This window comes from Oncorhynchus kisutch, linkage group LG29, assembly GCF_002021735.2.
Source record: "Oncorhynchus kisutch isolate 150728-3 linkage group LG29, Okis_V2, whole genome shotgun sequence".
NCBI lineage: Eukaryota > Metazoa > Chordata > Actinopteri > Salmoniformes > Salmonidae > Oncorhynchus > Oncorhynchus kisutch.
In genome coordinates, this window is record NC_034202.2 from 35,487,551 (window position 1) to 35,631,729 (window position 144,179).

The 144,179-nt window shown below is 43.6% G+C and overlaps 9 protein-coding genes and 2 pseudogenes across 12 annotated transcripts in view; 9 read left to right on the forward strand and 2 right to left on the reverse strand.

Moving 5' to 3' along the window:
* Window positions 1–17,365: 17,365 nt before the first annotated feature.
* Window positions 17,366–18,325, forward strand: LOC109878720 (claudin-4-like). The gene has a single exon (XM_020470929.1). The coding sequence runs from the start codon at window positions 17,366–17,368 to the stop codon at window positions 18,323–18,325; it is 960 nt and encodes a 319-aa protein (XP_020326518.1).
* Window positions 18,326–28,850: 10,525 nt separating this feature from the next.
* LOC109878721 (claudin-4-like) lies at window positions 28,851–36,432 on the forward strand (annotated as a pseudogene).
* Window positions 36,433–44,848: 8,416 nt separating this feature from the next.
* Window positions 44,849–46,396, forward strand: LOC109878710 (claudin-4). Its single transcript, XM_020470914.2, has one exon. The coding sequence runs from the start codon at window positions 44,943–44,945 to the stop codon at window positions 45,690–45,692; it is 750 nt and encodes a 249-aa protein (XP_020326503.1). The 5' UTR covers window positions 44,849–44,942; the 3' UTR covers window positions 45,693–46,396.
* A 13,792-nt stretch (window positions 46,397–60,188) lies between these two features.
* Window positions 60,189–66,049, forward strand: LOC109881023 (claudin-4-like). Its single transcript, XM_031808987.1, has one exon. It carries the CDS (start codon window positions 62,952–62,954, stop codon window positions 63,594–63,596), a length of 645 nt encoding a protein of 214 aa, XP_031664847.1. The 5' UTR covers window positions 60,189–62,951; the 3' UTR covers window positions 63,597–66,049.
* On the reverse strand, window positions 65,968–66,806 carry LOC109881026 (claudin-4-like; annotated as a pseudogene).
* A 2,035-nt stretch (window positions 66,807–68,841) lies between these two features.
* On the forward strand, window positions 68,842–69,722 carry LOC109881022 (claudin-like protein ZF-A89). The gene has a single exon (XM_020473197.2). The coding sequence runs from the start codon at window positions 68,905–68,907 to the stop codon at window positions 69,535–69,537; it is 633 nt and encodes a 210-aa protein (XP_020328786.1). The 5' UTR covers window positions 68,842–68,904; the 3' UTR covers window positions 69,538–69,722.
* A 1,634-nt stretch (window positions 69,723–71,356) lies between these two features.
* Window positions 71,357–73,575, forward strand: LOC109881021 (claudin-like protein ZF-A89). Its single transcript, XM_020473196.2, has one exon. It carries the CDS (start codon window positions 71,840–71,842, stop codon window positions 72,395–72,397), a length of 558 nt encoding a protein of 185 aa, XP_020328785.1. The 5' UTR covers window positions 71,357–71,839; the 3' UTR covers window positions 72,398–73,575.
* Window positions 73,576–85,949: 12,374 nt separating this feature from the next.
* Window positions 85,950–87,239, forward strand: LOC109881020 (claudin-4-like). Its single transcript, XM_020473195.2, has one exon. It carries the CDS (start codon window positions 86,102–86,104, stop codon window positions 86,735–86,737), a length of 636 nt encoding a protein of 211 aa, XP_020328784.1. The 5' UTR covers window positions 85,950–86,101; the 3' UTR covers window positions 86,738–87,239.
* A 12,593-nt stretch (window positions 87,240–99,832) lies between these two features.
* On the forward strand, window positions 99,833–104,818 carry LOC109881018 (claudin-4). Its single transcript, XM_020473194.2, has one exon. The coding sequence runs from the start codon at window positions 100,402–100,404 to the stop codon at window positions 101,356–101,358; it is 957 nt and encodes a 318-aa protein (XP_020328783.1). The 5' UTR covers window positions 99,833–100,401; the 3' UTR covers window positions 101,359–104,818.
* A 4,161-nt stretch (window positions 104,819–108,979) lies between these two features.
* Window positions 108,980–123,747, reverse strand: mettl27 (methyltransferase like 27). Its single transcript, XM_020473201.2, has 6 exons — window positions 123,450–123,747; window positions 117,538–117,669; window positions 115,491–115,619; window positions 115,215–115,350; window positions 113,589–113,681; window positions 108,980–111,026 (listed from the first exon to the last, which is right to left on the reverse strand). The coding sequence occupies exons 2-6, from the start codon at window positions 117,649–117,651 to the stop codon at window positions 110,818–110,820; spliced, it is 681 nt and encodes a 226-aa protein (XP_020328790.2). The 5' UTR covers window positions 117,652–117,669; window positions 123,450–123,747; the 3' UTR covers window positions 108,980–110,817.
* Window positions 123,748–123,951: 204 nt separating this feature from the next.
* nf2b (NF2, moesin-ezrin-radixin like (MERLIN) tumor suppressor b) overlaps window positions 123,952–144,179 on the forward strand; it is a 30,560-nt gene continuing 10,332 nt past the window's right edge. For 2 of the 4 annotated variants that reach the window (XR_004206126.1, XM_031808943.1), the window contains exons 1-16: window positions 123,953–124,591; window positions 125,241–125,359; window positions 125,560–125,685; window positions 125,867–125,989; window positions 132,388–132,471; window positions 132,603–132,671; window positions 132,794–132,876; window positions 133,425–133,500; window positions 137,486–137,632; window positions 137,863–137,937; window positions 138,032–138,145; window positions 138,417–138,539; window positions 138,644–138,861; window positions 139,429–139,531; window positions 139,730–139,860; window positions 140,068–140,236. Coding sequence is in view for 3 of the 4 variants with exons in the window: in XM_031808943.1 (XP_031664803.1) it covers window positions 125,270–125,359; window positions 125,560–125,685; window positions 125,867–125,989; window positions 132,388–132,471; window positions 132,603–132,671; window positions 132,794–132,876; window positions 133,425–133,500; window positions 137,486–137,632; window positions 137,863–137,937; window positions 138,032–138,145; window positions 138,417–138,539; window positions 138,644–138,861; window positions 139,429–139,531; window positions 139,730–139,860; window positions 140,068–140,236 (1,731 nt within the window). In the remaining variant the exon portion in view is untranslated. Of the gene's footprint in view, window positions 124,592–125,240; window positions 125,360–125,559; window positions 125,686–125,866; window positions 125,990–132,387; window positions 132,472–132,602; window positions 132,672–132,793; window positions 132,877–133,424; window positions 133,501–137,485; window positions 137,633–137,862; window positions 137,938–138,031; window positions 138,146–138,416; window positions 138,540–138,643; window positions 138,862–139,428; window positions 139,532–139,729; window positions 139,861–140,067; window positions 140,268–144,179 lie in introns of all 4 variants that reach the window. The other 2 variants (XM_031808944.1, XM_031808945.1) reach the window with 2 other exon arrangements.

The following is a 144,179-nucleotide window of genomic DNA, read 5'->3' on the forward strand; positions in this document are numbered from 1 at the left end:
GTTCCGAAAGCAGCAAAGCGTCTGAGACTACACAGGTGTGGTTGATGGCTAATAGCAGAGTGAGAAACCACAGTCTAGACATGTTTAGACATCTACCATCAGTCCTGTATCATGCCAACAGTAAAGCATCCTGAGACAATTCATGTGTGGGGTTTTGGACCATGGACCCAAAATATCGATATTTTGTTCCCCGAGCCACTTAGTTATCATTTTTGTCTTATGGAAAGGTGCTCCATCACGTTGGAAAAGGCATTGTTTGTCACCAAACTGTTCCTGGATATTTTGGGTCCATGGCCAGGAAACTCCCCAAACCTTAATGCCATTGAGAACTTGTGGTCAATCCTCAAGAGATGGGTGGATAAACAAAACCCCACAAATTCTGACAAGCTCCAAGCATTGATAATGCAAGAATGGGCTGCCATCAGTCAGGATGTGGCTCAGAAGTTAATTGACAGCATGCCAGGGCGGATTGCAGAGGTCTTGAAAAACTGCATATATTGACTCTTTGCATCAACTTCATGTAATTGTCAATAAAAGCCTTTGACATGTATGAAATGCTTGTAATTATACTTCAGTATCCCATAGTAACATCTGACAAAAATATCTAAAGACACTGAAGCAGCAAACTTTGTGAAAATATATATTTGTGTCATTCTCAAAACTTTTGGCCACGACTGTAGGCTTGTTGGTGATGTAGTGAACATAAACAGCAACCAGGAAACGTTTTGCAGTCAGATACAATTATTTTATCTGAACATAAATCACAGGGTTAAACAATCATCAACTGATTCAATTCTTTCTCTACTTAAATTCATCCCATTTTAAAGAAACATATAGAGAAGTGTCAATGCTGGTATAGGAAATCAGAGAGGAAACAGTGAGAATATGTCCCTTCATTGCAGTTTCCTCAGGAACTTCTCCCCCCAGTCTAAATTAACTGAATATTTGAACACAATATATCATAAACTATTCTTTGACCTGTTAAATTCTTAAGGATCGGCCCCTTTTTTTAAATGTTCGCCTAAAATGACTAACTGCCTGTAGCTCAGGGCCTGACGCAAGGATATTTATTTTCTTGGTACCATTTGAAAAGAAACACTTTGAAGTTTATGGAAATGTGAAAGGAATGTACAGTGGTTCCTCTTTTAAAAGTTGCGTTATACTGCGGCACACCCTGAGTGCTGCTCCGCATTCTGTGGCAAGTCATTTCATTCTCAGACATTTCTTCTATTACTGCAAGTTATTGCTAGTTTGACCACCAGAGGGCATCTTTGAGAAGGATTTGATAGTATTCTGTATTGGCATTACCAGAGAATATAACACTTTATTGTAATGACATAGTATATGGGATTGATTTGAAGAAATTTGGCTTAATTCAATTTATTCATTTTATGGTGTTTCCATTCAGAGAAAAACAAAACCCTGAGGGTTTCCGTTAGGATGGAATGGAAATACGGAGCTGTACAACGTGATTGTCGGGAGTAGGCTACAGGATTGGAGGATTCTAAATTGTTTGCCTTCATTAGACAACTTTGTTCCAATATTTCTGTAAATCAGTAATATTTGTTCCCATAGTAATTTGACTGTAAATGTGCTTCTGGAAACAATTTATTTATGCTTTTTTCCCAAAGTTGATTGACACTGGCCATATTCAATGGGTGTTGAGCACTCTCCGCTCTGGTACACTCAGATGAGTGTTCTGAAATCCGGGTAGATAGTAGGCTGGGCACATTACATTTTTAACAACATTATTTTCTGATAAAAACTAGTTCAATGCATCCGCCTTGGAGCCCAGTTTCAGAATATGACCATATTTCCCATATTTCCCAGCTTATTATTATTGAAGTAATCGCAAAAGAACAGGCCTTATTTTAGTGCATTTTCACCCTGCCAGCTCCTATTAGTTGTATTGAGCACATACTTGCCTTCCAAACATTCTATTCCCAGCTTATTGTTCAACGTCACAATGCCAGCCTCGCTATTGTTGGCAATGAGACCTGCTCACATTGTTTTATAGTTAAAATGTAAACAACAAAAATAAAAAATAAAAATAAAAATGGAACTCTGCAGTCTTCCCATTGTTTCCTATGGAAGAAATATAGGCATGTCTGTCTATTTCGTCAAATATCTTGCAATGTGTATATTTTGATATTTTTCAAGTCGGATACCATTTTAATCATGAGAATCTCCTCTTTCTAATTATGTAAGCCTGTGCAGCTAGCTCGGTTGTCATCAAATGCTAGCCCCAAAATACTTTTTGCCCTTGGAACGTTGAGAACCCCCCATTGTTTTCCAATGGAGAGGCATGCTGGTCTATTTCGCCAAATATCATACTGTGTATATTTTGTTTTTTTCAAGTCGGGTGTAACCGGTGTGAAATGGCTAGCTAGTTAGCGGGGTGTAACCGGTGTGAAATGGCTAGCTATTTAGCAGGGTGTAACCGGTGTGAAATGGCTAGCTAGTTAGTGGGGTGTATCCGGTGTGAAATGGCTAACTAGTTAGTGGGGTGTAACCGGTGTGAAATGGTTAGCTAGTTAGTGGGGTGTAACCGGTGTGAAATGGCTAGCTAGTTAGTGGGGTGTAACCGGTGTGAAATGGATAGCTAGTTAGCGGGGTGTAACCGGTGTGAAATGGCTAGCTAGTTAGCGGGGTGTAACCGGTGTGAAATGGCTAGCTAGTTAGTGGGGTGTAACGGTGTGAAATGGTTAGCTAGTTAGTGGGGTGTAACCGGTGTGAAATGGCTAGCTAGTTAGTGGGGTGTAACCGGTGTGAAATGGCTAGCTAGTTAGAGGGGTGTAACCAGTGTGAAATGGCTAGCTAATTAGTGGGGTATAACCGGTGTGAAATGGCTAGCTAGTTAGCAGGGTGCATGGTAATAGCATTTCAATAGGTGACGTCACTAGCTCTGAGACCTTGAAGTAGGTTTTCAACTTGCTCTGCAAGGGCCGTGGCTTTTGTGTAGCGATGGGTAACGATGCTTCGAGGGTGGCTGTTGTCTCTGTGTACAGAGAGTCCCTGGTTCGAGCCCAGGTAGGGGCGAGGAGAGGGACGGAAGCAAAACTGTTACACGGGCACCATTTTAATCAGGAGAATCTCCTCTTTGTAATTATGTAAGTCTGGGCAGTGAGCTCGTTCGTCATCGATCGGTAGACCAGAATTTAGACATAAGCACAGATGACACCATCGAGCTGCGGATGTTTACTTTCTACACAAGTTGTTTTATTCCAGTTTCGTCCGATAAACAGATTGTAATGGTAAAATAAAAAGGGATACATTTTTTACGGAATTTTAAGCATCACTCCAGTCAAAACAAGCTCTGCGAACGTTCGATTCTATTAATCTGCGTTGGGCTCACGCTAGTGTTCCAGTTAACCAACGTTCTTAAGTTTTAAGCAGATTTTTCAGCCTTTGGTGAATTTTGACTCGCTCTGTGTCCAGCCTACAGATAGCCAGAGTAAATTTACGAAAGCACCCGAATGTCCATTGAGAAAGCACAACGACTATACCATTTAGCTAAGCTAAGAATGATGAGAATAATCAAGTCAATAAACGTTGGGTAGTTAGATAGCCTATAGTTAATATACTGGCAAGTTTGATGTATACAGTTGAAGTCGGAAGTTTACATACACCTTAGCCAAATACATTTAAACACAGTTTTTCACAATTCCTGACATTTAATCCTAGTAAAAATTCCCTGTCTTAGGTCAGTTAGGATCACCACCTTATTTTAAGAATGTGAAATGTCAGAATAGTAGAGAGAATGATTTAATTCAGCTTCTGTTTCTTTCATCAGATTCCCAGTGGGTCAGGAGTTTACATACACTCAATTAGTATTTGGTTGCATTGCCTTTGAATTGTTTAACTTGGGTCAAACTTGGGTTTAACTTGGGTCAAAGCCTTCCACAAGCTTCCCACAATAAGTTGGATGAATTTTGGCCCATTCCTCCTGACAGAGCTGGTGTAACTGAGTCAGGTTTGTAGTTCTATGGGATTGAGGTCAGGTCTTTGTAATGGCCACTCCAATACCTTGACTTTGTTGTCCTTAAGCCATTTTGCCACAACTTTGGAAGTATGCTTGGGGTCATTGTCCATTTGGAAGACCCATTTGCGACCAAACTTTAACTTCCTGACTGATGTTTTGAGATGTTGCTTCAATATATCCACATAAATTCACATAATGCAATCTATTTTTTGAAGTGCACCAGTTCCTCCTGCAGCAAAGCACCCCCACAACATGATGCTGCCACCCCCATGCTTCACGGTTGGGATGGTGTTCTTCGGCTTGCAAGCATCCTCCTTTTTCCGTCAAACATAACTATGGCCATTATGGCCAAACAGTTATATTTTTGTTTCATCAGACCAGAGTACATTCCTCCAAAAAGTACAATATTTTTCCAGATGTGCAGTTGCAAACCGTTGTCTGGCAGTGGCTTCTTCCTTGCTAAAATTTCAGGTTATGTCGATATAGGACTCATTTTTACTGTGGATATAGATACTTTGTGCAGGTTTCCTCCAGCATCTTCACAAGTTCTTCACGAGGTTTTGCTGTTGTTCTGGGATTTATTTGTACTTTTCGCACCAAAGGACGTTCATCTCTAGGACACAGAACATATCTCCTTCCTGAGCGGTAGGACGGCTGCTTGGTCCCATGATGTTTATACTTGTGTACTATTGTTTGTACAGGTGAACGTGGTACCTTCAGGCGTTTGGAAATTTCTCCCAAGGATGAACCAGACTTGTGAAGGTCAACAAGGTCTTGGCTGATTTCTTTTGATTTTTACCATGATGACAAGCAAAGAGGCATTGAGTTTGAAGGTAGGCCTTCAATTCATCCACAGGTACACCTCCAATTGACTCAAATTATGTCAATTAGCCTATCAGAAGCTTCTAAAGCCATGACATAATTTTCTGGAATTTTACAAGCTGTTTAAAGGCACAGTCAACTTAATGTATGTAAACTCCTGACCCACTGGACTTGTGATACACTGAATTATAAGTGAAATACAATGGGGCCACTGTGTCTCCTGACCCCTCCTGTCTCAGCCTCCAGTATTTCTGCTGCAGTAGTTTATGTGTCGGGGGGCTTGGGTCAGTCTGTTATATCTGGAGAATTTCTCCTGTCTTATCCGGTGTCCTGTGTGAATTTAAGTATGCTCTCTCTAATTCTCTCTTTCTCTCTTTCTTTCTCTCTCGGAGGACCAGAGCCCTAGGACCATGCTTCAGGACTACCTGGCATGATAACTCCTTGCTGTCCCCAGGCCACCTGGCCGTGCTGCTGCTCCAGTTTAAACTTTTCTGCCTGCGGCTATGGTATCCTGTTCATGTGCTACCTGTCCCAGACAGGGGCGGCAGGGTAGCCTAGTGGTTAGAGCGTTGGACTAGTAACCGGAAGGTTGCAAGTTCAAACCCCCGAGCTGACAAGGTACAAAACTGTCGTTCTGCCCCTGAACAGGCAGTTAACCCACTGTTAACCCACTGTTCCTGTTCCTAGGCCGTCATTGAAAATAAGAATTTGTTCTTAACTGCCTGTTAAATAAAATAAACAAGCTGTTTTCAACTCTCTAGAGACAGCAGGAGTGGTAGAGATACTCTCAATGATCGGCTATGAAAAGACAACTGACATTTACTCCTGAGGTGCTGACCTGTTTCACCCTCGACAACTACTGTGATTATTACTATTTGACCATGCTGGTCAGTTAAAGAACAAATTCTTATTTTCAATGACGGCCGGGCTAGGTTGAGCATCGAACCAGGTGCCATGAAGCCGGCTCTACGCATCTGGTCTCCAGTGCGTCTCCTTCGGCCGGCATACATGGCACCAGCCTTACGCATGGTGTCCCCGGGTTGCCTGCACAGCCCAGTGCGGGCGATTCCTCCTTGCCGCACTGGGCGGGCTACAGCGAGCATTCAACCAGGTAAGTTGGGCAGGCTCGGTGCTCGAGACCTCCAGTACGCCTTCTCGGGCCGGTCTATCCGGTGCCATCTCCACGCACCAGCCCTCCGGTGGCAGTCCCCCGCACTAGGCTTCCTGTGTGTGTCCAGAGCCCAGTACTCCCTGTTCCTCCTCCTTGCACTCGCCCTGATGTGCATGTCCTTGGCCCGGTACCACCAGTGCCAGCAACATGCGCCAGGCATACAGTGCGCCTCGTCTGTCCAGCGCTGCCAGAGCCTTCTTCCTGCCCAGCGCCGCCAGAGTCTCCCGTCTGTCCTGAGCCGCCAGAGTCTCCCGTCTGTCCTGAGCCGCCAGAGTCTCCCGTCTGTCCTGAGCCACCAGAAATACAATTTGATTTGATTTGAGAATCTCCCGTCTGTCCTGAGCCGTCAGAGCCGCCAGTATGTCCTGAGCTGCCAGAGCCGCCAGTCTGTCCTGAGCCGCCAGAGCCGCCAGTCTGCCAGGAGCCACCAGGAGCCGCGAGAGCCGCCAGTCTGCCAGGAGCCGCCAGAGCCGCCAGTCTGCCAGGAGCCACCAGAGCCACCAGTCTGCCAGTAGCCGCCAGAGCCGCCAGTCAGCCAGGAGCCGCCTGTCAGCCAGGATCCGCCAGAGCCACCAGTCAGACAGGATCCGCCAGAGCCACCAGTCAGACAGGATCCACCAGAGCCACCAGTCAGCCAGGATCAGCCAGAGCCGCCAGTCAGCGAGGATCCGCCAGAGCCGCCAGTCAGCCAGGATCCGCCAGAGCCGACAGTCAGCCAGGATCCGCCCCTCAGTCCGGAGCTGCCTCTCAGTCCAGTGGGGCCCTTTAGGAGGGTCGCCGTTCCTAGGAGGCCACAAAAACGGACTAAGACTATGTTGGAGTGGGGTCCACGTCCCGCGCCAGTGCCGCCACCGTGGACAGACGCCCACCCAGACCCTCCCCTATGGGTTTAGGTGTGCGGCCGGGAGTCCGCACCTTTGGGGGGGGGGGGGGGGGGGTACTGTCACACCCTGACCTTAGTGTTCTTTGTTTTTGTGGTTATGTCAGGGTGTGACATGGGTGATGTATGTGTTTTGTGTCTTGTCTAGGGGTTTTGTATGTTTATGGGGCTATTTCCTTTCTAGGTAAAGTGTATGTCTATGGTTGCCTAGATTGGTTCTCAATTAGAGGCAGCTGTCTATCGTTGTCTCTGATTGGTAACCATATTTAGGCAGCCATATTCTGTGGGTACTTTGTGGGTGATTGTCTATGTCAGTTGCTTGTGTCAGCACAGTGCTCTTTATAGCTTCACGGTCGTTATTTGTTTATTGTTTTGTATAGTTTGTATTTCAGTGTTCAGTGCATTCTATTATTAAAGTATCATCATGAACACATACCACGCTGCATTTCGGTCCACTTCTTACGACGATCGTGACAGTCTCTCTTCTTCACTTCATCCCTCTCCCCCTTCTCCCTAAATCCTCTAGGTTATATCAGCTGTTTGGGTGAACCCCTTCCGCATCTGAACTGGCTGACAGAGAGGGCACAGCATGATCATAGGTGAGATGTCACATGGTTGGGTCAATAGGAAGTATTATTAAAGATATGCTTTACACTGAAATACAGACAGAGATCTAGTCGTCCCAGAGTTAATGATCCAAGGTCAGTTTTGCATTTCACCTCATGATTATGGTGACTGACCGTGTTAGAATAAAAAAAAACAAGGCTTAAACCTCTTGTGACTAGGGGCCAGTATTTTCATTTTTGGAAAAATAACGTTCCCAAAGTAAACAGGCTTTTTTTTCTTAAAGAAGAAGTACCAGGTCTGTGAGAGCCAGAAATCTTGCTTGTTTTTAGGTGACCAAATACTTATTTTCCACCATAATTTGAAAATAAATTCATTAAAAATCCTACAATGTGATTTTCTGGATTTTTGTTCCTCATGTCATAGTTGAAGTGTACCTATGATGAAAATTACAGGCCTCATCTTTTTAAGTGGGAGAACATGCACAATTGGTGGCTGACTAAATACTTTTTTGCCCCACTGTACATGCTACAATGTGGGAATCATGCGTGCTAATCACTACAGTACTTGTGTATATAGGACTTGCATCAGTATGCAATATCATAAGTTATGTTCTACTCTATCCATAGGCTTCATTAATGCCATTCAGACTTGAAGTTGATACAACAACTATGATAGCTGAGGTTCATAGGTTGGTATGAATATTTGTTCAGAACCTACATTTTTAGGGTCCATACACAGATCGGCAACATACTGTAGCTAGCTACACATCCGTAGGCATACAGTTATTTTTGTCTCCCACTACACAATAAGCAAGTAAATAGTTAGCTAGCTATGTTACTTCAGCTGCATTGCATGGCAAGCTTACACAATTGTACATTCAATTTGCAGTAAATGCTTTAGCAAGCTAGATTCTTTACATCTACTGTTTCACAAGATGAGAGCCTGGTTTGCTGGTTCTCTGGAGTCCCTAAAACATTCAACACGAATTACAAATTCATTCTCCTAACACTAGCTAGCTGGCTAATGTTAATTAGTCATAACTTGCTAAATAAACTTTGACGAAAAAATATGCACAAACGTTTGTCTCTACATTAACATATTCCTCTCAATTTTACATGTTTTGCTTGACTCGTTATAACGACTTACATTTGGTTTCACGGTAATGTTTTGTCAGCCATCTTCTTTGAAGAACGCCACCAGGCAAGGTTGGTGCGCATCAAAATTCATCATTGGAACCACTCGATATGATTGGTCATATAAAAACCTTGGGAACCAAATGCATATTGAGTGCTCTAACTCCCCTTTGTGGTGTTCTGGAGCAATGAAGCTACGACAGTGGGTAGCTCTAAGTCCCGCAGTGCTCGCAACTTAACGGAGGAGCCACTGTAGGAGAATGTAACACATTAGATCTGGTAAAAGATGGTACAGCTTTTTTTTGTAACATAATCTTTGAAATGCAAGAGAAATGCCATAATGTATTATTCCAGCCCAGGTGCAATTTAGATTCTGGCTACTAGATGGCAGCAGTGTATGTGCAAAGTTCTAGACTGATTCAATGAACTAAATGTGCCTAATTTGTTTATTAATATATTTTCATGGTCAAACCTGTGCACTCTCCTCAAACAATAGCATGGAATTCTTTCACTGTAATAGCTACTGTAAATTGGACAGTTCAGTTAGATTAACAATATTTTAAGCTTTTTGTCAATATCAGATATGTCTATGTCCTGGGAAATGTTCTTGTTACTTACAACCTCATGCTAATCTCATTAGCCTATGTTAGCGCAACCGTCCCGCAGGAACCAAGTTTTAAAGACAAGGTAGAACAATAACTATGTTGTTTTCACACCTATTTGGTCCCTTCCAATATTCTAACATTGAACAGATAGGATAGAGGCCATTTTTCATCCTAGAATTAAATATAGAATCACAATTACCGGATCCCAATGGTTTTTATAACAAGAAAGTTCAGCTTCTTGACAGAGATGTTAGCGGTAGGTTGATTTAGACATTGTCGAGTCTTCCCTCAACCAAATCCTAACTGTAAGCGTGAGTGGGGAAAATGCTAAACTGACCCAAGATCAGCAACTAGGGGCAACTTTACCCTCCATCCGTTCTGAAAATCTGGTCATTGACGAGGTCCTGCCGTGTAGTTCGTGGCTGATCCCTTACCTTCCTCATGATCATTGATGCCCCACGAGGTGAGATCTTGCATGGAGCCTCAGACTGAGGGTGATTGACCGTCATCTTGAACTTCTTCCATTTTCTAATAATTGTGCCAACAGTTGTTGCCTTCTCACCAAGCTGCTTGCCTATTGTCCTGTAGCCCATCCCAGCCTTGTGCAGGTCTACAATTGTATCCCTGATGTCCTTACACAGCTGTCTGGTCTTGTCCATTGTGGAGAGGTTGGAGTCTGTTTGATTGAGTGTGTGGACAGGTGTCTTTTATACAGGTAACGAGTTCAAATACAGGTAATGAGTGGAGAACAGGAGGGATTCTTAAAGAAAAACTAACAGGTCTGTGAGAGCCGGAATTCTTACTGGTTGGTAGGTGACTTATTGCATGCAATAAAATGCAAATTAATTACTTATAAATCATACAATGTGATTTTCTGGAATTTTGTTTTAGATTCCATCTCTCACAGTTGAAATGTACCTATGATAAAAATTACAGGCCTCTACATGCTTTGTAAGTAGGAAACACTGCCGATTTTGCAGGTTAAAAAATACTTGTTCTCCCCACTGTATATTAACCTCCCACGAACATCTGGGCCAGAAGCTGTACTTTCTTGTTACAAAAATCATGGGGATCCAATAATTGTGAATTTATATTTAATTCTATGATGAAAAATGGTCTCAATCCTATCTGTTCAATGTTAGAATATTGGAAAGGACCAGATAGGTGTGAAAGCAACATAGTTATTGTTCCACCTTGTCTTTAACACGTCAAAGAGGAGATTATGAAACATTGTGTTCAAATATTCAGTTAATTTAGACCCTGATGAAAAGTTACTGATGAGACTCTGCAATGAAGGGACATATTCTGACTGTTTCCTCTCTGATGTTCTATACCTGTATTGATACTTCTCTTTATGCTTCTTTAAAATGGGATGAATTTAAGAAGAATTGAATCAGAGGTTGATTGTTTAATCCTGTTAAAGATGTTCAAATAAAAAACATATCTGACAGCAAAGTGTTTCCTGGTTGCTGCTGTGCATTTCCTGTTTATGCTCACCACATTAACCACAAGCCTACAGTCAGTGACTGGGAACTTCTGACTGAACCATATATCATAATGTAGAATTATTTCAAGCCATGTCCAAGAAACTGTTATCATTAGTAAATATAGTCTATTGTATAGTTACTTTCAGTCCATGAATCCAACCTTACAATTACTTATTTCAAACTTAAATGTTTTTCAGCATGTAGTTTCAATCTCACTGAATGTCACTAGCGTCTCCCTCAAGTTTGTCTCAACCACATACTGACCCACATCTCAATTAATAGGTTGTTTCACTGGCAAAAGTTAACAATATTGCTATATTGCACAAGATCCCCTAATACTTTTTGAAGACTATGAAGCTTAATTCAGTTCTGTGCATTTATATTGAAAAAACACTGGGCTATGTTAACATAAGATAATAAAATATACTAGTGATGGAATTTAATTGAGCCAGTGTGCAGTCTGGCTACCTTCAAATCAAATTAAATTTGTCACGTGCCGAATGCAACAGGTGGACAGGTAGACCTTACAAATTTTTCAACATCGCCACCTGTCATCTAACCTGGGACCTGACCTGGGACCTGTTGCAGTGTCAGGTCTACAACTACATGCTGGCCTTAACCCAGGATCAGCCGCCGTCAGAGCCATGGCCATCATCTTCTGGGTACTGGGAGTATTCATATTCGGTGCCAAGTGCACCAACAGTATCAAGAACAAAAAGTCCAAGGCCAAAGTAATGATCATCTCCAGAATGATCTTCATCCTGGCTGTAATCCTGGTGCTCGTTCCTGTCTCCTGGACGGCCAGCACCATTTGGGGGAGTTGGGGGTCTCGCTCTACATCTGCTGGGAGGCTGCGGCCCTGCTCCTGATAATGGGGGTCATACTGTGGAGCTCCTACCCTCTAGTGATATTGAAGTCAGGTTTCTGGGAGCGTTTGGATAGATAGTCTCCCTAGTGCCCTGTGTTGTCTATATAGTAGTTTTTTATGTACCCCCCCCCCCCCAGTGGGGTCAAATGGGCTCCTATGATGATCACTTCCATCTCCTACATCCTAGGAACTCTAGGAGTGATGAGGTTCATCTTTGGGACCAGGTGCTGTAACTGCATTAAGAGTAAAAGGCCCAGGATCAAAGTCAAGTTTATCAGTGGAACATTCTTCATCCTGACTGGTATCCTCCAGCTCTCCACTCTCTTCTTTGTGTACCATTACATGATACAGAATATCCCATACCTGCTGGATCATTTTGGGTGTTTTGGGTTACTTGGCTGAATTCAATAGGTGGTCCTCCTCCATGCTCCTGATAGGGGGGACTATACTCTGCTGCTGTATCTACAAGAGGAACCAGCCAGACTCAACAATGACTCAATCAACCTCCCGCTAACAGCTCTGTCTTCAACAGGTCATATAGGAGTTTATGTCACATTGTGGTGGGACCATAGTATGGTGCAGGTGCTGCTGCTACTGCTTTAAGAAAGACATTCCCAATTTAACACACTTAAATTCCATCACTAGTATCTTTACGATATCATGTTGCCATAGCCCAGTGTTTCTCAAAAGTCATAAGTCAGCATGTGCGACATTGCCATAATGCTTACATCTGCCAGGTCAGCAACAAAACAGTTGGGGTAGAAATAGGCTGGACTAGAAACTCACTAGTCCTCTAGAAACTAACAACCACAGATTTCACCACATCTGTACAGATTGTGTTTCCATGGCAGCAGATGACGTCAAGCACCCCTTAGCTTGCTTCTGACTGGCCGGCCTCTCTAGTCTCACAGAAGAACTCTGCAAACAATCGTCTGTGACAAAAGAACGTTGAACAATCTGCTGTTGTTGAACTAAAGTTGCAAAGACTGAAGCTGTAGGCCTGTATAATCCAGGATCTTCTCTGGAAGTATAACATCTCCACTGTTCTGGAATCTCTTTGTTAAGTCACATCCTCGTTCTTCCAGGAAATGCAGGTGCAGTAGAGAGAGATGCACCCAAGGAGCCATCATCTTGATGGGCATGGAGATGGATGGATTGTCTCTATAGTGCCCTGTGCTTTGTTTACATCGGGAGTGATGGACTTTCCACAGTACAGAGGTCAGTCTGGTTCAGCCTCGGTGAATAGCATTAACATATACACGGACACAGTGACTGAGTTCATCAGGAAGTGTATAGTGGATGTTGTGCACACTGTGACTATGAAAACCCACCCAAACAGAAAACTATGGATAAATGGCAGCATTCGCGCAAAACTGAAAGCAAAACCACTGCATTTAACCACGGCAAGGTGACTGGGAATATGGTTGAATACAAACATTGCATTTATGTCGTCTGTAAGGCAATCAAACAGGCAAACGTCAGTACAGAGACAAAGTGGTGTCGCAATTCAACAGCTCAGACACAAGACTTACGTGGCAGGGACTACAGACAATCACGGATTACAAAGGGAAAACCAGCCACGTCGCAGACACCGACGTCTTGTTCTCGGACAAGCTAAACCTTCTTCACCAGCTTTGAAGATAACACAGTGCCACCAACGTAGCCTGCTCCCGAGGACTGTGGGCTCTCGTTGTCCGTGGCCAACGTGAGTAAGACATTTAAGCATGTTAACCCTCGCATGGCCACGTCCTCAGAGCATGCGCAGGCCAACCAGCTGGAGTGTTACCGGACATATTCAATCTCTCCTTATCCTATTCTGCTGTCCCCACTTTCTTCATGATGTCCACCATTGTTCCTGTACCCAAGGAAGCAAAGCTAATTGAACTAAATGACCATCATCCCGTAGCACTCACTTCTGTCATCATGAAGATCATATGACCTCTATCTTACCTGACAGCATAGACCCACTTCAATTTGCATACCGCCCAAATAGATCCACAGACGACGCAATCACCATCGTACTGCACACTGCCCTACCCAATCTGGACAAGAGGAATAACTATGTAAGAATGCTGTTCATTGACTACAGCTCAGCCTAAAACACCATAGTACTCTCAAAGCTCATCATTAAGCTTGGGGCCCTGGTTCTGAACCCCGCCCTGTGCAACTGGGTACTGGACTTCCTGACGGACTGCCCCCAGGTGGTGAAGGTAGGAAACAACACCTCTATTATGGTGATCCTCAACACAGGGGCCCCACAATGGTGCGTGCTCAGCCCACTCCTGTACTTCCTGTTCACCCATGACTGCGTAGCCATGCACACCTCCAACTCAATCATCAACTTTGCAGACAACACAACAGTAGTTGGCCTGAATACCAACAATGACAACACATGGAGGAAGTGAGGGAACTCAGTGTGGTGTCAGGAAAACAACCTCTCACTCAACGTCAACAAAACGAAGGAGCTGATCGTGGACTTCAGGAAACAGCAGAGGGAGCACGCCCCAATCCACATCGATGGGACTGCAGTGGAGAAGGTGAAAAGCTTCAAGTTCCTCGGCGTACACATCACTGACAATCTAAAAAAGTCCACCCACACAGACCATGTGGTGAAGAAGGCCTAATATCTTTAAACCTACTATGGCCTATTTATTGCCTTACCTCCTCACGCCATTTGCACACACTGTATATAGACTTTCTTTTTTCTATTAACTCTGTGTTGTGTTTTGTGTCGCACTGCTTCGCTTTATCTTGGCCAGGTCGCAGTTGTAAATGAGAACTTGTTCTCAGCTAGCCTACCTGGGTAAATAAAGGTGTTCTCAACTAGCCTACCTGGTTAAATAAAGGTGTTCTCAACTAGCCTACCTGGTTAAATAAAGGTGTTCTCAACTAGCCTACCTGGTTAAATAAAGGTGTTCTCAACTAGCCTACCTGGTTAAATAAAGGTGTTCTCAACTAGCCTACCTGGTTAAATAAAGGTGTTCTCAACTAGCCTACCTGGTTAAATAAAGGTGTTCTCAACTAGCCTACCTGGTTAAATAAAGGTGTTCTCAGCTAGCCTACCTGGTTAAATAAAGGTGTTCTCAACTAGCCTACCTGGTTAAATAAAGGTGTTCTCAACTAGCCTACCTGGTTAAATTAAGGTGTTCTCAGCTAGCCTACCTGGTTAAATAAAGGTGTTCTCAACTAGCCTACCTGGTTAAATAAAGGTGTTCTCAGCTAGCCTACCTGGTTAAATAAAGGTGTTCTCAGCTAGCCTACCTGGTTAAATAAAGGTGTTCTCAGCTAGCCTACCTGGTTAAATAAAGGTGTTCTCAACTAGCCTACCTGGTTAAATAAAGGTGTTCTCAGCTAGCCTACCTGGTTAAATAAAGGTGTTCTCAGCTAGCCTACCTGGTTAAATAAAGGTGTTCTCAACTAGCCTACCTGGTTAAATAAAGGTGTTCTCAACTAGCCTACCTGGTTAAATAAAGGTGTTCTCAGCTAGCCTACCTGGTTAAATAAAGGTGTTCTCAGCTAGCCTACCTGGTTAAATAAAGGTGTTCTCAGCTAGCCTACCTGGTTAAATAAAGGTGTTCTCAGCTAGCCTACCTGGTTAAATAAAGGTGTTCTCAGCTAGCCTACCTGGTTAAATAAAGGTGTTCTCAGCTAGCCTACCTGGTTAAATAAAGATGTTCTCAGCTAGCCTACCTGGTTAAATAAAGGTGTTCTCAGCTAGCCTACCTGGTTAAATAAAGGTGTTCTCAGCTAGCCTACCTGGTTAAATAAAGGTGTTCTCAGCTAGCCTACCTGGTTAAATAAAGGTGTTCTCAACTAGCCTACCTGGTTAAATAAAGGTGTTCTCAACTAGCCTACCTGGTTAAATAAAGGTGTTCTCAACTAGCCTACCTGGTTAAATAAAGGTGTTCTCAACTAGCCTACCTGGTTAAATAAAGGTGTTCTCAGCTAGCCTACCTGGTTAAATAAAGGTGTTCTCAACTAGCCTACCTGGTTAAATAAAGGTGTTCTCAGCTAGCCTACCTGGTTAAATAAAGGTGTTCTCAGCTAGCCTACCTGGTTAAATAAAGGTGTTCTCAACTAGCCTACCTGGTTAAATAAAGGTGTTCTCAGCTAGCCTACCTGGTTAAATAAAGGTGTTCTCAGCTAGCCTACCTGGTTAAATAAAGGTGTTCTCAACTAGCCTACCTGGTTAAATAAAGGTGTTCTCAGCTAGCCTACCTGGTTAAATAAAGGTGTTCTCAACTAGCCTACCTGGGTAATTTAAAAAATGAAATACATTTAAAAAACAATCCCTGCAGCGGTTTCGTTCACCGTCTGTTGTCAGGTGGTAAATGACTAAGTAAGTATCGGTGCTGTTTGAATCCTTTCATCTGGGCTGTTTAGAAATGTGAATGAACATATAAACCCACACAGATGTACTCCAAGGAACAGGTGAGACTGGTTCAGGTGTACACAGGTGCTGTACCTCCCTCTTCTTCCCTGGCGACATGCACCGCTCCATCCTCCATTACATTTAAACCATATTCCAACATAATTGCTGTTCTTTTTCAAATTTGCTGCCTTCGTACTTCAATTAACTTAGTGTTTAGAATTGAACCAGCAACATAATTCAGTGTTTTTAAAAACATTTATATTTGTAGTTTAAGAACATATAATAAAGCTATATGTCCATGACTGCAGACATGTAAGACACTTCTGTTAACCCTTTATAACAACAGTGAACAGTTCTTTCCTCATCTCTGGACTGTGTAAATATGATGTATGTGGAACCTGTTTTACAGCATGGCTGGAATGCAGACAGATAGTGAAGAGAAGAGAGATGCTGTGGCTGTGTTCCAAATGCTACCCTATTTCCTATATAGTGCAATACTTTTGAACAAGGCTCTGGATAGAGTGCACTATGTAGGGAATAGGGTGCCATTTGGTATGTAGATACAGGGCGGGTCATCCAGCACAGTCAAATCAAGTACAATGTTATTTGACACATGCTTTGTAATCAACAGGTGTAGAGCAACAGTGAAATGCATAGATACGGAACGTTCCCAAAAATGCAGAGAGTGGCGGCTATGCTTGGTGTTTAATCAAATGAAATGAAAAATAAGCAATCTGATTTTTAAAACCAAAATAATATTTCTAAATAGGATGGGGTCAGAAGCTAAATGTAATAAATGTCATCTCTTGTTCCATGGCACTGGTGCTCACGTGGGCCTACAGGTCTTTACACATAACATTTACACTTCTGTACAAATTACTATGCTCCTGTCACTTGTATTGTGGCCTATGTGTGAGACACATTCTCAAAAACATCTGCCGTAGATATGGCATTACAGAAGGACTGAATAGTTTGGAGGAGCATGTCTTGAGTGCTGATCTTGGGTCAGTTTAGCATTTTCCCCACTAGTGGTTAAGGTTAGGATTGGGTTGAGGGAAGACTAAAACAGGTTTTACTATATCTTTAGCCCAACTCAAAATGAGAATTTTACATTTTCATCACTTCCCTACAACATTTTTGGATAGTTATTATATTATAATTATACCTTTTTGACAATTATTGGTTTATTGTAGGTTGGATCTCAACATTCCATATTGTTACACAATGCTGTTTGATGAGTTTTAACTTATCAGAGTTTTTAACACATTTGGGTCGAAACCACATCCTGCCCCACATCTGTGTTAATAGGATTTATGTTTCCATGACAACATATTTAAGTGACATTACAACATTGAGCAGTTATAGAGGTCTTCTGAATGGCTCAGCTCTCCAATCTTACATAAGACCTCAGCAACGAGCTTCAGAGTGAACAAATCTGCTGAGCGAGACGAAGTCAAGGATACAGCATTTTGATGGGCATGGATATCATAGAAATGGTGGAGGTTGTGGGCATCGCCCTGGGAGTCATAGGATTAATACTGACCATCGTGGTCTTTTCTCTCCCTACCTGGATAGTGACAACCATCATACAGGCTAATGTTGCCAACACAGAGGTGGTCTTGTACGGCCTGTGGATGAGCTGTGTGACCCAAAGCACGAGAAAGACACACTGTGAGGTGTTCAACTCCATGAGGTATTTGCACCACTTTCTGCAGCCTGCCAGAACCATGATCCTAAGTGCCATCATCCTGGGGGTTCTGAGGGTCATATTCTTCATGGTCGGTGCCAAGTGCACCAACTGCATCAAAGACAAAACATCTCAGGCCAAGTTGATAATTATTGCTGGAATACTTTTCATTGGTGCCGGAATTCTTATCCTCATCACTGTTTCCTTGGTAGCAATATTTATCATCATCGACTTCCCCATGTGGATCGAAGGAAAACCTGAGCTGGGGGCCTCTCTGTACTTTGGCTGGGTGGCGGCTTCCCTGCTCCTGATTGGAGGGGTCATACTGGGCATCACTGTGGGAGTGTTTGGATGGATGATGGGAATCTTTGGATGGATAGTCTCCCTAGTGCCCTGTGCTCTCTCTATATTGCTCCCATTCAGTTTTTCTCCTGAGCCCCCCTATAGGGACATATGGATGGTTCTGATGACAATCACTTCCATCTTCACCATCCTGGGAGCTCTAGGAGTGATGGGCTCCATCTTTGGGACCAGGTGGTGTAATTGCATCAAGAGTAACAGGGTCAAGGCCAGGTTCATCGTTGGAACATTCTTCATCCTGGCTAGTATTCTGCAGCTCACCACTGTGTTTTTGGTTGACCATTACTTAAGAACGGATGTCCACCTGCAGCTCAACCCTTTCGTCCTGTTTACCCAGCATGACCTGGTTATTTTAGCTGAATTCAATAGGTGGTCCTCCTCCATGCTGTAATGGTTTTCTTCATCTGAAGGAGAGGCGGACCAAAGCGCAGCGTGGTGGTTATTCATATTCTTTAATTTATAAAGAAACTACACATGAGATAACTAACAAAAACAACAAATGTGAGAAAACCTAAAACAGTCCCATCTGGTGCAAACACAAAGACAGGAACAATCACCCACAAACACACAGTGACACCCAGGCTACCTAAGTATGATTCTCAATCAGAGACAACTAATGACACCTGCCTCTGATTGAGAACCATACTAGGCCGAAACATAGAAAACCCCAAATCATAGAAAATCAAACATAGACTGCCTACCCAACTCACGCCCTGACCATACTAACTAAATACAGAACACAGGAAATAAAGGTCAGAACGTGACAGTACCCCCCCCCCAAAGGTGCGGACTCCGGCCGCAAAACCTTGACCTATAGGGGAGGGTCTGGGTGGGCGTCTGTCCGCGGTGGCGGCTCTGGCGCAGGACGCGGACCCCACTTCACCATTGTCTTAGTCCGCCTTATTGTCCGCCTCCGTGGCTTTCTCACCATGGCCCTTTACCGTCTAGAATCTCCTCCCAAGTCCATCTCTCCAAATAGTGCAGCCTCTCCCACTGCTGCTGCTGCTGCTCCTGCTGCTGCTGCCTCTGTTGCTTCTCCTGCTGCTGCTTTTGCCGTTGCCCGTTACCACGCCGCTTGGTCCTTGGTTGGTGGGTGATTCTGTAATGGTTTTCTTCATCTGAAGGAGAGGCGGACCAAAGCGCAGCGTGGTGGTTATTCATATTCTTTAATTTATAAAGAAACTACACATGAGATAACTAACAAAAACAACAAATGTGAGAAAACCTAAAACAGTCCCATCTGGTGCAAACACAAAGACAGGAACAATCACCCACAAACACACAGTGACACCCAGGCTACCTAAGTATGATTCTCAATCAGAGACAACTAATGACACCTGCCTCTGATTGAGAACCATACTAGGCCGAAACATAGAAAATCAAACATAGACTGCCCACCCAACTCACGCCCTGACCATACTAACTAAATACAGAACACAGGAAATAAAGGTCAGAACGTGACACATGCTCCTGATTGGAGGGGTCATACTGGGCGTCACTGTGGGAGTGTTTGGATGGATGATGGGAATCTTTGGATGGATAGTCTCCCTAGCACTGTAACGGCTTTCTTCTATCTCCTCCTCGGACGAGGAGGTGTAGCAAGGATCGGACCAAAATGCAGCGTGGCTATTGCAATCCATGTTTATTAAATAACGAAACACGAACTTTACAAAAAAAACAATAAACGTAATGTGAAAACCGAAACAGCCCTATCTGGTGCAAACACAAAGACAGGAACAATCACCCACAAAATACACAGTGAAACCCCGGCTACCTAAATATGGTTCCCAATCAGAGACAACGAGAATCACCTGACTCTGTTTGAGAACCGCCTCAGGCAGCCAAACCTATGCTACACCCCTACTCAGCCGCAATCCCAATGCCTACAAAACCCCAATACGAAACACAACAAAATAAACCCATGTCACACCCTGGCCTGACCAAATATATAACGAAAACACAAGGCGTGACAAGCACCCTGTGCTCTCTCTATATTGGTCCCATTCAGTTATTATCCGGAACCCCAATATAGGAACACTTGGAAGGTTCTGATCACGACCTCCATCTCCTCCATCCTGGGAGCTCTAGGAGTGATGGGCTCCATCTTTTGGGACCAGGTGGTGTAATTGCATCAAGAGTAACAGGGTCAAGGCCAGGTTCATCGTTGGAACATTCTTCATCCTGGCTGGTATCCTGCAGCTCACCACTGTGTTTTTGGTTGACCATTACTTAAGAACAGATGTCCACCTGAAGCACTACCCATTCGTCCTGTTTACCCAGCATGACCCGGTTATTTTAGCTGAGTCTGTAGGTGGTCTGCCTCCATGCTCCTGATAGGGGGGACTATACTCTGCTGCTGTATCTACAAGAGGAACCAGCCAGACTCAACAATGACTCAATCAACCTCCCGCTAACAGCTCTGTCTTCAACAGGTCATATAGGAGTGTATGTCATATTGTGTTGGGATCATAGTCTCGTGCAGCTGCTGCTGCTACTGCTTTAACAGAGAGGCTGTACTTTCTTTTAATGAAAACAATTGGAGAGAATATAATTGTGATTCTATATGTAATTCTATGATAAAACGGCCTCTATCCTTTCTGTTCAATGCTAAAAAGTCGGAAAGGACCAGATAGGTGTGAAAGCAACATTGTCATTGTTCCACCGTGTCTTTAACACGTCAAAGAGGAGTTTATGACATATTGTGTTCAAATATTCAGTTAATTTAGACTGAGAGTTCCTGATGAGACTCTGCAATGAAGGGACATATTCTGACTGTTTCCTCTCTGATGTTCTATACCAGTATTGATACTTCTCTTTATGTTTCTTTAAAATGGGATGCATTTAAGAAGAGAGAGAATTGAATCAGTAGTTGAATGTTTAACCCTGTTAAATATGTTCAAATAAAATAATTGTATCTGACTGCAAAACGTTTCCTGGTTGCTGCTGTGCATTTCCTGTTAATGTTCACTACATCACCAACAAGCCTACAATCAGTGACCTGGACCTTCTAACTGAAACATACAGTATATCATAGTGTATAATTATTTCAAACCAAATCCATGAAATTGTTATCATTAGTCTATTTAGTCTATTGTTTAGTTCATTTCAGTCCATAAATCCAACCTTACAATTATTTGTTTCACTCGCAAGGGTTTTTCAGCATGCAGTTTCAAGTTATTTATCATTGCCCCTCAGAACGGGCTTTGGGATGTAGGGGTAAGTTGCCCCAAGTTGCTGATCTTGGGTCAGTTCAGCATTTTCCCCACTAGTGGTTAAGGTTAGGATTGGGTTGAGGGAAGACTATAACAGGTTTTAATGCCTCCTCAGCCCAAACTCAGATTGGGAAGCTTTCATTTTCATCACGTATAAACAACATTGTTGTATAGTTATTATATTATAATACATTTTTGGTAATTATTGGTATATTCTAGGTTGGATCTCAACATTCCATATTGATAGACAAGGTTGTTTTATTAGGATTGAAACTGAGTAGAGTTTTTCACCCATTTGGGTCGCAACCACATAAAGCCCCACATACGTGTTAAACACAGAGTTGGCATCACACCCATTTGACACATCAAAGTAGCCCAAGAAGCGTTCCTGAATAACGCCCTGATAATCCACCTTAGACGTCGACCGATTATGATTTTTCAATTCTGATACCGATACCGAGGACCAAAAAAACCCGATTATGATTAATCTGCCAATTTGTATATATATTAGTAATAATGACAATTACAGCAAAACTGAATGAACACTTTAACTTTAACTTAATATAATACATAAATAAAAATGTATTTAGTCTCAAATATATAATGAAATATGTTTCTATTTGGTTTAAATAATGCAAAAACACAGTGTTGGAGAAGAAAGTAAAAGTGCAATATGTGCCATGTAAAAAACCTCATTTCGAAATTCCTTGCTCAGAACATGAGAACATATGAAAGCTGGTGATTCCTTTTAACATGAGTCTTCAATATTCCCAGTTAAGAAGTTTTAGGTTGTAGCTATTATAGGAATTGTAGGACAATTTCTCTCTATACCATTTGCATTTCATATACTTTTGACAATTGGATGTTCGTATAGGCACTATAGTATTGCCAGCCTAATCTCGGGAGTTGATATGCTTGAAGTCATAAACAGCGCTGTGAAGCAAGCGTTGCAAAAAGCTGCTGGCAAACACAGGAAAGTGCTGTTTGAAAGAATGTTTACGAGCCTGCTTCTGCCTACCAGCGCTCAGTCGGACTGCTCTATCAAATGTTAAATCAAAGACTTCACTATAATATAATAAACACAAAGAAATACGAGCCTTGGGTTGTAAATATGGTACAATTCTGAAACAAACATTTCCAAAACAAAACGTTTATTCTTTCAGTGAAATACGGAACCGTTCTGTATTTTATCGAACGGGTGGCATCCCTAAGTCTAAATATTGCTGTTACATTGCACAACCTTCATTGTTATGTCATAATTATGGAAAATTCTGGCAAATTAATAACGGTCTTTGTTAGGAAGAAATTATCTTCACATTGTTCGCAACGAGCCAGGCGGCCCAAACTGCTGCATATACCCTGACTCTGCTTGCATAGAACGCAAGAGAAGTGACACAATTTGATCACATTCACGTTCACATTTTCTCCTAACACACAAATGGACTATAAATACATAACGTTACCAACAACCTGACCAAATGGATAGCGCGCATAGGCTGTATGCATCTGCTCTTATTAGTAGCCTACAGTTGATCAGACTGAAAAAATGTCTAGTTTTCATCCCATTCAGCAGATCTCTAATGTTTAGGTGCTCTTATTAGTAGCCTACAGTTGATCAGACTGAAAAAATGTCTAGTTTTCATCCCATTCAGCAGATCTCTAATGTTTAGGTGCTCTTATTAGTAGCCTACAGTTGATCAGACTGAAAAAATGTCTAGTTTTCATCCCATTCAGCAGATTTCTAATGTTTAGGTGCTCTTATTAGTAGCCTACAGTTGATCAGACTGAAAAAATGTCTAGTTTTCATCCCATTCAGCAGATTTCTAATGTTTAGGTGCTCTTATTAGTAGCCTACAGTTGATCAGACTGAAAAAATGTCTAGTTTTCATCCCATTCAGCAGATTTCTAATGTTTAGGTGCTCTTATTAGTAGCCTACAGTTGATCAGACTGAAAAAATGTCTAGTTTTCATCCCATTCAGCAGATTTCTAATGTTTAGGTGCTCTTATTAGTAGCCTACAGTTGATCAGACTGAAAAAATGTCTAGTTTTCATCCCATTCAGCAGATTTGTAATGTTTAGGTGCTCTTATTAGTAGCCTACAGTTGATCAGACTGAAAAAATGTCTAGTTTTCATCCCATTCAGCAGATTTCTAATGTTTAGGTGCTCTTATTAGTAGCCTACAGTTGATCAGACTGAAAAAATGTCTAGTTTTCATCCCATTCAGCAGATCTCTAATGTTTAGGTGCTCTTATTAGTAGCCTACAGTTGATCAGACTGAAAAAATGTCTAGTTTTCATCCCATTCAGCAGATCTCTAATGTTTAGGTGCTCTTATTAGTAGCCTACAGTTGATCAGACTGAAAAAATGTCTAGTTTTCATCCCATTCAGCAGATTTCTAATGTTTAGGTGCTCTTATTAGTAGCCTACAGTTGATCAGACTGAAAAAATGTCTAGTTTTCATCCCATTCAGCAGATTTCTAATGTTTAGGTGCTCTTATTAGTAGCCTACAGTTGATCAGACTGAAAAAATGTCTAGTTTTCATCCCATTCAGCAGATTTCTAATGTTTAGGTGCTCTTATTAGTAGCCTACAGTTGATCAGACTGAAAAAATGTCTAGTTTTCATCCCATTCAGCAGATTTCTAATGTTTAGGTGCTCTTATTAGTAGCCTACAGTTGATCAGACTGAAAAAATGTCTAGTTTTCATCCCATTCAGCAGATTTCTAATGTTTAGGTGCTCTTATTAGTAGCCTACAGTTGATCAGACTGAAAAAATGTCTAGTTTTCATCCCATTCAGCAGATCTCTAATGTTTAGGTGCTCTTATTAGTAGCCTACAGTTGATCAGACTGAAAAAATGTCTAGTTTTCATCCCATTCAGCAGATTTCTAATGTTTAGGTGCTCTTATTAGTAGCCTACAGTTGATCAGACTGAAAAAATGTCTAGTTTTCATCCCATTCAGCAGATTTCTAATGTTTAGGTGCTCTTATTAGTAGCCTACAGTTGATCAGACTGAAAAAATGTCTAGTTTTCATCCCATTCAGCAGATCTCTAATGTTTAGGTGCTCTTATTAGTAGCCTACAGTTGATCAGACTGAAAAAATGTCTAGTTTTCATCCCATTCAGCAGATTTCTAATGTTTAGGTGCTCTTATTAGTAGCCTACAGTTGATCAGACTGAAAAAATGTCTAGTTTTCATCCCATTCAGCAGATTTCTAATGTTTAGGTGCTCTTATTAGTAGCCTACAGTTGATCAGACTGAAAAAATGTCTAGTTTTCATCCCATTCAGCAGATTTCTAATGTTTAGGTGCTCTTATTAGTAGCCTACAGTTGATCAGACTGAAAAAATGTCTAGTTTTCATCCCATTCAGCAGATCTCTAATGTTTAGGTGCTCTTATTAGTAGCCTACAGTTGATCAGACTGAAAAAATGTCTAGTTTTCATCCCATTCAGCAGATCTCTAATGTTTAGGTGCTCTTATTAGTAGCCTACAGTTGATCAGACTGAAAAAATGTCTAGTTTTCATCCCATTCAGCAGATTTCTAATGTTTAGGTGCTCTTATTAGTAGCCTACAGTTGATCAGACTGAAAAAATGTCTAGTTTTCATCCCATTCAGCAGATTTCTAATGTTTAGGTGCTCTTATTAGTAGCCTACAGTTGATCAGACTGAAAAAATGTCTAGTTTTCATCCCATTCAGCAGATTTCTAATGTTTAGGTGCTCTTATTAGTAGCCTACAGTTGATCAGACTGAAAAAATGTCTAGTTTTCATCCCATTCAGCAGATTTCTAATGTTTAGGTGCTCTTATTAGTAGCCTACAGTTGATCAGACTGAAAAAATGTCTAGTTTTCATCCCATTCAGCAGATTTCTAATGTTTAGGTGCTCTTATTAGTAGCCTACAGTTGATCAGACTGAAAAAATGTCTAGTTTTCATCCCATTCAGCAGATCTCTAATGTTTAGGTGCTCTTATTAGTAGCCTACAGTTGATCAGACTGAAAAAATGTCTAGTTTTCATCCCATTCAGCAGATTTCTAATGTTTAGGTGCTCTTATTAGTAGCCTACAGTTGATCAGACTGAAAAAATGTCTAGTTTTCATCCCATTCAGCAGATTTCTAATGTTTAGGTGCTCTTATTAGTAGCCTACAGTTGATCAGACTGAAAAAATGTCTAGTTTTCATCCCATTCAGCAGATCTCTAATGTTTAGGTGCTCTTATTAGTAGCCTACAGTTGATCAGACTGAAAAAATGTCTAGTTTTCATCCCATTCAGCAGATTTCTAATGTTTAGGTGCTCTTATTAGTAGCCTACAGTTGATCAGACTGAAAAAATGTCTAGTTTTCATCCCATTCAGCAGATTTCTAATGTTTAGGTGCTCTTATTAGTAGCCTACAGTTGATCAGACTGAAAAAATGTCTAGTTTTCATCCCATTCAGCAGATTTCTAATGTTTAGGTGCTCTTATTAGTAGCCTACAGTTGATCAGACTGAAAAAATGTCTAGTTTTCATCCCATTCAGCAGATCTCTAATGTTTAGGTGCTCTTATTAGTAGCCTACAGTTGATCAGACTGAAAAAATGTCTAGTTTTCATCCCATTCAGCAGATCTCTAATGTTTAGGTGCTCTTATTAGTAGCCTACAGTTGATCAGACTGAAAAAATGTCTAGTTTTCATCCCATTCAGCAGATCTCTAATGTTTAGGTGCTCTTATTAGTAGCCTACAGTTGATCAGACTGAAAAAATGTCTAGTTTTCATCCCATTCAGCAGATCTCTAATGTTTAGGTGCTCTTATTAGTAGCCTACAGTTGATCAGACTGAAAAAATGTCTAGTTTTCATCCCATTCAGCAGATCTCTAATGTTTAGGTGCTCTTATTAGTAGCCTACAGTTGATCAGACTGAAAAAATGTCTAGTTTTCATCCCATTCAGCAGATCTCTAATGTTTAGGTGCTCTTATTAGTAGCCTACAGTTGATCAGACTGAAAAAATGTCTAGTTTTCATCCCATTCAGCAGATCTCTAATGTTTAGGTGCTCTTATTAGTAGCCTACAGTTGATCAGACTGAAAAAATGTCTAGTTTTCATCCCATTCAGCAGATTTCTAATGTTTAGGTGAAGCCTAGGCTGCTGCAACATTTATGTCATGAGTTTTTGATTGTCTGTCCGGAGTGATTATGTGTATTAATCTTTGCCAAATAAATACCAGAGTAAAGTGAAAAGCCTACTTGAGCACACGCCAAAAAATGCGCTGTGTCAACCTCTCTCTTTAATCTTTAAATGGATGTTGCGATGGAAGATATCAAATAATTCAGAATTGATTTCTACATCTCAGAAAAGACCGTCTAAAGTTCGATAAGCTCATCAATTAAAATATTGTTGTTACGTGTAATTACCTCTGCAAGCTCATTGTAGTTTCCCTTGTCTTTCTCCCTCGTAGTGTCCTCTACAAAAAAATTCTGTCAGGCCCAAAAATGCAGTGGTGTTGATAAGCTGCTTGTCACGACCTGACCTTAGTTATCTTTGTTTTCTTTATTATTTTGGTTAGGTCAGGGTGTGACGAGGGTGGTATGTGTGATTTTGTCTAGGGTTTTTGTACATCTATGGGGTTTTGGTTTGTCTAGGTAAATGTAGGTCTATGGTGGCCTGAATAGGTTCCCAATCAGAGGCAGCTGTTTATCGTTGTCTCTGATTGGGGATCCTATTTAGGTTGCCATTTTACATGTTGATTTTGTGGGTTATTGTTTATGTGTAGTTTCCAGTCAGCACTCGGTTTATATTCGTGTTGTTATTTAGTGTTCTTTCTTTATTAAAGGAAGTATGTATTCATATCACGCTGCGCCTTGGTCTCATCCATACGACGAACGTGACACTGCTTGAGAACATCCCTGTTACTTTCTCGTTGCGTCACGCAGTCTGAATACGCAGACCTTCGTCTTGATCGATGTAGGTTTTTCTCAGAAGTTTGAGCCTGATGTGGGCATTTACATGCTGCCTGCTGAAAGATCAATGTTCTTCGGGTCACTGTACTCACCTTTCGACCAGAGTTGACCATTCTGGCGGAGAAAACTGCACACTCGTGCTGGTAGCTAGCTAGCTATTGAAGTTAACATGGCAAATTTTAATACATTTCACAAACTGGACACAAAAATAAAGTTATAAAACCAAGAAAAGTATTTTATAATATACTTCCTCTCTCCTGTAAATTGAAAAAAATATTTTGAATTGAATAATATGAAATAAATGCTCAACTATCACTTTTCACTCTTAATCTCTATCCAACAATGTCACCAAGCTTCTCAACACAGAACCCCCATAATGCTCTGTGGCACAATCCCAATACAATTCCCAATATAATTCACGAGGTTCATTCTCATTCTCTGATACTAATTCTATGATTGGATGGAAAACATGTCTATTCACACACAAAAAATTGAATGGATGAATTCCTCCGGAAGTGGTCATAATTACCATTTATGTCTATGGAACCGTGTGAGGCCTACGAGCCTCCTAGGTTTTGTATTGAAGTAAATGTAGCCAGAGGAGGATGGAAGCTAGCTGTCCTCCGGCTACACCATGGTGCTACCCCAGACAGAGCAGATGAAATTACTGTAGACCTTCATTGCAAAACAGTGTATTTTAATAAATGATTTGGTATGAATATATTTAAACAGTTTTATCTAAAAAGGATCACTTTCTTAATGTTTCACTACTTAAATGTTTATGACATTTCACTGAGGAGGATGGTCCTCCCCTTCTTAATCTGAAGAGCCTCCACTGTGTTCAATGCTATAATATTGTAAGGGACCAGACAGATCTGAAAGCAACATAGTTATTGTTCCACCTTGTCTTTAACAGGTCAAAGAGGAGTTTATGACATATTGTGATCAAATATTCAGTTCATTTAGACTGGGAGTTCCTGAGGAGACTGTAATGAAGGGACATATTCTGACTGTTTCCTCTCTGATGTCATATACCTGTATTGATACTTCTCTTTATGCTTCTTTAAAATGGGATGAATTTAAGTAGAGATGAATTGAATCAGAGGTTGATTGTTTAATCCTGTTAAAGATGTTCAAATTAAAAACGTATCTGACTACAAAGTGTTTCCTGGTTGCTGCTGTGCATTTCCTGTTTATGCTCACCACGTTATCACACACCTACAGTCAGTTACAGGGACCTTCTGAACAAAATCATAGTGTGTAATTATTTCAACCATGTTTATGAAACTGTTATCATTAGTCTATTTAGTCTATTGTATAGTTCATTTCAGTCCATGGATCGAACCTTAAAATGATTTGTTTCACACTCAAGGGTTTTTCAGCATGTAGTTTAAATCTAACTGAATGTCACCTGAATCTCTGTTAAGTGTGTGTCAACCACATACCGCCCCACATCTGAACGAATAAGTTGTATCCTTTGCAGAAGTTAGCATTATGGCAATATTGCACAAGATCCCCTAAGACTTTTTAGAAGACTATGAAGCTTAATTCAGTTCTCTGCATTTATATTGAAAAACACTGGGTTATGGTAACATAAGATCATATAAGATGCTAGTGATGGTATTTAATTGAGCCAGTGTGCAGACCGGCTACCTTCAAATCAATTAAAATATCATTTGTGCTGAATACAACAGGTGTAGGTAGACCTTACAACATTGTCACATCTCATGTAACCTGGGACCTGGGACCTGACCTGGGACCTGATGCAGTGTAAGGTCTACAACTCCATGCTGGCCTTAACCCAGAACCTGCAGGCTGACCGAGCCATGACCATCATCGCCATCATCGTCTGTGTACTGGGAGTCTCCATAGTCAGGGCCAAGTGCACCAATTACATAAATAACAAAAAGTCTGAGGCCAAAGTAATGATCATCTCCAGAATGATCTTCATCCTGGCTGTAATCCTGGTGCTCGCTCCTGTCTCCTGGACGGCCAGCACCATTTGGGGGAGTTGGAGGTCTCGCTCTACATCTGCTGGGAGGCAGCGGCCCTGCTACTGGTTATGGGGGTCGTACTGTGCAGCTCCTGCCCACCTAGTGAGATTGAGCCAAGTTTCTGGGAGCCTTTGGATGGATGGTCTCCCAAGTGCCCTGTGTTGTCTATTTAATAGTTTCTTATGGACCCACCAGTGGGGTCATATGGGCTCTGATCACGATCACCTCCATCTCCTACATCCTGGGAACTCTAGGAGTGATGAGGTCCATCTTTGGGACCAGGTGCTGTAACTGCATTAAGAGTAAAAGGACCAGGATCAAAGTCAAGTTTATCAGTGGAACATTCTTTATCCTGGCTGGTATCCTCCAGCTCATCACTCTCTTCTTTGTGTACCATTACATGATACAGAATATCCCATACCTGCTGGGTAATTTTGGGTGTTTTGGGTTACTTGGCTGAATTCAGTAGGCGGTCTGCCTCCATGCTCCTGATAGGAGGGACTATACTCTGCTTCTGCATCTTCAAGAGGAACCAGCCAGACTCAACAATGACTCCGTCAACATCCCGCTAACAGCTCCGTCTGCAAAGGGTCATAGAGGAGTTATGTCACATTGTGGTGGGACCATAGTATGGTACAGGTGCTGCTGCTACTTTAAGAGATCTTAAAGATCTTATCTTATTTGATATTGTGTTACCATAGACCAGTGTTTTTTGATATAAATGCACAGAATTTAATTAAACTTCATAGTCTTCAAAAGATTTCAGGGGATCTTGTGCAATATTGCCATATTGCATAGTTCTGCCAGGGCAACAACAAAACAGCTGGGGTAAAAAAAGGCTCGACTAGAAACTCACAACCACAGACTTCACCACATCTGTACAGGTTGTGTTTCCATGGCAGCAGATTATGTCAAGCACCCCTTTGAGGGCTTCTGATTGGCCAGCCTCTCTAGACTCACAGAAGAACTCTGCAACAATCGTCTGTGAGAAAATAATGTTGAACAATCTGCTGTTCTAGAACTTCCCCTGCAAAGACTAAAGCTGAAGGCCTGTAGAATCCAGGATCTTCTCTGGAAGTATAACATCTCCACTGTTCTGGATTCTCTTTCCTGAGTCACATCCTCGTTCTTCCAGGAAGTGCAGGTGTAGGAGAGAGAGACGCTCGCAGGCAGCCAGCATGTTGAAGGGCATGGAGATCATGGGCATCACTATGGGAGTCATAGGATGGATTGTCTCTATAGTGCCCTGTGCTTTGTTTACATCGGGAGTGATGGACTTTCCACAGTACAGAGAGGTCAGTCTGGTTCAGATCATCACCTACTTCTCCATTATTCTAGGGTTGCTAGGGATGATATTCTCCATCTCAGGAACAAAGTGCACCAACTGTACCCAGAGGAATATGAATACGTCTATAGCTGAAGTGATTATCTTTGGCGGAATATTCTTCATCCTGGCCGGTCTCATCCACCTGATCTTGATCTTCTTGGTTGTCCTTGACTTGACACAAAACTCGGACCCTGAGAACTTCCTGCGGAGTAATAACCTTACGTTCTCAGCTGAATTTAACAGATGGGCTGCTTCACTGCTTCTGATAGGAGGAACTATACTCTGCTGCTGTTGCTGCTTCATGAAACAAAAACCTGAGTTGAAAACTGACTCTGATTCCCTAAGTCATGTCTTACACAACCTGAATTTATCTTAGCCATTCTACCACTGTAAGCAATAGGTTGTAAGCAATACATGCAGTATAGTCATAAGGAATATGATGATATATAATAGCTACACTTAGAAATCAGTTGAATCAGGTGTGTTACTGCCTGGCTGGAATAAAAGACTGCATCCACACTGGTGCTTTTCAGGACTGATTTTGTTCTTTGAATCAGTAAGACTTACTCAAAATGGCCATACAAAAAGTATTACTAGTATTATTAGAATAGACTCCCACTTGAGAGAGAGATATAAAGCATGCTGTCTAAGGGCTGGGGTTGAAGTGGGATGTTTTTATAGGTAAACTGCTTTTCCATTATTATTTACAATAAAATGCAACTCTTATTAAATTGCAACTCTTGTGCTGTCTCCTAACTTCATTTGGTGGAACCTCGTTCTTCTTCCCACCCCAAGGTTGTTTCTGGACAGGGCCAAGGTCTTATCATGGTGTAAGTAGTACGCAGGTTATTTGAGTTGACAACCAGATGTTAGTGGGTCAAATGTTAGATTCTATCATCACCCATGTATGCTGGGGTGGATTTAGCAATTGGGGAGCCCATTTTAAAATGCCTTCGAGGGTATTCCCTACACTCCAAAACAGACATTTCCCCTGTAAATGAACTGCTATAATAGTCATCGGCCCATAATTTGAAATACGTCTCTCATGTACGTTTTTATTTTATTTTATCTCAAGCAATTATGAAATGTTAACACCCTATAAAGATTTGGGTAAGACATTTTGATTAAAACAACAGTCGGAATCAGTCTGTAAGGGCCGCTTGTCACGCCCTGAGCTTAGAGATAATTTTTATGTCTCTATGTTGGTTCGCTCAGGGCATGAGTTGGGGTGGGCAGTCTATGTTTTGTGTTCTATGTTTTCTATTTCTGTGTATTTGACCGGGTGTGGTTCTCAGAACCATACTTAGGTAGCCTTTTCGCAGCTGTGTTTTGTGGGTAGTTATTTTCTGTTTTGTGTGTTTCTACACCAGACAGAACTGTTTCGTTTGTGCCGCATTGTTATTTTTTTGTTCTAGTGTTCAGTTTTATTAAAAATCATGAACACGTACCACGCTGCACCTTGGTCCTCTTCTTCAAACAGCCATTACAGAACTACCCACCACCAAAGGACCAAGCAGCGTGGCCAGGAGGAGCAGGGATCCTGGGCCCGGGAGAAGACAGAATGGAGGACATCGTGGACATGGGAGGAGGTGATGGCAGGGGACAAGACCCTGCCATGGAGACAGGCTGAAGGAGTGAGGGAGGAACAACGTCCCTACCAGGAGTCACGGCAACGAAGCAGACACGAGAGGCAGCCCCCCGGGTGGGGGCGATGGGGAGATTGGAGAAGAGAGTAATGAGAGAGTTGCTGTGTTGGTGCATGAGGCACGACATCTACCCGACGGAGCGTGTCCTCAATTTGATGTCACCTGAGTCAGCTCTCCATACTCGTCCAGAGGTGTATGCTAGCCATCTGGTGAAGACTGTGCCAGCCCCACGCACCAGGCCTCCTGTGTGCCTCCCCAGCCCTGCACGTCTTGTGCCAGCTTGGCGCTCCAGACCTCCAGTGCGCCTCCACTGCCCGGTGAATCCTGTGCCGGCTCTAGGCACGGTTTCCCCAGTTCGCCAGGAGGACCCAGTGCGGCCTGTTCCAGCTCCCTGCACGTGCCGGACTAGAGTGGGCATTCAGCCTGGAAGAGTGGTGCCAAGGCTACGCACCAGATCTCCAGTGCTCCCCGACAGCCCGGTTTATCCTGTGCCTCCTCCATGGACCAGGCCTCCAGTAGGTCTCCACAGCCTGGTGAGTCCTGTGCCTGCGGCCTGTCCGGCGCTGCCAGAGTCGCCGGCCTGTCCGGCGCTGCCAGGGTCGCCCTCCTGTCCGGCACTGCCAGAGTCGCCCTCCTGTTCGGCGCTGCCAGAGTCGCCCTCCTGTCCGGCGCTGCCAGAGTCGCCCTCCTGTCCGGCACTGCCAGAGTCGCCCTCCTGTTCGGCGCTGCCAGAGTCGCCCTCCTGTCCGGCGCTGCCAGAGTCGCCGGCCTGTCCGGAGCCCGTTGCGAGGGGCGCAACCTAAGTGGGCCAAGCCAGAGGTGGAGCGGGGTCCATGTCCCGCACCAGAGCCGCCACCGTAAAGAAGGCCCACCCGGACTCTCCCCTTGAGAGTCAGGTTTTGCGGCCGGAGTCCGCACCTTTTGGGGGGGGGGGTACTGTCACTCCCTGGCCATAGAGGCTTTTATTCTCTATTTTGGTTAGGCCAGGGTGTGACTAGGGTGGGCATTCTATGTTCATTTTCTATGTTTTGTATTTCTTTGTTTGGCCGGGTGTGGTTCTCAATCAGAGGCAGCTGTCTATCGTTGTCTCTGATTGAGAACCCATGCTTAGGTAGCTTTTCCCACATGGGTTTTGTGGGTAGTTTTTTGTGTTGTCTTTCTGCACCTGACAGGATTGTTTCGGATTTCGTTCATTCTCTTTGTTATTTTTGTTATTTCCGTGTTCAGTTTATAAATATCATGAACACGTACCACGCTGCACCTTGGTCCTCTCCTTCCAACAGCTGTCACACTGCTTGACAACTGCGTGCAAAAAAACTTGTTGTTTTCACACCCTTCATTTCCTCTTTGTGTCTGTCATGCTTCCCTAGGCCTAGTTTACACCTTACATCTCTTATTGAATGCAGACACCAGCCTGAATTATCTACCATATGTCAACTTCTGCTTCATTCACTTAGAATGCTGGTTTCCTGTGAAAGGGCAAAATAAATGTATCTCTGTTTAGATTTAAACCTAACTGTTTTTGTCCACATTTGCAGACATACCTATGACCTCTTCCTCATATTTGATGGTAATTCTGACGTTGGGTTGATCTCCCCAGGCTCCCCATTTCTACCTAGTTCCTATTTGGTGTCTGAGTAGTGAGGAATTACAAGGACAGTTTTGCTCTGCTTTTGTTAGTAAAGCCAATTTCAGTAGAAATGAAATAGTCAGGGACGAATGACATGAAGTGTTTCATTTTTCTAGAGCACCTTTTTTACAGTAGGGTCACCCAGGGATCTTATTAAATATACTGAACAGAAATATAAATGCAACAATTTCAAATATTTTTCTGAATTACAGTTCATATAAGGATATCAGTCAATTTCAATACATTCATGAGGTCCTAATCTATGGATTTCACATGACTGGGCAGGGGTAGAGAAATGAACATTCAGTTCTCTGGAAACAGCTCTGGTGAACATTCTTGCAGTTAGCATGCTAATTGCACCCTCCCTCAACTTGAGACATCTGTGACATTGTGTTGTGTGACAACTGCACATTTTAGAGTGGCCTTTGTAAGGATCATGTTGTTTAATTAGCTCCTTGATATGCCACACCTGTTAGGTTTTTTGAATTGTCTTGGCAAATGAGACATGCTCACTAACAGGGATGTAAATAAATGTGTGCATGACATTTGAGAGCCATTCCTTCAAGAAGAATATGAACTCTTCTACTTGATGCTGCTTTGAACTGAGTCATTACTGAACTCTCTCCATGTCCCTGTGTCTACTGGATGCTGCTGTGAACTGAGTCATTACTGAACTCTCTCCATGTTCCTGTGTCTACTGGATGATGCTGTGAACTGAGTCATTACTGAACTCTCTCCATGTCCTTGTGTCTACTGGATGCTGCTGTGAACTGAGTCATTACTGAACTCTCTCCATGTCCCTGTGTCTACTGGATGCTGCTGTGAACTGAGTCATTACTGAACTCTCCATGTCCCTGTGTCTATTGGATGATGTTGTGAACTGAGTCGTTACTGAACTCTCTCCATGTCCCTGTGTCTACTGGATGCTGCTGTGAACTGAGTCGTTACTGAACTCTCTCCATGTCCCTGTGTCTACTGGATGCTGCTGTGAACTGAGTCGTTACTGAACTCTCTCCATGTCCCTGTGTCTACTGGATGCTTCTGTGAATTGAGTCATTACTGAACTCTCTCCATGTCCCTGTGTCTACTGGATGCTGCTGTGAACCGAGTCATTACTGAACTCTCTCCATGTCCCTGTGTCTACTGGATGCTGCTGTGAACTGAGTCATTACTGAACTCTCTCCATGTCCCTGTATCTACTGGCCAGGTCACCTCTTTGTGGAAGTAACACGTGGCACTGACATTTAGGCCGAGGTAAGTATAATGTTTTTGTGTGCTCTAAGGCAACAGTGTCTAGATGGATTTTATATTTGTAGTCCTGCAACTAGACCTTTTTTGGAACACATTTTTTTTGTCTCACTGAGATTTACTGTCAGTGCCCAGGTTTGACAGAATCAGTGCAGAATATCTAGGTGCTGCTGTAGGCCCTCCTGTGGACAGAAGCACCAGATCATCAGCAAACGGTAGACATTTGACTTCAGATTCTAGTAGGGTGAGGCCAGGTGCGGCAGACTGTTATACTGCCCTCGCCAATTCGTTGATATATATGTTGAAGAGGGTGGGGCTTAAGCTGCATCCCTGTCTCACCCCACGGCCCTGTGGTAAGAAATGTGTGTTTTTGTTCATTTTAACCACATACTTGTTGTTTGTGTACATGGATTTAATAATGTCATGTGTTTTTAACCCAACATCACTTTCCATCAATTTGAATAGCAGACCCTCATGCCAAACTGAGTCAAAAACATTTTTTAAATCAACTAAGCTTGAGAAGGATTTGCCTTTGGTTTGTCAATTAGGGTGTACATGGTTTATACGTGTTCTGTCATATGGTAATTTGACATTTGCTCAGTACATTGTTTTCACTGAGGAAATGTACTGTTATGTCTGCTGTAATTTTTCTACTTCATTTAACTAGGCCAGTTAAGAACAAACTCTTATTTACAATGACAGCCTACCAGGGGTCAATTGCCTTGTTCAAGGGAAGAACTTCTTTTTAAAAACTTTGTCAGCGCAGGGTATTGCGCTGACCTTCCGGTTGCTGGCCCACCGCTCTAACCACTAGGCTACCTGCCAACCCATTAAAGATGACAGAGGATTTTCCCAAGGTTGCTGTTGACTCGTATCCTGCATACTTATTGGGGTCAAATTTGTCTCCACTTTTGTGGATTGGGGTGATCAGCCCTTGGTTACAAATATGGGGGAAGATGCCAGAGCTGAGGAGGATGTGAATGAGTTTAAGTATAGCCACTTATAATTTGTGGTCTGTATATTTTATCCTTTCATTTAGGATACCTTCAACACCACAGGCGGTTTGGGGATTGAGGGTTTGAATTTGTCCTGTAGTTAATTCAGTGTAATTGGAGAATCCAGTGGGTTCTGGTAGTCTTTAGTTCCTGTTTTAACAAATGTTAATAGAGTGGATGGGACTACCAGCCCTCTGCAACCTAGAGGGCAACCAGTGGGTCTGTCTCCTTTGTACCATGATTCTTTTGTCTGTATTACCATGTTGTCTGTATTACCATGTTGTACCATGTTTCTTTTGTCTGTATTTCCAATTTATTTGATGAGGTCTGGGTTCCTGGTTCCTGGTTCCTGGTTCCTCTAGGCCAAAGGCAGATGACCTCAGACATAGTATATTCCAGGATGAGATAGTAAAAGCTTTATGTTCCATAGTGTCTAGTGTTGTTTTTGTGTGGTATAGGCCTGGACCATCACAGGAGGTGTGAGCAGAACATGTTGAGCATCTGATACATCCTGCGACCTAAGGGGTCGCAGGATGGGCTTTGGGCGGGTGTAATAGCAGGGGTTGGGCCTGTTGCTTTTTTCACGGCCTGAGCATATGTCCTGCTGTCATGTTGAGATCCTTGCCGCCGAGGCAGGGGGCATGGGGTGGGCAGAAGGGGCATAGGTCATTTGAACATCTTGGCAATGTTCTGTTATAATCTCCACCCGGCACAGCCAGAAGAGGACTGGCCACCCCACATAGCCTGGTTCCTCTCTAGGTTTCTTCCTAGGTGTTGGCCTTTCTAGGGAGTTTTTCCTAGTCACCATGCTTCTACACCTGCATTGCTTGCTGTTTGGGGTTTTAGGCTGGGTTTCTGTACAGCACTTTGAGATATCAGCTGATGTACGAAGGGCTATATAAATACATTTGATTTGATAGGTCTGATATGGGGGGCCTATATATGGTGTGGCCAGAGTTTGCTTGGGGTGGTCTTAGCTGGTTGGAGTGTGGCTGGTAATGCTGTGGTCTTGGTGTCCTTTTGGCGTGGATTCTCTCGGGGCAGGTCCTTCGGGAGGGGGTCTTGCAGGTCTGAGAGGGTGTCTAGCTAGTCTGGGCGGGGCATCCATTGTGAGGTGCTGGGGCGACGGTTGAGGGTGACGTCCTTTAGGGTCCTTGTAAAAGTTGTGATTTCTGCCGTGCAGAGGTGGACCTGGTCGTAATGGCTGTTGGAGTGGTCGGCCAGGTAGATTTATCATCATTGACTTCCGCATGCGGATCGAAGGAAAGCCTGAGATGGGGGCCTCGCAGTACTTCGGCTGGGTGGCGGCTGCCCTGCTCCTGATTGGAGGGGTCATACTGGGCGTCACTGTGGGAGTGTTTGGATGGATGATGGGAATCTTTGGATGGATAGTCTCCCTAGCACTGTAACGGCTTTCTTCTATCTCCTCCTCGGACGAGGAGGTGTAGCAAGGATCGGACCAAAATGCAGCGTGGCTATTGCAATCCATGTTTATTAAATAACGAAACACGAACTTACAAAAAAAAACAATAAACGTAATGTGAAAACCGAAACAGCCCTATCTGGTGCAAACACAAAGACAGGAACAATCACCCACAAAATACACAGTGAAACCCCGGCTACCTAAATATGGTTCCCAATCAGAGACAACGAGAATCACCTGACTCTGATTGAGAACTGCCTCAGGCAGCCAAACCTATGCTACACCCCTACTCAGCCGCAATCCCAATGCCTACAAAACCCCAATACGAAACACAACAAAATAAACCCATGTCACACCCTGGCCTGACCAAATATATAACGAAAACACAAAATACTATGACCAAGGCGTGACAAGCACCCTGTGCTCTCTCTATATTGGTCCCATTCAGTTATTATCCGGAACCCCAATATAGGAACACTTGGAAGGTTCTGATCACGACCTCCATCTCCTCCATCCTGGGAGCTCTAGGAGTGATGGGCTCCATCTTTGGGACCAGGTGCTGTAACTGCATCAAGAGTAACAGGGTCAAGGCCAGGTTCATCGTTGGAACATTCTTCATCCTGGCTGGTATCCTGCAGCTCACCACTGTGTTTTTGGTTGACCATTACTTAAGAACGGATGTCCACCTGAAGCACTACCCAAAAGGACCAGATAGGTGTGAAAGCAACATTGTCATTGTTCCACCGTGTCTTTAACATGTCAAAGAGGAGTTCATGACATATTGTGTTCAAATATTCAGTTAATTTAGACTGGGAGTTCCTGAGGAGAATGCAATGAAGGGACATATTCTCACTGTTTCCTCTCTGATGTCATATACCAGTATTGATACTTCTCTTTATGCTTCTTTAAAATGGGATGAATTTAAGAAGACGTATCAAAAAAATTTACGAAATTAAAATTAAAAACGTATCTGACAGCAAAGTGTTTCCTGGTTGCTGCTGGGCATTTCCTGTTTATGTTCACCACATTAACCACAAGCCTACAGTCAGTGACTGGGACCTTCTGACTGAAACATATATCATAGTGTATAATTATTTCAACCATTTTTATGAAACTGTTATCATTAGTCTATTTAGTCTATTGTATAGTTCATTTCAGTCCATGGATCGAACCTTAAAATTATTTGTTTCACACTCACACTCAAGAGACGCTCGCAGGGAGCCAGCATGTTGAAGGGCATGGAGATCATGGGCATCACTATGGGAGTCATAGGATGGATTGTCTCTATAGTGCCCTGTGCTTTGTTTACATCGGGAGTGATGGACTTTCCACAGTACAGAGAGGTCAGTCTGGTTCAGATCATCACCTACTTCTCCATTATTCTAGGGTTGCTAGGGATGATATTCTCCATCTCAGGAACAAAGTGCACCAACTGTACCCAGAGGAATATGAATACATCTATAGCTGAAGTGATTCTCTTTGGCGGAATATTCTTCATCCTGGCCGGTCTCATCCACCTGATCTTGATCTTCTTGGTTGTCCTTGACTTGACACAAAACTCGTACCCTGAGAACTTCCTGCGGAGTAATAACCTTACGTTCTCAGCTGAATTTAACAGATGGGCTGCTTCACTACTTCTGATAGGAGGAACTATACTCTGCTGCTGTTGCTGCTTCATGAAACAAAAACCTGAGTTGAAAACTGACTCTGATTCCCTAAGTCATGTCTTACACAACCTGAATTTATCTTAGCCATTCTACCACTGTAAGCAATAGGTTGTAAGCAATACATGCAGTATAGTCATAAGGAATATGATGATATATAATAGCTACACTTAGAAATCAGTTGAATCAGGTGTGTTACTGCCTGGCTGGAATAAAAGACTGCATCCACACTGGTGCTTTTCAGGACTGATGTTGTTCTTTGAATCAGTAAGACTTACTCAAAATGGCCATACAAAAAGTATTACCATGTGGTGACTCAGTGATGCACAGAATAGACTCCCACTTGACAGAGAGATATAAGAATGCTGTCTAAGGGCTGGGGTTGAAGTGGGATGTTTTTATAGGTAAACTGCTTTTCCATTATTATTTACAATAAAATGCAACTCTTATTAAATTGCAACTCTTGTGCTGTCTCCTAACTTCATTTGGTGGAACCACGTTCTTCTTCCCACCCCAAGGTTGTTTCTGGACAGGGCCAAGGTCTTATCATGGTGTAAGTAGTACGCAGGTTATTTGAGTTGACAACCAGATGTTAGTGGGTCAAATGTTAGATTCTATCATCACCCATGTAAGCTGGGTGGATTTAGAGATTTGGGAGCCCATTTCAAAATGTCTTCGAGGGGAATCCCTACACTCCAAAACTGACATTTCACCTGTAAATTAACTGATATAATTATTATTAACATCACACAATTAAAATACATCTTTCTTTTATGTTTAAATATTTTTTTTCAGGCAATTATGAAATATATAAATGCCCTATAAAGCTTTGGCCAACACATTTGGGTAAAAACAACAGTCAGAAACAGTCGGTAAGGGCCCGTGGACAGCTGCATGCCAGTTACTTCTTGTTTTCATACCCTTCACTTCCTCTTCGTGTCTGTCCTGCAAACCCTAGGTCTAGTTTACACCTGACATCTCTTATCGAATGCAGACACCAGTCTGGCATATTTACCATAAAATGTCAGCTTCACTTCTGCTTCATTCATAGATAACTAGGGCAAAATAACTTGGTCTGTCCCCCCCCCCCCCCCCCCCCCCATTTGGTCACAGCTGCAGACATAACTATGACCTCTTCCTCATATTTGATGGTAATTCTAACATTGGGTTGATCTCCTCAGGCTCCTCATTTCCACCTAGTTCCTCGTTAGTGTCTGCGTCTGAGTAGTGAGGAATGACTTTTGTTCTGGTTTGGTTAGTGAAGTCAATTTCAGTAGAAATTAGTAAGTTAGTAAGTTTCTCTAAGCACCTTTTTTTTTACAGTCGGGTCACCCAGGGATCTTATGAAATATACTGAACAAAAATATAAAAGCAAAATGCAACAATTTCAAATATCTTGCTCAGTTACAGTTTATATAAGGATATCAGCCAAGGGGGGGCCTGGGAGGGCATAGCCAGGCCCAGCCAATCAGAATGAGTTTTTCCCCAAAAAGTGCTTTATTACAGACATAAATACTCCTCAGCACCCTTGCCCTCCCCCCTCTGACGATCCCGCAGGTGAAGATGTGGAGGTCCTGGTCTGGCGTGGTTACACGTGGTCTGCGTTTGTGAGGCCGGTTGGACGTACTACCAAATTCTCTAAAACGAAGTTAGAGGAGAATTATTGTAGAGAAATTAACATTAAATTCTCTGTAAACGGCAACTTGAGACATCCGTGTCATTGTGTGACAAAATTGCACATTTTAGAGTGGCCTTTTATTGTCCCCCAGCACAAGGTGCACCTGTGTAATGATCATGCTGTTTAATTATCTCCTTGATATGCCACACCTGTCAGGTTTTTGGGATTGTCTTGGCAAAAGAGAAACACTTTACAGCTTGCGTTTATATTTTTGTTCAGTATAGTTAGTGCTGGTGTCTCATATTCCTCAGCAGGATCCATGGTGTTGGGTCTCATATTCCTCAGCAGGATCCATGGTGTTGGGTCTCATATTCCTCAGCAGGATCCATGGTGTTGGGTCTCATATTCCTCAGCAGGATCCATGGTGTTGGGTCTCATATTCCTCAGCAGGATCCATGGTGTTGGGTCTCATATTCCTCAGCAGGATCCATGGTGTTGGGTCTCATATTCCTCAGCAGGATCCATGGTGTTGGGTCTCATATTCCTCAGCAGGATCCATGGTGTTGGGTCTCATATTCCTCAGCAGGATCCATGGTGCTGGGTCTCATATTCCTCAGCAGGATCCATGGTGTTGGGTCTCATATTCCTCAGCAGGATCCATGGTGTTGGGTCTCATATTCCTCAGCAGGATCCATGGTGTTGGTGTCTCATATTCCTCAGCAGGATCCATGGTGTTGGGTCTCATATTCCTCAGCAGGATCCATGGTGTTGGGTCTCATATTCCTCAGCAGGATCCATGGTGCTGGGTCTCATATTCCTCAGCAGGATCCATGGTGTTGAGTCTCATATTCCTCAGCAGGATCCATGGTGTTGGTGTCTCATATTCCTCAGCAGGATTCATGGTGTTGGGTCTCATATTCCTCAGCAGGATCCATGGTGTTGGTGTCTCATATTCCTCAGCAGGATCCATGGTGCTGGGTCTCATATTCCTCAGCAGGATCCATGGTGTTGGTGTCTCATATTCCTCAGCAGGATCCATGGTGTTGGTGTCTCATATTCCTCAGCAGGATTCATGGTGTTGGGTCTCATATTCCTCAGCAGGATCCATGGTGTTGGTGTCTCATATTCCTCAGCAGGATTCATGGTGTTGGGTCTCATATTCCTCAGCAGGATCCATGGTGTTGGGTCTCATATTCCTCAGCAGGATCCATGGTGTTGGTGTCTCATATTCCTCAGCAGGATTCATGGTGTTGGGTCTCATATTCCTCAGCAGGATCCATGGTGTTGGTGTCTCATATTCCTCAGCAGGATCCATGGGGTTTAAGGAAATGTAATTTGGCTATACACTGACTGATCTGCCCTTTACAGACCTCCCCATAGAGAGTAAACAACTGTTCTATTTCTACTGACCTTCTGTGTGTGTAGACAGACAGAGAGGCAGAGAAAGGCAGTCCTTTATTTGGAAGGTTATACTAATCTCTATCTCTCAATTTTCACCTAAAATTAAAATCTAACTGCCTGTAGCTCAGGCCCCAATGAAAGGATATACATATTCTTGGCACCATTTGAAAAGAAACACTTGGAAGTTTATGGATAATTTTTTTTTTGTACCATCATCTTTGAAATGCAAAAGAAAGGCCACAATGTATTATTCCAGCCCAGGTGCAATTTAGATTGTGTTCGACTGTGTTAGTGTCTCTTCCACCGGACGGTTGAGCTAACGTAGGCTAATGTAAATAGCATGAGGTTGAGCTAACGTAGGCTAATGTAAATAGCATGAGGTTGAGCTAACGTAGGCTAATGTAAATAGCATGAGGTTGAGCTAACGTAGGCTAATGTAAATAGCATGAGGTTGAGCTAACGTAGGCTAATGTAAATAGCATGAGGTTGAGCTAACGTAGGCTAATGTAAATAGCATGAGGTTGAGCTAACGTAGGCTAATGTAAATAGCATGAGGTTGAGCTAACATAGGCTAATGTAAATAGCATGAGGTTGAGCTAACGTAGGCTAATGTAAATAGCATGAGGTTGAGCTAACGTAGGCTAATGTAAATAGCATGAGGTTGAGCTAACGTAGGCTAATGTAAATAGCATGAGGTTGTAAGTAACAAGACAATTTCCCAGGACATATTTGATATTGGCAGAATGCTTCAATTTTTGTTAATCTAACTGCACTGTCCAATTTACAGTGAAATAATACCATGTTATTGTTTGAGGAGAGTGCACAATTCTGAACATGAAAAGTTATTAATAAACAAATTAGGCACATTTGGGAAGTCTTAAAGCCCTCCACTATCTTGGAAGAACCCCCCCCCCCCCCTCTCTCTCTCTAACAGTCACTGATTTACTGTTGTGTGAGCAAACTTTGAATTTGTCAAAGAATCCTCATTCCTACTGTTTTCCTGCAGTACAACATTCTTATTACAATTTCAAAACTGTTACATTTACAGTGATACACACATACACATAGCTATCAACTTCTGCTCTTGTGCTCGAGAAGTTGTGTGTCGTGGGAGCATAGTGGAGCTTGAATGAACGACAAATCATATTGCTCAAATACAAATAGCGCAACTTTTCTGCGTTGTAGTCTTCAATGGATTTCAATGGTAGACTGCGAGCAGGTAAATGTTGAATTGGAATGCAAAAATGCGCTGAGAAGTAACTGTCCTAGTCGGTGCTGCTGCTTTGAAAGTGGGTTGAAAATTACTGGGGCAAATGCGGTCTCACCACACGTTCTCTGGCGGCGCTAGAAACATTGGCGTAAAGCAATCTTATGTTTTGAGTTCTGACAACAGTTGAACTAAGGTCATGACACATTTGACCTTACGTTCTTTTAAAAAATCCATGGGTACATAGTATCAAGGACTGCCCCTTAACAGGCAGTGACCTTCATACAGCAGAACTATTTCACCATTTGAACGTGATCACTAACCTGCCCCCCCAAAATGTTTTCTGTCCACTGTGCTCCACGAATGTCCCGCAAAAGCACTCCCTTGTCCTGCATTTGGGCTTTTTAGATGTGGTCAACCTAATTCCACTGGTGGAAACATTTCTACTGCAACATGTTACCACCCTCTTTTCACATGTGAGGAGAATAACATTAAATCAACCCCATGTGGAGTTTTCTTGAAAGTGAAACTGTAAATCAGATTTAGACGAGGTGTTTAAATGAGGCATCCTTGGCTAAAGTGGGAGTGGCGTGGAATTGCAAGTTCACATGTGAAAAGCAATCACATGAAATAATTACATTTGCAGTTTCATATGTGAAAAACTGTCACATTTGAAAAACAATCATGTGTTTTCTTACATGTAAACCTGCAAGTTTGATTTTCACATGTGTTTGATTTTCACATGTGTTTGATTTTCACATGTGTTTGATTTTCACATGTAAATAATTTTTTTATGTGAACTTGCAATTCCACATGTGAAAGTGAGATATTCACGTAAGGTGAAAACATGTTATTCTCCTCACTTGTGAAAATGTCTCACGCCATGACCTTAGAGAGCCTTATTTATTCTCTATGTTTGGTTAGGTCAGGGTGTGACTCGAGTGGGAGAATCTATGTTTTCTATTTCTTTGTTGTTTTTGCCGAGTGTAGTTCCCAATCAGAGGCAGCTGTCTATCGTTGTCTCTGATTGGGGATCATATATAAGTTGTGATTTTCCGTTTGGGTTTTGTGGGGAGTTATTTTCTGTTTAGCTGTTTTGTTGCCTGACAGAACTGTGCGCTTTTGTTTTTCTACTTTGTTATTTTGTTGCGGTGTTCAGTTTATTAAAAACCACGATGCACCTTGGTCTCCTTCTTCAACCCACGAGAGTCATTACAAAATGTGATGTTAACATGTGAACTCTAAATTTAATAGATGTGAAAATATGGTTTCACGTGTGAAATTTAAACTCAACATGTGAAAACAGATATTTCACATGTGAAACTGCAAATTTGACATGTGTTTTTTTTGTCAGGGGATACTGTTGACTATATTGTCTTATGATGCTCTAGGAATTGAATTATAGATTCAATTGTACATGCTATTGTTGTCAGAGAGAGAGAGGAGGAAAGAGATTTAACTAGGAGAGGGGAAGGAGGAAAGTTGGAGAGAGAGAGAGAGCGAGACAATAGAGCAGGTTCGCTGTTAGGTGATCTCAAGCATGGCCCCTTCTCTCCTCCCTCCCTCCCTCCATCCTGAGGTGGAGGTTATAAGTACCTGTACTCTTGGTAGTCCTCCCCCATTCGGACTCAGACCTAGAGCAGCACATGGAGACGACCACCCACTGTATTCAGATTACACAGAGAGAAGACAAAGAACCTCTATGCCACATAGAGAGAGAGGAGACACAGACAAAGACAAAAGGCCATACAGTTTCACTCAGACACGCAGACAAACAGAGAAACCAATGCCTACCGGATCCAATATGGTGTCAGCTGGGTTACAGATGCTGGGCACGGCCCTGGGGGTCATTGGCTGGATCGGGACTATCATTGAATGTGCCATGCCCATGTGGAGGGTCTCCGCCTTCATTGACAGCAACATCATCACCTCTCAGGTCATCTGGGAGGGTATCTGGATGAGCTGCGTGGTTCAGAGCACGGGCCAGATGCAGTGTAAGATCTATGACTCCATGTTGGCCTTATCCCAGGACCTTCAGGCTGCCAGAGCCATGACTGTCATCGCCATCCTCTCCGGCATCATCGCCATCCTATTGGCTGTAGCCGGGGGAAAGTGTACCAACTGCGTGGAGGACGAGGCATCCAAGGCTAAAGTGGGCGTGGCGTCTGGGGTGGTGTTCATCATTGCCGGGGTTCTGTGTCTGATCCCTGTCTGCTGGACGGCCCACAGCATCATCCAGGACTTCTACAACCCGCACCTGGTAAGCGCTAAGAAGAGGGAGCTGGGGGGCGCGCTCTATATGGGTTGGGGGGCAGCTGCCCTGCTGCTGATTGGAGGAGGCCTGCTCTGCTTCAACTGCCCCGAGAAGGACGAGGGATCCTACACCGCCAGGTACAACAAGTCCCCTCGCTCTGAAACCTTGGGGCCAGCCTCTGGAAAAGACTACGTCTGAGAAAGGAAGAGAGGGAGAGAGAGAAGAATGGAAGAGCAAGAGTGGAAGAGAAGAGAGCGAGGTCTGTCTGCCATGGGAGACTGTCTGTCTGTAGCTGAGATCCAGCTGTGTATAAATTGACTCTATTCTGGCACTATGGTGCTGCTATATTAGGAAGGTTTGATAATGAGGATATTTGAAGGTGATGAGCAAAGAGGAGGACCACAGTGACTAAAGAGTCCACGGAAGTTACAGTTGAAAGTGAACCACAGCTGAAGATAGGTATAAAATATACTTTAGAACAAGAGGATTCTATCCCATAAGTTTTTGCATGAATATTGTCTGAACCTGTATATTCTCGACTTAGACCTGAAGAAGGAACTGAATTCCTTAAAAACAACCCCATGCAGTCTGCAACATTGTCCTGGGCTGGTTTGGCTGTGTGTGTGTGTGTGTGTGTGTGTGTGTGTGTGTGTGTGTGTGTGTGTGTGTGTGTGTGTGTGTGTGTGTGTGTGTGTGTGTGTGTGTGTGTGTGTGTGTGTGTGTGTGTGCGTGTGCGTGTGCGTGTGCGTATGTGTGTGCGTGCGTGCGTGCGTGTGTGTGTGTGTATGTGTGTGTGTGTACATGTTATTGTTAATATTGTCATGTGTAGCTTTTCTTAAAGTGTATGAGTTACAGTAGATAGTTCTGAAACTGTAAATAAATATCTTCCCTATGTATTTGAATTAATGTTTTGATGTCATTTCATCAACACCATATTCAAGATGAGAAGTATTTCAGCACTTTATTTCTATCAGATGCAATAACTTTAATTCAACTAAATAGCAAGTAAATATTAAACTATGTCCATGAAACAAAATATTTCTCAGGTATTTTTCCCTGCAGTTGTACTATCTAAGGGGGGAATTCCTACCCTATTCAGACTGTTCTCTCTGCTACCGCACAGCAAGCGGTACCGGAGTGCCAAGTCTAGGACCAAAAGGCTACTTAACAGCTTCTACCCCCAAGCCATAAGACTGCTGAACAGCTAATCAAATTACCACCAGGACTGTTTGCATTGACCCTGCTGCTACTCACTGTTAATTATCTATGCATAGTCACAATTGTTTTACATGTACATATTACCTCAATTAACCCTACTAACCTGTACCCCTGCACATTGACTCGGTACTGGTACCCACTGTATATAGCCTCCACATTGACTCTGTACCGTAACACCCTGTATATAGCCTCCACATTGACTCTGTACCGTAACACCCTGTATATAGCCTCCACATTGACTCGGTACCGGTACCCACTGTATATAGCCTCCACATTGACTCTGTACTGGTAACACCCTGTATATAGCCTCCACATTGACTCGGTACCGGTACCCCCAGTATATAGCCTCCACATTGACTCGGTACTGGTACCCCCTGTATATAGCCTCCACATTGACTCTGTACCGGTACCCACTGTATATAGCCTCCACATTGACTCGGTACTGGTACCCCCTGTATATAGCCTCCACATTGTCTCGGTACTGGTACCCACTGTATATAGCCTCCACATTGACTCGGTACTGGTACCCCCCTGTATATAGCCTCCACATTGACTCGGTACTGGTACCCACTGTATATAGCCTCCACATTGACTCGGTACTGGTACCCCCCTGTATATAGCCTCCACATTGACTCGGTACTGGTACCCCCTGTATATAGCCTCCACATTGTCTCGGTACTGGTACCCACTGTATATAGCCTCCACATTGACTCGGTACTGGTACCCCCCTGTATATAGCCTCCACATTGACTCGGTACTGGTACCCACTGTATATAGCCTCCACATTGACTCGGTACTGGTACCCCCCTGTATATAGCCTCCACATTGACTCGGTACTGGTACCCCCTGTATATAGCCTCCACATTGACTCGGTACTGGTACCCACTGTATATAGCCTCCACATTGACTCGGTACTGGTACCCCCCTGTATATAGCCTCCACATTGACTCGGTACTGGTACCCCCTGTATATAGCCTCCACATTGACTCGGTACTGGTACCCACTGTATATAGCCTCCACACTGACTCGGTACTGGTACCCCCTGTATATAGCCTCCACATTGACTCGGTACTGGTACCCCCTGTATATAGCCTCCACATTAAATCTGTACCGTAACACCCTGTATATAACCTCCACATTGACTCGGTACTGGTACCCCCTGTATATAGCCTCCACATTGACTCGGTACTGGTACCCCCTGTATACAGCCTCCACATTGACTCGGTACTGGTACCCCCTGTATATAGCCTCCACATTGACTCGGTACTGGTACCCCCTGTATACAGCCTCCACATTGACTCGGTACTGGTACCCACTGTATACAGCCTCCACATTGACTCGGTACTGGTACACCCCTGTATACAGCCTCCACATTGACTCGGTACTGGTACCCCCCTGTATACAGCCTCCACATTGACTCGGTACTGGTACCCCCTGTATATAGCCTCCACATTGACTCGGTACTGGTACCCCCCTGTATATAGCCTCCACATTGACTCGGTACTGGTACCCCCCTGTATATAGCCTCCACATTGACTCGGTATGGTACCCCCTGTATATAGCCTCCACATTGACTCGGTACTGGTACCCCCCTGTATATAGCCTCCACATTGACTCGGTACTGGTACCCCCTGTATATAGCCTCCACATTGACTCGGTACTGGTACCCCCCTGTATATAGCCTCCACATTGACTCGGTACTGGTACCCCCCTGTATATAGCCTCCACATTGACTCGGTATTGGTACCCCCCTGTATATAGCCTCCACATTGACTCGGTACTGGTACCCCCCTGTATATAGCCTCCACATTGACTCGGTACTGGTACCCCCCTGTATATAGCCTCCACATTGACTCGGTACTGGTACCCCCTGTATACAGCCTCCACATTGACTCGGTACTGGTACCCCCTGTATACAGCCTCCACATTGACTCGGTACTGGTACCCACTGTATATAGCCTCCACATTGACTCGGTACGGGTACCCCCCTGTATATAGCCTCCACATTGACTCGGTACTGGTACCCCCTGTATATAGCCTCCACATTGACTCGGTACTGGTACCCCCTGTATATAGCCTCCACATTGACTCGGTACTGGTACCCCCCCTGTATATAGCCTCCACATTGACTCGGTACTGGTACCCCTGTATATAGCCTCCACATTGACTCGGTACTGGTACCCCCTGTATACAGCCTCCACATTGACTCGGTACTGGTACCCCCCCTGTATATAGCCTCCACATTGACTCGGTACTGGTACCCCCTGTATATAGCCTCCACATTGACTCGGTACTGGTACCCCCCTGTATATAGCCTCCACATTGACTCGGTACTGGTACCCCCTGTATATAGCCTCCACATTGACTCGGTACTGGTACCCCCTGTATATAGCCTCCACATTGACTCGGTACCGGTGCCCCCCTGTATATAGCCTCCACATTGACTCGGTACTGGTACCCCCCCTGTATATAGCCTCCACATTGACTCGGTACTGGTACACCCTGTATATAGCCTCCACATTGACTCGGTACTGGTACCCCCTGTATATAGCCTCCACATTGACTCGGTACTGGTACCCCCTGTATATAGCCTCCACATTGACTCGGTACTGGTACCCCCTGTATACAGCCTCTACATTGACTCGGTACTGGTACCCCCTGTATATAGCCTCCACATTGACTCGGTACTGGTACCCCCTGTATATAGCCTCCACATTGACTCGGTACTGGTACCCACTGTATATAGTCTCCACATTGACTCGGTACTGGTACCCCCTGTATATAGCCTCCACATTGACTCGGTACTGGTACCCCCTGTATATAGCCTCCACATTGACTCGGTACTGGTACCCCCTGTATATAGCCTCCACATTGACTCGGTACTGGTACCCCCTGTATATAGCCTCCACATTGACTCTGTACCGGTACCCCCTGTATACAGCCTCCACATTGACTCGGTACTGGTACCCCCTGTATATAGCCTCCACATTGACTCGGTACTGGTACCCCCGGTATATAGCCTCCACATTGACTCGGTACTGGTACCCCCTGTATATAGCCTCCACATTGACTCGGTACGGGTACCCCCCTGTATATAGCCTCCACATTGACTCGGTACTGGTACCCCCTGTATATAGCCTCCACATTGACTCGGTACTGGTACCCCCTGTATATAGCCTCCACATTGACTCGGTACTGGTACCCCCCTGTATATAGCCTCCACATTGACTCGGTACTGGTACCCCCTGTATATAGCCTCCACATTGACTCGGTACTGGTACCCCCTGTATACAGCCTCCACATTGACTCGGTACTGGTACCCCCCCTGTATATAGCCTCCACATTGACTCGGTACTGGTACCCCCTGTATATAGCCTCCACATTGACTCGGTACTGGTACCCCCCTGTATATAGCCTCCACATTGACTCGGTACTGGTACCCCCTGTATATAGCCTCCACATTGACTCGGTACTGGTACCCCCTGTATATAGCCTCCACATTGACTCGGTACCGGTGCCCCCCTGTATATAGCCTCCACATTGACTCGGTACTGGTACCCCCCTGTATATAGCCTCCACATTGACTCGGTACTGGTACACCCTGTATATAGCCTCCACATTGACTCGGTACTGGTACCCCCTGTATATAGCCTCCACATTGACTCGGTACTGGTACCCCCTGTATATAGCCTCCACATTGACTCGGTACTGGTACCCCCTGTATACAGCCTCTACATTGACTCGGTACTGGTACCCCCTGTATATAGCCTCCACATTGACTCGGTACTGGTACCCCCTGTATATAGCCTCCACATTGACTCGGTACTGGTACCCACTGTATATAGTCTCCACATTGACTCGGTACTGGTACCCCCTGTATATAGCCTCCACATTGACTCGGTACTGGTACCCCCTGTATATAGCCTCCACATTGACTCGGTACTGGTACCCCCTGTATATAGCCTCCACATTGACTCGGTACTGGTACCCCCTGTATATAGCCTCCACATTGACTCTGTACCGGTACCCCCTGTATACAGCCTCCACATTGACTCGGTACTGGTACCCCCCTGTATATAGCCTCCACATTGACTCGGTACTGGTACCCCCGGTATATAGCCTCCACATTGACTCGGTACTGGTACCCCCTGTATATAGCCTCCACATTGACTCGGTACTGGTACCCCCCTGTATACAGCTTCCACATTGACTCGGTACTGGTACCCACTGTATATAGTCTCCACATTGACTCTGTACCGATACCCCCTGTATATAGCCTCCACATTGACTCGGTACTGGTACCCCCTGTATATAGCCTCCACATTGACTCGGTACTGGTACCCCCTGTATATAGCCTCCACATTGACTCGGTACTGGTACCCCCTGTATATAGCCTCCACATTGACTCGGTACTGGTACCCCCTGTATATAGCTTCCACATTGACTCGGTACTGGTACCCCCTGTATATAGCCTCCACATTGACTCGGTACTGGTACCCCCTGTATATAGCCTCCACATTGACTCGGTACTGGTACCCCCTGTATATAGCTTCCACATTGACTCGGTACTGGTACCCCCTGTATATAGCCTCCACATTGACTCGGTACTGGTACCCCCTGTATATAGCCTCCACATTGACTCGGTATTGGTACCCCCCTGTATATAGCCTCCACATTGACTCGGTACTGGTACCCCCCTGTATATAGCCTCCACATTGACTCGGTACTGGTACCCCCCTGTATATAGCCTCCACATTGACTCGGTACTGGTACCCCCTGTATACAGCCTCCACATTGACTCGGTACTGGTACCCCCTGTATACAGCCTCCACATTGACTCGGTACTGGTACCCACTGTATATAGCCTCCACATTGACTCGGTACGGGTACCCCCCTGTATATAGCCTCCACATTGACTCGGTACTGGTACCCCCTGTATATAGCCTCCACATTGACTCGGTACTGGTACCCCCTGTATATAGCCTCCACATTGACTCGGTACTGGTACCCCCCTGTATATAGCCTCCACATTGACTCGGTACTGGTACCCCCTGTATATAGCCTCCACATTGACTCGGTACTGGTACCCCCTGTATACAGCCTCCACATTTACTCGGTACTGGTACCCCCCTGTATATAGCCTCCACATTGACTCGGTACTGGTACCCCCTGTATATAGCCTCCACATTGACTCGGTACTGGTACCCCCCTGTATATAGCCTCCACATTGACTCGGTACTGGTACCCCCTGTATATAGCCTCCACATTGACTCGGTACTGGTACCCCCTGTATATAGCCTCCACATTGACTCGGTACCGGTGCCCCCCTGTATATAGCCTCCACATTGACTCGGTACTGGTACCCCCCTGTATATAGCCTCCACATTGACTCGGTACTGGTACACCCTGTATATAGCCTCCACATTGACTCGGTACTGGTACCCCCTGTATATAGCCTCCACATTGACTCGGTACTGGTACCCCCTGTATATAGCCTCCACATTGACTCGGTACTGGTACCCCCTGTATACAGCCTCTACATTGACTCGGTACTGGTACCCCCTGTATATAGCCTCCACATTGACTCGGTACTGGTACCCCCTGTATATAGCCTCCACATTGACTCGGTACTGGTACCCACTGTATATAGTCTCCACATTGACTCGGTACTGGTACCCCCTGTATATAGCCTCCACATTGACTCGGTACTGGTACCCCCTGTATATAGCCTCCACATTGACTCGGTACTGGTACCCCCTGTATATAGCCTCCACATTGACTCGGTACTGGTACCCCCTGTATATAGCCTCCACATTGACTCTGTACCGGTACCCCCCTGTATACAGCCTCCACATTGACTCGGTACTGGTACCCCCTGTATATAGCCTCCACATTGACTCGGTACTGGTACCCCCGGTATATAGCCTCCACATTGACTCGGTACTGGTACCCCCTGTATATAGCCTCCACATTGACTCGGTACTGGTACCCCCCTGTATACAGCTTCCACATTGACTCGGTACTGGTACCCACTGTATATAGTCTCCACATTGACTCTGTACCGATACCCCCTGTATATAGCCTCCACATTGACTCGGTACTGGTACCCCCCTGTATATAGCCTCCACATTGACTCGGTACTGGTACCCCCTGTATATAGCCTCCACATTGACTCGGTACTGGTACCCCCTGTATATAGCCTCCACATTGACTCGGTACTGGTACCCCCCTGTATATAGCCTCCACATTGACTCGGTACTGGTACCCCCTGTATATAGCCTCCACATTGACTCGGTACTGGTACCCCCTGTATATAGCCTCCACATTGACTCGGTACTGGTACCCCCTGTATATAGCCTCCACATTGACTCGGTACTGGTACCCCCTGTATATAGCCTCCACATTGACTCGGTACTGGTACCCCCTGTATATAGCCTCCACATTGACTCGGTACTGGTACCCCTGTATATAGCCTCCACATTGACTCGGTACTGGTACCCCCTGTATATAGCCTCCACATTGAACTCGGTACTGGTACCCCCTGTATATAGCCTCCACATTGACTCGGTACTGGTACCCCCCTGTATATAGCCTCCACATTGACTCGGTACTGGTACCCCCTGTATATAGCCTCCACATTGACTCGGTACTGGTACCCCCTGTATATAGCCTCCACATTGACTCGGTACTGGTACCCCCCTGTATATAGCCTCCACATTGACTCGGTACTGGTACCCCCTGTATATAGCCTCCACATTGACTCGGTACTGGTACCCCCCTGTATATAGCCTCCACATTGACTCGGTACTGGTACCCACTGTATACAGCCTCCACATTGACTCGGTACTGGTACCCCCTGTATATAGCCTCCACATTGACTCTGTACTGGTACCCCCTGTATATAGCCTCCACATTGACTCTGTACTGGTACCCCCTGTATATAGCCTCCACATTGACTCGGTACTGGTACCCCCTGTATATAGCCTCCACATTGACTCTGTACTGGTACCCCCTGTATATAGCCTCCACATTGACTCGGTACTGGTACCCCCTGTATATAGCCTCCACATTGACTCGGTACTGGTACCCACTGTATATAGTCTCCACATTGACTCGGTACTGGTACCCCCTGTATATAGCCTCCACATTGACTCGGTACTGGTACCACCCCTGTATATAGCCTCCACATTGACTCGGGTACTGGTACCACCCTGTATACAGCCTCTACATTGACTCTGTACTGGTACCCCCTGTATATAGCCTCCACATTGACTCGGTACTGGTACCCCTGTATATAGCCTCCACATTGACTCGGTACTGGTACCCGCGCCGAACCCCCTGTATATAGCCTCCACATTGACTCGGTACTGGTACCACCCCTGTATATAGCCTCCACATTGACTCGGTACTGGTACCCCCCTGTATATAGCCTCCACATTGACTCGTACTGTACCCCCTGTATATAGCCTCCACATTGACTCGGTACTGGTACCCCCTGTATATAGCCTCCACATTGACTCGGTACTGGTACCCCCCTGTATATAGCCTCCACATTGACTCGGTACTGGTACCCCCTGTATTATAGCCTCCACATTGACTCGGTACTGGTACACCCCTGTATATAGCCTCCACATTGACTCGGTACTGGTACCCCCTGTATATAGCCTCCACATTGACTCGGTACTGGTACCCCCTGTATATAGCCTCCACATTGACTCGGTACTGGTACCCCCTGTATATAGCCTCCACATTGACTCGGTACTGGTACCCCCTGTATATAGCCTCCACATTGACTCGGTACTGGTACCCCCTGTATATAGCCTCCACATTGACTCGGTACTGGTACCCCCTGTATATAGCCTCCCACATTGATCGGTACTGGTACCCCCTGTATATAGCCTCCACATTGACTCGGTACTGGTACCCCCTGTATATAGCCTCCACATTGACTCGGTACTGGTTACCCCTACACACTGTATATAGCCTCCACATTGACTCGGTACTGGTTACCCCCTGTATATAGCCTCCACATTGACTCGGTACTGGTACCCCCTGTATATAGCCTCCACATTGACTCGGTACTGGTACCCCCTGTATATAGCCTCCCATTGACTCGGTACTGGTACCCCCTGTATATAGCCTCCACATTGACTCGGTACTGGTACCCCCTGTATATAGCCTCCACATTGACTCGTACTGGTACCCCCTGTATATAGCCTCCACATTGACTCGGTACTGGTACCCCCTGTATATAGCCTCCACATTGACTCGGTACTGGTACCCCCTGTATATAGCCTCCACATTGACTTCGGTACTGGTACCCCCTGTATATAGCCTCCACATTGACTCGGTACTGGTACCCCCTGTATATAGCCTCCACATTGACTCGGTACTGGTACCCCCTGTATATAGCCTCCACATTGACTCGGTACTGGTACCCCCTGTATATAGCCTCCACATTGACTCGGTACTGGTACCCCCCTGTATATAGCCTCCACATTGACCTCGGTACTGGTACCCCCTGTATATAGCCTCCACATTGACTCGGTACTGGTACCCCCTGTATATAGCCTCCACATTGACTCGGTACTGGTACCCCCCTGTATATAGCCTCCACATTGACTCGGTACTGGTACACCCCTGTATATAGCCTCCACATTGACTCGGTACTGGTACCCCCATTGACTCGGTACTGGTACACCCTGTATATAGCCTCCACATTGACTCGGTACTGGTACCCCCCTGTATATAGCCTCCACATTGACTCGGTACTGGTACCCCTGTATATAGCCTCCACATTGACTCGGTACTGGTACCCCCCTGTATATAGCCTCCACATTGACTCGGTACTGGTACCCCCTGTATATAGCCTCCACATTGACTCGGTACTGGTACCCCCTGTATACAGCCTCCACATTGACTCGGTACTGGTACCCCCCTGTATATAGCCTTCCACATTGACTCGTACTGGTACCCCCTGTATATAGCCTCCACATTGACTCGGTACTGGTACCCCCCTGTATATAGCCTCCACATTGACTCGGTACTGGTACCCCCTGTATATAGCCTCCACATTGACTCGGTACTGGTACCCCCTGTATATAGCCTCCACATTGACTCGGTACCTGGTGCCCCCCTGTATATAGCCTCCACATTGACTCGGTACTGGTACCCCCTGTATATAGCCTCCACATTGACTCGGTACTGGTACACCCTGTATATAGCCTCCACATTGACTCGGTACTGGTACCCCCTGTATATAGCCTCCACATTGACTCGGTACTGGTACCCCCTGTATATAGCCTCCACATTGACTCGGTACTGGTACCCCCTGTATACAGCCTCTACATTGACTCGGTACTGGTACCCCCTGTATATAGCCTCCACATTGACTCGGTACTGGTACCCCCTGTATATAGCCTCCACATTGACTCGGTACTGGTACCCACTGTATATAGTCTCACATTGACTCGGTACTGGTACCCCCTGTATATAGCCTCCACATTGACTCGGTACTGGTACCCCCTGTATATAGCCTCCACATTGACTCGGTACTGGTACCCCCTGTATATAGCCTCCACATTGACTCGGTACTGGTACCCCCTGTATATAGCCTCCACATTGACTCGGTACTGGTACCCCTGTATATAGCCTCCACATTGACTCGGTACTGGTACCCCCTGTATATAGCCTCCACATTGACTCGGTACTGGTACCCCCTGTATATAGCCTCCACATTGACTCGGTACTGGTACCCCCTGTATATAGCCTCCACATTGACTCGGTACTGGTACCCCCTGTATACAGCCTCTACATTGACTCGGTACTGGTACCCCCTGTATACAGCCTCCACATTGACTCGGTACTGGTACCCCCTGTATACAGCCTCCACATTGACTCTGTACTGGTACCCCCTTTATACAGCCTCGTTATTGTTATTTTGTTGTTGTTCTTTTAGTAATTACATTTTTTTTCCTTTTGTAAATTTTGTAAATATTTTCTTAACTCTATTCTTTGAACTGCATTGTTGGTTAAGGGTTTGTAAGTAAGCATTTCACGGTATTACTTTCCTGTTGTATTCGGCGCAAGTGATAAATACAATTTGATTTGAGTTGAGCACTTGTAAATTGAACGTCCCACTGGGCATAGACATCAGTTCAACACATCTAGTTTTGATTTACATTTGGTTGAGTTGTCAACTACCGTGAATTCAATGTGAAATCAACAACAAAACATTTCACTACGTCATTAGATTTAGGTTCAAAGTTGGGTTCAAAAACAACTTAAGCAAGAAAATAGCACGCCATTCACCCGCTATTCGTTTGGCGTGGAGATCAAATAAATGACTGGTCTGGCGGCGGTGTGTATACAGATATTCTGACCTTGAGTTAATTCCACCACCTTTACGTGCGATGAAACGATGAATAAGGTCGAGCAACCTGACGGTTCTAAGTGGAACGACATCTACGTTATTTATTTCTGATAGAAGTAACACCATTCTACATGCACTGTAATTTTTCAAATTGATAAGAGCTATTGATAAGTGCTATTGATAAGTGCTATTTATAAGAGCTATTGATAAGTGCTATTGACAAGTGCTATTGATAAGTGCTATTTATAAGAGCTATTAATAAGAGCTTTTGATAAGAGCTATTGATAAGAGCTTTTGATAAGAGCTATTGATAAGAGCTTTTGATAAGAGCTAGGTAAATGAGAAATCAATTGTTTTAGATATATTTGACCTTGTGATCACTGGAGACCAATGTGAAACCTGTCATATGGCAGCAAACTGAAGCATATCAACATATCACCTTTTCCACAGTGAAGTTTATGAAATGCTGGCCTTATAACTTGAAGGGATGAAATTTGAAGACCCAAGCTATAGGCTTCTGTAGCAATGACAGTACAGCGCCAAAACTGCCGAGTTGGTTTATGATTTCTAGAATGTTTTAATTATTTATATGCCCTGACTTTTCACTGTATATAAAAATATATATTGGTAGCCACCATCAGTTTTTATTTTATTTAACTAGGCAAGTCAGTTAAGAACCAATTCTTATTTACAATGTCAGCCTAGCAACAGTGGGTTAACTGCCTTGTTCATGGGTAGAATGAAAGATTTTTTTCCTTGTCAGCTCAGGGATTTCATCTAGCAACCTTTCAGGTTCTAGTCCAACGCTCTAACCAGTAGGCTACCTGCCATTACACAGTCATTTATAACTGCCACTTAAGTATTAATTTCCTTACATTGTTAACTCACTTTAGTGATAGTTTCCTTACATTTATAACTGTCACTTTAGTGATAGTTTCCTTACATTTATAAATGTCACTTTAGTGTTAGTTTCCTTACATTTATAACTGTCACTTTAGTGATAGTTTCCTTACATTTATAACTGTCACTTTAGTGATAGTTTCCTTACATTTATAACTGTCACTTTAGTGATAGTTTCCTTACATTTATAAATGTCACTTTAGTGATAGTTTCCTTACATTTATAACTGTCACTTTAGTGATAGTTTCCTTACATTTATAACTGTCACTTTAGTGTTAGTTTCCTTACATTTTGTATCACTCCATTACATCATTAGTTTACCTTTCTTTGCTCTGTCTCGTTCTTCTGATTGTTCCTCAGGATCGCTAGCAATAGTGGATCATATCAGGCTAACGTATTACAAGTTGTGCAACAATTTGGGACATGCAGCCTATTTGAATCATTATGGAACCCATACTTAGCTGTTTTAAACCTGGAGCCTGGCCCACAGTTTAAGACCACTGGACTGTTTTCATCACATGATTAGTGAAGATTATTAGGATAGATTTATAGAACTGCTGTTTAACCCCTATTGTACACTTATCTCACCTTCCAATATTTCATGGATTGAACAATTGAATTTGGCAACTTCAATTTATCCATCAATATATGTTGTACATAAAAGCTCTACAAACCCATTTTTTTAAATTATAATTCAAAATTACTTTCCTAACCTAAATAATATACAAAATCAGAGTATTTTTAAATCTACCAATTGGTGCTGAAAATGAGATGTGTATTTGCATGGCTTTCTTTCATTGATCTCTAATTTTCTGAACGGTCTCTCCATATATTCTAGTGCAGTGGTCATCAACCGGTCGATCACGATCGACTTGTCAATCGCCAAACATTTCTGTAAAAAACCCAAGGATAAAGCCTTGTGTTCTTATTTTGTTTTATTTTCTTATTAGACTCAGGCTGTTGGTGGTAGATGCAGCCAATTCACCTGCCCTGCGCACCGGATAGGCAAACTGTTGCCATTTCACGTGTCTGATGGAACAAACTCTACCTTCCGGGTGGGCCCGGGGAGGAAATCAAGTGTACTCTAAATCTACCACTGGCCAATCAGATTGCTCAGATGACCGAGTCTGCAGGAACGTAGCAGGCATGAAAGAAAGCTACAGTAAAGTTCGTACTGTGAGATTTCTAAATGTTTAAAACCATGGGTAGAGAGAGACTGTCAACGAATACAGCAAAGAGCTGCTGTTTTTATGAGTGACTTCATGTTTAAGTTCTTACTCAGCACTGTCAACACTTTGTATTCAATACTTTTATAAGTCATAAAATGCGTGTTCTTCCTATTTCCACTCAGCGCTACAACAAGCAGTAATGAATTAGGAAAGTGTATCTATAGGCGTTGTCATTTTCATTGTCATTATTAACATATTTGTTTTAATTTAATATCAAGGAATATTTCACTTTCTCTGTTCATAGGAGTAACAAGGTGAATTTGTGCATGAGGCAGAAATGATGCCTCAAGCTGGAAGACGGTGTCCCTTTTTGGTCAGTGTCAATGGAGGAAAGGGAGAGCGGAGGGATGTTGAGAGACGGACCCTCAGTCTGCTGCTCTCTCCCTCCACTGAGACTGACCATCAGATGCAAGCGCCATCAGCCCAGTAAAATAAAAAGCCAATTCGTTAAATGTGTGCTCACTCAGCTGTTCATCACAAGTATTTTTTTAAAACTAAGCAAGTCAGTTAAGAACAAATTCTTATTTACAATGATGGCGGCTACCTGCCGCATAGTGGATCTATTACCGGTGTGATCATATAGCCCACCTCAAATTTTGTAATATCGTTTAAAAAACAGTCCCGAACATCAATGCATTGGCAGGTAAATTCAAGCAAAGACAGTATGGGGTGAAAATGTATTGGGCCTATAGCTTACTGCACAAACCTCATTGCTACATTACTGTTTTTAATTGGATAATGTTGCATAGGCTTAAATTTTTTAAGTCGGGTTAATAAAAAAATCAGAGTGGTGGATCTCGGCATGCATTTTGACTCAGAAAGTGATCTTGACTCACAAAAGGTTGGTGACTAATGTTCTAGTGAGTCTGTCGAGATAATTCAAGTTAAAAGGTACACCAAATTTAAGTGGATGGCTGTTGATAAATGTACTGAAAACCCTATTGAATGAAACTCCACAAGAAAATGTGCTGGCCATCGAGGGTTTTCAGCAGTTTAATATCATTTATTCAGCACAAGGGAACCACGCCTGGAAACCCTGTTACGCATAAGGTCATTCTGAATACCAACTACTGAGAAGTACGTAGGAAAGCCATACATTTCCTAAGTCTGAATCAGGCCCTAAATTACTGGCTATTAGTTTTTATTTGTATTTGTATTTTACCTTAATTTAACCAGGTAGGCTAGTTGAGAACACCTTTATTTAACCAGGTAGGCTAGTTGAGAACACCTTAATTTAACCAGGTAGGCTAGTTGAGAACACCTTTATTTAACCAGGTAGGCTAGTTGAGAACACCTTAATTTAACCAGGTAGGCTTATTGCGAACAAGTTCTCATTTACAACTACAACCTGGCCAAGATAAAGCAAAGCATGTCGACACAAACAACAACACAGAGTTACACATGGAATAAACAAACATGCAATCAATAATACAGTAGAAAAATCTATATACAGCATGTGTAAATGCGGTAGGATAAGAGAGGTAAGGCAATAAATAGGCTATGATGGCAAATTAATTACAATATAGCAATTAAACACTGGAATGGTAGGATGTGCAGAAGATGAAACTGCAAGTTGAGATACTGGGGTGCAAAGGAGCAAGATAAATAAATGAATGCAGTATGGGGATGAGGTAGATTGGATGGGCTATTTACAGATGAGCTATGTACAGGTGCAGTGATCTGTGAGCTGCTCTGACAGCTGGTGCTTAAAGCTTGTGACGGAGGTAAGAGTCTCCAGCTTCAGTTATAACCTAAGATAAGTTGCGTTGCATGGTATAAATAAGATGGTGCCGCCAGAGAGGGCCGCCTCGCTTCTAGTCCTTAGGAAACTTTGCAGTATTTTGTTTTTTTATGTATTATTTCTTATATTGTTAGCCCAGAAAATCTTAAGTGTTATTACATACAGCCGGTGTATGGGGTCTTTACTTGCAGAGTAAAAGTGAGTGCTCTTTCCTATCCCCAGACTCCAAAAGTGAATAGGTATTCCCTGTTTTAGTTAACTTTTATAACAAAAAGTGCAGATTTTCAATACCAAATAAAAAATCTAAGTTGGACAGTCGAGAACATTATTCTGCCAGTAAATCATACGTTACATAATACCAAGAGTAGTGTCCATTTTTGGCATGTGACAAAATACACCAGTTGGTCTTCTTGACCCTTCAAACAGGCCACAGGTGTATTTCCTCCTTAAAGGACAATTCCACCCAAAAACAATCCTTTGCTATTTTTTTAAATTAGTCCATTAATGACGTAGTCCCAAAATGTTTTGCTTGTCAGCACTCAAGTTTTCAAGATATGTAACTTTCAAAATAAAGAAATCATATTTTGAAAGTTATATAACTTGTAAACTTGAGTGCTGACAAGCAAAACATTTTGGGACTACGTCAACAATGAACTATTGAAACAAATTCCAAAATATCGTTTTCAGGTGTAATTGTAAAACTACTCAAATGCATGTATTCATTGCCTCCTACTGCCCTGAGGAGGTATAACATTCTGGTCTCATGAGGTACTCAATACATTTACATTTCAGCAGTGGAGTAAACGTAAAGATACCTAAATAGAAAATGACTCAAGTAAAAGCAAAAGTTACCCAGTAAAATACTACTTGGGTAAAAGTCTGAAAGTATCGGTGGTACAGTGGTGGATAAAGTATTCAATTGTCATATTTGAGTAAAAGTAAATGCTATACATCAAATTCCTTATCTCAAGAAGACCAGACTGCACAATTGTTATTATTATTTACTGACAATTATTATTAGTTGTTTATTTTATTTTTACGGACAGCCAGGGGCACTATTTACAATTTCAGTATTTGTGTTTAGTGATTCCGCCAGATCAGAGGCAGTAGGGATGATGCGTTATTATTGATAAGTGCTTGAATTGGACCATAATTCCGTCCTGCCTGAGCATTCGAAATGTAACAAGTACTTTTTGGTGTCAGGAGAAATGTATGGGTGTAAAATGTACATATTTTCTTTAGGAATGTAGTGGAGTAAAGTTGTTAAGAAATATAAATAGTAAAGTACAGATACCCCCCCCAAAAAAACTACTTAAGTAGTACTTTTACTTAAGCACTTTACACCACTGAATTTCAGTCTTTAGGCAGGATCCACAGTTGGATGTCACTCACTGTAACGACAGACTTGGAAATAACATACTGAAGTTAATACTGTGTGTGTGTGTGTTCAGGTGGGGGTTGGAGAGAGAGACATTGTCCTGTGTTTAGGAGCGTTGCTTGAGATCCTTCAGTAAAGCTCATATCACCAGAACAAAACACACAAAGAGCAGAAAACAAGGCCCAGGGATATCCAGTGTCGCCTTTTCTCTATTGTTCGGGAGCATAGAAACCCAAACCCAAACTCCACCCTCCCCACCTCCCTCCAAAGTGGGATCTATATAATAAGATCCTGTTTACGCCTCGTCATCCCAGAACTCAGGCTATCAGAGAGAAGGAAGAAGACCACCAGTGGTCAGTCTGAAGGAATAAGAGGCAGACGAAGAAGAAGGAGAGGAGAGCCTCCATTGCAACCTTTCCGTGTTCGAGACTGCGCAGCATTGTCTAGACAGAAGCAGTTTGACTTGATTGAATCATTGACAAATAACCGTGTAGAGGCTAAATGTGGGCAGGGGTTTAAGTCGATCATCTGTACAACAGCAGCAGTAGATTCAGCGTACCAGCCGTAGTAACCAGCGGCACTAGTACACCTTGAACTTTGAACTTTGTAAACTTCAGCCATGGCTTCCCAGGGCCTCCAGATTATGGGAGTAATGCTGGCTATGATTGGCTGGCTGGGGACCATCCTCACTTGTGCCATGCCCATGTGGAGGGTCACTGCCTTTGTCGGAGCCAACATCGTCACCGCTCAGGTCATCTGGGAAGGGTTATGGATGAACTGCGTGGTTCAGAGCACGGGCCAGATGCAGTGTAAGGTCTATGACTCCATGCTGGCCTTACCCCAGGACCTCCAGGCCGCCAGAGCTATGGTCATCGTGGCAGTGATTGTGGGCGTCTGCGGCGTCATGATGGCCATCGTCGGGGGGAAGTGCACCAACTGCATGGAGGACGAGGCTGCCAAAGCCAAAGCCTGCATCATCGCCGGGATCGTCTTCATCATCTGTGGCCTCCTCATCTTCATCCCTGTGTCATGGTCGGCCAATACCCTGATCAGAGACTTCTATAACCCCTTGGTGATAGAGGCCCAGAGGAGGGAGCTGGGGGCGTCTCTGTACATCGGCTGGGGCTCCGCAGGGCTGCTGCTGTTGGGAGGGGGTCTGCTCTGCTGCAACTGCCCCCCCAAGGAGGGCAACATGGGCAGGCCATATGTGGCGGCTAAGTTCGCCCCCGTCCGGACCACATCTCCGTCCATGAACTATGTGTGAGTGAGGAGTAGAGTCTCTGGTGGATATGGGGACATTCTACATTTTTTACATTTGACATTTTAGTAATTTAGCAGGCGCTCTTATCCAGAGTGACTTACAGTTAGTCCATTCATCTTCAGACCGCTTGGTGGGACAACCACATATCACAGGCATAGTATGTACACTTTTCCTCAATAAAGTAGCTATCAGCAAAGTCAGAGCTAGTAAGGGGAGGGGTTCAGGTGCTTTTGGAAGATGGGACTGGGGATATAGGAGCAGGATGGGGTGTTCAGTGGTACAGATTAAATGTTGATGCTCTTATTGAGTTGTCCGATGCTCTTTTGCAGATGATACTAAGTTTTGTCTATTCTACATATTGCCAGCTCTATGTTCTAAGTATATATTATATCTTATGACATGATATGATGTTGGGTCTGCTCCGCTTGATATATTTCTATATTGTGAATGTTGCTAGGTGACTTTGAAGTTGTAATGTTTTACATTGATGTCCTCCTGTGACAACATTTATTTTTTTTGCTCAAATTGAATGTTACATTCTGTCTGTATCCTATTACAGGACTACTCTCTTTTGTATGCTTTTCAGTATGTGCATTTTTCCCCCTTCATTTCACAAATACTCACATTTTAAATAAAAGTAGATTTTAAAACAAAAATAAATGTCTGTTTGAATATAAATATTTAGCATCATGGTTTAAATTACGTTGTTGTTCTCTGTTCATTCGAGTTGCGCAAAGTAGACGCATAGACCTAGATTGATTGATTAAGAGGAATTTCTATTGGCAAGTGCATTTTTCGCCGTTAGGCTGTTTGACATTTTCAAATGGACTGTCCTCGTGGGGTGACAGTATTTTACAGAAAAAAACCCTGAATACAACAGATTTCGGCGACACCTCGAGACAATCCGTTTGCGCGTGCCTGGAAACACAATGACGAGGAATCCAGCTTTTTGTCAAATTGACGTCTGATTTGAATTTCGCAGCAGGTTAGGAGAACTTACGCAGCAGGTTAGGATAACTAATTTAGAAGGTTAGGAGATTAGGTTGTTAGGAAAATGATTAGGGTTAGCTAAAATGCAACAACAACAAAAATACACTTTTGACATTAATTTGAAAAAAGATGGATCCTTTCTAGCCATGTCTGTTTAATGGCAACAGAGAGAGCGCCTCTTTTCACATACAGTAGGCAACAGACCGCACATCTACCAGTTCGTTTTCAGGTGAAAATAAATGTCCAAATATATATATAAATATTCCCCCGCCCAGTTTTCCTCAAGACAGGTTTCTGAAAAGGAATATTAACATAATTTATGTGCTGAGCATCACTAAGGATTCAGTTTTTAAAATTCGTTGAGAAAAATGTATATTTAAAAATATATATTAAATAACAACACTCTAAGCGCAAATAGTAAGTGCCTTACTGCAATGTCCTTGCAGATTTTACGGAAAAGTAGGCTAATGTCCCAAAAGGGATAGAAATCTGGGAAAATCCCCTCCAAAACACGATGTTGTCTGTTTACAGTTCGAGCAGAACTCAGTCAAAATTCAAAACAGTATGAAATTATTATTCAATTATTATTCTGATGTAATCGATAGCCATTCTAAATGCGCAAGCTAAACAAACGGCAAAATATAGTCTATAAAGTAAACTAGGCTATAGGCTATAACAATACATAGGCAGAGGTTCCTAAACCTTTTCACTCAGTCCCCCCTTCCAGCATTGGGGAACATCCCGCACCCCCTGCGCGCTCGCCACGTCTATTTCTATGGGCACAAGCACAGTTCGTGACACAAACTGTTCACACCCCTCTTGTTGGTGGATATAATTTTGCAGGTTTAAAGCTTATTAAGTTCTACACATTTTTTCATAGGGAGCAAAGAAAATGTTGCCATTTTAAAGCTAATATATATTTTCATTTGATATTTGAGTGACAAAAAAATACAACAATATAAATGGGCTTAAAACAGCCAAATTAAAAACGTTAGCTGAGATGAGCTAGTTGATGTGGACATTTCTGAAAAGCTATAAATAACTCTAAGCCAGGGCTGTCCAACGCTGTTCCTGGAGAGCTACCGTCCTGTAGGTTTTCAATCAATCCTCCATCTAGCGCACCTTTAATTTTTTTTTTTTTTTTTTAAACCTTTATTTAACGAGGCAAGTCAGTTATGAACAAATTCTTATTTTCAATGACGGCCTAGGAACAGTGGGTTAACTGCCTGTTCAGGGGCAGAACGACAGATTTGTACCTTGTCAGCAAGGGGGCTTGAACCTTCCGGTTACTAGTCCAACACTCTAACCACTAGGCTACCCTGCCGCCCCGATTCTAATAGTTAGCTGGTTGAAAAGCTGAATCAGGTTAGTTACAACTGCGGTTGGAGGGAAAACCTACAGGAGGGTAATTCTCCAGGAACAGGGTTGGAGAGCCCTGCTCAAAGGTATGAATTGACTTCGAAATTGCACCTTGTGCATTCTACTAGTACGACTTTCACCCACAGTTTGAGAACTTATGGGCTAAAACACACATCTATTTTGAAACGCACGTTCCAAAAAAGAGTAGTCAAAGAAATGAGTAGCACAAACAATTCACAAAATGAAAAAATCTAAAAACTATTTTTCCATATATCTTTTCTGTATATGTTTTATTCATTTACAAACTCATAAACATTCTATCCCCGACGCAGAGGACTTGGGCGCGATGTACTGCGTCCCTTATATAGGTCTCCCCTCGACGGCAAAGGAGCGCGCCCCCGATCAGGAGCGGTCCTGACGCGCCCCATCCAAAGTACAGGGACGAGCCCAGCTCTCTCCCCTGTGAGTCGGGTACCAGGGAGTTGTAGAGCGCCCCAGCCACAAGGAAGAACACCCCGGCAGTGATCGCCACCCGGGCCTTGGCCGACTGGTCCCCGACACAAGTGGTTCATTTCCCCCTGACAACCGAGAGCAGGAGCCCGAACAGGGCCAAGAGGATGGCGATGACTACCATGGCCCGGGCGGCTTGGAGGTCCGGAGGCAAGGAGAGGGTTGAGTCGTAGAACTTACACTGGATACGGCCTGTGCTCGGCACCACGCACGTCATCCACAGAGCCTCCCAGATGGTCTGCGCCAGCACAATGTTGTTTCCGATGAAGGCCGAGACTTTCCACATGGGGAGGATGCAGATGATGTTCCCCACCCAGCCCAGCACCGGGAAATCTGCAGCCCCAAAGATACCATCGTTGCCAGCTACTGCTACTCCTATATGGATCTCCCTCTTCTCCTCCAAAAAGCACACCGAGTGTGTGACCCCTAAAGCAGAATAAGGTTATATAGAGAGCCAACCGAGCCCCCTCCATCCCCGGGTGGGCTTTGGCTCCGTTACTAAGAGATCCACATATCTATCACGCTGTCCCGGAGTTCAGGAATGTTCTTCCCACACAGGAAGCCCCTCAATGTGCCCAGCTCTGTACAAAATCCAGGAAAAATACCCTATATAGGAATGTGTCTTGGGCAGTTGCCAAGAGATATGCACCACATTTAAATTCTTATAATTTCACAGTTGAAAAATAGACCGCTCCAATCTGCAAAAGTAGGCTACTCAATTATGAAATAAACTTGTCGCAACGATTCTTGTGCAAAAGTTTATTTGTGCGGGTTTTTGGCTTCTAATGGTCTCTCCAGTTTTGCATTGGCTGTCCTACACAATGCCACAGGTGGAGAGGTGTGTGTGAAACACAAGATAGCGGTTTCGTGGCTGCTTACAGGCCAATACACAGACTGGGTGTCATCTATGGCTAATTAATTAACCAGACACTATCTGAGCCTTTTAAAAATTATTCAGCGAGCAGGGGAGAAGAATAATTACACATTATAACAAAAATAATAAAATGTTACACAATGTATGTTTATATTTGCACTATTGCACAAATTATATATTTTTTACATCCAAAACCATGAACGTGATTTTTTTTTAACATTAAATAATTAGGACAGGACACTGTTATCACAAATTATGTTTTTTTACTACCATGCACTGCGATGGACACTAACTTTGGAGCCAGACCAGATGGTCGAAACTCAGCAAAGGCCTTTAACAGGATGCAGTAAAGCATGCTGTTGTTATCGAATAAAATATACCTTCCCAATTAAATGTGAAGTCAACTAAATAAAAACACAAAATAGGAAACAACCAAGAGCTCAAACAAGTTAAATAGGCTGATCACATTAAATTTGAGATCTAAAACAGCTTTGCTTTGTAGGCTTATATATTACTTTTGAAAAGCTTTTCGCCAGTCGCGTTATATAGAAAATGAAGAAAGTAGGGAAGGAATGACAGAAAGAATGGCGGTGTGAAGGAGACGTATTATATCAGGGACTTTTGCTGCGTTCAAGTACTAGTCGGAACTAGGAAACTCGGAACTACAACCAATTAAGCAAGGGGGACATTTTAGTTTACTCGTTCGAGTATCACTTGAACGCGACAATAGCCCACGTGGGAATTTGATTTCCGTTGTTGGATGTTAAAATTATAATTTATCACAGAAACCAACAGCTCACTCATGAGCATCCATTAGAATCCAACAGCCCATGCGTGGCGAACTTTCAATACTCTCCAAACTGACGCACAGGATTTACGCACAGAAAGCTTAGCCATTCGGGTTATTTGCAGATCAGTGGATACAAATGCGTATAGTTAACATGCTGCACGTGAACGGACTGGGACTAATAGACTGACAGCTGGTATCAATGACAGTAAATTGCGTAGTCTATGTTCAGCACTTTGTGGCGGAGAGGGGAACGATGCCTCATTCACGTGCTAGTCGGAACTAGGAAACTCGGACATTTCCGACTTGCTAGCTCAGGGGTGTCAAACTCATTCCAGAGTGGACCGAGTGATTGTAGGTTTTTGTTTGTTAACTTTCAATTACCAGATGAGGGGAGTTACTTACTAATCAGTTACCTTAAGTCATCAATTAAGTGCAAGGGTGAAGGGAAAACCCGCAGACACTCGGCCATCCGTGGAATGAGTTTGACACGTGTGCTAACTGGTTGAGCGCGGCACGTGTATAACTACAACCATTTCGGATATTTCTGAGTTTCCTAGACCGACTAGCGTGTGAACGCAGCATAACATATGGGTAGTTTGGGCACGCTTATTAGTTCGGTGGGTGTGTGTCGGCCAACAAACAGGTGCTTTCAATCGTCCCAATTAGTAACCATACCCTGGTAGGTGGGTATAAAGGTTGGAGTCTTTATACTAACCAAAATAGCTAGCATTCCCACTGCTAAACACTAGTCCTGCCTGGTTTACGTGTGTTTGAGTAGATAGAACGCAATGGCCTCCGCCGGTCTCCAGATTCTGGGCATTGCCCTGGCTATCATCGGTTGGATCGGTGACATCATAATCTGCGCGCTCCCCATGTGGAAGGTGACTGCTTTCATCGGCAATAACATCGTAACCTCGCAGATCTTCTGGGAGGGCCTGTGGATGAACTGTGTGCTCCAGAGCACGGGCCAGATGCAGTGTAAGGTCTACGACTCCATGCTGGCCTTACCTCAGGACCTCCAGGCCGCCAGGGCTCTAGTCGTCATCTCCATCCTCGTGGCCGTGATCGGCATCCTGCTCTCCATTGCTGGGGGGAAGTGCACAAACTGCATCAATGACGAGGCGGCCAAGTCCAAGGTGGCCATCGCATCCGGTGTGTTCTTCCAGGTCGCCGGCATCCTCTGTCTGATCCCGGTGTCTTGGTCCGCCAACACCGTCATCAGGGACTTCTACAACCCGCTTCTCGCTGACTCGCAGAGGAGAGAGCTGGGCGCGTCGCTGTTCATCGGATGGGGCTCTGCTGGCCTGATGCTCATCGGGGGCGCACTTCTCTGCTGCCAGTGCCCCCAGCGCAAGGAGGGTGGGTACTCTGCCAAATATTCCGCCCCGCGCTCTGCCGCCAGTGGCGCGGCCTACGTCTGACAAGACGGAACCCTGAAGTTGTCTTAACTGGAGACTGATGTAGTAGAAATTATTATGCATTTATGTGAATCTCTTCGCTTAACTGCAGTGCACCATGGAAATTCGAGTGGGAATTCGAATAGTTTTTTTCATGACATGTTTTAACGATTTATTGCTTTAATAAATGATCTTTCTTGTTGAATTCATGTTTTGGTTCAAGCAGGCTATGGTGTAGACTGGGGTTTAAACTGTGTTCACGATCTCTTGCAGGTCAGTTCCAATATTGGGCTAAACTAATCTGCCCGTGAGCAAGGCAATTAACCATTTCTCCAGGGTTTCCTTTACTGTTTTTTTCAATTCCATGTCCTACTTGTACATAGTGAGCAGGACTCTCTAACCCCTCTTTACACTTCTGCTACTCTGCTTATCATATATGCAATCACTTTAACAATACCTACATGTACATACTACCTCAATAAGCCTGACTAACAGGTGTCTGTATATAGCCTTCTATTCTTTCTTTTGTCTTTCTACTGTTTATCTTTACTTACCTACACAAACGCACCATTGGTTAGCGCCTGTAAGCATTTCACTAATGTTTATACCTGTTGTCTTCGGCACACTTGACCAACTTTGATTTGACCCCTGCATATTCCCCTGAAGCATAAATATTTAAGTAGGTAAACCATAACGGTTCTCTATGGGGAGTCATTTGTACAGAACCAATGGCTGAAAATTATTAATTGAAATTAAATAGCCTAGAACACAAAATAAAGATTTTACTGAGTTACAATCCATTGGGGCGGCAGTGTAGCCTAGTGGTTAGAGCATTGGACTAGTAACCTCGCAACCGAAAGGTTGCAAGTTCAAATCCCTGAGCTGACAAGGTACAAAATCTGTCGTTCTGCCCTTGAACAGGCAGTTAACCCACTGTTCCTAGGCCGTCATTGAAAATAAGAATTTGTTCTTAACTGACTTGCCTAGTTAAATAAAGGTTAAAAAAAAAGACAGTCAATTGGAACAATGACTTGGGCCCTAGTCTATGGATTTCACAACTGGGAATAATGTTATGCATCTGGTCACATGCCTTTTAAAGAGGGGTGTGGATCAGAAAACCAGTCAGTATTTGGTGTGACCATTTGTCTTGTGTGGCATGTCCTTTGCGTGAAGTTGCTGGATATTGCAGAGAACTGGACCGCTGTCCGTATACTTCAATTAAGAGCATCTCAAACATGTTCAATGTGTGAGTATGGAAGAATTGGTACATTTTCAGCTTCCAGGAATTGTGTACAGGTCCTTGCGACATGGGGCTGTGCATTATGCTGAAACATGAGGTGATGGCGGCAGATGAATGGCACGACAATTCCCTCAGGATCCCATCACAATATATTTGTGCATTCAAATCGCCATCAATCTGAAATTGTGTTTGTAGCTTATACCTGCCCATTCCACCACCACAATGGGGCACTCTGTTCTAGTTAACATCAGAAAACCGCTCACCTACACAACACCATATGCGGTCTGCAGTTGTGAGGCTAGCTGGATGTACTGAGTGGCCTTTTGTCTCAAGCACAAGGTGCACCTGTGTAATACTGTTTAATCAGATCCTTGATATGTCACACATGTCAGGTGGATGGATTATCTTGGCAAAGTTGAAAGGCTCACTAACAGGGATGTAAACTCATTTCTGCACATTTTAGAGAAATAAGCTTTTTGTGCGTATGGAACATTTCTGGGATCTTTAATTTCACCTCATGAAATATGGGACCAACACTTTACATGTTGCATTTATATTTTTGTTCCGTGTATTTCCATGGTAACCACTGTCCACCCTTACACATTCCCATACTGGGGAATCAGGACAAGCCGGTAACCTGAGCCACAAACTAGTTCAATCCCCTCCCTGTTCTATTTCCTTTCACAATACCTCCAGTGTTACTGACACAAGGAAATGTGCTCTCATTCGACAAACACAGCAACCCTCTCACGGCTGCCTTGGCTTAGATGCAACTTGTGGACTTGTAATCATTGTTAGTTTCAAAGAGGACAAAGGGGATACAATGCTCTGCTCTGCTCTCACAGCTGCCTTGGATTAGCTGCAACGTTTGGATTCATGGACTTTTATAGATAGAATGGAGAATTTGACTTGTCCGCATCTGAACTATCAGGCCTTTTTCCAAGACCAGTCTCATTTTGTAGTGTAGGAAATACATACTATGCGAAGTCAACTCCACATCAGATCCAATAAGCTAACGACAACGTGGCCATTACAATACTTCCAGAACCTCCTATTGGACACTTTCAACTATTCCGGGGAAGAACAATGAGCCGACAGATCCTTGCCTTTGTCCTGGCCTTCATCGGGTTCATGGGGACCATCGTGATCTGTGCCCTGCCCATGTGGAAGGTAACAGCCTTTGTCGGAGCCAACATTGTCACTGCCCAGGTGTTCTGGGAAGGGTTATGGATGAACTGTGTGATCCAGAGCACGGGCCACATGCAGTGTAAAGCCTACGACTCCCTCCTGGCCTTGCCCCAGAACCTGCAGGCTTCCAGGGCTCTCATCTGCATCTCCATTGGGGTCAGTGTGCTCGCCATTGGGCTGACTGTAGTTGGGGCACGCTGCACCAACTTCCTCCATGACGACTGGCTGGCCAAGTCGAAGGTTGGCATTGCGGCAGGTGCGGTGTTCATGGCAGCGGGGGTGTTGTGTGTTATCCCCGTAAGCTGGTCCGCTCACACCATCATCCAGGGCTTCTACAACCCTCTGGCCACCCAGGAGAGGAGAGGGGAGCTGGGGGCGTCCATCTACGTGGGGTGGGTGTCTGGAGCTCTGCTCATGATCGGAGGGGGGATGCTCTGCAGCACGTACAGGTGCTGAGGAGGGAGAGGAGAGGAGGACATTAGTTATGGATGCCAAAAGAGAGAAGAGAGGATATCAAATGCTGGCCTTGTCCTGGATGGATGAGGGAAGGAATGGATAAGGGGAGGAAGGGAGGAGAGAGAGGGCTTAAAACATTATATGTTTGAGGAAGAGAGAGGATAACACATTCTCTCCTCACTCCCCTAAAGACATGCCTAAGTCTGGGATGATTTAGTCCACATTGCTCCCACCTAGATGATTTTCTTGTGTGGAGATGTATTAGGTGAGGCCTGTAGATTAACTGTGTAGTAACTGTATGGTGAAATTCACAGGACAGGTGCAGTGACTGCATCCCAAATGGGACCCTATACCCAAAATAGTGCACTACTTTTGAACTGAGCCCTATGGGCCCTGGTCAAAAGTAGCGCACTATATAGGACATAGGATTCCATTTTGGATGCGACCTCCTCCATCACCCCAGACAGGGGTATGCAGCATCAGAGAGGCAGAGTGTTCCATCATGGCTGTTTGTGGAGGACAGATAGAGGAGTAGTTCTGAGTGATGTTTTAACATGTTTCTTAATTGATTGTAAAAAAAATGTTTAAAAAAGAATGCTTGACAATGAGAGACTGGTATCTGCTGGACAGCTCTTTATTCACCAGCCTAATAAGAGAGTTTTAAACAGAGTACACATATACACTGCTATATGACTGAATCCCTGCAAAATCATGCAGGGTAAGGTGAGACGGTACCCCCGAGATACAGTATATGACTGTACAGTATATGTGACGGAGATCAGACTCGGTCAGGTTAGATCAGACTCAGGTTAGATCAGAATAGGTCAAGTTAGATCAGACTAGGTCAGGATAGATCAGAATCAGGGTAGATCAGACTAGGTCCGACTCATGTTAGATAAGACTCAGGATAGATTAGACTCATGTTAGGTTAGATCAGACTAGGTCAGGTTACATCAGAATCAGGTTAGATCAGACTAGGTCAGACTCAGGTTAGATCAGAATAGAACAGACTTGTTCAGGCTAGAACAGACTAGGTCAGGTTAGATCAGAAGTAATAAAATGCACTTTGTCTTTGATCAAAACCTATATCTGATATAGATTATGTTAAGGAAACGAATAATGATTGTAATGATGAGTCGTGATGAACAACATTATCAATAAACTGCTTTCCTACATGACTGAGCATTTGTCTGATTGTATGAAGTGTAGACACAAAATGACACATTTAAGAAGGTACAATTTTAGTTTTTATTTATTTTGCGTAAATATTATGATATTTATATAAATTAAGGGCAGTGTTGACATTCAATGTCATAATCATACGGCACCAGTCAAGTTTGGACACCTACTCATTCAAGGGTTTTTCTTTATTTTTACTATTTTTTACATTGTAGAATACTATTGAAGACATAACTACTAAATAACACATGTGGAATCATGTAGCAACCAAAAAAGTGTCAAACAAATAAAATATATTTCATATTTGAGATTCTTCAAAGTAGCCACCCGTTGCCTTGATGACAGAAGCTAGCTAGCTTACTTTGGCTAACGTTAGCTACTAGCTGTGTAAAAGGCCAGGGGATTGTTTGAAAGAGAAACTCACATATACTACGAGAGATAGTCCTCCCTTATTTCTGCTTACCATCACCTGTTATAAAATTACAACAATGCCTTGCTAGCTGACTTACTTTTCCACTGTTTCCAGAAGCACTGTTTCCTGAAGCATTCTGCCCTGTTCTGAAAGAACTCCCTGGGTTTACCGTTATGCTGTAGATGTTTGGTCAGGACGTGTCGTTATATTAATTTGTTCATTTTGATTGAATCATTACATAGCACCTCCCCGCACAAAACACATTGTGAGCGCACCTCATTATTTCTCAAAGTTAGTATGAAAGAGAGACAAACTGATCGGTGTATTTGCGTTTCATGACAATAGAGCTTAGTCAGAACTTGTTGCTAGCATGAGTCCATTTGATGACAGCGGTGAGTGATGGCGAGTGGGAATGACAAGTAGGTGGCTCACAGCACATTATCTGCTGCTGAACGACAGCGCTGCAGCGTGTGTCTTAGAGTGATCTTCAAGAAAACTGCATAAAAAAGATGCAGTTAACCCGCAAAGTACACAGGCATCTCCCTCTCGCACAGCTGCCAAACTGAGCAGAGACCGCTGCTAAGCAGAGAGCACCCTGAACAGAGACCGCAGTTGCACTTGGCCAAATCAATTCCAGTAATTAATGAAATAATTCTACATTTACACTGACACGTCGCGACCCACCATTAGCAGGTCCGCGACCCACCATTAGCAGGTCCGCGACCCACCATTAGCAGGTCTGCGACCCACCATTAGCAGGTCCGCGACCCACCATTAGCAGGTCCGCAACCCACCATTAGCAGGTCTGCGACCCACCATTAGTAGGTCCACGACCCACCATTAGCAGGTCCGCGACCCACCATTAGCAGGTCCGCGACCCACCATTAGCAGGTCCGCGACCCACTTTAGAGTATTGAATGTCAAGCTGGATTCAACCACAAAGACCAGGTAGGTTTTTCAATGCCTCGCAAAGACGGACACTGACGCAAAAAATCTACACTAGAGTTGCTTACCAAGATGACTTTGAATGTTTCTGAGTAGCCTAGTCACAGTTTTGACTTAAATCGGCTTGAACATCTATGGCAAGACTTGGCAATGGCAATGATCAACAACCAACTTGACAGCGCTTGAAGAATTTAAAAAAAGAATAAATGGGCAAATATTGTACAATTCAGGTGTGCAAAGATCTTATAGACTCACCCCCAAAAATCTCACAGCTGTAATCACTGCCAAAGTGGTTTCTAAGATGTATTGCCTCAGGGGGGCCAATACTCTAATATATAATATAATCTAATCAAGATATATATTAAGTGTTTTATTTTTCATTAATTTGTTATAAATGTTGGAATTTTTCTACCACTTTGACATGAGAGCACTTTGTGTAGATCATTGACCAAAAATGACAATTATCTCACTTTGTAATACAACAAAATATAGAAAAATCTGTATGTATGTTCATATGTACATTAAGAACACCTGCTCTTTCCATGACAGACTTACCAGGTGAATCCAGGTGAAAGCTATGATCCGTTATTGATGTCACTTGTTAAATCCACTTAAATCTTAGTCCAGGGTTCCCCAACTGGCGGCCCATGTATATATATATATATATACTATATATAGTAAAACATTTAAATTTCATCTATTTCTGTATTTCACAAGGTTTTCACACACTGTTGCTGGTATTTGGGCCCATTCCTCCATGCAGATCTCTTCTAGAGCAGTGATGTTTTGGGGCTGTTGCTAGGCAACACGGACTTTCAACTCCCTCCAAAGATTTTCTATGGGGTTGAGATCTGGAGTCTGGCTAGGCCACTCCAGGACCTTGAAATGCTTCTTACGAAGCCACTTCTTCGTTGCCTGGGCGGTGTGTTTGGGATCATTGTCATGCTGAAAGACCCAGCCACGTTTCATCTTCAATGCCCTTGCTGATGGAAGGAGGTTTTCACTCAAAATCTCACGATACATGGCCCCATTCATTCTTTCCTTTACACAGATCAGTCGTCCTGGTCCCTTTGCAGAAAAACAGCCCCAAACCATGATGTTTCCACCCCTATGCTTCACAGTAGGTATGGTGGATGCAACTTTGGATGCAACTCAGCATTCTTTGTCCTCCAAACACGACGAGTTGAGTTTTTACCAAAAAGTTATATTTTGGTTTCATCTGACCATATGACATTCTCCCAATCTTCTTCTGGATCACTCAAATGCTCTCTAGCAAACTTCAGACGGGCCTGGACATGTACTGGCTTAAGCAGCGGGACACGTCTGGCACTGCAGGATTTGAGTCCCTGGCGGCGTAGTGTGTTACTAATGGTAGGCGTTGTTAGTTTGGTCCCAGCTTTCTGCAGGTCATTCACTAGGTCCCCCCGTGTGGTTCTGGGATTTTTGCTCACCGTTCTTGTGATCATTTTGACCCCACGGGGTGAGATCTTGCGTGGAGCCCCAGATCGAGGGAGATTATCAGTGGTCTTGTATGTCTTCCATTTCCTAATAATTGCTACCACAGTTGATTTCTTCAAACCAAGCTGCTTACCTATTGCAGATTCAGTCTTCCCAGCCTGGTGCAGGTCTACAATTTTGTTTCTGGTGTCCTTTGACAGCTCTTTGGTCTTGGCCATAGTGGAGTTTGGAGTGTGACTGTTTTAGGTTGTGGACAGGTGTCTTTTATACTGATAACAAGTTCAAACAGGTGCCATTAATACAGGTAACGAGTGGAGGACAGAGGAGCCTCTTAAAGACGAAGTTACAGGTCTGTGAGAGCCAGAAATCTTGCTTGTTTGTAGGTGACCAAATACTTATTTTCCACCATAATTTGCAAATAAATTCATTAAAAATCCTACAATGTGATTTTCTGGATTTTTTTTCTTCTCATTTTGTCTGTCATAGTTGAAGTGTACATATGATGAAAATGACAGGCCTCTCTCATCTTTTTAAGTGGGACAACTTGTACAATTGGTGGCTGACTAAATACTTTTTTGCCCCACTGTATAGTAAAACATTTGCTCAGAAAATATATATATACACACACACACTGTATGTGTACATTCTTTCCATTGTAGGACAAAAAACAAAAAAGACACCAGGAAATCAGCTCCAATTGATTTTTACTGAATAAATCTTTTACCAAGTATCCCATGCATAATAGAGAGACACGTGATTATATACAAATGTAATCGAGGTTTGAAATCATTATGTTTTTGTCATACATTGTATATGTTTGGGTTTCTGGAGGTCAATTTGGAGTCTACAAACGATTTGTAATTATGTTCCGGCCATCCGACCATCCGCTCAACAAAAAACAAAAACAAAAAAATAAACAAACAACCGAAAAAGGTTCCGGACTGTGGTCCGTTGTTGGAGGTTCCGGACTGTGGTCCGTTGTTGGAGGTTCCGGACTGTGGTCCGTTGTTGGAGGTTCCGGACTGTGGTCCGTTGTTGGAGGTTCCGGACTGTGGTCCGTTGTTGGAGGTTCCGGACTGTGAAACGTCGCCGGAAGCTCTGGACTGGGAAACGTCGCCGGAAGGTGTGGACTGGGAACTGTCGCCGGAAGCTCTGGACTGGGAACTGTCCCCGGAAGCTCTGGACTGGGAACTGTCGCCAGAAGCTCTGGACTGGGAACTGTCGCCGGAAGCTCTGGACTGGGAACTGTCGCCGGAAGCTCTGGACTGGGAACTGTCGCCGGAAGCTCTGGACTGTGGAGAGGAACTGGATGTCTGATGCGTGGGACCAGCACCGGTGGCACTGGGCTGATGACACGCACCTCAGGGCAAATGTGGAGAGGAGGCACAGGACATACTGGACTCTGGAGGCCTATTGGAGGTCTAGAGCGCAGAGCTGGCACCACTCACTGCGGGCGTTGACAGAGGATGCACTGGGCTGTGAAAGCGCACCGGAGACACTGTGTGTAGGGCCGGCGCAAGATATCCTGGGCCAAGGAGGCTCACTGGAGGTCTCAAGCGTAGAGCTGGCACAACCCATTCTGGCTGGATGGTTACTTTCGCCCGGCAAATGTGGGGCGCTAACACAGGACACACTGGGCTGTGCAGGCGCACCGGAGACACAGTGCGCAGAGCCGGCACAGGATATTCTTGGCCATAGAGATGCAGTGGAGGCCAGATGCGCTGAGCTGGCACCATCCGTCCTGGCTGGATACCCACTCTAGCCCGGCCGATGCGGGGAGTTGGAATATAGAGCACCGGGCTATGAGTGCGCACTGGAGACACCGTGTGCATCATTGCATAACACGGTGCCTGACCAGTCACACGCTCCCCACGGTAAGCACGGGGAGTTGGCTCAGGTCTCCAACCTGACTCAGCCAGTATCCTTGTGTGCACCCCCCCCCCCAAATATTTTGGGGGCTGCCTCTTGTGCTCCGCTGTGCCAACTCCTCATACTGTCGCCGCTCTGCTTTCGCCACCTCTATCTCCTCCTTTGGACACCGATACTCTCCAGCCTTTGCCCAGGGTCCCTTGCCTTCCAAGATCTCCTCCCATGTCCATTCCTCCAGAAAACGCTGCTCCTCCCGGCCACGCCGGTTGTGGTGGGTAGTTCTGTCACAAACGTCGTCAGGGAAATGACCGGACCAAGGCGCAGCGTGGTGAGCGTACATTTTACATGTGGCCAACAAAACAAGAAACAACAAAAAACGACCGTGAAGCTTACTAGGGCTATACAGGCCACTAACAAAGACAACTAGTATGATTCCCAATCAGAGACATCGATAGACAGCTGCCTCTGATTGGGAACCACACTCTGCCAAACACAATACAAAACATAGAATGCCCACCCCACATCACACCCTGACCTAACCAAATAGAGAAATAAAACGGCTCTCTAAGGTCAGGGCGTGAAAAAAACAGAATATTTTTGATGATCCTTGTTGTAGATGAATGGGAGGAGACTGGTTAAAAAATTATTTTTAACCTTGGTTCAACCCAATAGTAGGAAGGTGTTCTTAGTGTTTTGTACACACGGTTTACAATTCCACAGAAGCTGTGCAAATTGAGGTTTGGAAAAAAAATCAAATTTGTATCCTATTTTTCCCAAACTTTCAGCACACATATCTTCCAACATACAGTATGTCAAGTACAGCACCCAATGTCACAGGATGGCCAAAAAGATCATCAAGGACATCAACCACCCGAGCCACTGCCTGCTCACCCCGTTATCATCCAGAAGGCAAGGTCAGTACAGGTGCATCAAACCTAGGACCGAGAGACTCAAAAACATCTATCTCAAGGCCATCAGACTGTTAAACAGCCATCACTAGCACATTAGAGGCTGCTGCCTATAGGCATAGACTAGAAATCACTGGCCACTTTAAGGAAAGGAACACTAGTCACTTTAATAATGTTTACATATCTGGCATTACTCATCTCATATGTATATACTGTTTTCTATACTATTCTACTGTATCTTAGTCCGTTCCGCTCTGACATTGCTCGTCCATATGTATATAGTCTTAATTCATTCCTACTTAGATTTGTGTGTATTGGGTATATGTTGTGTAATTTGTTAGATATTACTTGTTAGATATTACTGCACTGTTGGAGCTAGAAGCACAAGCATTTCGCTACACCCGCAATAACATCTGCTAATCACATGTATGTGACCAATACAATTTAATTTGTAGACGTACAGTAGAGTGAGCTACAAAAGTATTGGGACAGTGACACATTTTTTGTTACTTTGTACTGCAGCAATTGATACAATGACTATGAGGTTAAAGTTCAGACTGTCAGATTTCATTTGAGGGTTTTGCCATCCATATCGGGCGAACCGTTTAGAAATTACAGCACAAAAGTTTTGTATTTGGTCCCATATTCCTAGCATGCAATGTCACAAGCTTGATGTCGTAATTGCGTCCTATGAATATGGGACCAAATACTAATCTTTTTACTACTTTAATACACATATACTGTAAGTGAATTTGTTCCAATACTTTTGTCCAAAATAATAAAAAAATGCTTCACTGTCACAATAATTACAGAGGGCACTGAATCTCTATGGTGTCAATAGTTGTGGTTGTTACCGTTTCGGTTTGGACAATTTTGGTCTGTAAAGAAACCCATAGCTAACATATGGCTGGCTAGCTTTCTTTTGGACAGATGTACATTCCAGCAAACATACATTTTAGTCCCCAAACCCCACTTGACATACTTATTGATATATTACCTGTACGGTAGTGACACTTCTTAGATGAAGATTTACCAACTTCCTCTTTAATTTTATAGACCTTGGCACTCTAACAACAAAAAAACATACATGTCATCCTGCTAACTCCTCTGAAAGGGACACCCCTGTTCTGGAAAAGACCCAAGAGGTTTAACCAAAGCAACAGTACATAGTTGGCCATAACTTTTGCCGACTCCTTCTGGAATAAATATTTGCCACATATGTCCTGAAAAATTCACAATATAAACTCGTCACCTGGTGATATGTGTAGGGGTGTGGTTTAAGGCACATTCATTCTACAGTCTTTTAATGTGTTGGTGTGCAAATTCAATCTGGAGTGCCAGAGTACGCCCAGATTGCCCTCGGGGCATTCGTAAATCGAGAGCGCTCTCAGATTGAGCACTACTGCGAACGGACAGAGGGCACACTGAACGGTCTGGCTGAAGAGTAGGTTTGATCCCAGCGTGCTGGCCTCACAGCGGTAGTCAAGCACCCAAGCTAACTGGCTAACTACTTCCAGACACAAATGAGAGAACACATCACTCTGACCATTTTACTCGCCCTAGCAGAGCTGATTAGGCTGTTTTTATGATAAAACGACACAGAGTTACACATGGAGTAAAACAAACATACAGTCAATAATACAGTATAAACAAGTCTATATACAATGTGAGCAAATGAGGTGAGAAGGGAGGTAAAGGCAAAAAAGGCCATGGTGGCAAAGTAAATACAATATAGCAAGTAAAACACTGGAATGGTAGTTTTGCAATGGAAGAATGTGCAAAGTAGAAATAAAAATAATGGGGTGCAAAGGAGCAAAATAAATAAATAAATAAAAATTAAATACATTTGGGAAAGAGGTAGTTGTTTGGGCTAAATTATAGGTGGGCTATGTACAGGTGAAGTAATCTGTGAGCTGCTCTGACAGTTGGTGCTTAAAGCTAGTGAGGGAGATGTGTTTCCAGTTTCAGAGATTTTTGTAGTTCGTTCCAGTCATTGGCAGCAGAGAACTGGAAGGAGAGGTGGCCAAAGAAAGAATTGGTTTTGGGGGTGACTAGAGAGATATACCTGCTGGAGCGTGTGCTACAGGTGGGAGATGCTATGGTGACCAGCGAGCTGAGATAAGGGGGGACTTTACCTAGCAGGGTCTTGTAGATGACATGGAGCCAGTGGGTTTGGCGACGAGTATGACGCGAGGGCCAGCCAACGAGAGCGTACAGGTCGCAATGGTGGGTAGTATATGGGGCTTTGGTGACAAAACGGATTGCACTGTGATAGACTGCATCCAATTTGTTGAGTAGGGTATTGGAGGCTATTTTGTAAATGACATCGCCAAAGTCGAGGATTGGTAGGATGGTCAGTTTTACAAGGGTATGTTTGGCAGCATGAGTGAAGGATGCTTTGTTGTGAAATAGGAAGCCAATACTAGATTTAACTTTGGATTGGAGATGTTTGATATGGATCTGGAAGGAGAGTTTACAGTCTAACCAGACACCTAAGTATTTGTAGTTGTCCACGTATTCTAAGTCCGAGCCGTCCAGAGTAGTGATGTTGGACAGGCGGGTAGGTGCAGGTAGCAATCGGTTGAAGAGCATGCATTTAGTTTTACTTGTATTTAAGAGCAATTGGAGGCCACGGAAGGAGAGTTGTATGGCATTGAAGCTTGCCTGGAGGGTTGTTAACACAGTGTCCAAAGAAGGGCCGGAAGTATACAGAATGGTGTCGTCTGCGTAGAGGTGGATCAGAGACTCACCAGCAGCAAGAGCGACCTCATTGATGTATACAGAGAAGAGAGTCGGTCCAAGAATTGAACCCTGTGGCACCCTAATAGAGACTGCCAGAGGTCCGGACAGCAGACCCTCCGATTTGACACACTGAACTCTATCAGAGAAGTAGTTGGTGAACCAGGCGAGGCAATCATTTGAGAAACCAAGGCTATCGAGATGAGGATGTGGTGATTGACAGAGTCGAAAGCCTTGGCCAGATCAATTAATACGGCTGCACAGTAATGTTTCTTATCGATGGCGGTTAAGATATCGTTTAGGACCTTGAGCGTGGCTGAGGTGCACCCATGACCAGCTCTGAAACCAGATTGCATAGCAGAGAAGGTATGGTGAGATTCGAAATGGTCGGTAATCTGTTTGTTGACTTGGCTTTCGAAGACCTTAGAAAGGCATGGTAGGATAGATATAGGTCTGTAGCAGTTTGGGTCAAGAGTGTGTCCCCCTTTGAAGAGGGGGATGACCGCAGCTGCTTTCCAATCTTTGGGAATCTCAGACGACACTAAAGAGAGGTTGAACAGGCTAGTAATAGGGGTGGCAACAATTTTGGCAGATAATTTTAGAAAGAAAGGGTCCAGATTGTCTAGCCCGGCTGATTTGTAGGGGTCCAGATTTTGCAGCTCTTTCAGAACATCAGCTGAATGGATTTGGGAGAAAGAGAAATGGGGAAGGCTTGGGCGAGTTGCTGTTGGGGGTGCAGTGCTGTTGACCGGGGTAGGAGTAGCCAGGTGGAAAGCATGGCCAGCCGTAGAAAAATGCTTATTGAAATTCTCAATTATGGTGGATTTATCAGTGGTGACAGTGTTTCCTATCTTCAGTGCAGTGGGCAGCTGGGAGGAGGTGTTCTTATTCTTCATGGACTTTACAGTGTCCCAGAACTTTTTTGAGTTAGTGTTGCAGGAAGCAAATTTCTGCTTGAAAAAGCTAGCCTTGGCTTTTCTAACTGCCTGTGTATAATGGTTTCTAGCTTCCCTGAACAGCTGCATATCACGGGGGCTGTTCGATGCTAATGCAGAACGCCATAGGATGTTTTTGTGTTGGTTAAGGGCAGTCAGGTCTGGGGAGAACCAAGGGCTATATCTGTTCCTGGTTCTAAATTTCTTGAATGGGGCATGTTTATTTAAGATGGTTAGGAAGGCATTTAAAAAAAATATCCAGGCATCCTCTACTGACGGGATGAGATCAATATCCTTCCAGGATACCCCGGCCAGTTCGATTAGAAAGGCCTGCTCGCAGAAGTGTTTCAGGGAGCGTTTTACAGTGATGAGTGGAGGTCGTTTGACCGCTGACCCATTACGGATGCAGGCAATGAGGCAGTGATCGCTGAGATCTTGGGTGAAGACAGCAGAGGTGTATTTAGAGGGGAAGTTGGTTAGGATGATATCTATGAGGGTGCCCGTGTTTAAGGCTTTGGGGAGGTACCTGGTAGGTTCATTGATAATTTGTGTGAGATTGAGGGCATCAAGTTTAGATTGTAGGATGGCTGGGGTGTTAAGCATGTTCCAGTTTAGGTCGCCTAGCAGCACGAGCTCTGAAGATAGATGGGGGGCAATCAGTTCACATATGGTGTCCAGAGCACAGCTGGGGGCAGAGGGTGGTCTATAGCAGGCGGCAACGGTGAGAGACTTGTTTTTAGAGAGGTGGATTTTTAAAAGTAGAAGTTCAAATTGTTTGGGTACAGACCTGGATAGTAGGACAGAACTCTGCAGGCTATCTTTGCAGTAGATTGCAACACTGGCAGTTCTATCTTGTCTGAAAATGTTGTAGTTTGGAATTAAAATGTCTGAATTTTTGGTGGTCTTCCTAAGCCAGGATTCAGACACAGCTAGAACATCCGGGTTGGCAGAGTGTGCTAAAGCAGTGAATAGAACAAACTTAGGGAGGAGGCTTCTAATGTTAACATGCATGAAACCAAGGCTATTACGGTTACAGAAGTCGTCAAAAGAGAGCGCCTGGGGAATAGGAGTGGAGGACCTGGATTCACCTCTACATCGCCAGAGGAACATAGGAGGAGTAGAATAAGGGTACGGCTAAAAGCTATGAGAATTGGTCGTCTAGAACGTCTGGAACAGAGAGTAAAAGGAGGTTTCTGGGGGCGATAAAATAGCATCAATGTATAATGTACAGACAAAGGTATGGTAGGATGTGAATACAGTGGAGGTAAACCTAGGTATTGAGTGATGAAGAGAGAGATATTGTCTCTGAGAAACATCATTGAAACCTGGAGATGTCATTGCGTGTGTGGGTGGTGGAACTAATAGGTTGGATAAGGTATAGTGAGCAGGACTAGAGGCTCTACAGTGAAATAAGTGAAATAAGCCAATAAACACTAATCAGAACAGCAATGGACATATTGACATTAAGGAGAGGCATGCTTAGTCGAGTGATCAAAAGGGTCCAGTGAGTGGAGAGGTTGGTTGGGGGTCACGGCGATTTAGACAGCTAGCCAGGGCATCGGTAGCAAGCTAGCATAGGATGGAGGTCTGTTGTTAGCCACCTCTTGCGTTCCGTCAGTAGATTAGTGGGGTTCCGTGTGGTAGAGGGGATTAATCCAAATCACACAACAACAAAAATAAAAACAATAAATATAGTTATAGAGGCCCAAGAAGAAAACATAATAATAATAAAAATAAATAAATTGTCCGATTGTCTATTCAGATAAGTAAGACAGCTAACGGTTAGCAGGCCGCAGATGGGCGTTCAGGTAACGTCGCGACGGAGGAGCCAGCCGGATCTCCTTCGGGTAGATAACGTCGGCAGTCCAGTTGTGAAGGCCCGGTGGGGCTCCGCGTAGGCAGTAAAACGGGTCCGGATAGGTGACTGCAGCCCAGGAGTGATTGATGGAACTCAGGAGTGATTGACAGAGCTGGCTAGCTCCGGAATATTTGATGTTTGCTCCGGAATCGACGAAAGGCGATAGTCACACGGATAGCAGCTAGCTAGCTGTGAGATCCGGGTATGAATGTCCAGAGAGCAGTTGAAATCCAGGGACATGGAGAGAAAAATTGGTCCGGTATGTTCCGTTCCGAGCCGCGCTGCGCCGTACAAAACTGGCGATAGATTTTCGAGCTAAAGGATAGCTGATGACCACAAACCGTGGTTAGCTGAATACTAACGATTTGCAAGTAAAGAAGCTAACTAGCTTCTGAACTAGCTCCTGATTAGCTTCTGGATTAGCTTCTGGGCTAGCTTCTGGCTAGCTCCTGGCTAGCTTCTGGCTAGTTTCAGGCTAGCTTCTTGGAGTTTCTGGCTAGCTTCTTGGAGGATTACAGATTTGAGGTAAATAATACTTTTTTATAAATATAAATTGGTGAGGCGGGTTGCAGGAGAGTGTTTTGAAGAAGAGTTGATGGAAAATAAAAATAAAATGTGTGTGAAAAAAGTTGTAAATATATATATATACAGGACACGACAAGACGAGGACAAAACACGTCTGAACTGAGTAACAGTATCTGTCGAACTGCTTTGCTTTATCTTGGCCAGGTTGCAATTGTAAATGAGAACTTGTTCTCAACTTGCCTACCTGGTTAAATAAAGGTAAAATAAATAAATAAATCAAATGTTATCCAGAGCGTTGGTGACTGTAACTGCTGCTGGCAACAATTTAATTACGCTTTTTTGCCAACATTTACTGGAACCGGCCATATTCAACAGGTGTTGAGCGTTAGTAAATTCATCAGTTGTTCTGTGCACTGGCACGAGTGTGCCCGTGTGTTTCGGTAGTGATATCACAAGGTGGGACTGCCTTCTTTTGAGGGAAGATGCTTCAAAATAAACAAAACTACTAATTAGATCAGTGTCTTTCAATGTAAAACAACGCAATATGTTCTATTGAAATAATAGTGTTAAATACAAAAATCAGACAATCATTTTCAAACATGAAGTTTCGGAATCAGGGATTGGGACAGAAATAGATGTATAAACAATAGGAGAGTTTCGGGTCAGGTGACATACCTTAGGAAACCAGTTTCACTTGGTTGATGAGAGAGAAAAACTCCACCCTATTCCGTCACTTTTCACGGTAAACCCTATAAGTCAGAGACGTAGAGTAGGTGAGTTCTTCATTGTCAACATCTACCCTGTTCAGACTATACTCTCCTGTCTCTCTCTCCCTCCGTCAACTCAATCCATCCATTCTACCAGGGCTCCATCAGGATGGTGTCAGCTGGGTTACAGATGCTGGGCACGGCCCTGGCGATCATCGGCTGGCTGGGAAGCATCATCATCTGTGCTCTGCCCATGTGGAAGGTGACAGCTTTCATCGGAGCTAACATCGTCACCGCTCAGGTCATCTGGGAAGGGTTATGGATGAACTGTGTGACCCAGAGCACGGGCCAGATGCAGTGTAAGGTCTACGACTCCCTCCTGGCCTTACCTCAGGACCTGCAGGCCGCCAGGGCTCTGATCATAATCGCCATAATTGCCGGCGTGTTCGCCATCCTGCTTGGCATCGCCGGCGGGAAGTGCACCAACTTCGTGGATAACGAGAGGTCCAAGGCCAAGGTAGCCATCGCTAGCGGAGTCGTCTTCCTCATTGCTGCCCTTCTGGTTCTGGTCCCTGTCTGCTGGTCGGCCAACACCATCATCCGAGACTTCTACAACCCCCTTTTGGTCGAGGCCCAGAGAAGGGAGCTGGGAGCCTCACTCTACATCGGCTGGGGCTCCGCAGGGCTGATGATCCTGGGCGGGGCGCTCCTCTGCTGCTCCTGCCCCCCCAAAGAAGAGAACCACAATGTCGAGTACTCCAAGGCTGCTAGTTTCGTGGCTGGCAGCATCAAGGCCTACGTCTAGAGGGTTAGACACACCACAGACCACAGATCAGACCACCACAGACCAGCACCAAGGGATGAGGGGATGGATAGCCTGCCTGGGTGAGAGGACTGGGAGGTGGTGGTGGTGACAACGGGACTCTCCAGGTTGTTCACTGTGCTGTTTTTACTGATGCTTTTCCCACAATCTTTGCATGAATGAAGTTTCTCTCTCGTGTGAATTTGCTGATGGAGTTTTTTGCTTTTACTGTCATGTTCGACTGTGGTACCAAAGTGAAATATATGATGTATGAGTGGGTTGACAGTGTGTTGGCTAAAGTATGTACTTTTCTAGTTAGTGTAAAATGTGATGTCAGTTACTGTGCAACCCATTTAGTCAAGTGTAGAGGAATCCTTTTCTCAGGCCTCAAGTCTACAATCAAACATCGTAAAAACAGAATTCCACTCACTTTTGAAGACACTGTTATTTTTAATTTGAAAGCATGTTTTTGGACTCTTTGTCGAATTTTAGTTGTAAAACAACAAGTTCATGAATTAGGGAAGGTTGGATTTAACTGGTTGATTAACATTGTTTTCTGTTTTTGTATGTCGCCTTCCGAAGGTCACATGGATTTGTTTTGTTTTTATCACTCAATACTAGCATATATTATTAATATTATCCTATATTATCCACATCCTAAGACATATTTAAAAAACGATATATTAAGTATTCTATTATTCCAAGTAAACGTTTTAATAAACAATTATATTTCAAAGTATTGTTGGATCCTTTTTTAAACTTGACCTCATAATGACTGGTTGTTTTCCTGAGGGGAATAGCACAATGTGTATATGTATGTGTGTCACACACCGAAAGTGTGTGTAGTGTGACGCACCGAAAACAACTTGTTGGGCAGTGCTGCACTCAAATATTTGTGCATGAAGGAATCTGTGCAAACAGGTATGTTACTAAGAGATGTGACAATGTGGCCTACTTCAGAGGAAATGCTACAAATCAACACACAGAGAGAGGGGGAGATGAAGAAGTAGAAACAGAGAGGGAGATGAAGAAGTAGAAACAGAGGGGGAGATGAAGAAGTAGAAACAGAGAGGGGGAGACTACTCAGTCAAGTAGGCCTGCTAGTGATAGTGGTGGAGATGTATTAGTGATAGTGGTGGAACCAGCACCTCCACACGTGGAGATGTATCCACTCAGTCAAGTAGACCTACTCCACGACCCACAGCAACGCAGTCTTCTATGGACCAGTTTATGCAAAAGTCTATGTCTGTAGCAAAACAAGGCCAAATTGATATTGTATTGGCTAAAATGATTGCCACCAATTTCGATTGTGGAGGACAGGGATTTTAGAAATTATAGCAATAGTCTCAGCTTTGAGAGAAGAAGCCTCTTCAGTCACATGCAGGAACCATCATTAATAATGAATAATATAAATCATGCTTATATGACTTGTTTGTGTAGCCTTATATAAGGACTGAAAGAGAACACCCTCTTCAGGGTTTTCATCAAGCATGTATTGAGTTTGTGAACCTCTCATGCCATAATAATGAAGATTGATTCATTTATATTGAGCTGAAGTCCTTAGTGGTGAATTTCCACAACACTACTTTTTGAAAGAGACTCGAGAACAATCATGGTAATAATGTACTCAGAAAAGATCAGCACCAGAGACATCCAGACTTGGCTTTCCTTCCATTACACTGTAATACTGGACATATAGTTAATTAATAGATTAGGATGTTATTAGAACAGGTGCTAGGGGCTTTGTTGTCTGCCTTAGAAAAGACTTCGGAAGATTGCAGCACATGCCATCAATTATCCAATTAGGACATTGTAGGGGCCATATCTTCAATGCAAACCAGCCCAAAGACTGCAGCAAGTGTGGTTCCCTAGGTTGTGTTGCAGCCGAAAACACACTCACCTTCTGCAGGAGCTCTGAACATACCCAAGAGAGACCAAGGAATTAAGTGCAACGTGGATAGAGCCACCAACTACTCCTTCAGAACCTGCCCAACCACTCGTTTAGAACCTGCCCAACTACTCCTTCAGAACCTGCCCAACCACTCCTTCAGAACCTGCCCAACCACTCCTTTAGAACCTGCCCAACCACTCCTTTAGAACCTGCCCAACTACTCCTTTAGAACCTGCCCAACCACTCCTTTAGAACCTGCCCAACTACTCCTTTAGAACCTGCCCAACTACTCCTTTAGAACCTGCCCAACCACTCCTTTAGAACCTGCCCAACCACTCCTTCAGAACCTGCCCAACCACTCCTTCAGAACCTGCCCAACCACTCCTTTGGAACCTGCCCAACCACTCCTTTAGAACCTGCCCAACCACTCCTTTAGAACCTGCCCAACCACTCCTTCAGAACCTGCCCAACCACTCCTTCAGAACCTGCCCAACCACTCCTTTAGAACCTGCCCAACCACTCCTTTAGAACCTGCCCAACCACTCCTTTAGAACCTGCCCAACCACTCCTTTAGATCCTGCCCAACCACTCCTTTAGAACCTGCCCAACCACTCCTTTAGATCCTGCCCAACCACTCCTTTAGAGCCTGCCCAACCACTCCTTTAGAACCTGCCCAACCACTCCTTTAGAACCTGCCCAACTACTCCTTTAGAACCTGCCCAACCACTCCTTTAGAACCTGCCCAACTACTCCTTTAGAACCTGACCAACCACTCCTTTAGAACCTGCCCAACCACTCCTTTCGAACCTGCCCAACTACTCCTTTAGAACCTGCCCAACCACTCCTTCAGAACCTGCCCAACTACTCCTTTAGAACCTGCCCAACCACTCCTTTAGAACGTGCCCAACCACTCCTTTCAAACCTGCCCAACCACTCCTTTAGAACCTGCCCAACCACTCCTTTAGAACCTGCCCAACCACTCCTTCAGAACCTGCCCAACCACTCCTTTAGAACCTGCCCACACACAGGACGCACTGGGAACCCTCTTAGGCCTCACTCCCCCCTATCTGAGATACTTACTGCAGCCCTCATCTTCCACAACAACACCCGTTACGCCACTCACATTCTGTTGAAGGTTCCCAAAGCACACACATCCCTGGGTCACTCCTCTTTTCAGTTTGCTGCAGCAAGCGACTGGAACGAGCTAGAAAAAAAAAACACTCAAACTGGACAGTTTAATCTCCATCTCTTCATTCAAAGACTCAATCATGGACACTTTTACTGACAGTTGTGGCTGCTTCGCATGATGTATTGTTCTCTCTACCTTCTTGTCCTTTGTGTTGTTGTCTGTGCCCAATAATGTTTGTACCATGTTTTGTGTTGCTACCATGCTGTGTTTTCATGTGTTGCTGCCATGCTAAGCTGTCTTAGGTCTCTCTTTATGTAGTATTGTGGTGTCTCTCTTGTCTTGACGTATGTTTTGTCCTATATCTATATATATATATTATATATATATCTCTATCTATCTATATATATTTTATCCCAGCCCCCGTCCATGCCGGGTAGACTGTCATTGTAAGTAAGAATTTGTTCTTAACTGACTTGCCTAGTTAAATAAAATTAATCTAAAATATGCCAACAGAACAAGACAGCATGACCCCAACAGGCCAGACGCTCCACCTGAGAGCAACCAACCTCCTCCCCCACAACCACCAAGCCCCTCACCAGGATGAACCAGACCAACAGAGTGCGCCCGGATCTTCTGCTAACGACATACAGCCCAGACCCGCCAGCCTTGCAACAACCAGCGAAGGTCAAGCAGATTGGAGAGCTCACCCAACCCTCATCACAGTTGATAAAAAGGAGACCTGCATGACTTCTGCGCCCAACCATCCAGCCCAGCCACCTGAGATCGACCAGAGATAATCAACCAGCTAACAGCAGTCAGATGGTACTGAGACAAGACCACCTGCGACCTCTGCCCAGGAGCTTCTGGAAACTCTGATGTCAGACCTTCCTCCGACATCCTCTGATCTCTTTGGTCAGGTGACAACTAAAACAAGCCCTCAGGGGTAGCTATTCTCTTCAGAGGTCGGTCCTTCACATTACAATGTTATTATATTTCTGACCATTTCGAACATGTTTACCGGAATTTCGGGAAAACCAGGCAATTTATTGAAAGTAATTTTATAACCATAGTTGCACCATTGTTCTTACATAATATAACCATATACAATTTCAGCAGCACACGTTAGAGTGATTTACTGTGCCACAGTAATGGTGCGTAGGTGAAATCCCTGGGGAAGCCAAGACAGGTGTAGGTCATGACAGGATTTTTAAAAATCCATATTACAACATGTGTGTTGTAATAATTGCATGATTTGCTCTATAACCTGTTAGTTCATATGCCTTGACACCGTGATATATAGGTCTGAGGCCGAGACAATAAGAAGATACAGTGATATATAGGTTTGAGGCCGAGACAATAAGAAGAAACAGTGATATATAGGTCTGAGTCCGAGACAATAAGAAGATACAGTGATATATAGGTTTGAGGCCGAGACAATAAGAAGAAACAGTGATATATAGGTCTGAGGCCGAGACAATAAGAAGATACAGTGATATATAGGTCTGAGGCCGAGACAATAAGAAGATACAGTGATATATAGGTCTGAGGCCGAGACAATAAGAAGATACAGTGATATATAGGTCTGAGGCCGAGACAATAAGAAGATACAGTGATATATAGGTCTGAGGCCGAGACAATAAGAAGATACAGTGATATATAGGTCTGAGGCCGAGACAATAAGAAGATACAGTGATATATAGGTCTGAGGCCGAGACAATAAGAAGATACAGTGATATATAGGTCTGAGGCCGAGACAATAAGAAGATACAGTGATATATAGGTCTGAGGCCGAGACAATAAGAAGATACAGTGATATATAGGTCTGAGGCTGAGACAATAAGAAGATACAGTGATATATAGGTCTGAGGCCGAGACAATAAGAAGACACCGTGATATATAGGTCTGAGGCCGAGACAATAAGAAGACACCGTGATATATAGGTCTGAGGCCGAGACAATGAGAAGATACAGTGATATATAGGTCTGAGGCCGAGACAATAAGAAGATACAGTGATATATAGGTCTGAGGCCGAGACAATAAGAAGATACAGTGATATATATAGGTCTGAGGCCGAGACAATAAGAAGACACCGTGATATATAGGTCTGAGGCCGAGACAATAAGAAGACACAGTGATATATAGGTCTGAGGCCGAGACAATAAGAAGATACAGTGATATATAGGTCTGAGGCCGAGACAATAAGAAGACACCGTGATATATAGGTCTGAGGCCGAGACAATAAGAAGATACAGTGATATATAGGTCTGAGGCCGAGACAATAAGAAGATACAGTGATATATAGGTCTGAGGCCGAGACAATAAGAAGATACAGTGATATATAGGTCTGAGGCCGAGACAATAAGAAGATACAGTGATATATAGGTCTGAGGCCGAGACAATAAGAAGATACAGTGATATATAGGTCTGAGGCCGAGACAATAAGAAGATACAGTGATATATAGGTCTGAGGCCGAGACAATAAGAAGACACAGTGATATATAGGTCTGAGGCCGAGACAATAAGAAGACACAGTGATATATAGGTCTGAGGCCGAGACAATAAGAAGATACAGTGATATATAGGTCTGAGCCCGAGACAATAAGAAGATACAGTGATATATAGGTCTGAGGCTGAGACAATAAGACGATACAGTGGCAGAATAAATTCAACCACACCTTTGTTTCATCACAAAACTGGAGAGCAACATCTGCCTGGTGAAGTCCACAAAGCATATTGCATGTAACAAACAGTTAGATGACCTACAGCATGGTCAATCAAGTTAAAGTAAAACTCTACCCAAAATACAGAAATCATCCACTATGATGCATTTTGCCTCAGATAATCCTAATGATTAAATACACATGATTTCTGTATTTTGAAAGTTACATATCATGAAAACTTGATTGCTGACAAGCACAACATTTTGGTACTGTCAACAATGGACTAATGAAACAAATACCAAAATATCCGTTTTGGGTGCAGTCCGCAAGTCGCAAAGAAAACAGGAGCTGCGTTAACAGTTCAACATCATCAAATCACCTCTGTCTAATACAGTGACGACTAAAAGATTCCATAAACAATTAGTACAATCAACGTCAGCTAAATATCATGTGGCTGTCCATGGAACTGATTTCCGTATGCGTTTGTGTGTTTTTATTTATTTATTTATTTACCTTTATTTAACCAGGTAGGCAAGTTGAGAACAAGTTCTCATTTACAATTGCGACCTGGCCAAGATAAAGCAAAGCAGTTCGACAGATAAAACGACACAGAGTTACACATGGAGTAAAAACAAACATACAGTCAATAATGCAGTATAAACAAGTCTATATACAATGTGAGCAAATGAGGTGAGAAGGGAGGTAAAGGCAAAAAAGGCCATGATGGCAAAGTAAATACAATATAGCAAGTAAAATACTGGAATGGTAGTTTTGCAATGGAAGTAAATAAAAAATAATGGGGTGCAAAGGAGCAAAATAAATAAATAAATTAAAATTAAATACAGTTGGGAAAGAGGTAGTTGTTTGGGCTAAATTATAGGTGGGCTATGTACAGGTGCAGTAATCTGTGAGCTGCTCTGACAGTTGGTGCTTAAAGCTAGTGAGGGAGATAAGTGTTTCCAGTTTCAGAGATTTTTGTAGTTCGTTCCAGTCATTGGCAGCAGAGAACTGGAAGGAGAGGCGGCCAAAAAAAGAATTGGTTTTGGGGGTGACTAGAGAGATATACCTGCTGGAGCGTGTGCTACAGGTGGGAGATGCTATGGTGACCAGCGAGCTGAGATAAGGGGGGACTTTACCTAGCAGGGTCTTGTAGATGACATGGAGCCAGTGGGTTTGGCGACGAGTATGAAGTGAGGGCCAGCCTACAAGAGCGTACAGGTCGCAATGGTGGGTAGTATATGGGGCTTTGGTGATAAAACGGATTGCACTGTGATAGACTGCATCCAATTTGTTGAGTAGGGTATTGGAGGCTATTTTGTAAATGACATCGCCAAAGTCGAGGATTGGTAGGATGGTCAGTTTTACAAGGGTATGTTTGGCAGCATGAGTGAAGGATGCTTTGTTGCAAAATAGGAAGACAATTCTAGATTTCACTTTGGATTGGAGATGTTTGATATGGGTCTGGAAGGAGAGTTTACAGTCTAACCAGACACCTAAGTATTTGTAGTTGTCCACGTATTCTAAGTCAGAGCCGTCCAGAGTAGTGATGTTGGACAGGCGGGTAGGTGCAGGTAGCGATCGGTTGAAGAGCATGCATTTAGTTTTACTTGTATTTAAGAGCAATTGGAGGCCACGGAAGGAGAGTTGTATGGCATTGAAGCTTGCCTGGAGGGTTGATAACACAGTGTCCAAAGAAGGGCCGGAAGTAAACAGAATGGTGTCGTCTGCGTAGAGATGGATCAGGGACTCACCAGCAGCAAGAGCGACCTCATTGATGTATACAGAGAAGAGAGTCGGTCCAAGAATTGAACCCTGTGGCACCCCCATAGAGACTGCCAGAGGTCCGGACAGCAGACCCTCCGATTTGACACACTGAACTCTATCAGAGAAGTAGTTGGTGAACCAGGCGAGGCAATCATTTGAGAAACCAAGGCTGTCGAGTCTGCCGATGAGGATATGGTGATTGACAGAGTCGAAAGCCTTGGCCAGATCAATGAATACGGCTGCACAGTAATGTTTCTTATCGATGGCGGTTAAGATATCGTTTAGGACCTTGAGCGTGGCTGAGGTGCACCCATGACCAGCTCTGAAACCAGATTGCATAGCAGAGAAGGTATGGTGAGATTCGAAAGGGTCGGTAATCTGTTTGTTGACTTGGCTTTCGAAGACCTTAGAAAGGCACGGTAGGATAGATATAGGTCTGTAGCAGTTTGGGTCAAGAGTGTCCCCCCCTTTGAAGAGGGGGATGACCGCAGCTGCTTTCCAATCTTTGGGAATCTCAGACGACACGAAAGAGAGGTTGAACAGGCTAGTAATAGGGGTGGCAACAATTTCGGCAGATAATTTTAGAAAGAAAGGGTCCAGATTGTCTAGCCCGGCTGATTTGTAGGGGTCCAGATTTTGCAGCTCTTTCAGAACATCAGCTGACTGGATTTGGGAGAAGGAGAAATGGGGAAGGCTTGGGCGAGTTGCTGTTGGGGGTGCAGTGCTGTTGTCCGGGGTAGGAGTAGCCAGGTGGAAAGCATGGCCAGCCGTAGAAAAATGCTTATTGAAATTCTCAATTATGGTGGATTTATCAGTGGTGACAGTGTTTCCTATCTTCAGTGCAGTGGGCAGCTGGGAGGAGGTGTTCTTATTCTCCATGGACTTTACAGTGTCCCAGAACTTTTTTGAGTTAGTGTTACAGGAAGCAAATTTCTGCTTGAAAAAGCTAGCCTTGGCTTTTCTAACTGCCTGTGTATAATGATTTCTAGCTTCCCTGAACAGCTGCATATCACGGGGGCTGTTCGATGCTAATGCAGAATGCCATAGGATGTTTTTGTGTTGGTTAAGGGCAGTCAGGTCTGGGGAGAACCAAGGGCTATATCTGTTCCTGGTTCTAAATTTCTTGAATGGGGCATGTTTATTTAAGATGGTTAGGAAGGCATTTAAAAAAAATATCCAGGCATCCTCTACTGACGGGATGAGATCAATATCCTTCCAGGATACCCCGGCCAGGTCGATTAGAAAGGCCTGCTCGCAGAAGTGTTTCAGGGAGCGTTTTACAGTGATGAGTGGAGGTCGTTTGACCGCTGACCCATTACGGATGCAGGCAATGAGGCAGTGATCGCTGAGATCTTGGTTGAAGACAGCAGAGGTGTATTTAGAGGGGAAGTTGGTTAGGATGATATCTATGAGGGTGCCCGTGTTTAAGGTTTTGGGGAGGTACCTGGTAGGTTCATTGATAATTTGTGTGAGATTGAGGGCATCAAGTTTAGATTGTAGGATGGCTGGGGTGTTAAGCATGTTCCAGTTTAGGTCGCCTAGCAGCACGAACTCTGAAGATAGATGGGGGGCAATCAGTTCACATATGGTGTCCAGAGCACAGCTGGGGGCAGAGGGTGGTCTATAGCAGGCGGCAACGGTGAGAGACTTGTTTTTAGAGAGGTGGTTCAAATTGTTTGGGTACAGACCTGGATAGTAGGACAGAACTCTGCAGGCTATCTTTGCAGTAGATTGCAACACCGCCCCCTTTGGCAGTTCTATCTTGTCTGAAAATGTTGTAGTTTGGAATTAAAATGTCTGAGTTTTTGGTGGTCTTCCTAAGCCAGGATTCAGACACAGCTAGAACATCTGGGTTGGCAGAGTGTGCTAAAGCAGTGAATAGAACAAACTTAGGGAGGAGGCTTCTAATGTTAACATGCATGAAACCAAGGCTATTACGGTTACAGAAGTCGTCAAAAGAGAGCGCCTGGGGAATAGGAGTGGAGCTAGGCACTGCAGGGCCTGGATTCACCTCTACATCGCCAGAGGAACATAGGAGGAGTAGAATAAGGGTACGGCTAAAAGCTATGAGAATTGGTCGTCTAGAACATCTGGAACATAGAGTAAAAGGAGGTTTCTGGGGGCGATAAAATAGCATCAAGGTATAATGTACAGACAAATGTATGGTAGGATGTGAATACAGTGGAGGTAAACCTAGGTATTGAGTGATGAAGAGAGAGATATTGTCTCTAGAAACATCGTTGAAACCAGGAGATGTCATTGCATGTGTGGGTGGTGGAACTAATAGGTTGGATAAGGTATAGTGAGCAGGACTAGAGGCTCTACAGTGAAATAAGCCAATAAACACTAACCAGAACAGCAATGGACAAGACATATTGACATTAAGGAGAGGCATGCTTAGTCGAGTGATCAAAAGGGTCCGGTGAGTGGAGAGGTTGGTTGGTGATTTAGACAGCTAGCCAGGGCATCGGTAGCAAGCTAGCATAGGACGGAGGTCTGTTGTTAGCCACCTCTTGCGTTCCGTCAGTAGATTAGTGGGGTTCCGTGTGGTAGAGGGGATTAATCCAAATCACACAACAACAACAAAAATAAAAACAATAGATATAGTTATAGAGGCCCAAGAAGAAAACATAATAATAATAATAAAAAATTTAAAAAAATAAAAAAATTGTCCGATTGTCTATTCAGATAGCAGCCGGTAAGACAGCTAACGGTTAGCAGGCCGCAGATGGGCGTTCAGGTAACGTCGCGACGGAGGAGCCAGCCGAATAACTCCTTCGGGTAGATAACGTTGGCAGTCCAGTTGTGTGCGTGCGTAAGTAGAGAAAAAACGTGTCTCCCCCTACTTGTAGAGAAACGCCAATGCCATCCTCCTCTCATGTTGCTGAAACGGTCTATGACTCTGTCATACAGTACACACTTTGAGTTTTAGTTGTCCTAGGCTACCTGGCTAATTGATCGTAGTGTAATGAAAGAGGCAGGAAGAGTCAGCTCGTCTGTGGTGGTCGGCAAACCCTCATCCTTCTGGCCCGTAGCCCTGCGTGGCATCGATTGTGCCACAAAAGTAGGCTGAAGTGGCAAAGTCAATATCAACTTTTATAAACACAGTGTCACATTTGATATTTATGCTCATAAACATTATTTTGTGTTAATTCTATGAGGGGGAGGGTGTTCAATTTAATCGTTGCCCCCTTTTACATTTAGATCGTTCCATTGCATGGGGCGGCAGGGTAGCCTAGTGGTTAGAGCGTTGGACTAGTTGGACTAGTAACCGAAAGTTTTCATGTTCAAATCCCTGAATCCCCGAGCTGACAAGGTACAAACCTGTCGTTCTGCCCCTGAACCCACTGTTCATAGGCCGTAATTGAAAATAAGAATGTGTTCTTAACTGACTTGCCTGGTTAAAACAAATAACACTGGGAACATCCTTTCAACTTCATTTCATGGGCAACAATTAGCCAGCTAGTTAACATTAGCCTACTACATCTAGCTACATATTGAACTTCCATCCTCTCAGGCCAGGGGCACAATGTATGGTTGGTTATAATCATTGGCCAATACAGAGAATTAAGTAAAACCATTCATGGCCAATTTAGGAAAGGACCCATTTTTATCCCTGTCAATGATGTTTAGCTTGATGTGATGTGATTGTGTGAAGTCAAATCTAAACTGGCTGTGCCACCCCCACAGCATCTGCAATGGATTAGTCCACTGAGACAGGCGCTAATCAGACTGGTGTCTTGTGCACCATGAAAAAATATATATATATTTGTGACTGCTTGACAAAATAAATCTCAGTTGACCAAAATGAGGCCATCCCTGGAGAAGGGACGGATGGATTTTCTGTTTGTCGACATTGGCAGTTTATTATTGTGATGTTGAAAACACAAACCATGATATTGAAGTGCTCAAAGTCAGTATAATTTGTTTATTGGTTGTGTGGTGTATTGTCACAGAAACGCAAGAAACTGTCAAGATGGTGCCGACAGATAGGCAGCTCTGCTTCTTGCTCCAAAGCAACTTTGTCCTACAAGCATTTCACCACACCCGCAATAACATTTACTAAACATGTGTATGTGACAAATAACATTTGGTTTGATTTGAAAAGCATGCTTTAGTGGCAAAGCCAATATCAACGTTTATAAACACAGGGTCACTACCGTTGTCATTTGTGCTCATTAACTTTATTTTGTGTTCAATGTATTTTACAGTAAACGGGGAGGGTCATGTGATAATGTTTTACTTTGGGGAGGGCGGGTGCATTTTTTTATTATGACACCTTGAGTTGGATCAGCCCCTCCCCCCTTACATTACACTCTACACAGCCTGCATTTCCATCTGTCCCCCTTGCACTGGCAACAAGCAGGATACTGTTTTCAGTGTCAACAACATAGATTTACCAGATAAGAGCACGCATGCACACACGCACACACACACACACACACACACACACACAAACTTAAAGGTGCAATTTCCAGTTATGTGACAAAACAAGCAGCACATAGTGTAGAGAATAGCTGTACCATGTAAACATTGTTTGTAAACACTGTTTGAAGCTGGTGTGCAAAACTGAAAGTAAAACATGCAAAAAATAAACTTAAGGGAAGCATAGAAATAGCGCACATAGAAACAGATCTATATAGCGCTTCTTAGACTTGCTTTCAATGAGAATGACATATCTTTAACTCACATTTCTATGTGAATTTGGTTAGGTCGCCCAAAACGTTCCACAGTGCAGCTTTAAAAACAAGACATACTGTCTGAATCACCATCAGCAGCAGTCAGATTATTTGCACCATAACACTTTAAATTATAGTAATTCACAGCACCAGTCCCCATGGTCCTTTCTAATCTCATAACTGACAGCATGGAATCTGAAACCCCCCTTGGCCACACAAAGCCTCCTTCACAACTCCACAAGAAAAGGGAAGGGTTTCTGAAGTCTGGGAGTGGGGGAGTATGGTTACAAACTGTTTTTTCTAGATGACGTTTTTTTGTTTGAACAAAAAGCTTTTTCTTTCAGAAGATCCTGTTACACTAATCCCTCCTCCCCGTCACATCCCTCCTCTGCCTGTCACACTCTGCTCAATGTGTCCCTTCAAACACACATACATGTACACCACACATACACATGTACACCACACATACACACACGCAACTGACACACATTCTGTCTGTCCCTCACATATTGTAATAATTGTTGTATCAAATAAAACCAAAACCAAAATCAGAAATGTTACGATGCGTATAAGATATTCATGAGGGCATCAACTAAGGAACATTGCCTGAATAAAGTACTATCTTAGTCTAAAGCATTTGTTAAACGTCCATCAATGTCCACAACCCATAATGCTTTGCATCATGCCCCACCCTAATTGCCCAGAGAAGAACCTGGGGCGAGTTCAGCAGGATGCAACTTTTTGGAACGTTCAGATAGAAATGGGCTATGTAGAACAAACATGCCTCTCTGACATGTTGAATAACGTCGGCTCTATTCATGGAATTTCTATCTGCAACATTCGAGAAGGTGTTTCAACTGAACGTGGCCCTGCTGGGCTAGAAGATGATGTCACAGGCATATATCTCAACCCCCCCCCTCAACCCCCCCGAGGGAGGTGTGGTATATACACCTGCTCACTGTCACCCAGGTGGATACTCAGGAGAGAGCAAAGACAATACTGACACCACCATTCACAGAGAGAGAGTTTGAGAGGAGGGAGGGAGGGAGGAAGAGAGGACAGAAATACTGATAGAGGAGGAGGGAGAAAAATAGAAAGGTAAAGAGAGTCAGGTGTAGCAGAACAGGTATAGAGACACAGATACACCCAGAGGTAGGCAGGTAGGAACTGTACGCAGGTACATAGGCCTGTAACAGGTGGGCAAGGCAGCAACCTGGGATCTCTGTCATCTCTGGTGACCCACTATACATAAAAGAAGCTTAGCGGAGGGAGAGAAGAGGCTGAAACTGAAGAAGGGTCAGCTGAAAAGAAAACACTGCCAACCATTAAAGGACTGAAAGACTGGAGGAAACGGGAAGTGACTATAAAGAGTGTTTCAGCTCAGGACTCACAGACCCTGAACAATCCAAAGGGATTGCCAATAGAGTAGATAGGGACTGTGAGAGACAGAGGAGTGCGAACGTCAGACTTTCTAAGGACTCTGACTGACAACAACCAGCAAGCAGCTAGAGAGACAGTGTGTTCTCTCCTCTGCCCCCTCTAACATGGTCTCTCTGGGGATCCAGATGCTGGGCAGCGCCCTGAGCCTGCTGGGCTGGGTGGGGGTCATCCTGACCTGCATCCTGCCCATGTGGAGGGTCACGGCCTTCATTGGAGCCACCATCATCACGTCTCAGACCATCTGGGAGGGTATCTGGATGAGCTGCGTGGTCGAGAGTACGGGCCAGATGCAGTGTAAACCATACGACTCCCTCCTGGCCCTGTCCTCCGACCTCCAAGCCGCCAGAGCGCTCACCGTCCTCGCCATCGCCACAGGCACCGCCGGGCTCCTACTGGCCTTCGTTGGGGGGAAGTGCACTCGGTTTCTGGACGAGCAAGGTGGCGGGGTCAAAGAACGGGTTGCCGTGACAGCGGGCGCGGTGTTGATCGCCACGGGGGTGCTGTGCCTGATCCCCACTTCGTGGGCTGCTGGGGCGGTGGTGCAGGGGTTCTACAGCTCCGCCACCGATGCCCAGCGGAGGGAGATCGGGGCGTGTCTATACATCGGCTGGGGGGCATCCATCCTTCTCATCCTGGGAGGGGGGCTGTTCATCAGCTCCTCCTGCCCCCTCAGGGCTCACAATGAGGATAAGAGCCCCTCTGTTCGCTACCTGGTGGTTCGCTCTTCCAACGGAGCCGCCTCCAGCCAGGCAGCAGCCTCCCAGCACAGCAGGGGACCGTCCACAAAGTCCCAGGCCAACGGCAAAATGGCCTTTACCAGGTCTCACAGCAGCCAGGCAGCATCTGCCAAGTCTCAGCCCTGGGGAGTGGTGAAAACCAGGCCTCCCTGGGAGGAGTACGGGCTAGGTATGGTAGAGCAGGACTACATGCCGGGGTCTGGGGGGAGTAAGGCACCGTCTACAAAGTCTCAGTTGAAAAGACTGGAGTCTCAGGAGAGTTTAGCAGACAAGTCTCAACCCAGTGAGGATGAATCCTTAAACCCAACTAAGACCTATCTCTGAGACCACACACACACACACACACACACACAGAGAGAGAAAGAGCATTGTTTATGGAAAATATGGACCTTAACTATGCCTTGTTTACTTGTTTATTTGTTTTGTGTGTGAAAAGTGATATTAGACATTTGAATATTTGCTGAAGGATATAACTGGCACTGAAAGTTAGGTTCTCTTTATTAGTTGGGTTTGATATAACTGGCACTGAAAGGTTCTCTTTATTAGTTGGGTTTGATATAACTGGCACTGAAAGGTTCTCTTTATTAGTTGGGTTTGATATAACTGGCACTGAAAGGTTCTCTCTTTATTAGTTGGGTTTGATATAACTGGCACTGAAAGGTTCTCTCTTTATTAGTTGGGTTTGATATAACTGGCACTGAAAGGTTCTCTTTATTAGTTGGGTTTGATATAACTGGCACTGAAAGGTTCTCTCTTTATTAGTTGGGTTTGTTTATGACATGTAAAAGCTGTTCCATGTGTTGTTGCTGTACTAATGTATGTAAAGAAAAGTCTACTTCCCCTGATGTGAATATGTTTTCAGTCCCTTTAACAATGACCAGACATATACAGTAAGACTATTGATTAGTGTTTATATGAAGCTTCTTGGTTCTGCCGTTTGTTTTCGTAGCATCATTTTGACACATTTAAAAATAACTTTTCCTTTTTATGTAGCTCTTTTACGTGACAAAACTCAGAATTAGTTCAATATGAATTAGTATGTGACCAGCTACGCTATGGAAAGCCCCAGCCGGGACAAACCAGTTTGACAGAGAGTGAGTTGAGCTCACACCAATGGTTTGCATTGTGTTAGGGAGCGATAAAATGTGGTGTTCCGAATGGCGCCCTATTGCCTATACAGTGCACTACTTTTGACCAGGGCTCATAGGGAATAGGGTGCAATATGGGATACACACCGTGATGTTCGTGAAGGATTCAAATGTGAGTTTCACCAGGTCATGGACATGTGACTTCTGGGTTTTGTTTATGAAAATACGATGTTTTCCTGTTTACCCTGAACAAGTATATCTCTACCATGAGGTGAGGATCAAATGTACTGTCGGCCTACATGCTTCTAGCCTACTAAACCCAATGTAACAAACACAAGCTCTGTTTTGCCAAATTAGGATGACAATGCAGGTTTGAGCTCCCTCTGGTGTCTGGATGGGCTTGTACATGAACACAGTAAACACAGTAACTCTCATTGACTAAAGGGTATATATTAATGAGCAGGAGAAAACCCTCAGGCCCCAAGGACTGAATGTACAATATGAATAAATGTTTGGAACCACTTGTGGTCTCACCTTGTCCATATATTGCTTTCATGGTAAGGAAACAAGTAATTTAGTAATTTGGGTAAGCTACCCCTTCATTGACAAACATGAATTTGAGAAAAGGCAAAACAGAAGGTTGTGTTTCACATAGAGTTTGGATTTCAGTGTCAAAAAGGTAGTGTTGCAAAATTCACTTTCTCAAAATTCCCAGGTTTTCCAGAGATCCTGGCTTTTTATTTATTTTATTTTTATTTCACCTTTATTTAACCAGGTAGGCAAGTTGAGAACACCTTTATTTAACCAGGTAGGCAAGTTGAGAACACCTTTATTTAACCAGGTAGGCAAGTTGAGAACACCTTTATTTAACCAGGTAGGCAAGTTGAGAACACCTTTATTTAACCAGGTAGGCAAGTTGAGAACACCTTTATTTAACCAGGTAGGCTGGTTGAGAACACCTTTATTTAACCAGGTAGGCTAGTTGAGAACACCTTTATTTAACCAGGTAGGCTAGTTGAGAACACCTTTATTTAACCAGGTAGGCTAGTTGAGAACACCTTTATTTAACCAGGTAGGCTAGTTGAGAACACCTTTATTTAACCAGGTAGGCTAGTTGAGAACACCTTTATTTAACCAGGTAGGCTAGTTGAGAACACCTTTATTTAACCAGGTAGGCTAGTTGAGAACACCTTTATTTAACCAGGTAGGCTAGTTGAGAACACCTTTATTTAACCAGGTAGGCAAGTTGAGAACACCTTTATTTAACCAGGTAGGCAAGTTGAGAACAAGTTCTCATTTACAATTGCGACCTGGCCAAGATAAAGCGACCTGACTAGTGGATTCCTGGAATCAAGAGGGAATAAGCAGGAAACCGGAAACCCTCCAACCAGGATTTTTGTAAAACCTGGGCGTTTTAGGAAAGTTACTGGATTTTTGCAACCCTAGTCAGAAGGGGTAAAAAAAACACTATATATTTTAAACCACCCCTACCCCTTTCAAATTGAACCTGTAAGAAGAAGGTATGATATGATATGTCCTCTATACAGTATCAACTGTATTCACTTATCTGATGTAGACTTTAAAGAATGTTGTTGTTGTTGTGGTCTTTTGAGAGATGCGATGCATTTTTTAGACATTAACAACGTAAAATTGGAAAGACACTAAACTACAAATGAATGCAAACATAGTGCACCAGTTATGTTATGACATTCAGCTACTTTTTTATATTTTAACGAGAAATAAAGGACAGGAGAGATGACTTAAAGCAACACCATATGATTTAAATCTAATAACATCGATGATTTAAAAAATGTTTTTTGCAGTGTTGTTACATTTATGGGTAAGAACCATCTGACAAATTGGGTAGATTTTAAACTGACAAAAAGTAACTCCAAAATATTGGAATTGAGGGAAGGAAATTAAAAACAAGTACTCCATATTTGATAAATGATATATCAATATAAGAGACTAAAACACATAAAGCAGTCTAACTAATTGAAACTCAGAGAAAAGTAAATAGGGTTTTGGTGAAGTATTTTCAACTGACTTGCTGGTTAGTGCATTAACTGGTTTACAAAGTAGTACAAATCTAATCTTTCTCAAAAACACATTCTGTACAAAGTTCTCCGGAGTTGTCTATTCCACAGATCTTCCAAAAGCTCCGTGCTTTGACAATGTTGCCATCAACACGTGTGACTTCCCAGGTATGGTGGTCCTTGATGTCCACACTGCATGACTTGGCAGGAAAGAGATATACAGTATATAGTGAGTTTTACAATCCGTCCCCTTGGCGTGACAGCCCAGCTTAGGTAGTAATCAGGCCATGAGACAAGAATGTCAGATCTTCTGATGTTTTTATCTGGACATTCAGAAGATCTTGATGTCTGCACGATATATTTCTGTTGTACATCTCATCTAGACTCTTGGTAATTCTGTAATAACAATTGGTGATCAGGTGAACGAGCCATACTTGCAATGCCAAGAGTGTGCAAAGCTGTCATGAAGCCAAAGTGTGGCTACTTTGAAGAATCTCAAATATATATTTGTTTAACACTGTTTTGGTTACTACATGATTCCACATGTGTTATTTCATAGATGAGTAGGTGTGTCCAAACTTTTGACTGGTACTGTATGTAAATAAGGTATTTCTGGTTCTTGTTTTTAATAAATAACCAAACTTTTAGAAGAAAAAAGAACATGTTCAATATGTGTTGTGCTGTATTTTATTTGTTTCATATTGTATCTTAAAAGTGACTTTGGTCTCCATGGTGACTAAGAGTATCCTGCTATTGACACACTTGTTGAATTGTGCAACAGAAACTAACAACAGTAATTAAAGAGGCAGTCTAGACAGAACAGGCAGGCCGACAAAAGAGCATGTTTTTCAGTGGTTACAGCCTTGTCCCTCCCTTTATTTTAACTTACACCAAGTGTATTTATGCAAATTAAGCAACATTTTCTTTATTTAAAAAATTTAAAAAAATAAGAAATACCTGATACCATTAGACAATACTGTACATGAGTGCATTCTAGGCCATTTGTATTTGACAATACATTGAAAACCTGAATTCTCTGCTAAATCACTGAACTCAATTCATTATCTGTCCTAGCCCTTGATCGTGACTCTGAGGTCATTGGACGAAGGCTTCTTCTGTACGGGGGGAGTTCTGTTTAGATCACCGACACTCGGCCTGAACATTAACACGCATCGCTTGCGGTACGGTTGTGGAAGCATAAGGACCTTATCTTTCATATCAGCGAGAACAACATTTGAAAAAATCTAAAGGTTCAATTGATACACACCTTTATAGGGTTAGGGTTTAGTGTTCCCACACGGCCATATCTCCGTGTTATAGCGAGTATTTTTGGAAGACAGAGGGATCACGTGTTTTATGTGCTATAATTTACAACAATTCTTCATACATTGTCCAACCGTTGTATTTACTATAATTGTTTTTAAAACCTTTTAACAATTTTGATGACCGTTGCCAACACAACGTTAACGAGAGAGAGAGACGTGAGTTTTCTTTTGATTTCTACCGCCATTTTCTTCAGCTGCATATCAGACAGACACAAAATCACAGATGTCATCACTCACTTCAAAGCTGCAATACAAGTTACTCAGCTAGTGGGAAGAAGATATGTTTGAATTGAGGTGTTGTCAATCACCCTCCTCCTGTCCTAACACAGTGAGTGTGGTTTTGCGTTTTACCAGTGATGCGACCATTCCGGGACCACAGGCCAAGTCCAGAACCATAGCTGTCTCCCCGTCACCATGGAAACAGGACAGGCATTTTGCAGACACTACTCGGCCCGTAAAAGTCCAGAAGTGCATGATCCTGTTATTGAATATACAGTCAACAGCCCACATGTAGTATGTTTCGGTTATACACACAATTGCTTGTTTACAATTGACCTCGTCAGCCCAAGAGGTTAATTTTAAAACCATAGTGATCACAGTAAGCAGTCATCTATAAGAAGTCTGTACAATAAGAGTACATTAATTAGAATAATTTCACTACCTGATCATAGTTGTCTGCCCAGGTGTTGTAGAAGTTGACTGTATCCCCGACCTTAGCAATATTGCTAGCTGACAGAAGGGAGTCCGTCACATCTTCAAATGTTGTAGTTGGAGCTGCCATTCTACATCCTTCTCAGTCCTCTGACTGTCTGATTCGTCAGGAAGGATACGAACACGGTAGAAAACTATTCAGAGGTTGTGCTTGGCCCAGAAGGAGAGGGATCATTCCGGAAGTCTAGATGTTGAGGTGCAGCAGCTGTACAAAGGGTTTATAGGAGGCCGCTCACACTGCTTCAAGAAACCTTCAAGGGGTGTGGCCCCTTTGAATACTTCACCCACAATAGCCCACAGGGTTTGAGCATGCCACAGGTTTGAACATGTTTGTTCAGGGAACTTCTGCCAATGTGTAGGTGGACTATTCTTGCGGTGGCACCTCGGATAGAGTTGCAATACACATTGAGTTTGAAGGATTGAGTTGGTAACTGGCAAGTTGCATTTAAACACCAATGAAGACACCACAATTAACATTCATGATATGAAAGTAGTCAATTGGGTGGGGATTCCTATGGGTTGGGAGTGATCAGCTAAGAATCAGAGCATTGTCTTGGTTTGTTATGGCTTTAAGCTATATCACTGCGATCTAGTGGCCACAATAAATGAATGACAAGATTTGGTTCAGGACTCCAGCACTGCAGGTGGTGGTAAATCATCAATATTAGCTTTATGCTTTTCTTCAAACACAAAATAAGAAGAAAATGAACTTCTTTGAAATAGAGATGAGTCGTCTTTCTATCTATGTATGTGCTGTGGACCATTAGCTTCAAATAGCTGCATTAGCCCCATTGGCTCCATTTCCTCCTGTCAACCAACATCCTTAGTGGCGTTGGCATCAAGCAGATGTTACCTGTTTTCAGGGATATAGTATTTTCAAACTAACTTCCTTTTCCCCTGAAAAATACAGGTGACTTCCTACGCCTGCTACGTTAGGTTAGTCAACCTATGACAGAACCACATGCAGTTGTTGAGGTGCAGCACAGAGGTTTATGTGCGGTTCTCTGTTACTCTGTAACTCCATTCTAACTCTTCTCTTAATTTTATGTGCCTTGCACATCAGTGAGATCCTGAGGCCAATTCATCTGCCGCCATCACCTCATGTTTCAGCATGATAATGCACGGCCCCATTACGGAAGGATCTGCACACAATTCCTGGAACCCAGATCTTCCATGGCCTGCATACTCATCAGACACGTCACCCATCGAGCATGTTTGGGATGCTCTGGATTGACGTGTACGACAGCTTATTCCAGTTCCCGCCAATATCCAGGAACTTCACACAGCCATTGAAGAGGAGTGGGACAACATTCCACAGGCCACAATCAACAGCCTGATCAACTCTATGTGAAGGAGATGTGTCGCGCTGCACGAGGCAAATGGTTGTCACACCAGATACTGACTGGTTTCCTGATCCACACCCCTACTTAAAAAAAAAAAGTTATGTGACCAACAGATGCATATCTGTAGTCATGCAGATGCATATCCCAGTCATGTGAAATCCATAGATTAGGACCTAATGAATGTATTTCAATTGACCGATTTCCTTATTTCAAATGTCGCTCAGTGAGATCTTTGAAATTGTTGCATGTTGGGTTTTTTATATATATTTTGTATACATTTACATTTGAGTTGTTTAGCAGATGCTCTTATCCAGAGCGACTAACAGGAGCAATTAGGGTTAAGTGCCTTGCTCAAGGGCACATCGACTTGGTTTATCACCAAGTTGGCTCTGGGATTTTAACCAGCGACATTTCGGTTACTGGCCCAACACTCTTCACCGCTAGGCTACCTGCTGCCCAGAATCCCACCCAGTTGACTACTTAAAAAAATGGTGGAAGCCCTCAATGTCCATGCTAAAATGGGTTATATACATGATCAGTCCTCTATTCATCTCTATGACAACAGGAACAACTCAGATAAGATTTTTTGGGGAAAGTTGCGTAACAACCTAACCACTACAAAATGTATATTTGATCAAATAAGCCTCACGTAGCAAAATAGCAATTCCATTTTTTTGTGGACCAAATTTGAAACTCCTTGACCTCATTTAGTGGGCTTTTTGTCATGGACAGATTTTGGCCGGAGTAAAACCTCTTGCTTCGCCAATTTCTCTCTGCCAACGGGAACTTAATCCAGTGTGTGGGTGGACTATTTCCACTTTGGCATCTCCAATTGCGTTACCAACAGTGAGGTGCAACACACATTGAGTGCTCCCTCGAATTCTCTCTCTCCCTCTCCCTCCCAGAGGACCTGAACCCTAGGACCATGCCTCAAGAATACCTGGTCTGATTACTCCTGGCTGCCCCCGGTCCACCTGGTAGTGCTGCTGCTCCAGTTCCAACTGTTCTACCTGCAGCTATGGAACCCTGACCTGTTCACTGGACGTGCTACCTTGTCCCGGACCTGTTGTTTTCAACTCTCTCTACCGCACCTGCTATCTCTAACTCTGAATGATCGGCTATGAAAAGCCAACTGACATTTACACCTGAGATGCTGACCTGTTGAACCCTCTACAACCACTGTGATTATTATTATTTGACCCTGCTGGTCATCTATGAACGTTTGAACATCTTGGCCATGTACTGTTATAATCTCCACCCGGCACAGCCAGAAGAGGACTGGCCACCCCTCAGAGCCTGGTTCCTCTCTAAGTTTCTTCCTAGGTTCCTGCCTTTCTAGGGAGTTTTTCCTAGCCACCATGCTTCTACATTGCTTGCTGTTTTGTGGGTTTAGGCTGGGTTTCTGTACAAGCACTTTGTGACATCAGCTGATGTAAAAAGGGCTTTATAAAAACATTTGATTTTATTTGGTTGAGTTTAAACAACAATAAAGACAATTGACATACATGATGATTACAACAGCTCAAGGCTCATAAATGACTACCTTATGAAAAAACATGGAAAAAAACAGACAGTATACGATTACAAATAGTTCAAGAAACATTATCAACAACGATACAAAAGAAATGCTCTTACCCGATTCCATTGATCACCAACTTTCAATGCATGTTGCATTTTGGGGATACAAAATTATCTGACTTGCATCTACATGTCACCGTGTCCACCTCCAGAATTACTCTGCATTACTCATGCAACTTTACTTGAGCAACTTCTGAAGCTACAGCTGGCTTGTCTGACGAAGACTCTACTACAACTTCTGAAGCTACAGCTGGCTTGTCTGACGAAGACTCTACTACAACTTCTGAAGCTACAGCTGGCTTGTCTGACGAAGACTCTACTACAACTTCTGAAGCTACAGCTGGCTTGTCTGACGAAGATTCTACTACAACTTCTGAAGCTACAGCTGGCTTGTCTGACGAAGACTCTACTACAACTTCTGAAGCTACAGCTGGCTTGTCTGACGAAGACTCTACTACAACTTCTGAAGCTACAGCTGGCTTGTCTGACGAAGACTCTACTACAACTTCTGAAGCTACAGCTGGCTTGTCTGACGAAGACTCTACTACAACTTCTGAAGCTACAGCTGGCTTGTCTGACGAAGACTCTACTACAACTTCTGAAGCTACAGCTGGCTTGTCTGACGAAGATTCTACTACAACTTCTGAAGCTACAGCTGGCTTGTCTGACGAAGACTCTACTACAACTTCTGAAGCTACAACTGGCTTGTCTGACGAAGACTCTACTACAACTTCTGAAGCTACAACTGGCTTGTCTGACGAAGACTCTACTACAACTTCTGAAGCTACAACTGGCTTGTCTGACGAAGATTCTACTACAACTTCTGAAGCTACAGATGGCTTGTCTGACGAAGACTCTACTACAACTTCTGAAGCTACAACTGGCTTGGCTGACGACAACTTCTCACAAACTTTGATGCCTATAAATCCAGGCTATTTTGTTATATCAGTCAAACTATCAAATACAACTCGTACATGATTGATCATAATTAAATACGTTTGTTGTGGATATCTCCAAAGACAACACAGGTCGTTGAAGTTCGACAAAAAGGGCTAGCATAAAGCTAATGCTAAATTACTTTAAAATTCTTCTTCTCATGAACCGTAACTCAGATACTTTCAATATTTGGTATATAGACATTCTGTAATGGCCACTAGCTAAAATGGCGCAGTTCGGAACAACACGAACGTTAGACCTGATTTCATTTTTCTGTGGATGATCTTCACTAGCTAACGTCGCCATAACATTGTCTACAAGCGTGTTTGAGGGGATTTCTATTGGATAAGCATTTTCTAGGCATCTTTATCTTTGGAATAATAGCTGCCTTCAAAGATGGCCGCTCAATGCCAATGTAGGGCGCCACTGTCACAGACTGTACAGGTGTGTTACTATACAGGGGTGTTACTGTGATGTCACTGTTATGGCCTGTACAGGTGTGTTACTGTTCAGGGATGTTACTGTGATTTCACTGTTATGGCCTGTACAGGTGTGTTACTGTACTGGGGTGTTACTGTACAGGTGTTACTGTACAGGTGTTACTGTACAGGTGTTACTGTACAGGTGTTACTGTACAGGGTTGTTACAGGTCTGTTACTGTGATGAGGTCAATGTGATACGATACAATATACTTTATTGTCCATTTACATGGACAAATTATTTACATGGAAATTATTTTGGCAAAACAAAAGTGTTTGTGATAATGTCACTGTGATGACTTCCTGTAAACATACACCACTCCAGGTATGTACCCTTTCTCCGGCTCCGCTACGGCTTTCTCCCAGTCCTCCACCTCTGTGATCGCAACGTGACCCCAGAGCCCCGCCCCCTCCATCAGCTCCAGCTCATGCTCCAGCGCTGCCTTGTACTCCAGGTTGTCATGGTTACCTCTGGTTGTCATGCAGACGTAACCACCTGGAAGGGGTAAAAATGAGGCATGGTGGGGAGTTTGTTTCTGTCTCTTTCTGTTTATAAATACACTATCTGGCTGGTCACTTAGAAATGTCTTTGTTTTGAAAGAAAAGCACATTTTTTGTCCTTTAAAATAACATTAATTGATCGGAAATGCAGTGTAGACATTGTTAATGTTGTAAATGACTATTGTAGCTGGATACGTCTGATTTTTAATGGAGTATCTACATAGGCGTACAGAGGCCCATTATCAGCAACCATCACTTCTGTGTTCCAATGACATGTTGTGTTAGCTAATCCAAGTATATCATTTTAAAATACTAATTTCTCATTAGAAAACCCTTTTGCAATTATGTTAGCACAGCTGAAAATGGTTGTTCTGATTAAAGAAGCAATAAAACTGTCCTTCTTTGGACTAATTGAGTATCTGGAGCATCAGTATTTGTGGGTTCGATTACAGGCTCAAAGTGGCCAGAAACTGAGAAATTAAGGCTATTCCATGCGAGAAATTAACAAGAAACTGAAGATCTCATACGGCACTGTGAGCAAGAGGACAACTGAGCAAGAGGACAAGAACATTAGAGTGTTTAGTTTGAGAAACGGTCACCTCACAAGTCCTCAACTGGCAGCTTCATTAAACAGTACCCACAAAACACCCGTCTCAAAAATGTTTGCTTTTCAATCAAAAACAAGGAAATTTCTAAGTGACCCCAAACTTTTGAACTGTAGTGTATATACACTGCTCAAAAAAATAAAGGAAACACTGAAACAACACAATGTAACTCCAAGTCAATCACACTTCTGTGAAATCAAACTGTCCACTTAGGAAACAACACTGATTGACAATAAATTTCACATGCTGTTGTGCAAATGGAATAGACAACAGGTGGAAATTATAGGCAATTAGCAAGACACCCTCAATAAAGGAGTGGTTCTGCAGGTGGGGACCACAGACCACTTCTCAGTTCCTATGCTTTTGAATGCTGGCGGTGCTTTCACTCTAGTGGTAGCATGAGACGGAGTCTACAACCCACACAAGTGGCTCAGGTAGTGCAGCTCATCCAGGATGGCACATCAATGCGAGCTGTGGCAAGAAGGTTTGCTGTGTCTGTCAGCGTAGTGTCCAGAGCATGGAGGAGCTACCAGGAGACAGGCCAGTACATCAGGAGACGTGGAGGAGGCCGTAGGAGGGCAACAACCCAGCAGCAGGACCGCTACCTCTGCCTTTGTGCAAGGAGGAGCACTGCCAGGGCCCTGCAAAATGACTTCCAGCAGGCCACAAATGTGCATGTCTCTGCTCAAACGGTCAGAAACAGACTCCATGAGGGTGGTATGAGGGCCCGACGTCTACAGGTGGGGGTTGTGCTTACAGCCCAACACCATGCAGGACATTTGGCATTTGCCAGAGAACACCAAGATTGGCAAATTCGCCACTGGCGCCCTGTGCACTTCACAGATGAAAGCAGGTTCACACTGAGCATGTGACAAACGTGACAGAGTCTGGAGACGCCGTGGAGAACGTTCTGCTGCCTGCAATATCCTCCAGCATGACCGGTTTGGCGGTGGGTCAGTCATGGTGTGGGCTGGCATTTCTTTGGGGGGCCGTACAGCCCTCCATGTGCTCGCCAGAGGTAGCCTGACTGCCATTAGATACCGAGATGAGATCCTCAGACCCCTTGAGAGACCATATGCTGGTGCGGTTGGCCCTGGGTTCCTCCTAATGCAAGACAATGCTAGGCCTCATGTGGCTGGAGTGTGTCAGCAGTTCCTGCAAGAGGAAGGCATTGATGCTATGGACTGGCCCGCCCGTTCCCCAGACCTGAATCCAATTGAGCACATCTGGGACATCATGTCTCGCTCCATCCACCAACGCCACGTTGCACCACAGACTGTCCAGGAGTTGGCGGATGCTTTAGTCCAGGTCTGGGAGGAGATCCCTCAGGAGACCATCCGCCACCTCACCAGGAGCATGCCCAGGCGTAGGGAGGTCATAGAGGCACGTGGAGGCCACACACACTACTGAGCCTCATTTTGACTTGTTTTAAGGACATTACATCAAAGTTGGATCAGCCTGTAGTGTGGTTTTCCACTTTAATTTTGAGTGTGACTCCAAATACAGACCTCCATGGGTTGATAAATTTGATTTCCATTGATAATTTTTGTGTGATTTTGTTGTCAGCACATTCAACTATGTAAAGAAAAAGGTATTTAATAAGAACATTTCATTCATTCAGATCTAGGATGTGTTATTTTAGTGTTCCCTTTATTTTTTTGAGCAGTGTAGAACAAGTGTATGTATTTCAGTATTATTACTGAATAGTATACTTAAGCAAAAATGCTTGAGGAGGTGTGGAATATGGCCATTCTTATACAGCCCTTAGTCATGTTATATTGGCCATATACCACAAACCTGGTTACCAACGCAACTAGAAGAGTAAACAAGTAAATTTGCATCATACCAGTGGTATATTGTCTGACATACCACGGCTTTCAGAACCCAAACTACCCGCTTTATAAAGTTATTATGTACAGTATGTTTTGTCCAATTAAAAACAGTCATGTGACCTGGTTTGGTGGCCTGGCACAGCTCTCTGATGACTCTCACTGGCACCTGGCCGTCACTTAGCGCCCCAACAATCACTACCACATCAAACTGCCCTGCAGAAGGGTAGAGGAGGAGGAGGACGAGTTACAGGGGATGAGGAAGCAGAGGGAGAATAGAGAGGGGGGAAAGGGATTAGAGAGGGGGGAGAAGGAATATAGAGGGGGGAATGGAGAGAGGGGGAAAGAGACAGAGGGTGAAAAGGAGACAGTGAGAAACTGTAGTAAACTCTTTTTCACCAAATTGCTTTTCTTTCCGTAAATTTGTTTGTAATGTAATCTCCCAGGGTAAAGCATGTCTAATCTAATCTCCCTGCATGTTTGTAATGTAATCTCTCAGGGTAATGCATGTCTAACCTAATCTCCCTGCATGTTTGTAATGTAATCTCCCAGGGTAAAGCATGTCTAATCTAATCTCCCTGCATGTTTGTAATGTAATCTCCCAGGGTAAAGCATGTCTAATGTAATCCCCTGCATGTTTGTAATGTAATCTCCCAGGGTAAAGCATGTCTAATGTAATCCCCTGCATGTTTGTAATGTAATCTCCCAGGGTAACGCATGACTAATCTAATCTCCCTGCATGTTTGTAATGTAATCTCCCAGGGTAAAGCATGTCTAATCTAATCTCCCTGCATGTTTGTAATGTAATCTCCCAGGGTAAAGCATGTCTAATGTAATCTCCCTGCATGTTTGTAATGTAATCTCCCAGGGTAAAGCATGTCTAATCTAATCTCCCTGCATGTTTGTAATGTAATCTCCCAGGGTAAAGCATGTCTAATATAATCTCCCTGCATGTTTGTAATGTAATCTCCCAGGGTAAAGCATGTCTAATCTAATCTCCCTGCATGTTTGTAATGTAATCTCCCAGGGTAAAGCATGTCTAATCTAATCTCCCTGCATGTTTGTAATGTAATCTCCCAGGGTAAAGCATGTCTAATCTAATCTCCCTGCATGTTTGTAATGTAATCTCCCAGGGTAAAGCCTGTCTAATCTAATCTCCCTGCATGTTTGTAATGTAATCTCCCAGGGTAAAGCATGTCTAATGTAATCTCCCTGCATGTTTGTAATGTAATCTCCCAGGGTAAAGCATGTCTAATCTAATCTCCCTGCATGTTTGTAATGTAATCTCCCAGGGTAAAGCATGTCTAATCTATTCTCCTTGCATGTTTGTAATGTAATCTCCCAGGGTAAAGCATGTCTAATCTATTCTCCTTGCATGTTTGTAATGTAATCTCCCAGGGTAAAGCATGTCTAATCTAATCTCCCTGCATGTTTGTAATGTAATCTCCCAGGGTAAAGCATGTCTAATCTATTCTCCTTGCATGTTTGTAATGTAATCTCCCAGGGTAAAGCATGTCTAATCTATTCTCCTTGCATGTTTGTAATGTAATCTCCCAGGGTAAAGCATGTCTAATCTAATCTCCTTGCATGTTTGTAATGTAATCTCCTAGGATAAAGCATGAAAATCTGCCAGTATTCAAGTCAGAATAAATCTAATGGTCTAGTAATGTCTGATTGCTTCAGACAGACTGATATTTGCTGACTATTATGAACATGATCAGTTATGCAAAGTTCAAAGTTTAGTGGTACCAGCTTGGACAGGAAGTGGTTCGTCTCCCAGCATGCATTGCTTGAGGTCCTGGTAGAGGCCCGTCTTATTGGCCAGTTCCAACATGCCTTTGCTCCCATCAACGCCCACAAAATGCCTGAAGCCCATCCTCTTCAGCTGCATATAAGACAGACAAAAATCACAGACGTCATCACTCACTCCAAAGCTACACTCCATCCTGTGTACTGTGCAAAACTGTGTTAAAGCTACCTGACATTTTACCATATGTGTCGGGGGTGTGATTTAGTGAGGCTCACCTGTGCTGCAACCAATCCAGTGCCACAGGCCACGTCCAGAATCACTGCTGTCACCCGGTCGCCATGGAAACAGGGGGACAGGCAGTTTGCCGCCAGACTCGGCGCACGATAGTCCAGAAGACCCACGTCCTGCGGTGGAGTTAACATACACACAGTTACACACAGTTATACACAGTAGACACTGGAGTAGCCCAGTCTCTCTGGACCCCTCCTCTCCCTAAAAAAAAAAATCATACATCTAATGCGCCAGCCACTCAAAGTATTGACTACCGATTGCTGTCCAGAGTTCTGAAATTGCGACGTCTACACGGCTATCTATCAGACTACGTGGTCTTACGTGTAAGTCTATAGCTTTGCTTTAATGGATACATGTTAGCCTGTAGCCTTGCTTTAATGGATACATGTTAGCCTATAGCCTTGCTTTAATGGAAACATGTTAACCTATAGCCTTGCTTTAATGGATACATGTTAACCTATAGCTTTGCTTTAATGGATACATGTTAGCCTATAGCCTTGCTTTAATGGAAACATGTTAACCTATAGCCTTGCTTTAATGGATACATGTTAGCCTATAGCTTTGCTTTAATGGATACATGTTAGCCTATAGCCTTGCTTTAATGGATACATCTTAGGGGGGGGGGGGGGGGGGGTCACTCATGAGCGCCACTGGGTACCTTGCAGTCATTATCCTGGTTTTCTGGGAGAGGAGGATGGCCGGCACTCTCACTAGAGGCACTGAAACTGAGGCACTATTTGACCTTGATAGTTTGTGTATATGCATTGATATGTAGGCTACGTGTGCCCTTTAAATATATATATATGTCATTCTGTCCTTGAGCTGTTCTTATCTAATGATGTTCTGTATTATGTCATTCTATATTATGTCATTCTGTATTATGTCATTCTGTATTATGTCATTCTGTATTATGGTTCATGTTCTGTGTTGGACCCCAGGAAGAGCAGCTGCTGCTTTTGCAACAGCTAAATGGGGATCCTAATAAAATACCAAATACCAAACTATTCTTGATGGGAGGAATTAGAGGAGGCCACTGTCATTGCCGGGCCAGAGCAGTGAGGTCAGTCTGGACTGGGAGGATGCATCTGTAGGTCTACTAGCTTCCATCTGTGATGGTGTTTCGTCAGTGGAGAATGAGTTGGTAGCTTCAGTGATGTGGTAAATTGGCACGAGCTTGTTCAAATAAAGCTTTTTTGCTTTGTCTTCAGGCACCTCTTGCCTTTCATTAATCCACGTTGAGCAATTAACTTTTTCTCCATCGGAGTCCGACCTGATTCCCCTAACTTTTTTGAAATTGATAGCCAAATAGGTGAGGATGCCAAGGTGGGCTGCCGCCGGTGCCACTGAGAAATGGCTAATTAGATGCATGACAAATATATATAGTCTGTTTTCCTCACCTACTACAATGTAGATTGGACAACAAAACACTTGGCTTGCAGCATGTGGCTAGTACAAAGAGGCATACTGTCAAAATGATTTCTTTAAAAAAATGTATAGAAAGACATACACAAAAGTATGTGGAGACCCCTTCAAATTAGTGGATTCAGCCACACCCGTTGCTGACGTGTATAAAATCGAGCACACGGCCATGCAATCTCCATAGACAAACATTGGCAGTAGAATGGCCTTACTGCAGAGCTCAGTGACTTTCAATGTGGCACCGTCATAGGATGCCACCTTTCCAACAAGTCAGCGTGTATAATTTCTGCCCTGCTAGAGCTGCCCCAGTCAACTGTAAGTGCTGTTATTGTAAAGTGGATATGTCTAGGAGCAACAACGGCTCAGCCGCAAAGGGGTAGGTCACACAAGCTCACCGAACGCGGAGTAGTAGTGGACCAGTAGGCCTAACGCATTACATTGACAAGTAGTTGGACTTTAGGCAAATCTCAAATGACACCCTTGTCCCCCTCTTGAGTGCACCATACATATTTTGACCAATGTCACTTAGACCTCAGGTCATAACAAGTCATTCACTACCGTATATGGGAAATAGGGTGCATTTTGAGATGTACACTACAGTAATGATCTTACCTGGTCATAGTTCTCTGCCCAGGTGTTGTAGAAGCCGACTTTGTCCCCGGCCTCTGTGTTTTTGTGGGCTGATAGAATGACGTTCTTCACGTCCTCAAATGTTCTATGTGACATTCTAGATTCTTGTCAATCCTTTTTGTGGGAGAAAATTCTGGAATCAATGTCATGATTTCAGAATACTAACCTTGGCCCAAGACACCAAAGGTAACGATTGGATTGACCTTATTATGTCAGGGCTATCAAAATAGGCCGTTGTCAATAAAACCTCACAATAAGGTGCAGAGCGTTCGGCTTTTCCAACTCGAGGTGTCGAAAAAAAGAAAATTCAACCCCATCCCCAAAATTACATATATTTTCATTTGACCCTCCCCCTATTAAAAATAACTCAAAAATAATTATTACCAGCATAAATAACAATAACTGTAGTAACCCTGTGTTTATAAATGGGGATATTGACCTTACCACTTTAGCATGGTTTTGTGGCACAGTCGATGACACGCAAGGCTAAAAGGCCAGAAGATTTAGGGTTCGCCAACCACAATGGACGAGCTCACTATCTCTGCCTGTCTCATTACACTACGATCAGAGAAGGCTGCAGACGATGATCAGCTAGGGGGAAATCACATTGTCTACATTTTGATGCTGTATCTATAATTAAATTAAATTTGCAGTGCCTTCGGAAAGTATTTATCTAGACCCCTTGACTTTATGCACATTTTGTTGCGTTACAGCCTTATTCTAAAATGTACTAAATATATATTTTCTCTCAGCAGGATTGTGTCGAGGCACAGATCTGGGGAAGGGTACCGAAACAATTCTGCAGCATTGAAGGTCCCCAAGAACACAGCGGCATAGGCCTATGTGACGACTTGGGAGAATGATGATCGGCAACAGACAGCGCATCAGTATCAGAAGTAAAAATACAGCCAGACTAGCCTGCTACTGTGCCTTTCTGTAATCAGAGTAGACCCACAACTGACCCAAATGGAATGAAACATTCAAAATACAGGGCTTTTGCACCATTACTCAACAAACAGTTTCACTGCAGTTTACGGCCTATAGTAGAACTGTACTTATTTGAAAACAATAATGCAATTATTAATTGATTATGGCGTTGTAGGATAGTCTAGGTAGGATCATTTTATTTTCCATCAACAAGATCAATAGGGCAGATTTTTGAGCTGCATGTCTTCACTGCTCTTTTATGCGCCATGACGCACCTGGCCTCCCCACTGCCTATCAGCTACTCCTCTATCTTGTGGATTTATATAGAAAATTGGTGCAGATTTGAATTGTTTTATGTGTGGTATGATTGTCAGTTAACCTATTGCAGATCTGGACAAATGATCCAACTACCACTATTGTCACTATGGATAGAGGGCAGGATAGACAGTTTAACGGGTAGACTAAGATCGAATCGTACCACGCATGCTCTGACGCTCGTCGGATGTGGCAAGGCTTGCAAAGCATTACAGACTACAAAGAGAAGCACAGCCGAGAGCTGCCCAGTGACACGAGCCTACCAGAGGAGCTAAACTACTTCTATGCTCACTTCGAGGCAAATAACACTGAAACATGCATGTGGGCACCAGCTGTGCCGGAAGATTGGCTGCGGAGAGTGTGATCGCACAATGTAATACCTTTAAAGAGGTCAACATTCACAAGGCCGCGGGGCCAGACGGATTACCAGGACGTGTATTGCTAGCATGCGCTGACCAACTAGCAAGTGTCTTCACTGACATTTTCAACCTCTCCCTGTCCGTGTCTGTAATACCAACATGTTTTAAGCAGACCACCGTAGTGCCTGTGCCCAAGAACACTAAGGTAACCTGCCCAAATGACTACCGACCCGTAGCACTCACGTCTGTAGCCATGAAGTGCTTTGAAAGGATGGTAATGGCTCAAATCAACACCATTATCCCAGAAACCCTAGACTAGAGGTCAACCGATTAATCGGAATGGCCGATTTTGCCCAATTTCTTTTTTTTTACACCTTTATTTAATCTTTATTTAATGAGGCAAGTCAGTTAAGAACACATTCTTATTTTCAATGAGGGCCTAGGAACAGTGGGTTAACTGCCTTGTTCAGGGGCAGAACGACAGATTTTTATCTTGTCAGCTCAGGGATTCAATCTTGCAACCTTACGGTTAACTAGTCCAATGCTCTAACCACCTGCCTCACGAGGAGCCCGCCTGTTTATGCGAATGCAGTAAGAAGCCAAGGTAAGTTGCTAGCTAGCATTAAACTTAATCAATCATAATCACTAGTTATCACTACACATGGTTGATGATATTACTAGTTTATCTAGCGTGTCCTGCGTTGCATATAATCGATGCAGTGTGCATTTGCGAAAAAGGACTGTCGTTGCTCCAACGTGTACCTAACCATAAACACCCATGCCTTTCCTAAAATCAATACACAGAAGTATATATTTTTTAAACCTGCATATTTAGCTAAAAGAAATCCAGGTTAGCAGGCATTGCACGCAGAGTCAGGGTATATGTAACAGTTTGGGCCGACTGGCTCATTGCGAACTAATTTGCCAGAAGTTTACGTAATTATGACATAACATTGAAGGTTGTGCAATGTAACAGGAATATTTAGACTGATGGATGCCACCCGTTAGATGAAATACAGAACGGTTCCGTATTTCACTGAAAGAATAAACGTCTTGTTTTCGAGATGATAGTTTCCGGATTCGACCATATTAATGACCTTAGGCTCGCATTTCTGTGTTATTATGTTATAATTAAGTCTATGATTTGATAGAGCAGTCTGACTGAGCGATGGTAGGCACCAGCAGGATCATAAGCATTCATTCAAACAGCACTTTCGTGCGTTTTACCAGCAGCTCTGCGGTTTATGACTTCAAGCCATTCAACTCCTGAGATTAGGCTGGTGTAACAATGTGATGTGAAATGGCTAGCTAGTTAGCGGGGTGCGCGCTAATAGCGTTTCAAACGTCACTTGCTTTGAGACTTGGAGTAGTTGTTCCCCTTGCTCTGCTTGGGTAACGCTGCTTCGAGGGTTGCTGTTGTGTTCCTGGTTCGAGCCCAGGTAGGAGCGAGGAGAGGTACGGAAGCTATACTGTTACACTGGCAATACTAAAGTGCATATAAGAACATCCAATAGTCAAAGGTATATGAAATACAAATGGTATAGAGAGAAATAGTTCTATAATTCCTATAATAAATACAACCTAAAACTTCTTACCTGGGAATATTGAAGACTCATGTTAAAAGGAACCACCAGCTTTCATATGTTCTCATGTTCTGAGCAAGGAACTGAAACGTTAGCTTTCTTACATAGCACATATTGCACTTTTACTATCTTGTCCAACTCTTTGTTTTTGTATTATTTAAACCAAATTGAACATGTTTCATTATTTGAGGCTAAATTGATTTTATTGATGTATTATATTAAGTTAAAATAAGTGTTCATTCAGTATTGTTGTAATTGTCATTCTTACAAATACATTTAAAAAATTGGCCGATTAATCGGTATATGCTTTTTTTGTCCTCCAATAATCGGTATCGGTGTTGAAAAATCATAATCGGTCGACCTCTACCCTAGACCCACTACAATTTACATACCTCCCCAACAGATGATGCTCTCTCTATTGCACTCCACACTGCCCTTTCCCACCTGGACAAAATGAACACCTATGTGAGAATGCTGTTCATTGACTACAGCTCAGCATTCAACACCATAGTGCCCACATAGCTAAGCTAAGGACCCTGGGACTAAACACCTCCCTCTGCAACTGGATCCTGGACTTCCTGATGGGCCGCCCCCAGAGGACAGAGCACAATCCCATTCTCATCGAACAGGGCTGCAGCGGAGTAGGTTTAGAGCTTCAAGTTCCTTGGTGTCCACATCACCAACAAAATAACATGGTCCAAACACACCAAGACAGTCGTGAAGAGGGCACGACAAAACCTATTCACCCTCAGGAGACTGAAAAGATTTGGCATGGATCCTCAAAAGGTTCTACAGCTGCACCATCGAGAGCATGGTCGCATCACTGCCTGGTATGGCAACAGCTCAGCCTCCGACCGCAAGGCACTACAGAGGGTAGTGCGAACGGCCCAGTACATGACTGGGGCCAAGCTTCCTGTCATCCAGGACCTCTATACCAGGCGGTGTCAGAGGAAGGCCCTAAAAACTGTCAAAGACTCCAGCCACCCTAGTCATAGACTGTTCTCTCTGCTACCACATGGCAAGCGGTACCAGAACGCCAAGTCTAGGTCCAAGAGGCTTCTAAACAGCTCCTACACCCAAGCCATAAGACTCCTGAACATCTAATCAAATTTCTACCTAGACTATTTGCATTGCCCCCTCCCCCTCTTTTACACAGTTGCTACTCTGTTATCATCTATGCAGTCACTTTAATAACTCTACCTACATGTACATATTACCTCAACTAACCAGCACATTGACTCTGTACCAGTACTCCCCTGTATATAATCTCACTATTGTTATTTTACTGCTGCTCTTTAATTAAGTTACTTTTATTGATTATTCTTATCAATATTTTTTTTTAACTGCATTATTGGTTAGTGGCTCGTAAGTAAGAATTCTCACTGTAAGGTCTACTACACCTGTTGTATTTGGCCATGTTACTAATAAACATGGATATATGATCCACATACTACTGCAGTCACTATGGACAGAGGGCAGGATAGACAGTTGACTGGTAGACAATACTGATCTGGTGTATAGTAAGAGTGTGGAAATACCAAACACCTTTATATGAGAGGCGCAAGCAGATGAGAAAATGTGGCTATATGGAAGACATTATATAGTAAAACCTGCAAAATGGGGGGAGATGCACTCCCCTCCTGTGTCCATTATATGTTTATTTTTTAACTCCCCACTGCAAAAAATAAAAGACTTTGACCCCCACCCAGCAAATGTCTGTCCCTTTGCTGACACGTTTACTTTGCAAGCTACCGGTATAAACTTTGTACAGTTGGCTTAACATATAGTGGTAAGTAGACCTAATGTACTTTTTTCTCTAACCAACGTAGGCCTGCCTACCTAGAGAAGTTAGCTAATGTAACCACCTTTATAACATGGTTTTTAATAGTGTTTAATCACGATTGCTGCTGACAGACAGGATAGACAACATTGATTGATGGACCACGTCAGTCAAATTGGCTAGATAGGTAATAGACGACTACCTCAATGTCGCTAGTTAAACAGGTTCATTTTCAGTGGTAAAACTAGATGGCCAAATATTGTTTGATTTGCTTGCCATCAAATAGTGGTGATGGCAGTAGTCAGACTGACAACTTTACCAGGAGGTTGAGGACTTTCCAAAAGCCAAATCTGAAAAAGCAAGCTACAGTAAATTATACGTTTGCATAGATAGCTAGCTAACGTTACAGTACATGCCAAATGGATGATATCACACGTATCTGCTAAATTGCTTTTTACTCGTCATGAAACGCATGCACTTAGCTATTTGCTGTATAACTCTGATGATAGAGCTAAATGTGGAATAATCGGAAATGTGTATTTCTGACTATGCTCTTCAAGAGTTGACTGTATTAAAACCAAAACAGCACGTATTTGCCAAAGGTTTTGGCGGAACTGGGGGTCTCCTTGCCCCCCAGCAGCCAAACCGAACGCTCTGAAACGTTTTATTGTTCATTTCAAAACAACTGTTTCAATTTGAGGCTTAAAAACTGTCTGTTCTATAGATTAGTGAAGTCGTTGATTGATTCCCACAATGCATGATCAGCACATACAACATCAAAGGCTACAACTAAGCATGTCAAAGGCATGAGGAAATATGAGGAAACAGCCCGCATCTGTACTGGTGTAGGCTATCTGAGGTCATTAAATGGCGCAAGACTAACCATGCATCTAATTGTATTTACTGTTATCACTCATGTTTTTTACTTACCAGATTACTTAGCTAGCTAGCTACACTAGAAAACTGGAATGACTTTGGGGTGGCACAGCTGTGACGCACACACGCAATGCAAACGGGAATCCAACACGTGTTTCAACTATATAGTAAAATATATAAAAACAAAAAATGTGATTTGGGGTGTTAATGAAGAGTTATTGTTAGCCATACGGTTAACCGTCTGGATAAGGTTAGGTCTAAAAATCCAAATTTTAAGAAGAAAATTGTAGAAATGGGCGAAGTTTGTGGCTGTGGTAACTAGTGACCACCAAGTTCAAATACTAGAGACATTAGAGTAAGGGAGGAGATAGGAATCGCATTCCAAGTACTAGAGACATTAGTGAAAGGAGATAGGAATTGAATTGGCATTGAATCGACAAACGTATACCACACACCCAACAGACTGTTGGGCCAATCGCGTTCACGTTGTCATGGTGCGTCACGCAGTTGCTAACATAATCCCTTCTCAGTCAGGGTATAAGTAGATAAACCTGCCTATTTTCCTCGAAAGTACGTATTTTCGCGATTCTAACACGATACGATATTACAGAAAACAAGTTAGTTATCTCACATCTCGAAAAAAAAACATTTGTAATGTTGTACTTCTTTGTTCACGAAATTCATGCTAATGTTGGGTTATCGCGCTAGCACGCAATTGACTCCCATTGTCTCCTTGAAGGAAAACTCAAGCTTGCCCCCCAGAGTGCACCGCGTAGCCCATTGAGGATGCAGGGGAAACGCGCGCACAGTGTGGCGTTGATAGGATTCCCATCTCCTCTAACGGATCTCTGCCAGTGGACGCGTATTCGGGAATTCATCGGTAGCTGCGTTGTAATTCACGTCCCTATATTATGAGCGTTTAGCTAGCTAGTAATCGGTATTTACCGTTCGCTTTTAAAAGCTCCTTCTGTAAATAAAAATATATATATATTTGGTCATTATGGATGTTTGGAGAACGTTTCGCCCGTCCCACAACCTGTTTTGGTCCGCTTTCGTGGCGTAAAACTTGTTCGTGTTATTGTAGCCAGCTCCGAAAGGTTCGGTGGCTTTCCCAGACAAATCTCAGCCTTTCCTTTTGACTCTTGGACGGCAGGAGTGGAGCAGTTTATTCCTGGGACTCGGCCTAGTCTAGTAACGTGAGTTACTTCTCCCCCCTAAGATAAAGGCTTGGCTACATTTTAATGCACTTTTTCTAAAGCTAGCAGATATGACACCAAAAAATGGTTTAGACGTTTTTAATCGTTTCTTCTGACTACAGTTACAGAGCCATTTTGCTAATTTACTAGCTAGTTTAGCTAGACCAAACACAGGCTACCTTACTTTGCGCATGTGTAAACAAATAGCTAAAACACATACATGTTGTGAATAACTATATTTGAAGGAATAGCAATGTTGACACCCTGTAGTTAATGAACTCTATAAAGCTGGGACAAACTGAGTGAGAAATCATGTTTGCTAACTAACGTTAGTTAGCTAACAGTAGCTACGTTAGATGCTGATGGAGGATGGTCACAACAAGGGGGTAACGTTGAATCTAACATCTCATTTAACTAGCTACGCTAGACCATTTCTATACTTTTTGAGAGCGGGTATCTTTTGCTCATTATATTGATATAAAATATTCACAACACAATAAATGAGTTGTTGTAGCGATCAAGACAGTATAATCTTGGAAACCAGAACCACATTCTGGGGATGTGGGCCTAAATCTGGGCTAGCAAAACCATGAAGTTGTCAATCATTATTCCATCAACATGTATTCGGTGGTGTTTTCCCCTTCTACAGGTATCTCACCAATCTCCAAGGCCTCCAAAATGTCGATTTTAGGATTAAAAAAGAAACAACCAAAGACTTTTAAGGTCAAAGTCATCACTATGGATGCTGAAATGGAGTTTAGCTGTGAGGTAATGTACTTTTGCCTTATTGTAATGACATTACATTTTTGTGTGTACAACAAACAGAAACAGTAGCTGAAATAGTAGTCTTGAATGCTCTCGCTCCCTCCTTCCTCCCTCATGGTCATGTTAGAAAACAAAAACAAATAATTATTAATACAAAATTCTGTCTCCTCTGCACCCCCCCCCCCCCCTCCCCTATCTCTCAGGTGAAATGGAAAGGGAAGGATCTGTTTGATCTGGTGTGTCGGACAGTGGGTCTGAGGGAAACCTGGTTCTTTGGGCTCCGGTACACAGTGAAGGACACCTATGCATGGCTGAAGACAGAGAAACGGGTGAGTGAGAGAAGAGGGGAGTAGGGCAAGAGGAGGAGGGGCAGGATCTTGATAGGAGATGGGGGGGGGGGGGGCGGCAAGGGAGATAGGGAAGGAAAGATGGAGAGAAAGCAAGATAATGGAAAAAAATAAGATGTGTCATTACCTAACAGTATTGATTTTTTTGTTTGTGTGTATGCAGGTCTTGGATCAAGAGGTCCCTAAAGACTCACCGATAACGTTTCACTTCCTGGCCAAGTTTTTCCCAGAGAAGGTAGAAGAGGAGCTGGTGCAGGAAATCACACAACACCTCTTCTTTCTGCAGGTAAAACAACTGTATTTAAACTCTTGTTAGGGAATCCAGGAATCTAACAATGCTTTGATGTCGATTATGTGTGTATATATTAGAGGTCGACCGATTATGATTTTTCAACGCCGATACCGATTGTTGGAGGACCCCAAAAAAAAGCTGATCCCGATTAATCGGATGATTTTTGTGTGTGTGTGTGTATATATATATATATACACACACACATATATATATATATATATATATATATATATATATATATATATATATATATATATATATATATATATATATATATATATATATATATATATATATATATATATAAAATAAAGGGTCCAGGCTAATTGGCAAAATAGGTATTGTAGCTCAATAATTAGCTGGTAGACCTCTTCGGCTTGCCGGGAGATGGGCCTAGCTCGAGGCTAGCTCAAGGCTAACTTGTGCATATATATATATATATATTTTTGTGTGTATGTAATAATTACAATAATACTGAATGAACATTATTTTAACTTCATATAATGCATCAATAAAATCTATTTACTCTCAAATAAATAATGAAACATGTTCAATTTGGTTTAAGTAATGCAAAAACAGTGTTGGAGAAGGAAGTAAAAGTTCAATATACAGTTGGGCAAAAAAGTATTTAGTCAGCCACCAATTGTGCAAGTTCTCCCACTTAAAAAGATGAGAGAGGCCTGCAATTTTCATCATAGGTACACTTCAACTATGACAGATAAAATGAGAGAGAAAAAATTCCCGACAATCACATTGTAGGATTTTGAATGAATTTATTTGCAAATTATGGTGGAAAATAAGTATTTGGTCAATAACAAAAGTTGATCTCAATACTTTGTTATATACCCTTTGTTGGCAATGACAGAGGTCAAACGTTTTCTGTAAGTCTTCACAAGGTTTTCACACACTGTTGCTGGTATTTTGGCCTATTCCTCCATGCAGATTTCCTCTAGCGCAGTGATGTTTTGGGGCTGTTGCTGGGCAACACGGACTTTCAACTCCCTCCAAAGATTTTCTATGGGGTTGAGATCTGGAGACTGGCTAGGCCACTCCGGGACCTTGAAATGCTTCTTACGAAGCCACTCCTTCGTTGCCCGGGCGGTGTGTTTGGGATCATTGTCATGCTGAAAGACCCAGCCACGTTTCATCTTCAATGCCCTTGCTGATGGAAGGAGGTTTTCACTCAAAATCTCACGATACATGGCCCCATTCATTCTTTCCTTTACACGGATCAGTCGTTCTGGTCCCTTTGCAGAAAAACAGACTCAAAGCATGATGTTTCCACCCCCATGCTTCACAGTAGGTATGGTGTTCTTTGGATGCAACTCAGCATTCTTTGTCCTCCAAACACGACGAGTTGAGTTTTTGCCAAAAAGTTCTATTTTGGTTTCTTCTGAGCATATAACATTCTCCCAATCTTCTTCTGGATCATCCAAATGCTCTCTAGCAAACTTCAGACGGGCCTGGACATGTACTGGCTTAAGCAGGGGGACATGTCTGGCACTGCAGGATTTGAGACCCTGGCGGCATAGTGTGTTACTGATGGTAGGCTTTGTTACTTTGATCCCAGCTCTCTGCAGGTCAGTCACTAGACCCCCCCCCCCCCCCCCCCCCCCCCCCCCCCGTGTGGTTTTGGGATTTTTGCTCACCGTTCTTGTGATCATTTTGACCCCACAGGGTGAGATCTTGCGTGGAGCCCCAGATCGAGGGAGATTATCAGTGGTCTTGTATGTCTTCCATTTCCTAATAATTGCTCCCACAGTTGATTTATTCAAACCAAGCTGCTTACCTATTTCATATTCAATAAGTTCTCAATTCCAACTGCAACCTGGCCAAGATAAAGCAAAGCAGTGCGACACAAACACCGAATTACACATGGGATAAGCAAACGTACCGTCAATAACACAAATGAAAAACCTATATACAGTGTGTGCGAATGTATTAAGATTAGGGAGGTAAGGCAATAAATAGGCCATAGTGGCAAAATAATTACAATTTAGCATTAACACAGGAGTGACAGATGTGCAGAAGATGAATGTGCAAGTAGAGATACTGGGGTGCAAAGGAGTTAAAATAAATAACAATATGGGGATGAGGTAGTTGGGTGCGCTATTTACAGATGGGCTGCGTACAGGTGCAATGTTCGGTAAGCTGCTCTGACAGCTGATGCTTAAAGTTAGTGAGCGAGATATAAGACTCCAGCTTCAGTGATTTTGCAATTCGTTCCAGTCATTGGCAGCAGAGAACTGGAAGGAAAAGTGGTCAAAAGGGGAGTTGGCTTTGGGGATGACCAGTGAAATATGCCTGCTGGAGCACGTGCTACGGGTGGGTGCTGCTAATTTGACCAGTGAGCTGAGATAAGGCGGGGCTTTACCTGCCTATAAGCAAAGACTTATAGATGACCTGGAGTCAGTGGGTTTGGCGACAAATATGAAGTGAGGGCCAGCCAACGAGAGCATACAGGTCGCAGTGATGGGTAGTATATGGGGCTTTGGTGACAAAACGGATGGCACTGTGATAGACGACATCCAATTTGCTGAGTAGAGTGTTGGAGGCTATTTTGTAAATTGCATTGACGAAGTGGAGGATCAGTAGGATAGTCAGTTTTACGAGGGTATGTTTAGCGGCATGAGTGAAGGATGCTTTGCTGCGAAATAGGAAGCCAATTCTAGATTTAATTTTGGGTTGGAGATGCTTAATGTGAGTCTGAAAGAAGAGTTTACAGTCTAACCAGACACCTAAGTATTTGTAGTTGTCCACATATTCTCAGAACCGTCCAGAGTAGTGATGCTGGACGGGCAGGTGGAGGCAGCGATCGGTTGAAGACATTTAGTTTTACTTGTATTTAAGAGCAGTTGGAGGCCACGGAAGGAGAGTTGTATGGCATTGAATCTCGTCTGGAGGGTTGTTAACACAGTGTCCAAAGAAGGGCCAGAAGTATACAGAATGGAGCAAGAGCGACATCATTGATGAATACAGAGAAGAGAGTCGGCCCAAGAATTGAACCCTGTGGCACCCCCATAGAGACTGCCAGAGGCCCGGACAACAGGCCCTCCAATTTGACACGCTGAACTCTATCAGAGAAGTAGTTGGTGAACCAGGCGAGGCAATCATTTGAGAAACCAAGGCTATCGAGTCTGCCGATGAGGATGTGGTGATTGACAGAGTCGAAAGCCTTGACCAGGTCGATGAAGATGGCTGCACAGTACTGTCTTTTATCGATGACGGCTTATGATACCGTTTAGGACCTTGAGCGTGGCTGAGGTGCACCCACGACCAGCTCGGAAACCAGATTGCATAGCAGAGAAGTTACGGTTGGATTCAAAATGGTCGGTGATCTGTTTGTTAACTTGGCTTTCGAATACTTGTCGAAGGCAGGGTAGGAAAGATATAGGTCTGTAACAGTTTGGGTCTAAAGTGTGTCATGACTGTCCTGATCAGGTCAGGTTACAGGAGACCACAACCCTACAGATTATCTCTCAACCCCAACAGAGGAGGAGAGATCTAGGGGTCTGAAGATGTGGGGGTTTTATGACCCCTCACGCCCATGGTAAATCTTAGGCCACAGACAACTTTCTTTTGTCCTGTTACTATGGAGAACCAGCCTCAGAACATTAAACATGAAATAAAAGGACTTTGGAACAATGGTTTCCGTCAGCCACAATGGTGGTCATGACGATAGATAGAATATGAAAATGTCATTTTTGTTTTGTTATTAATAGATGACGTTATTACGAAAACATTGTAACGTCAACAGTTTACCTAGTATATGTTTGATGTTTATACGTTGTATGGAAAATGTCCAAATCAAAGAGAATGTTTTGGTGAAGTTAGTTGTCTAAAATTGGATTTGAGTCAAATCTAGACCTTGCTCTTAACTAGGTACGTCCAGAGAATTGCCCTAAAGGCGGTTACGCCCACTTTTGACACGAAGGTATACAACCTGTGAGTAAAGAATTTACAGATAAGACTAAGTGACCCAAGCTGCAGCCGAGGTCTAAAAAGTCAACGAACCCAAAACGCAACACAAGTTTGAAGACAAAGAAATCTTTTTCTACCCAAGCTACGGATGAGTAACTGTGTCTAAGCGGGTGAATTCAAGTCGAACCACCTAGCTTCCACTTTCCATCGAATCGTGGTATCTACACTGTTTCATTCCTACGCTCTGAGCTACAGAGCTCTCTGTCCTCAGAAGAGCCCTTCCAGAACAAGGGCGAGGGAACAGACTCCTAAGCCAAAAGGACACTGACATCGTGAGGACGACCAGAGAGGTGAACCGGAGAAATGCGTCATTGAGCAGCCTGGACGGTCCATGTGGAGAATCCACAGAGACCTTCCCCACGTAATTACATCATTATCTTCTGACCCATAAGAGCGGCAGTTTGGGGCAAGGCTAGGGTTAGAATAAGCATAGCTGACAAATTCACCCAAATGTATATTTCTCTCGTACTTTCTCTTTTTCTCTCTTTTAAATCCCCATTCTGGGTAACACGCGCCATAGTGTGACCGGTTATACTAAGTTCTAATCAATAGCCTAGAATATGTTTTGTGTATCTTTTATCATCATTTTAGCTTTCTAGTAAATAAATATTCAACTAAGATTGGTGTGGTATGAACTCATTGGTGAGACCCGGGTCCGTGCAGATTCCCGGATTATGTGACGTTCAGAACAAGATTGTAGAAGTAACTGATTAATTAGCGGCTATTGTAAAATCTATATTCTGATATTCTTTGAGTTAATTTGGGAAATAGAAACTCAATAAAAACGTATTTTCCCATGGTGCCCCAGGTTAATGAGTTAATAATTGCTTGATTCAGTTAATCGCGCAATTAGGAACTTTTAATCATGCGATGAGCAACTGTCGTCACATTAACTAATACAACGTCACGACAAGTGTCTCCCCCTTTGAAGAGGGGGATGACTGAAGCAGCTTTCCAATCTTTGGGGATCTCCGATGATACGAAAGAGAGGCTGAACAGGCTAGTAATAGGGGATGCAACAATTGCGGCGGATAATTTTAGAAAGAGAGCAAATATTCAATCGAGAACTTTGAAGGTCGAAGTGGAGAAGGGTTCCATGTGAACAGCAGTTGAACATGGGTTAGTCGGTTCCTTTTAGGTTGTAGTTATTATAGGAATTATGACGCATCGACTAGTTCTCTCTATACCATTTGTATTTCATATACCTTTGACTATTGGATGTTCTTATAAGCACTTTAGTATTGCCTGCCTAATCTCGGGAGTTGATAGGCATGAAGTCATAAACAGCACAGTGCATCAAGCATTGCTAAGAGCTGCTGGCAAACACATTGAAGTGCTGTTTGAATGAATGCTTACGAGCCTGCTGCTGCCTACCACTGCTCAGTCAGACTGCTCTATCTATTATTATTATTATTATTATTATCAAATCATAGACTTAATTATAATATAATAACACACAGAAATACGAGCCTTTGGTCATTAATATGGTCAATCCGCAAACTATCATTTAGAAAACAAAACGTTTATTCTTTCATTGAAATACGGAGCCGTTCCGTGTTTCATCGAACGGCTGGCAACCCTAAGGCTAAATATTGCTGTTACATTGCACAACCTTCAATGTTATGTCATAATTATGTAAAATTCTGGCAAATTAGTTCACAACGAGCCAGGCGGCCCAAGCTGTTACATATACCCTGACTCTGTTTGCACTGAACGCAAGAGAAGTGACACAATTTCCCTATTTAATATTGTATGCTAACATGAATTTCTCTTAACTAAATTTGCAGGTTTAAAAAAGATATACTTCTGTGTATTGATTTTTTAAGAAAGGGATTGATGTTTGTGGTTGAGTACATTTTGTGCAATAATTGTGCTTTTTTTCGGCAATGCGCTTTTGCTACAGTTGAAGTAGGCTGTGATTCGATGATAAATTAACAGGCACCGCATTGATTATATGCAACGCAGAACAAGCTAGTTAACCCAGTAATATCATCAACCATGTGTATTTAACTAGTGATTATGTGAAGATTGATTGTTTTTTTATAAGATAGGTTTAATGCTAGCTAGCAACTTACCTTGGCTCCTTGCAGCCACAAGGTCCTTTTGACGCTGCACTCGCGTGGCAGCTTCACACACGTAACAGGTGGTCAGCCTGCCACGCAGTTTCCTCGTGGATTGCAATGTAATCGGCGTCCAAAAAGGCAAATTACCGATTTATGAAAATGTAATCGGCCCTAATTAATCGGTCAACCTCTAGTGTATATATATCAAGTTGGGATTCAGCTCTTTTATGTTCTGGCTTGACTACTGTAGCTTAATTGTCCTGAGGAGTCTTGTCGTGCCAACTGTTCTCAGACTACCCAGTGTCTTTGCAGAGAACGGGTTGGGTTAATGTCTAATTCACCCTCCAGGTGAAAAAGCAAATATTAGACGAGGAAATTTTCTGTTCTCCTGAAGCCTCTGTCCTGTTGGCATCGTACGCTGTTCAAGCCAAGGTAAGAAAATGCCTTTTCAGTGTGAATATCTTGTGTTGATATTAATATATGGGGCTGTGTTTTCAAGGCTTCTCCAGATGTAGATTTCGAAAGCTGTCATTTACATTAATGTCTTTTTCTCTCTCATACAGTATGGGGACTATGAACCAAACTTTCACAAGCCGGGGTTCTTAGCCCAGGATGAGCTCCTACCTAAAAGAGTAAGTAGTACCACTATGGAAAAATAAGTGGGTGTGTGTGCGTGCGTGATCATGTTATTTGTGTATGTGTGGTTGTCTTTTGATGTGAGTGAGATCATGTTGTTATTTGTTTGTTTCCACAGGTTCTGATGCAGTACCAGATGACTGCAGACATGTGGGAGGAGAAGATCACAGCCTGGTATGCAGAGCACAGAGGCATCGCCAGGTAAGACCAGCTGACGCATCTACTACTTATAGAGAAGCAGAGAGTTTCTCAACTCTGGACCTGATGTTCTCCCAGCGGTTCACGTTCTTGTTGTAGCCCCGGACAAATGCACCTGGGGAGCATTCAGCAGCACACCACATTTTGGAACGTTCAGATAGAAATGTTATGTAGAACATAACATGTATCTCTGACATGTAGAATAAGAACTCATGTCTGCTCCATTCATGGCATTTCTATCTGCAAAGTTCGATAATGTTTGGCTGCTGAACGTGGCCCTGATTCAACTTGTCAAGTTGTCAAGGGCTTTATGATTAGTTGATTGATAGCATCTGGTGTGCTTGTGTGGTTCTATGGCAAAAATGTGTACTGATGGGGTTACTGGAGCACCGGAGTTGAGAAACACAGCTATAGTGCAATATCTACCAGTACCAGACGAGTCAGATGTAGTTCTGTATCTATGGGAGAAACATGACCCATTGACTTGTGTTGCTGGGCCCGAGACAGTGTTGTCTAATGATTGATGTGTTTGGTATGTGTGCTGTTCACAGGGATGAGGCTGAGATGGACTACCTGAAGATAGCTCAGGACCTGGACATGTATGGAGTCAGCTACTTTGCCATCACTGTGAGTCACTCCTTTAGTCAAACACTTCTCTCTTACTTTGGTTGCTTCCCAATAATATCTCCTTTCTCCTGAAGTGTACACAGGGTCAGCCATGCGGCCCCGCTGGTGCAAATTAGTGTCAAGTGCATTGCTCAAGGGCACATCGTCAGTGTACTATGCAAACGCAAACTAATTTAGACCTTTATTTATCTTCGTAGGAACTTTGTCAATAAAGCCAAACACATAGCCTGTATTACATATAAGGACATAAGAACAGAGCCTTCAGCAGCCCGATTACAACCTTCGGCAGCCCGATTACACCCTTCGGCAGCCCGATTACACCCTTCGGCAGCCCGATTACACCCTTCGGCAGCCCGATTACACCCTTCGGCAGCCCGATTACAACCTTCAGCAGCCCAATACAGTTGAAGGTATTTTACAGTCATATGTTTTTTTGCTGTTTGGCCCCCAATTATTGGATAAAGACGCCGTTTAGGGTCGAAACCTTGTCTGATTAAACTACACTTTGGGAGCATTATACCAGTTATCTCTTCTACATTATCCTCGCTCACCCATCCCCTCGAACAAAGGTTTGTATTGATGTACACACTCCGTCAGACCTGGGTTCGAATACTATCTATGGTATTACAATTACTTTGACACATTTGGAAATCACTATTAAGATATGTTTTTAGTCAACAAGTAGTTGACTATTGTAATTGTAGTTGACTATTGTAATGTATTTGGAAATACACTTGGAAAGTATTTGCAAATACTCATACACTGACTGTAATAGACTCCCGTGTATTTAACCCCAGAAATTTTGAAAATACTTTTAAGTATTACCCTATTAATATGAAATTGAGACACAATATTTTAAAATACTTCCAATAGAAGTAGTTGATTCGGGACCCATTTTTTGTAAATACTCAGAAATAGTATTGCAAGTATTGCACCCTTCTCCGGGGCCCTTCTGAAATCTAATTAACATAATACACATCTGTCTGTTTAAGCTAGAGAGGGTTTTTTGTTATTGCATGGGCTGCGTCTCAATCCACGTCATCTGCCGATATCGCCCTTCCACATCTGCGGTGGAAGGTGGCAGAGCTAGCTAGAGCTGTGTTTTGTCAGACCACGAGACAACGTCTAAAGTTTCCGTATGGTAATAATGACCCTGAACTATTATGACCCCTCTGTGGCAAGTTGAGTCTTAAGAACACAATGGTGTTCTCAGTGTTGCTCTACGACCCCTACAAGCATCACGGGACTCGTCTGAAGTCAGTACAGCCTCTTCTGTCTGTAGCGTCTGAACAGTTTGAGCTACACACTAATATGACCCCTCTGTGGAAAGCTGAGTCTCACATGAACACGTACTTCCAAATTAATGGAAGTCAACTGTATATACAAAAGTATGTGGACACGCCTTCAAATGAGTGGATTTAGCTATTTCAGCCGCTCCCTTTGCTGACAGGTGTATAAAACCGAGCACACCGCCACGCAATCTCCATAGACAAACATTGGCAATATAATGGCCTTACTGAAGAGCTCAGTGACTTTCAACATAGCACTGTCATAGTATGCCACCTTTCCAACAGGTCATTTCGTCACATTTATACCCTACTAGAGCTGCCCCGGTCAACTGTGAGGGCTGTTACTGTGAAGTGGAAACGTCTAGGAGCAACAACGGCTCAGCCGCGAAGTGGTAGACCACAGAACTCACAGAGCAAGACCGCCGAGTGCTGAAGCGAGTACCGCGTAAATGTCATCTGTCCTCGGTTGCAACCCTCACTACAGAGTTCCAAACTGCCTCTGGAGGCAACGTCGGCACAAGAGTTGTTCTTTGGGAGCTTCATGAAATGGTTTTCCATGTCCGAGCAGCCGCACAGAAGCCTAAGATCACCATGCACAATGCCAAGCGTCGGCTGGAGTGGTGTAAAGCTCGCCGACATTGGACTCTGGAGCAGTGGAAATGCATTCTCTGAAGTGATGAATCACGCTTCACCATCTGGCAGTCCGACGTACAAATCTGGGGGTATTCGGGGACTATCTGTTGTTTTATGAAGTGAATCTGATATTCAATGCGTTTCTGTGGGCTAGTAGCAATAAGGCCAAATTCAATGTTTCATCAAAAAATGTTTACATATTTGTTTCTTATACCTTAAGGGATCCTAAAATTCTAAATCAAATAGCTAAACGATCCTTGGTATGACCTACTTTTAAAAATCCAACTCTCTAAAAACAAGTCTCTCACCGTTGCCGCCTGCTATAGCCCACCCTCTGCCCCCAGCTGTGCTCTGGACACCATATGTGAACTGATTGCCCCCCATCTATCTTCAGAGCTCGTGCTGCTAAGTGACCTAAACTGGAACATGCTTAACACTCCAGCCATCCTACAATCTAAGCTTGATGCCCTCAATCTCACACAAATTATCAATGAACCAGGGCCTGGCAGTCTCTATGGGGGTGCCACAGGGTTCAATTCTTGGGCTGACTCTTCTCTGTATACATCAATGATGTCGCTCTTGCTGCTGGTGAGTCTCTGATCCACCTTTACACAGACGACACCATTCTTTATACTTCTGGCTCTTCTTTGTACACTGTCTTAACAACCCTCCAGACGAGCTTCAATGCCATACAACTCTCCTTCCGTGGCCTCCAATTGCTCTTCAATACAAGTAAAACTAAATGCATGCTCTTCAACCGATCGCTGCCTGCACCTGCCTGCCCGTCCAGCATCACTACTCTGGACGGTTCTGAGAATATGTGGACAACTACAAATACTTAGGTGTCTGGTTAGACTGTAAACTCTCCTTCCAGACTCACATCAAACATCTCCAATCCAAAATGAAATCTAGAATTGGCTTCCTATTTCGCAACAAAGCATCCTTCACTCATGCCGCTAAACATACCCTCGTAAAACTGACCATCCTACCGATCCTCGACTTCGGCGATGTCATTTACAAAATAGCCTCCAACACTGTACTCAACAAATTGGATGCAGTCTATCACAGTGCCATCCATTTTATTACCAAAGCCCCATATACTACCCACCATTGCGACCTGTACGCTCTCGTCGGCTGGCCCTCGCTTCATGTCCATTGCCAAACCCACTGGCTCCAGGTCATCTACAAGACCCTGCTAGGTAAAGTCCCCCCTTATCTCAGCTCACTGATCACCATAGCAGCACCCACCAGTAGCACGCGCTCCAGCAGGTATATCTCTCTGGTCACCCCCAAAACCAATTCTACCTTTGGCCGCCTCTCCTTCCAGTTCTCTGCTACCAATGACTGAAACGAACTACAAAAATCTCTGAAACTGGAAACACTTATCTCCCTCACTAGCTATAAGCACCAGCTGTCAGAGCAGGTCACAGATTGCTGCACCTGTACATAGTTCGTCTATAATTTAGCCCAAACAACTACCTCTTCCCCTATTGTATTTATTTATTTATTTTGCTCCTTTGCACCCCATTATTTTTATTTCTACTTTGCACATTCTTCCACTGCAAATCTACCATTCCAGGGTTTTACTTGCTATTTTGTATTTACTTCGCCACCATAGCCTTTTTTTTGCCTTTACCTCCCTTATCTCACCTCATTTGCTCACATCGTATATAGACTTAATTTTCTTAATTTTCTTTTGTATGTTTGTTTTTCTCCATGTGTAACTCTGTGTTGTTGTATGTGTCGAACTGCTTTGCTTTATCTTGGCCAGGTAGCAATTGTAAATGAGTACTTGTTCTCAACTCAACTTTAACCTGGTTAAATAAAGGTGAAATAAAAAATATATAAAAAATCTTAAAACAATGCCATGTGTTAGCTTTATTATTATGGGACCAGCAGGTACATGTAGCGTTTATATTTTTTTCAGTGTCTTAATAGTACATGTATGAATGCTATATATATGCTATAATATCTCCACAGCAAATGAATTATGGCACAGACATGCATGAGTTTATATATGAATAGTACGTGTGTAAATGTTCTATATTGTGATTTCTCCACAGCAAAATAAACGAGACACAGACCTGCTACTGGGTGTCGATGCCCAGGGCCTTCATATTTACAGCCCCAACAGCAAACTGAACCCCAACAAGTCTTTCCCCTGGAGCGGCATCCGCAACATCTCCTACAGCGAGAAGGAGGTAACCACGGTGAATCTGCTATTATTTATTTATTGATTTCATTTTCATCCAATTTAAAAATGTATCTTTTGTGTTATGGCTACCTAGCCACATTAAACCGGCCTGTTTTCACAAGCTCATTTTTATGTTTTTACGTGAAGTAAACCTGATCTCAGCGGTTTGGTTTCCCGACGCTAATGGCTACCATCTACTACACAGATGATAACGTGTTATTAACTTTGTCCTCTCCCCTGGTACAGTTCACAATAAAACCTCTGGACAAGAAGAAGGATGTTTTTAAATTCTACTCCTCCCAACTGAGAGTCAACAAACTGGTAGGTTGTTGTTTGTAGGAAGTCAGAGTTGGTGCCAGTTTTAAACTCTTATCTGGTAAAGTCCATTTTAACCCATGTGTGTGTGTGTGTTCAGATCCTGCAGCTGTGCATTGGGAACCATGACCTGTTCATGAGGAGGAGGAAGGTGGACTCCATCGAGGTTCAGCAGATGAAGTCTCAGGCCAAGGAGGAGAAGGCTCGCAAGAAGGTCCGCTCTCAACACATCCACAGACACTCTACCACACCCCTGTATTTGTGTCGTTTTTAAAGATATACAGTGTTTCTATATAGACTTAGCTGCCAGTATTTTTCAATGAGAAGATACTATGTTGTGAACATAGCACACAGTCCATGTCAGTTGCTACCCAGTCTGTTCTCCGATTGGCTGTTCTGCCTATCAAGGGCAGGCAGAGTGTTCTGATTGGTTGCGAGTGATATTTTCTGTTCTCTGATTGGCTGAACTGCCTGTTCATCTGCAGGTGGAGCGTCAGATCCTTGCACGGGAGAAGCAAATGAGGGAGGAGGCAGAGCGAGCGAAGGAGGAGATGGAGAGACGGCTGTTCCAGCTGCAGGACGAGGCACGGCTGGCCAATGAGGCGCTGGTAAGGGTGGCGTCTGCTCCACGAGAGCGGGTTCTCCTTAGAAATGTATATGAACCATTTATAAGTGTTATGTCTGCTTATGGAGGTGTTGTGTCTGTTTGTAGCTGCGTTCAGAGGAGACCGCAGATCTGCTGGCGGAGAAAGCCCAGATCGCCGAGGAGGAAGCCAAGCTGTTGGCCCACAAGGCTGCCGAGGCGGAGCAGGAGAGACAAAGGATAGAGGCTACCGCCCTCAAGACCAAGGAGGAGAAGAGACTGATGGAGCAGAAGATGAGAGAGGCAGAGCAGCTGGCCGTCAAACTGGTGGAGCAGTCAGAGAGGAGGTACAGATATTACTGTCAGTGTTCATGTAATTATTATTAGTGTTTTAGTTTAGAGGATAAGTAGTTGTAAAGGTCAAATGTAGCCACGAGCAGCAGGAGGAATGGCAGGGATTGCAGATGAGCTTAAAATAGCCACGGGAGGAATGGTAGAGATTGTGGATGCCCTTAAAATAGCCGCAGGAGGAATGGTAGAGATTGCGGATGCTCTTAAAATAGCCGCAGGAGGAATGGTAGAGATTGCGGATGCGCTTAAAATAGCCGCAGGAGGAATGCTAGAGATTGCGGATGAGCTTAAAATAGCCGCGGGAGGAATGGTAGAGATTGCAGATGATCTTAAGCAGGAGAAATGGTAGAGATTGCAGATGAGCTTAACCTAAGACAATGCACTCAGTGTCTGCTCAGGGTGCGCTTCATTATGCACCAATGTGATAGCTACAGGACCGAAACAGTGGAGAAGTTTAAACACCCACTTTCCGCTCTTGGTTATAAAGGTCAGCCCACCTCTGCTGTATATTTTGTGCATCGCTGACTAGTCAATGCACAGTAAGTAGCGGTTCCTCTCTGCAGGTCGAAGGAGGCGGACCATCTGAAGCAGGACCTTACAGAGGCCAAGGATGCTGAGAGGAGAGCCAAGCAGAAACTCCTGGAGATCACCAAGACATCTTATCCGGTACAGAAAACTATAACCTTAACCAAGACATCTTAACCGGTACCTGAACCATCATTTTAGAGCTCACCACTACTACAATCACAGCTAATACAACATACCCAGTACACACCACACCACAGAGGTTATCAAAACCACATCCTCCCTTTTTCCTGGCCCCTATAACTGGCACCTCTTGTTCTTTCTCTGTGTGTGTTCCAGCTCATAGCGGCCTACTCCACCCCCCCTCCTCCCCCAGAGGGAGGAGACCTAGCTCTGGGATCCGGATCAATGCGCATCGACTTTAAAGACTCTGATATGAAGAGACTGTCAATGGAGATAGAGAGGGAGAGGTGAGCTGGGTTCCCTCCAAATGGCATCATATTCCCTCAATAGTGCACTAATTTTGACCAGGGTCTGTCGTCTGAAGTAGTGCACTACATAGGAAATAGGGTGCCATTTGGGACATTTAATTCCAAAAAGTTGTTCCCTTTTCTCATGACCTTGCGAAGCTGAGTAAACAAAACTGATAGGTGAAGGCTATCTCACCCCCCCCCCAGACTAGAGTACGTGGAGAAGAGTAAACACCTGCAGGACCAGCTGAAGGAGCTGAAGTCTGAGATTGAGTCTCTGAAGTTGGAGGAGCAGCAGCAGCAGGCTGGGGTCTACAGCCTCCGCAACGAGGCCCGCGGCTATCCCCCTGAACCACCCTACATGCCCCATAGTAATGTAAGAACCACCCTACATGCCCCATAGTAATGTAAGAACCAAAAGTAATATATGCCCCACAGTACTATTAGAACCACCCTACATGCCCCACAGTAATATTAGAACCACCCTACATGCCCCATAGTCATATTAGAACCACCCTACATGCCCCATAGTCATATTAGAACCACCCCCCAGAACCTCCCTACATGCCCCAATAGTAATGTTAGAACTACTCTACATGCCCCATAGTAATATTAGAACCTCCCTACATGCCCCATAGTAATGTTAGAACTACCCCCCAGAACCTCCCTACATGCCCCATAGTAATATTAGAACTACCCCCCAGAACCTCCCTACATGCCCCATAGTAATATTAGAACCACCCCCCAGAACCTCCCTACATGCCCCAATAGTCATGTTAGAACTACCCCCCAGAACCTCCCTACATGCCCCAATAGTAATATTAGAACCTCCCCCCAGAACCTCCCTACATGCCCCATAGTAATATTAGAACCACCCCCCAGAACCTCCCTACATGCCCCATAGTAATATTAGAACCACCCTACATGCCCCATAGTAATATTAGAACCACACCCCAGAACCTCCCTACATGCCCCATAGTAATATTAGAACCTCCCTACATGCCCCAATAGTAATATTAGAACTACCCCCCAGAACCTCCCTACATGCCCCAATAGTAATATTAGAACTACCCCCCAGAACCTCCCTACATGCCCCAATAGTAATGTTAGAACTACCCCCCAGAACCTCCCTACATGCCCCAATAGTAATATTAGAACTACCCCCCAGAACCTCCCTACATGTCCCATAGTAATATTAGAACCTCCCTACATGCCCCAATAGTAATATTAGAACTACCCCCCAGAACCTCCCTACATGCCCCAATAGTAATATTAGAACTACCCCCAGAACCTCCCTACATGCCCCAATAGTAATATTAGAACTACCCCCCAGAACCTCCCTACATGCCCCAATAGTAATGTTAGAACTACCCCCCAGAACCTCCCTACATGCCCCAATAGTAATATTAGAACTACCCCCCCAGAACCTCCCTACATGCCCCAATAGTAATGTTAGAACTACCCCCCAGAACCTCCCTACATGCCCCAATAGTAATGTTAGAACTACCCCCCAGAACCTCCCTACATGCCCCAATAGTAATATTAGAACCTCCCCCCAGAACCACTCTACATGCCCCAATAGTAATATTAGAACTACCCCCCCAGAACCTCCCTACATGCCCCATAGTAATATTAGACCCTCCCTACATGCCCCATATTAATATTAGAACTACCCCCCAGAACCTCCCTACATGCCCCATAGTAATATTAGAACCTCCCTACATGCCCCAATAGTAATATTAGAACTACCCCCCCCAGAACCTCCCTACATGCCCCAATAGTAATATTAGAACTACCCCCAGAACCTCCCTACATGCCCCAATAGTAATATTAGAACTACCCCCCAGAACCTCCCTACATGCCCCAATAGTAATGTTAGAACTACCCCCCAGAACCTCCCTACATGCCCCAATAGTAATATTAGAACTACCCCCCAGAACCTCCCTACATGCCCCAATAGTAATGTTAGAACTACCCCCCAGAACCTCCCTACATGCCCCAATAGTAATGTTAGAACTACCCCCCCAGAACCTCCCTACATGCCCCAATAGTAATATTAGAACTACCCCCCAGAACCTCCCTACATGCCCCAATAGTAATGTTAGAACTACTCTACATGCCCCATAGTAATATTAGAACCTCCCTACATGCCCCAATAGTAATATTAGAACTACCCCCCAGAACCTCCCTACATGCCCCATAATAATATTAGAACCTCCCTACATGCCCCAATAGTAATATTAGAACTACCCCCAGAACCTCCCTACATGCCCCATAGTAATATTAGAACCTCCCTACATGCCCCAATAGTAATGTTAGAACTACTCTACATGCCCCATAGTAATATTAGAACCTCCCTACATGCCCCAATAGTAATATTAGAACTACCCCCCAGAACCTCCCTACATGCCCCATAGTAATATTAGAACCTCCCTACATGCCCCAATAGTAATATTAGAACTACCCCCCAGAACCTCCCTACATGCCCCATAGTAATATTAGAACCTCCCTACATGCCCCAATAGTAATATTAGAACTACCCCCCAGAACCTCCCTACATGCCCCAATAGTAATATTAGAACTACCCCCAGAACCTCCCTACATGCCCCAATAGTAATATTAGAACTACCCCCCAGAACCTCCCTACATGCCCCAATAGTAATGTTAGAACTACCCCCCAGAACCTCCCTACATGCCCCAATAGTAATATTAGACCTACCCCCCAGAACCTCCCTACATGCCCCAATAGTAATATTAGAACTACCCCCCCAGAACCTCCCTACATGCCCCAATAGTAATGTTAGAACTACCCCCCAGAACCTCCCTACATGCCCCAATAGTAATGTTAGAACTACCCCCCCAGAACCTCCCTACATGCCCCAATAGTAATGTTAGAACTACCCCCCAGAACCTCCCTACATGCCCCAATAGTAATATTAGAACTACCCCCCAGAACCTCCCTACATGTCCCATAGTAATATTAGAACCTCCCTACATGCCCCAATAGTAATATTAGAACTACCCCCCAGAACCTCCCTACATGCCCCAATAGTAATATTAGAACTAACCCCAGAACCTCCCTACATGCCCCAATAGTAATATTAGAACTACCCCCCAGAACCTCCCTACATGCCCCAATAGTAATGTTAGAACTACCCCCCAGAACCTCCCTACATGCCCCAATAGTAATATTAGAACTACCCCCCAGAACCTCCCTACATGCCCCAATAGTAATGTTAGAACTACCCCCCAGAACCTCCCTACATGCCCCAATAGTAATGTTAGAACTACCCCCCAGAACCTCCCTACATGCCCCAATAGTAATATTAGAACCTCCCCCCAGAACCACTCTACATGCCCCAATAGTAATATTAGAACTACCCCCCCCAGAACCTCCCTACATGCCCCATAGTAATATTAGAACCTCCCTACATGCCCCATATTAATATTAGAACTACCCCCCAGAACCTCCCTACATGCCCCATAGTAATATTAGAACCTCCCTACATGCCCCAATAGTAATATTAGAACTACCCCCCCCAGAACCTCCCTACATGCCCCAATAGTAATATTAGAACTACCCCCAGAACCTCCCTACATGCCCCAATAGTAATATTAGAACTACCCCCCAGAACCTCCCTACATGCCCCAATAGTAATATTAGAACTACCCCCCAGAACCTCCCTACATGCCCCAATAGTAATATTAGAACTACCCCCCAGAACCTCCCTACATGCCCCAATAGTAATGTTAGAACTACCCCCCAGAACCTCCCTACATGCCCCAATAGTAATGTTAGAACTACCCCCCCAGAACCTCCCTACATGCCCCAATAGTAATATTAGAACTACCCCCCAGAACCTCCCTACATGCCCCAATAGTAATGTTAGAACTACTCTACATGCCCCATAGTAATATTAGAACCTCCCTACATGCCCCAATAGTAATATTAGAACTACCCCCCCAGAACCTCCCTACATGCCCCATAATAATATTAGAACCTCCCTACATGCCCCAATAGTAATATTAGAACTACCCCCAGAACCTCCCTACATGCCCCATAGTAATATTAGAACCTCCCTACATGCCCCAATAGTAATGTTAGAACTACTCTACATGCCCCATAGTAATATTAGAACCTCCCTACATGCCCCAATAGTAATATTAGAACTACCCCCCAGAACCTCCCTACATGCCCCATAGTAATATTAGAACCTCCCTACATGCCCCAATAGTAATATTAGAACTACCCCCCAGAACCTCCCTACATGCCCCATAGTAATATTAGAACCTCCCTACATGCCCCAATAGTAATATTA

Bases quoted from the DNA above. Each gene is read 5' to 3' on its own strand.
- LOC109878720 (XM_020470929.1), top strand. From the start codon at position 17,366: ATGGATATCATAGAAATGGTGGAGGTTGTGGGCATCGCCCTGGGAGTC.
- LOC109878710 (XM_020470914.2), top strand. From the start codon at position 44,943: ATGCCACATAGAGAGAGAGGAGACACAGACAAAGACAAAAGGCCATAC.
- LOC109881023 (XM_031808987.1), top strand. From the start codon at position 62,952: ATGGCTTCCCAGGGCCTCCAGATTATGGGAGTAATGCTGGCTATGATT.
- LOC109881022 (XM_020473197.2), top strand. From the start codon at position 68,905: ATGGCCTCCGCCGGTCTCCAGATTCTGGGCATTGCCCTGGCTATCATC.
- LOC109881021 (XM_020473196.2), top strand. From the start codon at position 71,840: ATGAGCCGACAGATCCTTGCCTTTGTCCTGGCCTTCATCGGGTTCATG.
- LOC109881020 (XM_020473195.2), top strand. From the start codon at position 86,102: ATGGTGTCAGCTGGGTTACAGATGCTGGGCACGGCCCTGGCGATCATC.
- LOC109881018 (XM_020473194.2), top strand. From the start codon at position 100,402: ATGGTCTCTCTGGGGATCCAGATGCTGGGCAGCGCCCTGAGCCTGCTG.
- mettl27 (XM_020473201.2), bottom strand. From the start codon at position 117,651: ATGTCACATAGAACATTTGAGGACGTGAAGAACGTCATTCTATCAGCC. The intron at 115,351-115,490 runs GTGAGCCTCACT...TCTTATATGCAG, and splicing joins CTGGATTGGTTGCAGCACAG to CTGAAGAGGATGGGCTTCAG. The intron at 113,682-115,214 runs GTACCACTAAAC...ACCCTTCTGCAG, and splicing joins ACCACTTCCTGTCCAAGCTG to GGCAGTTTGATGTGGTAGTG.